The sequence below is a fragment of the Quercus lobata genome, chromosome 8, assembly GCF_001633185.2.
Source record: "Quercus lobata isolate SW786 chromosome 8, ValleyOak3.0 Primary Assembly, whole genome shotgun sequence".
Taxonomy (NCBI): Eukaryota; Viridiplantae; Streptophyta; class Magnoliopsida; order Fagales; family Fagaceae; genus Quercus; species Quercus lobata.
In genome coordinates, this window is record NC_044911.1 from 17,973,355 (window position 1) to 18,098,541 (window position 125,187).

The following is a 125,187-nucleotide window of genomic DNA, read 5'->3' on the forward strand; positions in this document are numbered from 1 at the left end:
TTGTTCAATATATGTAGTAGAAAGATTTTTGGAATTTAACTTTGAAGCGTAATTATTATGTGGTACTCTAATTATTATTAATACTAAGCTGCTGTATTTGCAGGATGTGCCAGGTGTATCGACTTGTCGTCACCGAGAGAAAGGTCTGCTTGAAGGTGGGTTAGATGGGTTAGATCCACAAATTGTCACTTATATCATTGATGCGGGGTTAGATGGGCTACTTCGGGTCCCACATATGGACCTTGACCACGCATTGATCACAGTGTTGGTGGAGAGATGGCAGCCGGAGACGCATTCATTCCACTTGCCCCACGGTGAGATGACCATCACACTACAAGATATGGAGGTTATAATGGGGGTTCCTGTAGATGGCTTGTCGGTGGTGGGATGTACATCCCTGACAGTCAATTATCACGACCTCTGTGGCAGGTTGCTAGGGCATAGGCCGCCAGAGAGAGAACTTGGTAGTAATAAGAACACTGGAGTGATGGAAGGGCCGAGGGTAAAAGCCAAATGGCTTGAGGATCGGTTTAGCAACCCTCTCCCAGTTGATGCCCCTGAGGAGCTTGTGCAGAAGTATGCTCGGTTTTACATAGTGGAGATGTTAGGTGGTACGCTGTTTATGGCCAAGTCTGGAGAACGGATCTCAATTAGGTATCTGCAATTTTTCGATCCAATCAGCAACGGAAAGAAGTATAGTTGGGGTAGTACAGCACTAAGTTGGCTCTATAGACACCTCTGTAAGGCATCAGAGAAGACAGCCAAGCAGATCGGCGGTGCACTGCTATTGGTGCAGTTGTGGGTGTAGGCGAGGTTTCCACACATATGTCCTGTGATGAGGCATCCACACCAGGCACTGCCTCCAGGTCCACTTGCTATCAGGTATGTAGCATCTTAGATAGTTACCGTTTTACATTTCCTCATTAACTTTGTTCGTATGGGAAGTATGTAAATAACTAATATGAAGGTTATGTCTGTGTTACTTGCTAGATGGAAAGGGGCTAAGATAACAACTGAACATTCAATGCACGTCCTACGTGCCTATCGTGTGTCGCTTACTTTGCTACGGCCAAATTAGGTATCGTGTCTTACAAGTGTGAACCGCTTTGGCATGTAGTTTTTGTACTTACAATTCACTTTGAAATGAATAAACATTTTTTATTTCAGAGTTACATGTATTGTTCACATTCGTTACACATTTTTTTTAATTATATTGTTAATATGGTTGTGTGCATCTGTTGGATCATTGTAGATTGTCTGGGAGCCGTATAGAAATTATTTAGGTTCCCTGCCCGCATATTGTACGGCAGGCCAACACATATGGAGGTCTATCGTGCCGCTCATATATTTTCGGGTGGTTGAAGGCCATCATCTCGAACGTGTTCTCCGACTGTTTGGGATGAAGCAAGGCATACCAGTCGATGTTGATACTTCGATTGAACTGCACAAGATAACCCTCCAAGGCAAGCACCATCAAGATTGGGCCAAAGTACATGCCCCGCATATTGCTAAATGGGTTGCGCACGCCACAATTGCCGATGTATCGCCCTTTCATTGGGAGATGAGCTACAATGACAAGTATATGGTGTGGTTTCGTCCCCGCACTGTTCGCCATATTTCAAAAGAGACTTCGTACTGGGACACTTTGGTAAGTTTACAAAGACTGTTTCGTTATAAATGTACCTTGCTTCACATAGTTTAGTTCAACCTACTAACACTACTCTTGTATATTTGTGACAGGTTGAATCGCAATTGAGCATTATGGTGAAGTGCGAACCAGGGTCTGAGATTTACACCGACTCTATTAATGCCTTGCAAGCTGTTGAAGAGATCGGTTGGTTAACCTTGGACCATGCACGCGAGGTGGGCAACACAAGTGAACTGGCTGTAGGGTGTGGTCGGCAAGCAAGTGGATGTCAAAGGCATGGAGGCCGTCAATCTAGTCAGCATCATACATCTAGTCGGCCTCCCACGTCTGGTCAGCGTCACACACCCGTGCCCACATCTAGTCAACGTCCCACATCTGGTCAGCGTCCTACATCTGGTCCGCGTCACACACCCGTGCCCACATCTAGTCGGCGCCACACACCCGTGCATGACCACACCATGGAGGAAGCAAATCAGACAACAGATGAGATATGTTTGGACACTGCTTACGACATAGGCTCCATGGCACACGATGATGCAGGTCCATCCCATACATTTGCCCATGGAGACACATCTCGGTCCCCATCCATGAGAAGCGATGGTACCTGCCCACCTACATCCCCTAGTACATCTCCGTTGCCCACCACCCGTACGTCTCCCCCATTGACTACCGGCACTGCCCCCACAGTTGTACATGGTAGAGATGAGATGAGGTTCATGCCCACTCCTGGGCGACCCACCCCTGGTGCTGTCCCCCTTGAGTTTGTGCATACCGAGTTTATCCAGACACAGATACCCACCCCTCCACTAGAGGTTTCACACATTGAGGATCGGCTGTGAAGGCTGCAACGGACACGAACACATCCTCCTGATTGTGGGACTGGACATGGTACTATAGTTCGATTCAATATCGATTACATTTACATCTCTTTATAGTTAAATGATTTGCATATTAGTATTTGCTTGTGTTCTTTTCAGGCAAGGTGAGACCAGTCAAGGAACCGGTGAGGAGAAGAAAACAAGAATGACTCAAGAATGGTCAAGAATCAGTGCTACTTTGACACAAAAATAGTATATGATCTTTTTGTCCTTGCCAGCTTAGATTATCCCATGCGTAATTATAAAGTTACTGATTTTGCTGCATATTAACCACCCAAAAATTTTTTTTTGATAAATTTCACAACTTTCTTAATAATTTGTTGAGATGGTAAATTATGATTTCTCATCACTTAGTATGGAATCAACTATAAATTACTAATTTATTGTGTAAGTAGACTTGTTCTAAGTTCTAACATCAGTGTTTTGAAACAAGGTTCACACCTATCTGCTTAAATTATCAGAAACTAAATAGAATGCTAAGAAAATTCTTGCATTTAAATATTTTTTTATATATTCTAAGGATATTCATTTATTTTGAGTTCATCTGTTCTTTTTGTGTTTAAAATGTCTTTATTATATGCTTTATTTGATAAATACAACTCTGATGTGCAGAAAACTGCCAGAAGTGGTATTCATATTCTCCTTGGAGGCATCTGTGCTCTAACAGTTGTGGTTTTTCTTCGCTTTGTAAGTATCTCCTAAATTTTTAACAAAATTTATCTATTTCTTTTTGCAAAAAATGCTGGGGAGCTGTCAAAATATATAATCATCTGACGCCAAGCCTTCTTGGAAACAAATTTTATTATTTTTTCTATTCATTTCTTTCGATAAGTAAATTTTGTCCCCAAAAGGCTAGTGACCGAGCCTTCATGGAAACAATAAATGTTGAACATATTTATGTTGGCATATTCATGGAAAATTAAGTTTGCAGTAGAAGATAGACTAGATGATATTAGAGAAAAAGGATTAGAAAAATGATGATTCAAAAGAATTCAATCAGGCTACACAGTGCATCTAGGTGAGGTTCTAATCAAATTTTTAATACATAAGAAGAACCAAATGTGTGGATCATATGTTTTATTGGAGTATCATGAACTGTAGATTATATTTGACATGTGGCAAACCTTGTTGTCATGTGAATTTCCTCAATTTTTTGCTAAATACATTTTCCTCTATCAGGGACGAGGAAGCTATGGGGACTGCACTGAAATGCTTCGTCTTATTGTAGATCTTGTGGAGGCAAGCATCTATGCCGATAATCCAGAATGGAGGTTGTGATGATTCTGACTTTAATGTTTGGTTGACAACTAAGTTTTCATGTTTGGTGAAGAGCAATTGTGGTTCATAAAACTATCAGTAACTTGCATAATAAATGCGTAATATTTGCTATCTGATTTCTCAAATTTCTTTGAACCTGAAATCTGGTTTGCGTTATATTGCAGCATTGATGAGCAGATAGCAAAGGATATACAACTTATAGATTCTAATACAGAAAAACAAGCTCAAATATGCTCTGAAGAGTGCAAGTTGTTCCCTGCTGATGTTCAAATTCAATCAATATATCCACTGTAAGAATGTTCTTATCCCATCTATGTTTCCATTTCCCCCTAAAGATCTACTTATTTATTGAAGTGTATAAAACCATAACATCATAAATGAACTTTAAAAATTTTCCTTTTCTATATAAACCAGAAAATCCCAGATTCTCTCAGCCACCATGAACTTTCCCTGCGGTTACTTATATATTGCTCCTATACATACAAAATGTAATACTTTCTGTTACAAAGAAACATGAAGAATGATTTTGGAACAAATTCAAGTTCTTAATTGTCAAAGAATGATGTCAACTATGTATCATTGCTACTTGGGGAAGTCTATTTTAAGTTTCAGATGGCTTCTGTGTCTTGTCACTACTAAAATATGTCATGAATTTTAGAAGAAAATGCATTGATGATGGCTTACATTTGTTATAATAGATGTACCATTTGAAATTTGGAATATTCTAGACCATGGAGTTGGCAATGACAGATGTTGATGGTAAATTAGGATTCTCTTGGGTTCATTTAGGACTTGGCAAGTTTAAGAAGAACATAGATTTTTGTTTGGGTGGGGGAGAGAGAAAGAGAGATTCTTTTGGACATTGCCTCTGCTATTGCTACTTTTATTGCTCTTGCTACTACAATTGCTCCTGGTATTTCCTTTTTATTTTTTTCGATAATTATTTTAAAATTTTTTAAAGCTTTGCTGTTTCTGTTGTCTACATATAGAATTTTCTTTATTATGTGGCAACATGAAGCCTGCTTCACCATTTTCTTTACATTGTGCGATATCAGCAAAAAATGAAAAGAAAAAAAAAAATCCTTATATCTTAGTTATTCTAGTAAAGTGAATTTTGTTTTTTACATGTCATAGATCATTTAATTGTAGGCATTTTTTTTAGGGGGGGAGGTTTTGAATTTCTCTCTCTCTCTCTCTTTTCTTGGGAATTTCTTTTACTGACTTTTTCCTTCAGATTTAGTAACATTCTGTTCCTATAATCGAAGTTCATTTGCAGGCCAGATGTTTCTGAGTTGGAGACTAAGCTTTCAGAACAATCTAAGATACTGTTGAATCTTCAACAGAAGGTTGACGATTTGGCATCAAAGGTTTTCTCTTCTCCTTAGCTCTAAATTGCCTTTCACAATTACTTTTGGGGAGCTTCTCGTCAATTTTGTCTACTAAGAAGATTTATACGTAGTCACTAAATTGATATCATCATTTCTATGTCAATGTTTTGGAGTTGATGATTATAAAACATGGTTAAGAACCTGTTTCTTTTTAAGGCCTTTGATTTGAGGAGTGAAGTTGCACACACTATCCTCAAAATTCAAAAAATATACAAATAAACTGAGAGAGAAAAGGAAGAGAGTGTGTGGGGGAAAATGGCAGCAAGGCAAATGGAAGACATACAGAGAAAACTGGCGATGCTGAATTACCCAAGAGCCAATGCTCCTGCTTAGTCTCTCCTCTTCGCCGGCATGGAACGCTACGCTCTTCTCGAGTGGCTCTTCTTCGGTCTCTCCATCTCTTTCTTCTTCTTTTCTTTTAGATCTCTATCTATCTTTTTTTGCTGAATCGATTTGCTGCAAAATCGTCAAATTCTGAATCCATTCTTTCTATCTTTTACAAAATGAAAATGGGTTTTTCGTATTCTTGATGAATTGCAGGCTATTGGGTGATAAATCACCTTTCTCACAACAAAGTACACAAGGGGACGCCATGGATCGTGATGAAGAGACTTCTCACATCCAATGTAACCCCTCTTTTCTCATTCATTATGATTCGGGTTTTGAATAAATCTAGGCGCACGCCCAATTTCACCTAACTATGAGCAGTGCACACTTTTGACATGTCTGACACTTTTCACACGGACCCACCAAATTTTTTTTTCCGTTATTTAAAATTGACTATTTTAGCAGGTTGTGAAATTGGGTGTGTAGGTAGGATTGTTGTTCTGTTTTATGTGAAAGGGAAATGGTGGCTCGAAGTTTGTGTTTGTTTTAGTTAGTTACAAAAAACCTTGCTAGTTGAGGAACTGAATTTTACTAGAGACCCATATTTGATTTATATATGCTTTTGGAAGATCAGTGTTGTAGCTTTCTTGGGAGGGGAAGTTTTACATGGGTTTGTGCGTAAGTCATCAAAGGAAAATGTATTTTTGGAACTGTTAATATTAAAATATGCCACAGTTTGCATTAGGCCACCTACCAATCACCTTTTGTAGACTCCACAAAAGTGAGAGTTTTGGGGATTGAGTACAACCTTTTTTCTATTATGAGGCATTAGGTGGTTATAATTACATGCAATTTCTTGGTAAAACTATTTGGGTTTGTAAATTGCCTCGGGAAGTTGCTTTCTTTATTTGGATTTTTTTTGATAACTTGCGTAAAAGGGAAATGCATTTTGTAGGTGGCAATTTTTCTTCTCTTTTTTACTTAAATGGTATAGAGTGAATTTGTTTTTCTTCATACGATATGGTATTATTAATATTTGTACAGAAGGGGCTTATCAAAAAAAATATTTTTTCAGAAGGGATAGTCATTGTTGCTTGCCTTTGAATGACAAAATTCAGTTTGGCTAGCTTCTCTTTTGGGAGCTTATTTGCTTAAAGGTGAGATAGATAATGGCTTTAAGAAAATAAGCCAGCTTATTTGCTTAAAGCTATTTTCTTCTTCACCTTTAAATAAATAAACTCCCAAAATAAAAGCTAGTCAAACACAAAAACTTAGTTTTTTTTTATCAGAAATCTATATAAACCTAGACTCTTGGGTAGTTAATCTTGCTACCGTTTTTATTTTTATTTTTTTCTTTTTGATAGGTAGTTAATATTTCTACCTTAATTATAATAAAATCATGAATTGGCCTAGTTATGATGGTTTGTTGGTCTTGTGGATGGTTGTCTTGACAATAATTGTTTTAGGGATTGCATTAGGTAGGAATTGTGATAGACAAAATTTTGCTTCAGGTGATGAGCTCTTTGAAGAATTTGTGTTATTTGAAACTTTAAGTTTTACAACAAAGTTGAAACACTTAAAAATTGTATTATGTTTTCAAACACTTAAAAATTGTATTATGGCTTGTTAACTCTTGCAAAACCTTTTCTCTAAGGAAGATTTTGCATCTTTCTTCTAGTGTGCATCTTTTTTTTGGGGGTGGGGTAGGGGAGATTTTAGTATCCACTTTCTTCCTCTGACGGTTAATTGTTTTTTCTTAGTTTGTAATCAAGGAGAGTCCTCTAGAACCAGTTGACACAAGAGCAACTCACCAGCACTAAAACATGCATTTACTCAGAAAAACCAATTTTTTTTCCTATGATTTGAAGCAAAGAGCTAAAGCACACAATGTTGTTTGCCAAAGCAAACCCTCAGCCAAAAACAGGGAAGAATTAGGTAGACTTGCCTTGTTTGAAAATGAACTAAATCAACCTTCTCATATTAGGAGAGGCATTGAATACTGTTCTAGTTTGTGATCTGAATGAGTTCTTTAGAACCAGTGATGTAGGAAAAATTGCAGAATTTATCTATGTCTAGTTGTGGTGGATTTAGGGTTTTCATTTGAAAGAGGAGGAGCTTGATTTGGGATTATAAGGAAGAAGGAAAAAAACAGAATTTGTCCTACATTACTGGTTGTGGTTTATTTAGGGTTTTCATTTGAAAGAGGAGCTTGATTTGGGATTATAAGGAAGAAGGAAGACAAATAAACACACATGCTCATTAGCACAAGATAGAAAAGAAGTATATAGAGAAGAGAGAGGGAGAAAAGAACACATGAAGGCCAACATGCCTCTGTGCTCAAAATACTTTATTTATTAATCAACTCCACCTTTTCTTTGATTACATTGAGAACATATATATATATATATATATATATATATATATTATATAAGTACTCATTCTTGTACTAGTAGTATTAGGATTCCTTTGACATGCCATTCTTGTCTGAATCTAAAAATGGTTCAATATGCCTTCTTCTGTCTCTAGTATTTTCATGTTTGTTGCTTTTATGTATTCACTTTTGATATGTGTGTAATGCAGGGTGAGGGCATTGAAGGTGGAACAAATCAACAAGCTTGGGATAAGTGGTCAAATGATGGCACAGAACAGCAAGTAACAAAGCTGATGGAAGAAGATGTAGGAGTTGCCATGCAATTCCTTCAGTCCAAGGCTCTCTGCATCATGCCCATATGTAGGAGCTTGGGATAACTATTCATTCTTTTTCCCAGTTTCGTCAAACTAGGAGTGTTTCTCATGCCTGGAAGAAAAAACCCGAGGCACTTGATGTCCTTGCCATAGTCAAGTCCAGGAAGGAATTTTCCAAAGCTGAATGGAAGTGCTGGTCTTCTAGTATCAGTGGTGGGGTTAGTGGTTGATGACCAAAATATTTGGTGGTAATTGTTTCTTTTTTGGATAATGGGTTGTGGGGCATTTAAAAGGGACATATGGGTATGTGTATGATGTATTTAGAGAAAATTTTAATGCAAGTTGAAATAGATTTGGTTGATTGTGCTCATAAATAACAGGATTGGAAGCTTCTGGTTTCAAAAGTTTCCTATATCAAAAACATAAACAAAACAATAGAATAATAGTTTTAAACATGTCCTAAGTTGTATTGACAAAAACAAAGAGGGAATTCGATTATTAATTCCATCATTATATTATATAATTGCCCATGATGACCATGAGAAGTAATTTATTCAGTAGCAAATATTTGGAAAATAATAACAGACCACCCAAAAAGAAAGGATAACTTTTTTTTTCCCAATAATTTTGATAGACACACCAAAGGTGTGTAAACGAGTTAAATTATAAGACTTTTGTCGTCGAAAATACCGAAAAAACAAATACATGAGCAAAGCATTCATTAATTCTCTCGTAAAAAAAAAAAAGAGGAATTTGATAGTTTTTAGACCCCTTAAACAATTGATTAAACTTAGATAATTAGCCAAGTTGTTACTTAGTCCAATTAAACAAGTCTAGGTTATCACAATATAAAAGATCAAATCATGCAAAGCAGCAGAAAATAAATGACACAAGATATGATCACCCAGGAAACCAAACCGGTAAAAACTTGGGGAGAATTTGACCTAGCTATCCTCAAGGTAAACTTGAATCCACTATCTTGAAAGAATCGAAGTTCATACAATAAGACTTACAAGCCCCCACGCTCGACTTCTTATTGCTACCAACCAGTAGAACTTACTGACACGACCACATACAAGCTCCGAATCCACAGACTCCTTCTTTCTTGGATTCACCACCAGCTACAAGCACACCCGCTTGTGTTTTCTTTAAACTTCAATGGCAGCAACTGAATTGATCATCAAGGCGTAGATAAATCTTCTCCTTGAAAACCCTAAGTTTGTGTAAAGGAAAACTCCTCTAGATCTCACAAGAGATTTACACAAACCGCAAATATGAGCAAAACTAAAACGTGGCTAGGGTTTGCCTTTTATACTTAGAACAAATAAGAAACCCTAAAAACGTTTTAAAACAACTAGGGCTGAGTTGGACGAATCTGCAGAAAAGCATTCTGCCCGAGCTTCGATCGATCGAGCCTGACTTTCGATCGATCGAGCCAGGCCGAAAGGCACAATGCTTCCTGCTTTAACTCGATTCCAACTTTACATTGACACACAACTTTGAGCTAGCTTTAAACACTTCTAAACACATTGTTTTGATCATGGTTTGCCAACAATACACATTAGAGTTCTAAATACATAAAATCCTAAACTTTAGAACCTAACAGAATTTACTGTACCCGAGTTACAAAGTACCCGAGTCCACCAAACTCGGGTACAAATCTATCTGTTTTGAAAAAATTAGGCAGATGTATAGCTTGGTGAACTCGTGTAACTGCCTAATTTTTTCAAATTAGGCAGATTGGTACCCGAGTTTGGTGGGCTCGGGTACTTTACAAAGTACCCGAGCCCACCAAACTCGGGTACCAATCTGCCTAATTTTTTTGGTACAGCTTGTGTACCTGCCTAATTTTGAAATTAGGTAGATTGGTACCCGAGTCCACCAAACTCGGGTACCAATCTGCCTATTTTCAAAATTAGGCAGATTGGTACAGCTTGGTGAACTCGTGTACCTGTTTGATTTTGAAAATAGGCAGATTGGTACCCGAGTTTGGTGGACTCGGGTACTTTACAAAGTACCCGAGTCCACCAAACTCGGGTACCAATCTGCCTAATTTCAAAAAAATAGGCAGATTGTACAACTTGTGTGAACTCGTGTACCTGCCTAATTTTGAAAATAGACAAATTGGTACTCGAGTCCACCAAACTCGGGTATCAATCTGCCTAATTTGAAAAAATTAGGCAGATTGTACAGCTTGTGTACCTGCCTAATTTTGAAAACAGGCAGATTGGTACCTGAGTTTGGTGGGCTTGGGTACTTTGTAAGGTACCCGAGTCCACCAAACTCGAGTACCAATCTGCCTAATTTCAAAATTAGGTAGGTACAGCTTGGTGAACTCGTGTACCCGCCTAATTTTGAAAATTGGTAGATTTGTACCCGAGTTTGGTGGGCTCAGGTACCAATCTGCCTACTTTTTTAAAACAGGCAGATTTGTACCCGAGTTCACCAAACTTGGGTACATTGGGTAAATTCTTTTTTTTTTTTTTTTTGGATTGACGAGAATTTGAGAATTAATAAAAAAAACTTACAAATATGTGTGTAATTTGCCAAAAAAAAAAAAAATGAAATTTTACAATTTCTTTCTACAAGTTTTTTAAAATTTTGAATTGTTATATGTTCATTATGAGTATTAATTGTCATTGTGGGTAGCTATGACCATTTTATTTTGTTAAGTTTGTCAAACGTTTTTTATTTTTATGCAGTTGTTATTATTTATTTGTCTTTTTTTTTATAAAAATATTTTAAACTAAATGAATAAACTGAACCCATTGGTTTTGTATTAATTATTGACGCACACAACCACAGTCATTCATACATAAATAACACATTATGTGTCTACTTAACCAATAAAATACTTGAACAATCACTAACTTTACAAAGTTTTTTTTCTTGAATTTTTCTGACTATATAACAAAAAATTATTATAACATGGTAACAATAAACACACATGCAACAAACCTTCTTTATTTCCTAATTACTAAATCATATAAAATTATATTATATTTAGAGTCATGTTAACAGATACCTTTAAAGCAATTGTTATATTTCCCATGAAAGTAGTGACAAAACATTTCTCTTATATTTATATTGTACGCACAAACTTCCACACACATTATTATTTACACAAATAACATTATAACAAAAAATAATGCACACAATCAATATTACATACACTCATACACATATAATATAAAGAATAATGCTAGAGATACAAATTATTTTACAAAATTTTTTACAAACTGCTGATGTTGTGAGTGATTATTGGTAAATGAAAAAATGGATATTAATGGTAGGCCTAAATAAAAACCAATAAGAAGTTGGCCACATCAACATTTTGTAAAAATTGTAAAATAATTTGTGGTTGTAACATTACTCTAATATAAATTTATGACAGAGTGACACTTACAATCTACAAACACTTATTCTATTTGTTAGAGTTGGAAATATTTGTTATAGGAAATAATTATTTCTTAATATTTCTTCTTTTGAAACCTCCTGCCCACTTTTCTGACGCCAACTACTGACTTAATGCACAATGAATGGTGTACCTTAACAACCACCCTAACCAGCTTTCAGCTACATTTATGAGATAAGTCTTGCACTTGCCAAGTCCATGTGAAGAGTCTGAATGCCCGAGTGAAAGAATACTGAAGCAAAAGCTACTGATGGGTCACCATCTGCAAGTCTCAGTGTCAGTGTTTTTCCATTGAAGACAAACCATTTAACCTTTGGGTCCTGCCTGCTGTGTACATAGAGGTAATATAGTTAAATGTTTTGTTAGATTGTGTTTACATGTGTGGTTCGTATTAGATTTTTTTTGCATGACCACAATTCATGAGTTGAGTTTTTTGCAAGTTTAAAGTCCATTTACAATTGCTGATATATATATATATATATATATATAACTTTTTTTTCAAAACAAATGGGGCACAACTATATTGTAACAAAATAAATTGTAAAGAAACAATTGCAATTAGAAGCATATTTTTTTTATTGTTAAAAGAAAGAAATAAAAATAACCAATTCATAATTACTAATAGTTGAAAGAGAGATAGTAAATCCATAAATTATTATATGCTTTAGAAGAATAATACATAAAGTTTAGACATGTACTTTGATTCCTTAAAATAAATTAAGAAAAAAAAAATCATCTTTAAGTTTTTTATTTTATTAGAGGGGTCAAAGTTTCTAAATATTTAAACCAATACATTATCATTCAGGCATTTTTACAGAGTTAGGGGGGGCAAGTGCCCCCCCTCGCCCCATGCTAAGTGGCGGAGCGAAGAAATTTTATAAGTTAAATACAAGTTATTCTATAATTTATAAGTTATCTAAATATTAAATAAAACACAGTTTTTTTTAACAATTTACTGGCAGCCAAGTATTGTAATTAAATCTATTATAAATTATAGATATGTGGTTAAAACGATTGAAAATTATTTATATCTCTATACACAAAGTTGAGGAGGTTGAGTTTGAATATAAATTGTTTTTATCATACGCCATATTTATGTAAGCGGTTATAGATGATGACAACTTTTATATTGTTAATAACAGGTCGGTAATAGATTTTCACTTTTTCTATGTGTACTATGATGGAGAGATGTATTATCATGAGTTGCATGGGTTGTCATACCAGGGCTCGAACCAAAAGCAAAAGTATGTTAAGGTGAAACATGGGATAGGGCTTATGAACTTGCAACGAAGAATATTGAAGGCGATGGAGTTAGACCACTGTAGGCATAACATTTTCATCGTGTATCGAGCACCTCAACGGGTTGTAGACACACAGGTTTTCTACAATTCACTACAATTATCGGGTGGCACTGAAGTGAAGATGATGTGGGAAATGGTTGCACAAATGGTGGCTCGAGGATTCATTGCTTCGGATCTCTATGTCACTGTTGAGCCCGCCACAGTAGAGGCTGGAGAGAGTTCCCAACATACTGTTTTGGATGGAAGAGTAGATGAGCACATCAACTCAATACCAAAAAGATCTTATCAAGGGTGTGCAAAGAACACAAGAGATGGGTATGGCAGTGAACTGTGGCAGACATTTCCCCATGTGAACTCGACTAGGGAGGAGGAAGGGCCCCAGCAAATGCATAAATGAGAGCATTTAGCTGATGATGAGCTACATAGGGGCACATCTGAAAATGAAGATGATCACGGACTTGGTGATGATGCAACCCATATCGATGTTACTAGGGATGACTTCGAGGAGCTCCTACATACCATGGGTGAACATGAGGATGTTGATCATATCGAAGATGTGGTTGTAGAAGAGAATAGAGAGACATGCCTCGGTCCCGATCCTACGCCGGAATGGTTCACCAAAAACACTTGGGATAATATGTTTGATCCATCACTGGTTATGCAAGCGGAAGTATTACCATGGACGCCTGGGGAGCAGCTAATTAAAGGGATGGTATTCATGACTAAATTGGCGGTGCGACATGCGTTGACCTGGTACACAATGCGAGAGAATTTTAGCTTCAAAACTGAGCATTCAGACTCAGAGAGGCTTATGGTGAGTTACGAGGATGATTCCTGTCCATGGTCAGTCCGTGCGATATGTTGCAAGGGAGACAATGTCTGGAAGATCGCAAAATGCAAGGGCCCCCACACGTGCGACAAAATTCAGAATGCTCATGATGGTCAGATGATTGATTCGGTGTTCCTAGCATATGTACTTGAGCGCTATATACGAGAAGACCCTGCGTATAAGATAAAGAACTTATGCCACGTTGCTTTGGCAGACTTAAAACACGAAGTATCTCACTACAAGGTATTCTATTCTTTAACTTGCATTCTATTTTCAATACAACGTAGAGACATCAGTCTTTTGGGAAGTATAATCATGATATTTTTTCCCCAAAACCCATGAATACTTTATATTATGAAAATTGAAATTGAAAAAAGAAAAGAAAAAAAGGAATGCGGAGCGAAGAAATATTATAGCCTTACAAGTCTTGATTTGTTTTCTTCAACTATAATTATTTAACTTGTATTCATTTCTAACGTAATCATTATGGTTCACATACAAAGTATGGGATGCCAAAAAAAAGGCCATTGCAGCTATATACAGGGATTTTAAGGAGTCTTATGCAGAATTGTCGCGTTTTTTGGCAGGACTTAAGGATGCAAGTCCGGTACAAAGTATAAGTTACTAGTGGACGATAATTATGAACGGGGAACCTGTACATTCCTGTCCGTATTTTGGGCGTTTCGTCCATGTATTGTTGGGTTCAAGAAGTGTAGGCTAGTGATTAGCATTGATGCAACCCACCTCTATGGAAAATATAAAGGGAAATTGATGATTGCAATGGAGACAGATGCTAATAATAAGATTTATCCAGTAGCCTTCGCCGTTGTCGAGAGCGAGAGCATAGAGACTTGGGGTTGGTTCTTGAGTTGTATAAGAACGTATGTTACCGACCGGAGACAACTGTGTGTCATATCTGACAGACACCCTGGGATACAAGCTATCTTTAGAGACACTAATTGAGACTTTTCCCTGCGGCCTCCCATGACAGAACATCGTTATTGCCTTCGTCATCTATGTAGTAACGTCAACACTAGATGGAACAATGAAACTTTAAAGAATCTAGTATGAAGGGCAGCAAGTGCTACCCATGAGCGAAAGTCTAATGCCACCTTCAAGTTAATTTAGAATGTCAACCAGGACGCGCACCAATATCTGAAGGATGTGCCCAAAGAGAAATGGGCTCTAACTTTTGACAAGGGTTATCGTTATGGGGCGATGACTACAAATGTCTCCGAGTGCTTCAATGGTGTTCTAAAGGGTGCTCGTAGCCTGCCCATTATGGCAATGGTGAAATACACATGGTTCAAATTGAATTCTTACTTCAATGATTGTCACAATAAGAGCATAGCATAATTAAATTCGGGACAAAAATGGACTAAATATGCCTTGGATATATTCATGTGAAATAAGGCGAAGGTAGAGCATCACAGGATGACGAGTAGATACACTGCATACTTATGCAAGTGATGGACATGGGGATCACACACATGGAGTTAATTTGTTACAAAGAACTTGCACATGTCAGAAATGGAAGCTGTACAAGATACCATGTTCACATGTCATTGCAGTTTGTATTAGGTATCGACATGATGCAGAGTAGTACATTGACCCATGCCATAGCGTGGATGCACTGTTCCGGAGCTATGCTCCCGTTTTCCCTGCATTGAAAGATAGATTATCATGGCTGGATCCTGAAGAAACTCGAAGGGTCCTCCCTAACCCCTGATTGATTCGAGAGAAAGGTCGCCCTGTCTCAGCATGAATCAGGAATGAGGTGGACGAGGGCGGGAAACGGCCGAGAACCACACCATGGAAGGAGGGGGGGAGGAAGGTGCAATGTGGGTTGTGTGACCAAGAGGGGCATAACAAAAGAACATGCCCTAAGCGGAATGAGGTACCGATGAGTGGTGGTCTCGCAGACTAGGTATGCAAAGTTTGAACCGTGGCATTCTTCTAAACGCATCTTGAAACAAAATGCATGCTATATGCCATTCAATTATGTATTTTTATAACTTAAGAAATATTGAAAAAAATTTTAAGGACCAAATATGACATATATACTATAAGCTACTTTCCCTATAGGATACATACATGGTTGAGTTTAATTGTCTTTGGAAAAGATAACACTAAATTAATCAATTAATTATAATCATGTGGTTATATTCAATTGGGGAACCTAAAATCATACGACACCTAAGGTACTATACCTAAGTTTTGCCCATTATGCAGAAGAAAGTGCATCAGCTATGCATAGTTCTCTCTCTTTCTTTCAAAATGACATTAGAAATGTGTTTGTTTGGTTTAAGACAAGCTGTGGTTGCATACGGATGATATTAAGTCTTAGATCTTCATTTTTTCAACGAATATCTAAAGTTAATGTGGAGAGCTTATTGCAGTGAAATCTAATGCCAAATTTTGAACCTTTTTGGGGTTTCTTCCGGTCATAGTTGCAATGGCATATCACTTTTTATCTCTCTCTCCCCAGTTTTGTTTCAATTTTACTTTCCTATGTTCCTGTGAGTGACTGTTGTGTGGGTGAAAAGAAACGAGTATGCTTTTGTTAAGGTACAGGTAGTGGGATTAATAATGATTTACAGCGAATACTAGAGTGTAAATACTAGATGCACATGTTAAGTCATTTGCTAAAGAAAAACTTTTTTGTTTGATCAATCAGGTGCACATGATTAATGAGTATAACTGGAATAATTCACTTGTGTTTAGCTGGCTGAGTGAGTGAAGATTTAGTCAATGCATTTCTTAAATTTAGGTTTTTAATTGATCAAAATTTTTGTTTCTTCAAGTGTAAATGATGCTTCAAAATCCTGATTTATATTTCTTCCCCACTATCTTTTAGTAACCAAATGAAGCTCAATTTTCCTCCCCCACCCCTCCCTTTACCCTTTTACTCTATGCTTTTTTATAATTCTTTATTTGATTGAGATAATGGTGGAGAACAAAAGAGAACAAGAGCCTTAGTCCTATGTTCTCTTTCTCATTGTTCCCAACAGTTTGGTTAATGCCCAAGTGTTTCTCTTCTTAAGTTCCATATAATGAATTTGGAATCCCAAAATTGATTTGTTATTTTCCCACTTTCTCATATTGACCAGACATAAATTAATTTCCATGTTTCTTGTAGATAGAGTTCTGCATCAGCTTGCTCCTGTGCTGGCAATGTTATATTCCTGTACCAATTTACCTGCGAAAATGCCATTTTGTTTGAAATTGTAGTCTGTACTTTCAATGGTTACTGCTCTTGATCTTTGACTCTTATCATGTGTACACTTTAAGTTGATGAAATTTTACTCTTTCAGAATGCAATGTTCCTGGTTTCTCATATAAGCTTCTGCCTTTGCTTGGGATGGAAAATATCAGTTATGAACAAATATTATATTTCTTTTCGTGTGTTTTTGGTTGGGGACATGAGTTGAACTTATGTGTAGTGGCACCTCGAGAGTGATATAAATGATTGTCACCAATTCTTGGTAGTTTATACCCATCTGCTCTTCTTCCATTAAAGATAAATGCATGGGACAAAAATTCAGCATTTGATATTGAGATTTTAAAGTGAACAGATTAACTTGCTCTACATTAGAAAACTTTTTTTTTTTTTTTTGGTGATTCACCTCTATCATTCCAATAAATTGCAGATTGTGCCGGGTGACACTGAGTTTGAAGGCATTTCTGTAGTGAGCATCTCACAAAATAAATGGTATATTGATATCTTGTGAGAAAATGGATGATTATTTGTGCATCAGCATTTTGTGTAGCTTAACAAAGAAAGCATCCCACTAATCCCACCACACAAAATGTGGACATTCTTGTCAACTTTGGAACTACAGGCCAGGCGATGGCCAAGTAAAGGAGAAGGGTGTCGAAAGACCATTCTGTTAAAAGGAATTATGCATACTTGCCCTCCAGTAGGATTTTCAGATTTATAGGCTTGTTCTTGAAACATTTACTAAGTTTTTAGCATATCCGTTGTGGCTATATGTTTTAAGAATAATGCTATAATTACAAATTATTTTACTTATTTTTACATTGTTGTGATCAATTCTTATTAGCTCTTATATGGGCTCGCTACTAACATCACTTTTTCACTTACTAGTAAATAATAACCATTCACCACATTAATAGTTTGTAAAAAATAGTTTATAACTTTAGCATTTTTCATATTTTAAACATGGAGCATAATTGCCTCCATTATGGCCATAATCCTTTGTGTATAGTATAGATTTCCATTACTGTCTTTCCACATTTGATATTTGGGCCTCGAAGCTTGGGCCTTGGTGCTTGGTTATAAATTCGAGTTGTATGGCCTGTTTTGAATTCAGGCTATTTGGTTTGCCCTGCTAAAATATCATCGTTGCTTGTGTACATGTGGTTCATTCCAATTAGTCTCTTGAGGATGCATACCCAATTCCAAAGTTTTGGGACTAAGACTTTCTTTTCTTATGCTTGGTGTTGATGACTGCATTATTATGTGTAAAATGCTAATGCCCATTTCTTACAAGTGCTTTTCAATCATATCTTCCATTGGATTGAAACAAAAAATAGGATTTGATGTGAATGAAGTGGTAAGCATTCAAATTCAGCATGGTGAAGTCCCTATTTTTGCAAAATATTTCAAGAATTGATGGTATTTGGCCATTTTGGCCTATACCTTACTATGATTCATTGTAATATGCATAGTTCTAATATAAAAGATGTAGCCATCAAAGACTTTAAATTGTAGAGGTAAGCCAGCAAACCAAACTACGTAACCCCCTTGTGTTCTCTCTTTTTTTTCTGCATTCTCCTTACAGTATTTTCTATTTCATTTTAATTTCAACAGACCTCATCCATCAAAAGAAAATATAAACCATCCGTTAAGCTAGGCACAACTTGTGATAAACAATTATACACAAAATAGCTCAATAAACGTATTTATGAATTCATCAATTGTTGTGGTAGGACTTTCCCTATAAGTTTTCTTCATGGCTTCAGTTAGACACGAATGATTCAAGCAAGATGCCTTCAAATGATAGTCCCTTTATGCATGCAATATCAACTCATTTAGCAAGCCACACTTCAAACATCCTTTAACAAGTGTGAATTGATGCAAGAGAATGCTTGGACTAACTCTCCTCGCCAAACAAAAAGCATGGTTGTGAACCAAAACTTCAACAGTAAAGCTTGATTCACTAGTTATCTATATAGGAAAACTCTTGTTGTAACCTTGAAAAACACTAGGAGATAATCTCTGCATGCACAGTGATGCAACCCTACCACAAACTGAGTATTAAAAAAGAGGGATATCAGTCATCTATAGATTTTGCCTCATTTAGAGAACCACACCAGGCCTGTCAAATCCACACACAAAAGTGTTTGTCTACATCAAAGCTGACATGAAGAGCAGTCTATAATACCATTAGGAAGCTCATCCCTTCTTTAAGCTTCGACTGACTGACAGCTTACTGGTAAAGCTAGAATTACTGATTTAAGAAGATATGATGATTAAAGGAACATAATTGCAGGAAAAGAAGATTTAAAGGAATAGCAATTGGATCAACTAGTGCTCCAAAACTGTGTCAATTTACGACAACTAATCGAAAATAGGAAATGACAGAAAAAGATCCAAGAAAAACACCCTAGTAGTTGACCCACAAGCAAGTAGAATGCAGAAATTCATGTAAAAAATCCCAAATAGTTGAGATAAGGTTTCTGTAGTTGTGAATCTACAAAATAATGATATAATAGGCCTTGCACCAATTATTTTAGCTAATTTCTTGGATACAAGTGTTTAATACCAATCAAGAATAAGGGATCAGCCTCAATTAATACTAAAGTAAGTACATCATATCAGTCTAGCATCAGTGATCCCTCAATTAAACAACAATTTCAAATCAAAAGACATAACTAACATCAAAAGGGAGCAGTTAATATATGTATAAAAGCAATGGTACATTTTTGTTAAAGCATATTATGACCTTGTTTCTATAACCACCTGATCTCAAAAGATTGAAAAAAACAATGAATCTACATTTTGTGTGTTATCTTTCATGAAAAAAAAAAAAAAAACTCTCCCTTCCTATTCACCATTGTATACAATTTTCCTTCCATCATCTCCAATCTTCTATAAAAATGTCAAACATCAGCACACTTCATTGGAGCATATCCCAGCCTAGACTTCTTTATGTCATACCAGATGTGAAAATTCTGCTGCTGGTAGTTTCCAATTATTGAAAGACTGGAACGACTAGTTCCCATAATTGCCAAACAAACAATACCCTCTAGTTCAAGCAGGATAAAGTAATTCTCAACTAGGAAATTCCACACAGCTCCATCTGCAAAATGAATTTCAAATTCAGGCAGCTCTATCTTCTCAACTCTAGACACATTGTAACAAGGACTCAGAATGGGAAAGTCTTCTAATAACGGGTACCCTTTAACCTTCTTCACAAATGCCTCCTTGATAATCTCATCAGCAGGTTCTGTAAAATAACTTAGGGTGGTACCAGAATCGATTATCGTACCACCAGCTCCTTCTGGTGACAAATTCCAAGTCTCCTCTGATATGTTAAGCACCTCTCCTCCAACCACAATTGCTTTAATCTGAAGATAGTAGAATGTATCAACCAGATTCTTTTTACCAACAACAAATGAAGTAAAATTCAGATTGGGATGACTCAAAAGGTCCTTGTCTTCTCCAAAAATCAACTTGTTGCTAACATTTGTGTCACTATTTCTATCCACAAGACAATACATAACATATGGATAGTTCTCAGAATGAAAAGATTCATCAAAAAGCACAATTATTATCATTGGTATTAAAATGCATACATTATGTAGGTTTGCATTATTAGATGTCTATTAATCATATAAGGCCTCAAGTTATGCCATAAACTTTCACATTTACTGGGAATCATTAAGAAGATGGTTTAAGAATCCATGAAAATTAAGATGAACTTTTGCCCATCAAGGCAAACATTCAAAATGTGAGAACGCAATCAGATTTTAAATTTTAGCTTACCGGTAAATATCAGTATAACTAACAGTATTTGACAAGCAATCAGATTTACCAGCTGGCTGAAGGTCCAACCAGGCATCAACATCCACCGAGGACTTCTGACCCAGCTTCCTTTCTTTTGGCTTCACCCCATGATATCCATGGAACTTCAAACCCCTTAATACGAGTTTGTCTCCCTTCACTGTTCCAACATTCTCCATCGATACTCCTGATTGTCATTATTTATTAGCCATACACTTCAAAGGGTGGAACGATAATATTAAGCATCAAACTAAAGATGTATGGTTCATGAGGACTATATAAATTAGGTGCAAAAAGAACAATGTATAATTTCTCGTGACAAGTAATAACAATGAATTTGTACAAATTATATATAATAACACCAGCATTTATGATAAGAATCAAATTCCTCATTCTTATGATGAAATTTGACCTTTTGACATCACAGTTCATAGAGGTATTGATTTTCCCAATCTGTTCCAGTTTATGTGTCTCATGGACAAGGTAATATTCAATCTTTAATTACATACTATACTATAAAGACTCAACAAATCAACAGTACCACAAGTTAATCCTGCATCATGGTATGCCTTCCATAGAATAGAAGTCACAATTCAGCCCACCCCCAATACAAAATCAATTAATATTCAAAATTTCAAAAAAAAAAATATCTATATAATATATATTCCATCAAGTACACCGGTTTGCTTCTGACCAAACCTGAATTAAACCAAACTTAGTTCACAGGCAAGATAAGGGACCCTACAAAGACCAAACTAATTTATCTCAACAAGATAAGGACAAACCTGAACAGCAGCCCCAAGAGCAACAACTTCATCAGGATTTACAGTCACATTGGGCTCTTTTCCGGTCATCTTCCTCACAAAACCCATGAACAGCTGGGATGCGAGTTGAACCACCAACAAGGATTACTTCATCTAAATCTTTGAAGGAAAGATTTGCATCTTTCAAGGCAGTTTCAACTGGTCTTCGTAGCCTAAGGAAAAAATAGATTTCAATTGTAATCCACTGAACTTTTGCAGGCAAATAGGTATTCATATTGGAAAAAACATACCATTTTAAATCAAGATTGAGAGGGAGATTGAGAGAGTGAGTGATGAGAGAGTAGCTGTGGGAATGTGGGTAAGCTGGGTTTCAGAAAATTGAGATAGAAAGGAGTGACGTTCAGATAAAATAAGATGCCAGTACAGAATGGTACCCGAGCTTGATGGACTTGGGTACCATGTATAGTACTCGAGCCCACAAAGCTCGAGTACTAAATGGCCAAATTTTTTATTTTTTTTTAATTAAACTTCCCATGTCATCGTGCCACGTTGGATTAAAAAAACATGGTACTCGAGTACCACAAAAAGTGGTAGATCACTATATTTTTTCGAAACAGTGTTTCTGAGCAAAATATTTCAAGAATTGATGGTAATTGGCCATTTTTCCCACTATACACTTCTACACACATTTTGGTTATTACATTTTTGGAGCTCCTATTTTAATTCCTACATTTTTAACTCATGCTCAATTAGTCCCTACCGTTATTTTAGTAACAGATATTGTCTATGTGACACATAGAGTGCATAGGTGGCATGTTAATGCTACTGAATAATAAAAAATGAAAATGCTAAAGTTATAAGATATCTTACAAATCTTTTTACAAACTAATGATGTGGTGAATAGTAATTGATAAGTGAAAAAGTGACATTAGTGATTATTGACATTAAAAAAATGCCTCGTCAACATTTGATTTGAAAAAAAAAAAACACAAAAAAAAATCTTAATATCTCAATTTTTAAGATAGAAAAAAATTGTAGGAATCCCAAATTTTCTTGTTTTTTTTTTGAACCTTGACTACCAAACACAATCCTAGACTAGTGACATGTTTGACTTGCTCAAAAGCAATCAAGAGCCAACACAATTTTTCTACTTTATCCTGATATTTTTTCCAAAGTTGGTCAAAGAAAGTAATATTACCTCTGAAGTTTTTTCTTTTGCAAATGCTGTAGGCAATCAAGAGCCCCCCAAAAACTACAGCAATGGCAATGGCAACTACAATTATCACCTTCATCTTTTGCTTGTCTTTCACGTCTTCCTGGTTGACTTAGCAATAGTAAAGCGAAAATATTTTAGATGCAGTAGACTTTAATGCCATAAAACCAATGGAAAAAATGATGGTACAACAATTTCTTTTCTTTTTTTAGAACAAATGGTACGACAAAAATTGATTTGTGGATTTCAACTAGCTTAATTCGTAAAATCTCTTGTGGTCAAAATTCTGTTATATCTAACAAAAAAGAAAAGAAGGCATTTCAAAATACGAATTAAAGAGCAACGAAGACAATAGGCCAATACCTTTCTTTGAAGCAGGCATTCGAATATATAAATCCTGCCCGTTAGCTGCAACCTGTCTAATATTAATTACATCTCCATACCAGACGGCACAACCACTTCCTCCATCTCTAATGTCGGTGTTGGAATAAGCCATACAAGAACAGTTGTTCAAACATTTGACTCTGCATTCATTAAGATTCATACTTTTGTTCACCCAAGAATACGTGGTATCTGGCAACTTGAGCCCAACAAATTTAACAAACCCAATTTTATCTTTATCCTCGCAGCTCAATTCCGTAGTGTGTACACATCCCTTAGCCCAGTCGTCTAGGTTCCATATTTTGGTTGACCTAGGCTTAAATCCTTCTATACACTAGCCAATAGGTGACTCACCAATGATACAATTTCCATAAGCAACACATAAATAATAATTGTCACATTTGTCTTGTGGTTGAATCATGTACAGGATCCATTTTTTATTGTAAGAAAGCAAGCTCGAAGGTTTTAACAATGGCGGATTGTGGAAATAGAGAGAGAGAAAAAACTGAAAGATCAAAAGTAGAATTCTATTAAGCTTGCATAAAATGAATACATCACCTACACTTTCTATTTATACATTACAAGATTGGTAACCACTCTGGAAGATTCCCACTCTAACAAACTAACTGAAATTACAGTTGTACACCACTCATAAATATCTAAACCTGAAGCTATACCAGAACATTGAAGGAGGAAGCACACCCAGCGTTCAAGTATGATTGAAGATCAAAACGACGTCTCCTGGTTTAAGTGTAACTAGCCGTAAACCCGCGCGATGCACGGGAAATTTTGATGTTGTTTTTATTTATTTATTATTTATTGATAAGTGAAAGAAGAAATAAGTACATGGAACTTATATTTATTAGTCTAAAACTCAAAATTATATATCTATTTTTCTAATGGGGTATAATTGATGAGTAATGCTACAATCACAAACTATTTTACAACATTTTTATAAAATATTGATGTGGTCAATCTTTTATTAGTTTTCATCTAGGCCCATCATTAATATCACTTTTTCATTTACCAATAATCACTCACCACATCAGTAATTTGTAAATTTTTTTTTATAAAATAGTTTGTATCTCTAGCATTATTCATAACTGATATAATGTAATATAGATTTTGTAAGCTAAGAGATTAATAATTAATTGTTAACCTACATAATAAACAGTTTGCTTTTATAAACTCCATTTATAAACAGTTTACTTTTATAAAATGTAAACTTATTCAAGACAAAACTATTTATAAATGTCCATTTTTTTAACCTGAATTGTTCTAGGAAAGAGAAATGACACCATGGTCAAAGCAACATTTAGATGTGTACGTTTGAACATGATTTAGTTTGCAATTTATCATACAATCTATACTTTTGTAAAAAAAGTTATGTAAATTATCTAAATATCTAGATCATATGCATATGCTCATATGCTAAATCTGGTTTGACACCAACGTTTGTTTTTGTGATACCATGGAATAATGAAGAATCGCTTCATTATGCTGAGGTATTGATTGGAATATATACATGTGCAATACGGAAATGGAAACTCTTAGTGGGCTAATTTTCCTGAAAAATTTGTAACTATATGCCAAATTCCCATCTCATGGAGAAGTCAGAGGGGAAAAAAAATGAAACACTTATGAGCAAAAAAATTTATACATTTTACTCATTGCTTATTGAAATTTAGTTACATGGACATTGATTGACTTTAAGAAAATCATGGTTCTTCCAAAGCAACTTTACTACTCTTGTTCTCTGAAGAATCATTTAGTAGCTTTGGAATCGCCTACCTCTTCAGGGTATTCAGCTTTCACCCAAAGCACAACATTTAAACCTGTGATCATAGAAAAAGAACCTAGCAACTTAGCAAGTTGAAGACAAACACTTCTTTTATTACATAAAAGGAAAATGGTTACATTGATTGTGAATAGAGAGTTGGACATTGTTGAGAAGAGGGGACCTCTTTGTGATGCACCAAGCCTAAACAAAAAAGTTAACTACAGATCCAATTCAACATCTATATGAAAAATTTTAAGTAATCAAAATGTGTACATTACAAAGAGTCATTGGAAAACATCCAAGTAAGAAGTATGGCCATGAAAAACTTATTCCTTACTTCACATCAAAATTCCTACCAAAAAAATAAATAAAATAAACACCAAAAGAGTTATATGCACATACCATTTTTCTAAGTTATACTCGAGAGCAATGCAGTATTGACTGATTTGCTAACGCTAAAAAACATCCCTATTATCTTGGCAATACTTCTTGAGCTTCATATATTAACATTCTCCATTCTAATCAATTTAAAGAGTTTTTAAAACATTTAAAATGTTTATATAATTGAATATAAAGAGACACAAAAGAAATATGCATAAACATTGACATTTTATAAAATAAATCAACATGGTCTAGTTGCTTTCCTATTTTATCTATCTATGTTATTTTTATCACATTTTTTAATATTCCAAATGAATCAGGAATTGAACCATAATATATCATGCCATGAGCCTTGTAAAACAATAATAATATATTTTTTGAAAGACCCATTACACAAAAAGCCACCTACAAACGCTTTACACTTGCATCCTCTATATTACCGCAACACTTTCCTTTGTCCAGCAGCGAGCAATTAGAGTTTTTTATAATGTTAAAATCAAACATTTAATCTTCTGCATAATGGGAGAAAATGCAATTTGTACCAAACAAACCAATGAAGATGGAGGGGAAAACAGAAAAGGCAAAACTCACCTTAAAGGGACTTTCCAACTCTGCTTGTACTTTGGCGACTTCTGCAGTAGTGGAGAGAGAATTGGAAATCTATATATAAATAAATAAAAAACAAATTAATGGGATTTAATTCCAAAGGGGCAGGCATTGAAGGTTTTGATAAGAAGAGGAAGAGCCCAAAAAGATAGAGTTAAAGGAGGGCCAAAATGATGAATGTGATTTAATGGGAAAGTAAATAAAGGGAGAATTGTTAACCATTTTTTGTTTTGATAAGGAGATGAGAAGTCTTGTGAGTGGATGGATAATATATAATACGTGGGACACTTGGACAGAATTAATAGAGAGTTGAAGTAATAAATGAGGAAGTAGAGTTTATTGGAAATATTAGAGGGAAATATTGAATAATTGAAATTGATTAAAGCAAATTTGGGGCGAAAATGGAGAAGAAGAAAGAGACAAAAGCTAAATGCAAATCACTCTAATAAAGTCCCACATGGCAGAACCTCATTATAAGAATAATCATAAATGTAATATAGAAACAATCATAAATTTAATAATTTTTTTCGTACTAAAATGAAAAAAAAAAATACAAATTTTCTCAAAAATTCAAAAGGCAATTTAACGAAAATATTTATTTTTTAATAAAAGTTATTTATAACATTTTGTGAATCATTAAAAAGAAAAGAAAATTTAAAAATTATTCTTTTAGTATTAAACAAACTTCCTCAAACTTATTTTTTCTGCCTACAATCCAAAACACTGAAAAAAGTAACTAAAAAAATTAATAAAACTTAACTATGATTAATTGGACCAATTAGGAAAAAAAATTGTTATTTATAATCTACTAAGGTTATTTTCTTTGCGGAAATTGTAATTTAATCCACCCAAAACATATTATCAAATAATCAATTATTAGCAAAATCTAAGAATTAAATTTCTATATATGCATTGTTATAAAATAATAATAATAATTAAAGTAAAATTGCGAAAGATAAAATTTGTCTCTCATCCAATAACTTTTGTTTAGCCAACCTTTGCTTGTCTCTAAATAAATTGCATTATAGGGTACTTTTAATACTATTAAAAGTACTTTGTCCACCACAAAGGATTAAAAAATAAACAAAAATGATTAAAGTCTCATAGTTTAACATCTAAATTGAGCACTATAAAAATCATGCTATCAAATTACAGTAACTGCCAAATTAAATTATCCAAATCATGCTATGTATTAGAATAATATTATTTTTTTATATTTAATCCTTTATAATGCAATAGGATAACATTTAACAATCAGAGAGAGAGAGAGAGAGAGAGAGAGAGAGAGAGAGAGAGAGAGAAACTGAATCGCATTAACCTAAAGTAGATTAAAGAATATAAAAAGTTATCAACCTAAAGCGAAGATGCAAGAAAAATAAAAAATAAAAATCCACTCAAAAATTGTGTGTGTGTGTGTGTGTGTGTGTGTGTGTGAGAGAGAGAGAGAGAGAGAGAGAACCTTTTTTTTTTTGTAAGGGAAAACTATGCATGGAATGAATGAGATAGTGACGAATTTATAGTAATAGAGTGTGAATAAAAAGAGACAAAAATAGAGGAAGATGAAGGGAAAGATGAAGAATGATATTAATGTAGAGAGTAGTGGAGAGATGAGAAGGTGAGAGAATGAGAGAAGGAGAAAGGTTAGAGAAGTAGTGGGGAGATGAAAAGGTAAGGGAGGGAGAAAGGTTGGAGAAGTGTAAATATGAAATAAAAAAATTATAAATAATTATAAGAAAATGGAAAAAAAAAAAAAAAAAAAGATGATGACATGGACGTTGACGTGGCTCAACGTGAGAGCAGCAGCATTAAACGCTACGCTTCAGCTTTTAGTAATATATTGATGTGACACGTGTGAATAAGACTTAGATCCAATACGACGCCATGTCACATTAATTCAAACGCTACCGTTTTGACTCTTTAATAATAATAGATCCGTTACAAAAACTAGCCATTAGCTTTGGGCATCTTCAACCTCAGTAACTTCTATGATTCTATTTTCATTTATCTGCTTTGATCCATATTTAGCACTTGTACAAGCACAAAGTTTCGTTCACAAATGCTCTTGTGATTACAGAATTTTTATTCATGCAGTATATGAAATATACCTCATGTTAGAATTCAAGCACATACGCCCTCAACAATGGTGGAACTCATGGAAACCAAAAAAATGAGAGAAAGAGGGAAAAGTTTGTATGTGAATGAATCTGTGTATTAAATAAAGTGAACTCTATTCCTTATATACAATAAGAATAGGCCGGTGAAGCTAAATAACTATTCACAACCTAACTAATTAACAATCTACCAATATAGAGCCAATCCATTACTATCTAACTAATTATATCAAGGTTAAACTACTTGTAACTCTAGAACTATCTATACAAAATGACTTGTAGCTTCTCTGTTTTCCTTTTCTATTTGCTGCTACTGCAATCTACTCTGTAGCCTGAAGCCTCAAATGTCATGCTTTAATACTCCCCCTTAAGATGAACTATATATATTAATGAAGTTCATCCTGGAAAGAAGATATAGGAACTGTCTTTGTGCTAGAGGCTTCGTAAATAGGTCTGCCAACTGATGCCTTGTAGGAACATGAAAAGTCTTAATCACTCCATCTTGAATCTTTTCTCTAACGAAATGACAATCAACTTCAATATGCTTGGTCCTCTCATGGTATACTGGATTGGAAGCAATATAAAGGGCTGCTTTACTGTCACAATAAAGTGTAGCAGGCTGTTTATGTTGAACAACAAAAGTAGCAAGCAATGAAAGCAACCAAACAATTTCACTTGTAACAGTAGCCATTGCTCTGTACTTTGATTCAGCAAAAGACCTGGAAACCACTTGTTGCTTCTTACTCTTCTAGGATATCAAGGATTCATCCAAAAATATACAAAAACTAAATATAGACCTTCTAGTATCCACACATGCTACCCAATCAGCATCACAGTAACACTTCAATTGTAGCTTTGAATTAGCAGAAAGGAAGAGACCTTGTCCTGGTGTCTTTTTCAAATATTTAAGGATCTTGTAAGCAACTTGTAGATGTGGCATCTTAGGAGCACTCATGAACTGACTCAACTTGTGAACTGAGTAGTTGATGTTTGGCCTTGTCAAAGTCAGATATAACAATTTCCCAATTAGTCTTCTATACATTGAAGGATCAAGTACTGCATCTCCAACTCCACTGCTTAGTTTGACAAATTGATCCATAGGAACATTTGAAGGCTTACAAGATAATAAGCCTATGTCTGATAAAAGCTCAAGAGCAAATTTCCTCTGACATAAAGACAAACCCTTAGACGTTCTGGCAACTTCAAGACCTAAGAAATACTTGAGAGTACCTAAGTCTTTAAGTTTAAAGCTGTTATCCTAAAACTTCTTGAAGGCATTAACAGCATCCACATCATTACTAGCTATCAAAATATCATCAACATAGATCAAGAGGATGATGATACAGCCCTTGTCAACTCTGGTAAACATTGAATAATCTGACTTAGACTGAACAAAACCATGGTTGATGATGGTGGAAGAAAGCTTATCAAACCATTGTCTACTAGTTTGTTTAAGACCATACAAATGAGATAGAATGAGATGATGAGGATTGATTAGAAACACAAGGAATGGAAGGAAACATAGAATCATTGATTGGTGAAGGGGGTGTGACAGATTTGGAAAACCATGATTTGAATGGAAAAACAGTTTCCTTGAAAATGACATCTTTAGAAACAAAACAAGTTTTGGTGGCCAAATCATATAGCTTGTAACCTTTAATAGCATGTGGATAACCAAGAAAAATGCAAACCCTTGCTCTAGGATCAAATTTAGATCTGTTTCTACATAAAGAAGAAGCATAACAAAGATAACCAAACACCCTTAGATGTGCATAAGTATGTGGATAACCTAAGAGCTTCTAATAAGGTGTGACATTATTTAACAAGGGACTTGGAATCCTATTAATGAGATAAGTGGCAGTAAAAACACAATCACCCCAAAATTTTAAAGGAAAATTAGCTTGAAACCTCAAAGCGCCACATTAAGAAGGTGCTGATGTTTTCTTTCAACAGCAGAATTTTGTTGAGGTATTTCTACACAAGACAATTGATGTATAATTCCTTTGGAACTATAAAAAGATTGTAAAGCAAACTCAAGACCATTATCAGAACTGATTGCTTTAATTTGAGTATGAAACTAAGTAAACACAAAATTGTAAAAAGATGGAAGTAAAGATGATGCATCAGATTTCTGTGATAACAAAAACACCCAGGTGCATCTACTATAATCATCCACAATGGTAAGAAAGTACTTTGAGCCATTTAAAGAAGAAGTAGAGTAAGGACCCCAGATATCAACATTAACCAATTCAAAACAAGAAGAAGAAGTATGAATGGAAGTAGGAAAAGGTAATCTTCTTTGCTTTGCAAGAGGACATATATTGCAATCAAAAGTACTTTTATTGCTGCAAGAAATTACATCAAGTACAAAGGAATGCAACAAAGCAAGTCTTTGTGCAGAAGGGTGGCCTAACCTACAATGCCAAAGACTAGAATCATTCATGACAAAAGCAGCATTACAAGTTTGTACAGAAACACCTAAGCTAAGAGGAGAGAACTTGAAAATGATGTCTAGGACAGATTGTGGAAGAATGGCAGAAGATATAGGTTGTAGAATATAGAGACCTCCTTGCTTTTTACCCAACCCAATCATCCTCCAAAGCTACAAGTCCTGAATTAAACAGAAATGTGAAAGGAAAATGCAACAGCAAGATGGAGACTGGGTTAATTTACTAATGGAGAAAAGGTTAAAAGAAAATGTAGGAATGCAAAGCACATTTTCTAGAATTAGACTAGAAGACAAGTGAACTGTGCCAATGTGAGTGACTTTGGCAATAGCTTCATTAGGTAACTGAATCGAAATCTGAACTGCAGATGTGATAGATGTGAAAAATTGAAGTGAGTGAAGCATATGATCGGTGGCTCCACTATCTAAAATCCAGTCATTGGATGTAATGTGTGAAGTATTGACATGAGAAGAAAAAATTGAATACTGTAAAGAATGGAAAGGTAAATTTGGAAACTGAGGAGAAGACCAAGTACCTAACATCTCATGCCCTTGAAGACCCTTGGATGGTTGGGTAATGATTGTAGCAGCAACCTGATGAGTAGCAGAAGTAGACTCTTGTGGTGTTTGTGTACCAAAGTGAGCTTGGGTATTCAACAAACTGAGAAACTGTTGATATTCTGCTCTAGTAAGGCTGACACTCTCCTCAGAAACATCAGTAACAACAATTGTGTTGGCAAAGGAATTTCCACCTTGTTTACCTTTGTTCTTTAGACTTATAGCCAGGTGGGTAACCATGTAATTTGTAGCACTTGTTAACCACATGGCCCAAAAGCCCACAATGGGTACACTGAGGTCTGCCTAACTTACCCTTGTTGAATCCTTTAGTGAAAGGAGTATTGGTTTTGACTGCCAAGGCTGAGGATTCACTAGATATCTTCTTTCCAAACTTCCTTTGTTTCTCATCTTGAAGTAAAAGAGAGAAAACCTTACTTAAAGAAGGAACAGGATCCATGAGTAGAATCTGTCCTTTCACTGAAGCATAGATGTTATTAAGACCCATTAGGAAGGACATGACACATTCTTCTACTTGATGTCCACATGAACAAGTCCTATATTCAGAAAATTCTTGCCACAGACTCTTGAACTTGGTGTACATTGATAGTCAAATCTTATTGAGTCAAAGAACAAATCTCACTCTTTAACTCAAAAATACGAGGACCATTCCCTTGTGCAAACCTATGTTGCAAATCCAACCAAACCTCCCTTGCTGTCTTGAAATAAACCACACTAGGTTGCAAATCCTTCGAAACAAAATTAAACAACCAAGCAAGAACAGTACTATTACACTTACACCAAGCAAAATAACAAGGGTGATTAACAGACTCAGGTTTTGGTATGGAACCATCAATGAAACCCAGTTTTGTTTTAGCATCCAAGGCAATAAGAACAGCTCTACTCCAGGTACTATAATTCTCTTTAGTGAGGTGTTGAACAACAAGAGAAACACCTAGATTGTCACTATTAGACAAGAAATAGGGACTTGAAGAGTTTTCCCATGGATGAACAGTTGGAACAATTGGAACAGAGGTGCTTGATGTGCTATCACCCATATCCACCAACTCAGATTTTGACTAAACAATCAAGGTTGAGTATTCTACAATCAAGATTCACAAACACTGAACCAGGATAACAAAAAACAAGTGATTGTAGTAATCCCAAGATTTCTTCAAGAATCAATAGTGAATCCCACTAATCAATCAATATCTAAACAAAATTCAACTGCAAAAACCCTAAGATTTTACCACAAAACAAGATTTGAAGAAAATCCCAAATCCAATCTCACAATCCCTAGGCTTTGAACTCAATTGCTAGAAATTGCAAATGAAATTCAAGAACAAAATAGGGAAGAGACAAAAACAGTGCAAGAATCAAGAATCAAGAGAAAAAGAAGAAATTTTCTACTTGATCCAGAAGAACTAAGCACTGAAAGTAAAGAAACAAGTAAAAGATTGAACTAGTGAATTCAGAGAGTTTCAAACAGTAACAGATGAAGCTCTCAACTAGTTCTGCTCTGATACCGTGTTAGAATTCAAGCAAATACGCCCTCAACAATGGTGGAACTCATGGAAACCAGAAAAATGAGAGAAAGAGGGAAAAGTTTGTATGTGAATGAATCTGTGTATTAAATAAAGTGAACTTTGTTCCTTATATACAATGAGAATAAGCCGATGAAGCCAACTGACTATTCACAACCTAACTAATTAACAATCTACCAATACAGAGCTAACACGTGTGTTAGGACATATGTGATTCACTTGTTAGGAACATATGTCACTATTTTATGTAATTGGTTAATCTTTTGAAAAACGCACTTTACTTATATTTGGGTAGATTTAGGATGTGTTTAATACTTCAATAAACTGTGTTTCAAGATCAAGTGTTAAAACCATGCGAGTCTGTCCAAGAAACAAGCTAAAGAAGTGTCTATCATTAAAGCTCGACAGCTAGCCATCTATCGAGCTTAAGAAGCTGTTCCAGCCCCGTGGCTTGACAGCTGCTCGACAGCAACTCGACAAATAAGCATCTGTCAAGGTTTATGAAAAACAGAGTTTCAGTTCTGTTTTGACTCCAATCCGTGATTATGTGTTTGGGCTTTCTTTTCTCATAACCCTAAACATATAAAATGATTATTTTAAGGGCCGTCAAAGTATTCACAAGTTGCACAAGTGTTGAGCAAAGTTTGTTCAAGCAAATTATAACCGGAGACAGAATTTGCCCTAGTTCATCATTCTTGTGAAAAAGTTGTTGTGTTTGTGCACCGTAGAGTTTTGTGACCGAGCATCTTCTTGATCTTCATCGTTAGGATGAACTGAAGAACTTTGCAGCCAAAAACTTTCTCTAGTTAGTGATTGAAGTCGAGTACTGGGATCCGTGCAATTGGTTAGTCACATACTAGAAGTCATGCATCAAAAGGAGAAATTGTCACTACAGAACAAGTCCAATTAGGTATTGGGGTAAGGGTTCAATTGTAGGTTGGTATAAGGTACTAAGATTCCTTTACTTGTAACCACTTATTGTGATAATAGTGGAATTTCGGGAGTGGTAACCTTAAAATCACCCGGTGGGATTTTTGCCGTGTTGGTTTTCCCTATTCGTAAACAAATCACCGTGTCAATTTATTTTCTACCGCATACTTAGTTTATTGGTGATTTGTTTGTGCTACCACGCGTCATGTTAATTTGATTAATTAATAAACTTGGCTAATTAATCAATTAATTTATTACAAGAGGTCAATTTGTTTTTGGCCTATCAACGTGTCCATTACTATCTAACTAATTACATCAAGGTTAAACTACTTGTAGCTCTAAAACTATCTATACAAAACGACTTGTAGCTTCTCTGTTTTCCTTTTCTATCTGCTACTACTGCAATCTGCTCTGTAGCCTGAAGCCTCAAATGTCATTCTTTAATACCTCATCCTTGTTGGAGACAAAATTGAAGTCATAAACTTGGTTGGCCTTTACCCCTGTTGCACCACTGAAGCCAATACCATTCAACGAGCCAGTCCGGTTGCAATTATTGGAGCCGTTCTTCATGACTACCTCGGGGTAGGGGTAGTTATGAAGTTCAATCCCATAACTCAATTCTCCAGGAGATGGATCATCTAGACTCTTCCATGCAGTTAGGCGCCTTTCGAAACCAGTCCTTATGTCATATCCAAGCTTCATCCCTGATAGCCATGTATAAGAAGTATAGTCAAAGCTTTTCCTGTTTTCCACAAATAACTTCCTGGGTTTTCTTTATTCTCTTCTCTTAATACTAGATTTCCTGAATCTAAAAGCTCAACAACTGGACTCCCTACCTCTTTTGTAGAACTCGCAGACCAAGCAATAGTCTTATTCTGGCTGAGAAGAACAAGACTACCTGCGCTGTTTAACATCAACACGCCAGATGAGTCTCTGATTGGATTGCGCCAATTTGCTACCCAAACAACCGTTCTAACTGGGATATTGTTGTACCAAATTCCCAAGTAACGATTAGTGGAATTTCCTGTATTGAAGAACCCCTAGACAAAGCCTCCATTTTTAGAGACCAAGTTTGTGTCGTCACTGAGGGATTGGGATTAGGTAATTCTGTCAGCAGCATCCGAAAATACAAAGTAGAAAAGAAATAAACTAGAACTCAAAAACACAAAAGCAAAGATGTCCATTGCTTTATGTTCTTAGAGCTCTTAAGCCAACATATTAAAGTTAAACCCGAAATGATGAACGAAGACTATAAGTCTTTAACATAGAAAGGTCATGCTCATGCATTGACTCAAGCAAGTGGCTGTTCTTTGAAATTTCTGCAATTTGTTGTGAACAAAAATTTCCACATTACTCCCTTCTACAGAAGTCGCTTTTTTTGTAGTTGGTCACTTTGTCTTGATCCTTACTTTTGCACTAGGGTGTGAAAGAAAGGTCAACAAAGGAATGGAATGGTGAGCACTGAGAACTAACATTTGAAATAATAGAGCAGAATTCACGAATATTCTTTGATTGAGACGGATCAGGAAATGTGCCTTATCACACATTCAAATGGGAGCCAGATTTTTGTCATTTTTGTTGTTTGATGACTTGATCCAGGCTTATAGACAATTGAGAGAAATGTACATTATGCAAAAAATCTCATCTCCACATTCCATCCTACGCTCTATGAAGGAATTTGTTCCCAGGCTCTCCAGAGTATAATATAGTTAATTGAGAATAAAATTTATTTTCTAGTTTTCTCACCTTGGCTGGACCATACTCTTTATGACTACCAAATTTCCCACAAGTAATGGTAACTAAGCTAGAGATGAATATAAACTAGAGTGCCAATATTGTCAAGGGTGGGTGGGAATCTTATTCAACGATAGACATATAAGAAAAGGGTGCTCATTGATTTCCAGTTTTACACATCTTTGACTTTTTGCTCCCTCGGTTTCAGTTCAAGAAAGAACCATATGCCCCTCTCCCCCCTTCGCGTTAATTTCTTCTTCTTTTTGTCTAAACATTAGGTATTTTTTTATATAAAATATTATTTTATTTTATTATGTAATGGAAGCGTATATCAATTTATACAAATACCATTTTCTATGTTTAATTTTCTTTTCAATCAAACAAAAAGTTTTTCCTCAGTTCACTTTTTCAAGTCCAACCAAACTCACATAAGAAAAACTAAATCCTTTCTATGTCCACCATTTTCTATTCCCCATTCTTCCATTCCCATCCTTATCCTGATTTTCCTTGCATGTCATCATCATTAACATTATCCTCATATTGTGCATGCCCTTGTCACCTTGGGTCTATAACACGTTAAATTCGGGAATGTAGGTCACCATTGCGTTGATTCACTTCGGTGAGGTGCTGGTGCAACGTATGTTTGGTGCATGAACGGGAAATTTACACGTGGTCAACAACTATTTCATGTAGTGGAGATGTACGCTGTTGGTGATTTAGTGCCCGTTTGGTACGTGTGTTTAAACACTAGTTTTTAGTTTTTTTGAAAATACGTGTGGGTGAAAAAATGTGTGAAAATACGTATAATGTTATTTAAAAACTGAAAACATGTGTTTGAACTCGTGTACCAAATAGGGTCTTAGTTTCTAGGTTTTACTTTCTACTGCTCTGCTATCCCCTAACGCTAATAATTTGGTTTTTTAAAAAAAAAAAAATTTAGAACCAATGTCACTTATTTATTTATATATTGGTAGATATATATTTGATTTGGATATGTTCAGTTTCTTCCTTTTCAAGATTTGGGTTTTGCTTCCTCAAAAAATGATTTTTTTTTAATGGAACTTCAGCTAAAAAAAAAAAGAAAAAAATCCAAAAAAGAGTAGGAATAGCATGACTGACTAACAATATTATTTGTATTTGTGAATAAAATGTTTGTTTTCTTTTCTCTTTCAATATAAAATTTACAATCTAACACAAATGAACCTCTCAATTATACAATTCAATGTAAAGGTAGATGTACAGTTCCCATCAAGATGCTTAAGAGACCTCCTAGAGCTAAGGATGTTCACGAAGATAGTTTTGTTATAGAATGTTGGAAACAGTAACTTTCAAGGTGTGACACTTGTAAATGTTGTTGCAGGTAATGGCCTCTACCCTTTGCTTTATGCGAAATATGTTGCTATTATATATAAGTACTTTTTTCCCTGTAATAAGTTATTGATCTTTTTATCTCTTGTTTTCATAAAGAAAAATTTACCCATATCTATAATCATTGCTTGTCACTTGAAAGATTCATTTATAATGTGGAAAATTTAAACTAATTTATCATTTGTAGCCCTTTTCTGTGTTTGTTTGTGATAAAATATCAATTCTCTAAAAAGCTTAAACTATTAAAAAAATGGTAAATTTAATCACATAACCATAGATCTAACACTCTATCTCATATGTGGGCCTAAATTCCCCCTTCAACTCAGAAACAATAAAAGGTACTAGGAAACACCAAATTTAATTTGCTTGCATAAGATCCAATAGGTAACCTATTGATTTCTTAATCCTTACCTTTTTTCACGAAGCTCCATTACCGCTAGATTTAACCAGCCATTTTTAGGGGGAGAGATTTTTAAATGACAACTTGAAGTCTCAATCAAATTACTTATTTCTATTTTAAAAAGGTTGGTTAAATGGATTATAAGTAGTCTCAAACCTCTTAAATATTGAAGAAGCCATTTTAAGTCTTCAAGGTTCAAATAAGACTTATGTCACATTCTTGGAGAATATAAGTGTGTACAATTAGCAAAATGTACAAATGTAAAATATTAACCACAAAATATGTAATATAATCAAATTGATATGATGCTTGACTATCGACCATCTAACAAGGAAATAGTAATTTCATTGGTTGAGGATGATTGATTCTTGCTTGACAAAGGTGATTTTTTTCCCACATAGAAACCTGGCTCTTTGGGTTCTTGTAGTGAACTCTCACTATGCAACATCATAACCACAAATGACATGTTAGGCCGATCCTCATAATGTTGTTGCAAACATAAGAAACTAATATGGAGGCAACGTTCAAACTCCGACAGGATGCAAGAGTCCTTTAAGCAAGTATCAATTAGCTCCAAAGTCCTTCCTTCTTTCCATGATTTCCATGCCTAAAACATTTGAAAATTTCTTGTCATTGTTTGTATCATAATATTTATAAAAAAAATAAATAAAGAAAGAAAAAAGAGTCAAATCTTTTGAGAACTCACATGTCCAACAAGGTTTAGACTATATTCTGGATGGAAAGACCCTCGATTTTTCTTTCCACATATTATCTCCAACAATAATACTCCAAAACTAAAGACATCAGATTTTACTGAAAATAGGCCATCAATGGCGTATTCAGGTGCCATATAACCACTGTAAGAATGGAAATCTTTGATAAGAAAATTTTTCAATAACAAAACATTTTAGAAATAGGCAAAATTACACTATTGGTCCTTGAATTTTACCTTGTAATAGGAATTGGTCCCTCAAGTTTTAAATGTACATTACTGGTCTCTCATGTTTCAAAATGAGCACTGTCAGTCTTTTAGTCAACTATTGTTAGTGTTATTGCCTATGCAGGTAACGCAATAGTGACGTGACATCTTTTTACAGGCTTGGACCAACCAAAATAAAGCAAATCAATTAAAAATTCAACTCAAATCTATATCTGTAAAAATAAAAATAAAAATAAAAAAATAAACTCTTTTCTATGTCATTCATCCCTCATATCTTTCCCTCCTCTATCCCAAATAAATCACAACCTTCTCTCCATCATCAATCTCTGACCCTTTGCCATTCCTAGACTTATGGAGCACTTTGGACCAAGTGAGAAGGTCTTGTTTAGGTTGAAGAAGGAGTTGAGTTTGTTGATTGCGTCAGGAGGTCAAAGTCGGAGCATATCTCAATGAGGATGTGGTTGGTCTCCTCGATAACTCTATAACTAAACCCATAGGTTCAACTACAGCAAAGGGTGAAAGAGGTGGATATCCATCATGATCTTTGATGGCCATGATCGACAAAGGTTAGGATGTGTGGGTTTGGGTGCAGTGGAGGATGACAAAGGAGATGATTGGGAGACTCTATAGACACCGCATTTCATTTCGGCCTTTACCCAAGAACCCCAACCCCAGTGATGAAGAAATTAACCACTACCAAAATGATCAAAATTATGAATGAAGCCAAACAACATACAAACCTAATTTGTGGCCATAAAATAACCAGGTCCTAACCCAAAACTCTTTTTCTATCCTAATTTACAAATTTGCCTAGAGTGGCGTATGCTAGAAATTGGTGGCATACGCACCAATTTACCAACGTACGCTAATATAGGACAGCAAGCCCCGTTTTACTCTTTCCATTTTGGTGAGATTTCAGGTTAACCAACCTAATCAACTGGTTGGTTAGATGTCCCATTGAAACCTTAGAGCCTAGAAATTTCTCTAGCAAAATCACTTGAAAAATTGGAACTCATCAATCCAAACCCACTGCCAACCTCGAAAACTAGCCACCACACCCCAATTAAAATCAACACAACCACCAAAAAAAAAACCCATAGCAACAACCCAAAAAAACCACGACCACAAACAACCAACTTAAGAAATTCACTTCTCAAAACCCATCCCAAAAACACAAACAAATCCAAAAAATCCTAACTCGCAGATCAAGGAGACATTCGGGGGCATGGCATGACAAGGTGGGTGACGTAAGGTCACTGGTGTGGCGATCCAAGGACAGCAAGGCCATCGGCTTGGTAAGGCGATGCCGTTGGTGTGGCCAGATGGTGAGAGAGAGAGAGAGAGAGAGAGAGAGAGAGAGAGATGTGTGAAAGGAGAGAGAGAAGGAAAAGAGAGAGTGATAAAGAAGAGAGAGACCAGTCTAGAGAAGAAAAAAGAAAGAAGAAAGAGAGAGAAGAAAGAAATGAAAGGAGAGGAGAGAGAAAAAATTATTAAAAAAAAAAAGAAAGAATTTTTCATTATAGCATTTGTGACTGTACCGTTCCAAATTTGGAACGGTATTGTTCACCCATGCCAAATTATTTGGCATTTAGAACACCTCATGTAATAGGTTTTCTGGTGTTGGTGTGCCAAATACCAAATATTTGGGCACACTTGATGCAAGTGCTCTTATATGAGCTCTATTTAATATCAGATTTAGTAACAATATATGATGGCCAACTATGACCAGGAAGGCTTGGGGTGTTCCACCTCTTCCCATCATGTACCCTAACTCATAACTTAGTCTAGTACGTAGACCTTCATGAAGTCATTCTTTGGTTCCTTAACCTACAATTAGGCAACAACTCCTCCATCTCTTTCTTAAAGACGTTTGCGTAATCTCAAGCTAGCGCTAGCTTTGGGTTCAAATTGCTTTAGGGAGATAGAGTTTTGCATAACTCACCTTCGTAAGAAGGAATCGACATGGACACAAGTGAAAAAGGAGGTACAACCCATGGCACTCCACAAACTCTAAAGTGTACAGAGAAAGAAAAATAGCATTCCGTTATTTTTGGTGAGTTGGAGTTTTATAGTTTTTTAAACGTAGTTAAAGATGCCACATTATTTTTCAGTTAGCCATATAGGCAATAGTACTAACTATGGCTAACAAAATTGACTAACAACACTCATTTTTTAAATTTAAGGGACCAATAGCGCTCACTTGAAACTTAAAGTACCAATTGTACTCACAGGGTAAACTTAAAAGACTAATAAAGTAACTTCGTATAAAGAATACTTACTAAGTTCCAACCACTCTGTTTGTATTTCCTTCAATTTGATCTCCACCAAAGGACCTAGCCATACCGAAATCAGAAATTTTTGGGTTCATCTTACTATCAAGTAAAATGTTACTTGCTTTTAGATCTCTATGAATAATCCTCAATCTAGAGTCTTCATGAAGATAGAGAAGCCCACGAGCAATCCCACAAATAATGTTGAAGCGCATAGCCCAACCTAAAATATTAGATCTCATTTGATCTGTCAAGTTTCTTGTTTTTGTTAATACTAAAATTGAATAATGAAACAAGAAATTGAAATTTCTTTAAATAACTATAAAAATAAAAAATAAAAATAAAAAATCTTCATGAAGTTTGGCAAAAATAATAAAGTTTTGAGAAGTTCTAACCAAAAATGAAGGAGTCCAAGCTTCCATTGGGCATGTATTCATAGATTAACATTTTCTCCTCTCCTTCAATGCAATAGCCCAAAAGCCTAACAAGATTTCGGTGCTGTAATTTGGCAATCGACATAACTTCATTTTTAAACTCACTCAATCCTTGTCTAGAATTTTGTGAAAGCCTTTTCACAGCAATTTCTTGTCCATCTGCTAGAATACCCTAAAAAACCACATTTGTAAATAGATTATATTGATGTAGAATATGATGTGAATTGGTCTATCAAAGTTACCCTATATACGAGTCCAAAGCCACCTTCACCAAGCTTGTTATTGCTTGAAAATTTGTTAGTGGCAATAGCTATGGTAGCTAGGCTGTAGAATGGGAGCTCCAGGTCTTCATTTTGGCCATCAATATTCTGGTCTATCATCCCTTTATTCTTCATTTTCTCTGATAAGAGCAAGACGTGTTTCACATTAAACATAAGAAATAGAATATGGCAACTCTAACTGATTAGTTTGGATTGAATGCATGTTAGTCCAACCTAAACTATAAATTGATCATAAGCCATTTTAACCATCTCTAGATGGACCTTGCTCTCTTCACTATACTGCTTGAATAATGACAAGAAATAGTTTAAATTACATTTTATGATTTTAACATCAAAATTTTAATTGTAATTGTCACTCAATAGAAAATGGAAGTCCTCCTCCTTTGGTTGTAGCCAACTCATACAGGTTATAATTAGATGAGACAACAATGTTAGAGCTTGGTAGGTGTCGTCAAAAAATTGAAAATAAATGACAACGTTTTTAGGCTGTGTGTATTTGACATGAGATGACATGAAGGACTATCGGTAGGTATATATAAAGAGGTAGAAGTGCAAAAGGTGAAAATGATGAATTAAAATACAAAGAGTTTTATGTGTACATGTGAGAGATAAAAAGTCTTGAAACATTGAACCAAAGGATACAAAGAATATTTATTTTTTAATTAGAAAAGTCTTGAAACATTGAACCAAATGAAAGAAAAAGTCAATATTTAAGGTGTTCTTATCTCTGATGTGACACTTGAGAATATTTTAATTTTCTTTGCATAGAATGCACCACTTGGCAGAACCTCATGCTTTCTCACATGAGGTCTCTGCTTTTATATATAATATATATTGATTGGGAAATTAAAATCTTTTATTTCAAACCACAAGCGGGGTGTTTCCGCTCACCTTATGCCCTAAAAAGGTCATCATTTTTACTCTTAAAAATTGTATTAGTTTGATATAATGTTAGTACTACACACTTCGTAGATATTCAGGTTAATACGGTTTTGGAGCTCCTATTTTAATCCCTACATTTTAAACTCATTCTCAATTAGTTTCTATCATTATGTTAGTAATAGAAATTATCTATGTGGCACATGGAGTGTATAGGTGGCACATTAAATGTTGCTAAATACTAATATATATCTAAATATATATATATATATAAGGTGAAAACATTATTTTAGTCCCTATATTTTGAGGTTACAGTCAATTTAGTCCCTACATTTAGGAATGGCAGCAGGTCGGGTTTCTTTATGTCCGAACCCGCCCTGTGGGCCCACCCCCACTACCCGAAGCTACCCCATTTGATAAATGGGTTTTTTTAACTCCCAAACCCGCCCCATCGGGTCCTGCAGGCCTTGTCTTGTCATGCCACTTCAGGGCCAATCTAAAGGCCCCTAAACTGAACCCAAAAATGAATATTTACTTAAAAATGAATAAAAATAATAACAGCATAAGCTTCATTTTCTTTTATATGGCTAATAAAATAATATTAAACAAATTTATATGACATTTAAATAATGTCACGTCCGCAATTAAATTAAAAAATATAAACAAAAATTAATTTCTTGATTTTAAAGGAGAAAAGAAAAGAAAATTTGAACCAAAAAAAAAAATCATATTCCACCAAAAAAAAATCATAAACCCAGAAAAATAAAGAACAAAAGAACCTGAACCCAAAAGAACAACATGAACCCAGAAAATTTAATTTCTTAAATTAAAATTAAAATTAGAATCGAAGATTTGAGGTCAGAAAGTATCAACTTTATTCGGTTTGCTGGTAACTCATAGCTTCTTGGATTGACTTTGCAAACTGTTGTGATTCAAAAAATAAGAACGAAAAAAAGCAAAATTATCTGAAGAGGAAATCCAAAGAAACGGTAAAATCGAAGAGAGCACAAGTCAAATCGCTCAAGGGGGTCCACGAATTTCAGTGGTAATGGTTGATTTTCAAAATGAAATATTTGCAATCTATAAAAGAAGTAAGATTTCAAGCAAAACCAAAGCAAGAAAACCCAAATCAGAACAAAATACCCACAGCGTGTAGTAGAGTGATGCATCTTTGGCATAACTGAGTTTATTTGCTTAACTTTGTGAACCTGTGCTTTCCCATATCATAAATTAACAACAACAAAAAGGTACGGTTTGACCAATCTGATGGACGGAGGGATTCAAAACATTGCATCAAATGGTTTTCTTCTTCCTAGTTTATGGTTCAACTTGGCGAGCTGGCTTCCAAGGCAAAGGTTTTGTTTTGCTCTAAGTGGGTATGGGTGAACCAAAAGAAAAAAGAGACGGGGAGAGAGAGAAAGAAGAGAAAAAAAAAAAGGAATAACACAAACATGTTCTTACAAAGATGATGTTGAGCTTGGATTGCTAGGTTATTTTTGGTGATTGGTAAATATGATTTTTGTGTTTTGGTGTTGATGTGTTTGGTCACTTTGGTTGCTACAAAAATGCCAGAAAAGTTAGGAACATTTTTACAAATTTTTTTTTCTTTCTTTAAAATTGAAAAATTAATTAATTAAAATTATCTTTTAAATTTAAATGTTGATGTGGCTTTATTATTATTATTTTTTTTTTTGATGTGGCTTTATTTAAATGTCAAATAAATTTCTTTAATATTATTTTACAATATGTTTGCCATGTAGGCATATTCCATTAGTAAGATGACGGCAAGGACTAAATTGACTGCAAGTTGAAAATAACAAGGACTAAATTAACTGCTACAAAAATGTATGGACTAAATTGATTGTGACTACAAAATATAAAGACCAATATAGTGTTTTCGCTTATAAAAAATGCTAGTCACAAGATATCTTACAATTTTTTTAAAAAACTAATAATATGGTGAGTAGTAATTGGTAAGTAAAAAAGTGGTGTTAGTGGTTATTGACATTTAAAAAAATGCCTCCTCAACATCTGATTTGAAAAAAAATAAAATAAAAACCAAAAATGTTAATTTCTCAATTTTTAAGAAAGAAAAAAAATTTAGGAATCCCAAATTTTCTTGTATTTTTTTGAACCCTAACAACCAAACACAATCCTGGACTAGTGACATGCTTGACTTGCTCAAAAGCAATCAAGAGCAAACTCAATTTTTCTACTTCACCATGTTATTTTTTCCAAAGTGGGTCAAAGAAAGTAATATTACCTCTGAACTTTTTCCTTTTACAAATGCAGTAGGCAATCAAGAGCACCCCAAAAACTACGGCAATGGCAATGGCAACTGCAACTCTCACCTTCATCTTTTGCTTGTCTATAACGTCTTCCTGGTTGACTTCTTTCTTTTTTGGAGAGACTTCCTGGTTGACTTAGCAATAGAAAAGCGAAAATATTTTAGATGCAGCAGACTTTAATGACATAAAACCAATGGAAAAAAAAGATGGAATAACAAAAATTGATTGGTGGGTTTCAACTAAAATCTCTTAGTAAAATCTCTTACATGGTCAAAATTCTGTTGTATCTAACAAATAAAGAAAGGCATTTCAAAATACGAATTAAAGAGGAACCAAGACAATAGGCCCATACCTTTCTTTGAAGCAGGCATTCGAATATATACATCCTGCCAACTAGCATTCTGCCCGCCTTCTGCAACCTGTCTAATATCAATTAGATCTCCATACCAGATGGCGCAGCCACTTCCTCCATCTCTAATGTCAGTGTTGGAATAAGCCATACAAGAACAGTTGTTCAAACATTGGACTCTGCATTCGCTAAGACTCATACTTTTGTTCACCCAAGAATACGTGGTATCTGGCAACTTGAGCCCAACAAGTTTAACAAACCCAATTTTATCTTTATCCTCGCAGCTCAATTCCGTAGTGCGTACACATCCCTTAGCCCAGTCGTCTGGGTTCCATGTTTCTGTTGACTTAGGCTTAAATCCTTCTACGCATTGGCAGATAGGTGAGTCACCAATTTTACAATTTCCATAAGCACCACATAAATTGTAACTGTCACATTTGTCTTGTGGTACAGAAAAGTACGTGATCCATTTTTTATCTGCTTCGATCCATATGTAGCGCTCGTACACGTAAGAAGTTTGGTTCAAAACTGCTCTTGTGATTACAGACTTGTTAATCGTGTGGTACATGAAGTATAGCTCGTCCTTGTTGGAGACAGAAGTGAAGTTATAGACTGGGTTGGCCTTTAACCATAGTGCACCACTGAACCTAATGCCATTCCACGGGCCAGTCCGGCCGTATATCTTGGAGCCGTTCTTCATGACTATCTCAGGATAATTATGAAGTACAATCCCACAACTCAGTTCTCCAGGAGATGGATCATCTGGACTCTTCCATGCAGTTAGGCGCCTTTCCAGACCGGTCCTTAAGTCCCATCCAAGTTTCATCCCTGGTAGCCATGTATCAGAAGGATAGTCAAAGCTTTGCCACAAATAACTTTCTGGGTTTTCTTCATTCTTTTCTCTTAATACTAGATTTCCTGAATCTAAAAGCTCAACAACTGGACTCCCTGCCTCTTTTGTAGAATTCGCCGACCAAACAACAGTCCTATTCTGGCTGAGAAGAACAAGACTACCTGAACTGTTTAACATCAACACGCCAGACGAGTCTCTAATTGGATTGCCCCGGTTTGCTACCCAAACAACCGTTCTAACTGGGATATTGTTGTACCAAATTCCCAAATAACGGTTATTGGAATTTCCTGTACTGAAAAACCCCAAGACAAAGCCTCCATCTTTCGAGACCAGGTTTGTGCCCTTACTGTCACTGAGGGATTGGGATTGGGTAATGCTGTCAACAGCATTAGAGAACACAAAGTAGAGAAGAAATAAACTGGAACTCAAAAACACAAAAGCAGAGATGTCCATTGCTTTCTGTTCTTGGAGCTCTTAGCCAGTATGTTGATGTTAGACCCATTATAATGTGCAAAGACTAACGTCAACATAGACGGTCATGCGTGCATTGACTTGAAAATTCTACATTTTGTCGTGAACAAGATTTCCACATTATTCTTTGACAAAAGTAAATTCTTGTTTGATTATTTTTTGACAAAGTAAATTCTTGTTTGAATATTTTGGGAAGCATTTGTTACGCACATTTTCAGAAGTAAAACAGTATGGGTAACTATACGTGTGGAATTTTAGCTGAGTGGGTTTGGTACAATGCCTCAATTAAGAGAAATTTTTCATAGAGATTGTAGCATTCTTTGTCCCTGAAAGCCACGTGTCACTCATATTTGTTAAACCAATTAAAGACAACCCCCTTCGAAAATAAAAGAGGCTTTTGCATGAGTTTCTGCTTCGCTATAATTAACTCATATCTCTGCATGATCATTCCAGTGGATCGACCACTGGTTTAATATGGGACCACTTCAAGCTGTCGTGGTCTGGACCGTCTGGTACGGGATTTTTGCAATGGCCAATATATTTAGCCAATTAAATAGTTACAAATTGTTTCAACTATGGAATCACCATAATCTTTAAACAGAATCAACCATTTTGAGAAAAGTTTTTAAATCATGAGATTCAAATAATCAATTTGGGTGCTCATTTTTAAAAATAGTAAACTTTATTGAAATTTGGTTTGAATAAAAACTTCAAATCCATGAGGGGTCTTTTGAATTTGCAAGGTGATAGAGTCACGAATCCATCAAATAAAAACAATAAATAAAATATGAAATTTAATTAATCTAAAAACTGAATTTCCCTAGATGCTATAATGCGTTTAAATAGCTAGTAAAAAAGACAACCTAGGGCAGCTATAAGAAAATGTCCAAAAAACCCTAACACTAATCATGTAATTAAGTGGCAAAATAGTAATTTTGATCAAAAATAGCAAAATTGAGACAATTTCAAAAATTAAAACTACTGTTTCTTAGGGACGTCCTCAAATCAGATGGGACTATATTCTGAATTTCAAATTAAAAGTTATTAAGAAAAACAAATATTATGTGTTATATTAATTATATATATATTTAGAAACTAGTGAAAATTTAATTATTGCATTTAAAAAAATCTTAAGCGGAAATGTTTGGGTGGAGCTCATTTCGAAAAACCTAAAGGGAGTTTGGTTTAATTTATCCCCTTTGTTTTCTGGACGGAATCCTCTAGATCCTCTCTTTGTCAAGCTAAATACGGATGGCAGTGTGGATGTTAATTATGGGTAAGCATTGGTGGCATATTGGATAACGGGATTCACCCTTATTATTTGAGCATCAACAAATACACAAATTGAGTTATGGACCATCAATCATCAGACTTGGTCTTTTCACATAACTTGACAATTGGGTTACAAGGGTGTCATATTGGAATTTGGAAATTGATTTTGTACTAAAATTTATCAATTCTAATAGTGTTTTTCCTCTTATTTAGGCATCGTTAGTTTTGGATTGCAGGGAGAGGGAGTTGCAGACCGGCCATAGAGTGTGGTACATTAAGGCATGTACCATGGGGTCAACCAATGTGGCAACCTTCAATAATTTTAGAGCTAGACTCTTTCACATACTTTTTTACCGCAAACACAATATGCCATATAAAATAATTATGGAAAGGAGTATGGTAAAATTTATCATCCTAAATTAACTGAAATCATGACTTGTTTTTAAGTGTGTAAAGATGTGTGCAACAATGTGTGTAATAAAAAATTAAATTCTATAAAGACTTGGGGTTTACACCTCCAATAAAAACATGTCATCTATATAATATAAAAGTGAAATTTTTTACTTTTTATTGACCACTCCTTATTACATCACATGTCTACATAAATTTGTGCCACGTATATATTTAAAAATAATGAACAATTGTGCCTTTTCATTTTGCTTGTTAAGTTTCAGTATCCACTCATTGTTTCTGATAAGATGTATATATTAAAACAAAAAATTGTCATTGAGTAGAAAAGTATCGATAAGGCGTAGAAAGAGAATGAGAAATCTGAGAAAAAAACTCACAGGTTTCTTGTGTTTTTAAGAAAGATGAAAGAGAAAAAGTTGAGAAAAAGTTACCAAATGAATATGAACCACTATTTATACTCAAAGAATTATGACCCTTCAATATGCACCATTTCAATTGAAACACATATTTTCATTTAATAGACACATTTTCAATAAATAGACACATTTTCAGTCAATAGACACTTTTAATATATATCCAATATGAAGGGTTATGACATTTCAATATGCACCTTTTAATATATCCAATATGAAGGGTTATGACATTTCAATAGGCACCTATTGGTATATCCAATTTGAAGAGTTATGACCTTTTGGTATATCCAATACGAAAGATTATGATCCTTCAATAGGCACCTTTTGGTATATCTAATTTAAAGGGTTATAACCTTTCAATAGGCTTCTTCTGGTATACATATTATAACATATCTTATATATACAACACAAACTAAACTACAAATGCAACATTCTATCTCTTACTCCTTCCTAAAAAAACTAATAAATAAAACAACATTACTTTTTTCTGCCTAGCTAATAAAGCTTTGTGCTATTCTTTCAATATCATTTTTTTTTTTTTTTAATTTCATGTATTTTTGCTTACTACTCCAACTCAAAAATAATAGCTATTTTTTTTCCTTGAAACTCATCTAGTAGCTATTCATGTGCATCGCACAAGTTAGCAACTAGTATCATCATATTACGAAAACATAAATACATTTTGAAAGTTCAATAAGTGTATAAAACACCTTGAATGTTTAGACCCCCAATTTACAAATTACCAATTCAAGCTTAATATCAAACAATTAATGTGCGAAAAATGAACATAAACTTAATACAAAATTGATAACCAATCTAAACCAAATAAAATCACATCCACAGCAGAAATTAAATGGAAAAGATTAAGAGAAAAGAGATGTAAACACAAGGACAACACTCGATGTGTTATCGAAGAGGAAACCTCAGCTCTCGGCCTAAAACCTCTCCGCCGCCCTCCAAGCGGTAAACAATCCACTAAAGAATGTAGTTGGGATACATGAATAGCAGAAAACCTTCCAAGCCTAATCTAACCAATGTACCTAAGCCCTCCAAGCTCCTACTCCAACGTGGTTACACTGAACCTATTTCTTCTTTAGCTTGCCGGATTTCGCTACTTGACCATAGCATCTACCAATATGAAATTGGTCCCTTCTTAACTGCTTCCCAAACACCAAATGACCTCCTCACAGATATGGGTATGGTGAGAAAAGGTTTTGATAATGTACCTCTCAAGGATTTGATAATGGAGAGGAAGAGAGTAGAGAAATTTGAATAGTCTCTATGCGAAGATTGTGGATGAATCAATCTTGTTTTTCTCTAGGGTTTCTCTCTCAAAATTCTCTCTGGAAGCTCTCTCAATATCATGGGTATAAGGGTATATATATAGTAGGGTGAGAAGGAATATGAAAAGTCAGTTTTTCCCAAACAGGGTGTTCTGGCGACTTGACCTCGCGACTGGGTTGAGTCGCGAGTTCAAGCCACGAGCTAACGGTCTGGCCAGCCTGGAACTTTTGTCCTGTAGTGCAACAGCTAGCGCGACTCTTCAGCTTCTGGCATGCTTGGCATGTGTGCACCTTTTTGGCGACTTGCAAGCTGCGAGCCACCCGCGAGATCCAATCACGAGTCCCTGCTTCTTTGCACAATCTTGAGCATTTCTTCACACTCTCTCACACACTACCCTTACATAATTCTCACCTAAATACAGGATTACTAATTACTAAAATACAAGCAAATTTGGCACAGAATAAAGCCAACGAGATGGTTGATAAAATTCAACCTTACAATCTTCCCCTTTGGCTATTCCATGACAAAACCCTAAAACAAACTCTAGACTTAATATGTGAGTTGGGAACAGTTGAACAAAACTCACTCACACCTAACTCTAGAATCTGATAAGCTCTTGAATCATATGAATAAGTAACTCCTGAAACACAACAACATAATTTGATCATTGTATGCAGAAAACTTGTAAGGCATAAGAGGCAAGCACAATGCGATCAAGCAAAATGGAATGAGAAATAAACCATAACTTGACCAAACAGGCAATCACTATAAAATAGTGACCACAATGTTCATTCACACTTGGAATGAACATCCGGACATACAAGTTAATAAGCTCAATGCAAATCACTTGCATGCCCAACACTCAACCAATGCACAATACATAAAGTATATGCATCTAGGAACAAAATCCTACTAGGGCACAAGAGTGAGAATACTTAAAGAAAATGCATAACATTTAGCTAGAAGTATTGACAACAGAACATAAAGGCTGCATAAGCATGATACAAACCATAAAAGCTTACAAAAACATGGAAACAAACCCTAAAAGCTTACAAAAGCAACATGGACACAAACGCAAAATACTGAATATAAACTTAAATAATATAAACTAAAAGTGCTTAAAGTTTCTCCCCTTCAAAATGATGAGAAGTTGTGATGCACTTGGAACATATATACTTGTAACCTGAAACACTTGCACAAAACACATTAGACCCTCAAGGTAAAGCAAGTAATAAAATGACAAGTATAATGTAACAAGTAAATTGCGATCAAGTAAAAATGATGTGAAACATGTAAGCAACTTGATCATACACCAAAAACAGTCATATAGAAATGACTACAATAATCACATAGCAAAGCAAATGATCATCCAAACATGCATTCAATGAAGCACAATAGCATAGGGATATATGCATGTCCAAAACACAAACACGATGCAATACAAGAAAAAAAAACATAAAGAGAAACAAACAAAATAAAGTTTTATTGTTAACTCAATGTCTTCTCCCCCTTGGTATATGCATCTCCCCTATGGAATATCTTTCCCCCTATAAATGTGCATGAGAAATAGAATTTCTCCCCCTAAAGATGTGCACAAGAGTCATATAAAAATTACAAAAACACTCTGGTATACTCTCTAGAGTATACTCTCCCCCTTTTTGTCAGGAATAGACAAAGGGTCAAGGAGAAAAAAGGGAAAGAGATGAAGATATGAACAATGATAATGATGCATGAGGGGTGCGAGATGAATGAGAAAATGAAGCTCAAACCTAAGACAAAGTAAAATGCTGCAAAGCATAAGGTAAACATGACATGCTAGGATGAAGAAGTAAGGTATAGACCAATGCATGACAAGGGTAGCAAAGGTGTGTGCAAGAGGTGACTATGTGCAATGCATGACCAATGCATGAAAAATGCACATGTGGGGTAAGGTGTGTTAAATACACAACCAATAAACCAAACATGTTCCTAATGAGGAAACATGAGAAACCCCAAAGTTTGGTACTTATCGGAGTCCAAACAAGCGGGAAAATGCCTAAGAGAAATTTTATCAAACACCTAGCATGCACACTATGAACAACAATGTAAAACAATGCATGAACATCATGAAATTCACCCCTTAATACATGTTCTTTATGCCACAAAGGGCCAACATCCAATGCAAATCAACAAAAAAAACTAATCCCATGAAAAGAATTTGACAAAATTAAATTTTACCAACCCCTATGAAGAAAATCCCAACCAAGAGCACAAAACTCTCCAAAACATAATCTAAGGATCAAAATCAATGAAAAGAGTTTAAAATTACCTTAGAGATGTTAATGGAATGAAAAACAATTCAAATTGGTTGGGTTTTGATGTAAAAATATTGAAAGATGGATTTTAGAGAGGATGGGAGAGGTTTAAAACAAGTTTCCCATGAAAAAGCTCTTTAAAAAACTGATTCTAGGCGTTTCGCGACTGGCGAGTCGCGAGTGAGTCGCGAAACCATTCTGTGTAAAACTCGCGGCTTGTAAGTCACCAAAACGAGTAGCCAAAACTGGTAGCTTGCTGGCAGCTCACGCAAGTAACCAAAATGAGTTGCCAAAAATTTTGACACTTGTTTTTCAAAACTAAACATGTTTAAACAATGAAAAACAAAGTAAGCACTAAACATGAACACAAAGAGTGATAAAAATCACTTCCAAATACATATAAAATGATCAAAAAAACTTTTTGGTTTGATCCATATATAGTTGAGCACACACACATCACATTTAGATAAGTACAATTAAACAAATGAATAAGACATTCATTGAACATTAGGCATGTGTGTTGTGTGTGTGTATCAAATGTGGAATAGTCCTTAGTCTAGAATGAAGTTTCAATGATTAATTCAATCAAGTCATACACAACTAGTACTAAGTCAAGTGGTCTATCTCAATTATAAAAATAAACATATATGACCTCCCACAAGAAAATGATTACATATTTTTGAAACTTTTCATTTGGCTTCTTACAATTCATATCATTTGATCATTTTAAATCAATACAACTCATTTTAAGCAATACATCTCATTTTTGAGATCGATGCCTAAAATTTTTTAGGAATAATTACACATAACCCACCTGTGGTTTGGGCAAAAATCACTTTGTCCACCCGTGGTTTGAAAAGTATCACTTAACCCACCTGAGGTGTGTTTTCGTCACTCTCCGTAACCCACCTCGGTCTCTGCCGTTACAAAAACACCTTTTAACCCCAAAACAGAACATAACGCGAATCAAAACCCCCAAAACTCAAACACTTTTCGAGAGAGAGATCCGAGGTGTGATCAGCTTGTTCTTCGTGGTTTGGAGCGTCTGGAAAGGGAGAAAACACTTGTTTTGCATCATCAAACCTAGGCAAGGTATGTGTGACTGCTGTTCATCTGCATTTGGGTCTGTTCTTGATTTAGGGTTTCAGATTTTGTTCTAGTGTGAACTTACTGTGTGAAAGTCTAAATTTGTACTTCCCAGGAATCGTGTTATGTTGATATGTCTTCATCAAGTGGTAATTTCTCGGGTTCATGTGAACATATGTGCAATGAGCAGACTTGTGTTTTGAGAACAAGTTTGAGTTTGTACAATTTTGGAAGGAGGTTCTTGGGTTGTAGTCGTTATAAGATTGGTCCTAAGTGTCCTTTCTTTGATTGGATTGATAACCCAACCTGTCCTCGTTGGAATGAAACTGCACCTTTGGCTCTAGAGAAGATGTCTAGGCTTCAGAGTGCTCTCCAACTTGCAAATGAGAGGGAAAGGATAGCTCTGGAAACGGCAGAAGAAGCTAGGCAAATGGCAGAAAAGGCTCTTGAAGAGGAAGCCAAAGCCAAGGAGAGGGAGAGAAAGGCTCGAGCTGTCTGTGCAAAAGCTAATGAAAAAGCCATGTTTGCTGAAGAGAAGCAAAGAATGTGGAAGTCTGCATGCATTTTATCATGGATCTTTTTTGTTATTGTTATGTTGTTGTGTTTTGGCTCAATTGAGTTCTCTGGAGTGAAGAGACCTAGATTGTTGCCCCTGAAGTAGTTAATTGGTTAGTAGAGATAGTTATGGCAATGGTGTTAATGAATTTGCATTGTAATAGCACTAGCCTACTGATGTAATGTTTTGATGTGTCAATGAATGAAGAATTGGTCAATTATTGAGTATTTTGTGCATATCATAACAACCATTCAATGGAAGAATTATTGGTCATGCCACTAGTCTGTGGGCATTTAATGAAAGAAGTATTGGTCAATTATCAATGACCTATGCATACCATAACAACCATTCCACAATAAAAACTTCCATACACTATATTGGAAAAATATACTTGGACACAATCTGTAGTAGCAATAAATAAACTTCCATATAATTTGGCTGTGCATACCATAACAATTATTCCACAATAAAAACTTTCATACACTATATTAGAAAAATATACTTGAACACAATTTGTAGTAGCAATAAATAAACTTTCATATGATCTAGTTTGGACAAATATTGTTCCATACAAACTGTAATACCACAACTTCCATATAACAACCTGATGTGTATTGTACCTTAATTACAAAAAAGCACATTCCAAGGCCAGCTACATATATATATATATATATATACACACACACACACATCTATACACATACATATAATTGCTCAAAACAAGGTGATTGTTTTTTACACTAATTGATAATTACAAAAGGTCAATAGTTTCTTCACAAAAAAAAAAAAAAAAAAAAAAACAAAAAGGCCCACATGTTCCCACTAGCTTTACTCCCAATGCTGGCATGCGTACCCACTAGTTTTATTCATTTCTTACCTTTACTCTTTCCTCTTTTCACCCACTGGATTCATTTTTGGTGGCCTTTGTGCAGCAAGCTGTCCTCTAGTCCTCACACCACCAATGCTTCCATTTGCATGTGAAGGCTACAAAATAAAAAATAGATCCACTTGTTAAAAAATATCACAGTCTACACAATCATCCAGGAAAGAGAAAGAGGTTACTCAACTAAGTTACCTGTGAAGAACTTGGTAAGGTATCCCAGGTCTCCCTAGGTGTGTGAAACTCTGGTTGTGAGGAAGAGAACCATCCTGCTCTTCTGTGAGATGGCCTAGGTTGATTTCCTTGCTGTGAGGATGAAGGCTGAGTGGCAAACATCATGTTGTAGGTCTGGGTAGGCTGCTGGGATGGTGGCTGAGGTGCAGATCTAGGTGCAGGCACCCCTCCCCTTGCCTGCAACAAAACCCAATTTCAATACAGTGTTTATTGTAAGTTTAAAAACAAGTTTTTTTTTTTTTTTTCCATTTAAATCCTAATTACTTACAGTTTTTTCTTTTTGAAGTCTCTGTCTCCTCTGCCATGGTGTCTCCCCAGTGATGCCAGCCTTACACCCTCTTGAATTATGCCCTTCCTTTTTGCATTTTCCACATCTTACGGGTCTGTTCAGTCTACTTGCTTTGTAAGGGTTCCTAGGCTCATCAGAGGCCCTCTTTCTTTACTTGGATGGTCTGCCTGGTGGTTTGTATATGTGAGGTGCCAAGGGAGCAGGCTGTCCAGTCTCAGCCCATTCTAACTGGCCAGGCATAGGAGGAAGTACCTCCTTGTATATCTCCATGTAAGTTTCTTTGAAGTAGCATGGGTGGGTATAGTCTTCTGGTGTCTCAATGTTTGTATAAATGGCTGTTATGGCATGTTTGCAGGGAATGCCATTTAAATCCCAAGACCTACAATTACATGTCTTCTTCACCAAATCAACTACATGTCTCTCATAATAACTGCCTACCTCATAAAGGAAACTGCCAGCTGGGGTAGCACTAAATGGCTTACTTTCAACCTTCAATTTTTCCAACCTATCTTGTATGCTTGGACACAACTTTCCAGCATACTTCTGTATCCCTTCTCTTTTTGTGTAAAGCCTAGTCATAAGTCTAACCCTAATCCACTCCAACATTGCCAAGATAGGCTTGTCCTTAGACTTCAATATCATTGCATTAAAAGACTCACTCAAATTATTTACCAAACAATCTGTTAAGGCCCTAGGAGTGAAATGTGACCTTATCCACTGTGCAGGTGCAATGTTTGCAAGATACTCATATGCCTTTTCATCCAAATCCCTTATGCACTGCATGCATCTCTCAAACTCCCTTACTGTTGTGGCAGCAGCACACCTCCACAATGCATCCTTCAGCTCCAATCCCTTTTGATCAACTTTGAAATTGTTGTAGATGTGTTTCACACAGTATCTATGCTCCACGGTAGGGAATAGTGTCTCTATTGCAGGTATAAACCCCTGCAAATAAGCAAACAAACAAACAAAACAAGTTAGTTCAGCAAACAAAGTCAACTATTCAAGTGTAACTGAACAAAACAAAACTTGCATACCTTTTGCCTATCAGAAATGAAAACCAACTGAAGCTCCTCTGGCCTCCCTATATCATCAGCAAAAATTTCCAAAAACCATATCCAAGACTCCCTGGTTTCTTGTTCCACAACAGCCATGGCTACTGGAAAAATGTTGTCATTTGCATCCTTGGCAGTGGCAGATAAGATTTGCCCACCAAATCTGTGCTTTATGTGACAACCATCTAAACCTATAAATGGCCTGCATCCACCTAAAAATCCTACCTTCTGAGCATTGAATCTAACATACATACTCTTAAATTTTGGCTGGGAAGTTTCCTCAGCCATTTCTGTCTGCAATATAACCCTACTCCCCTTGTCTACAGTGGTTATCATTTGTGCATAGTCCCTAAGGACACCATATTGCAGTTGCTCATCTCCATTTATCAAATCCTTTGCCTTTCTCTTTGACCTATACACTTGGTTTACACTTAGGTCAACAAATAAATTTTGCATCACATGGTTGTGTACACCACTCACCTCCCAATTTGGATTTTTGCTAAAATCCTCAATGAACCTCTTAGCAACATAAGCTGATGTTGCTTGGCTGTTTTTAAAAGACTTGGGGCAAGTACAGTCATCAGTCAAGGTCTTAATTTGAAATATTAGCTCTCCACTTATTTGAGATGCATAACATCTCCACCCACACCCATTCTTGCAGTGAACTGATATCTTGGTCCTCTCATTAAGCTTGAATTTGATGTCAATAGGTTTTTTGATTGCATACTCCCTCAAAGTAGCTCTGAACACCTTTGCATTAGGGAACTTCATCTCCTTCTTCAGTACAACATTTCTCATGTCACTCTTAGCATTAAACTCTACTTGCTTAGGTACCTGCTCATCATCAGACCCATCCATGCTTACCAGGTCATCCTCAAGGGCTGGCTCAGCCCACTCAGGGTCTACATGGAATGCATTGCTTGATTCTGGGGCTGTGTGGGGTGCATTGCTTGATTTTGGGGCTATGTGGGGTGCATTACTTGATTCTGGGTTTGTATTGGGAGCAGAACCTTGTGAGCTAAGTTTTAAGCAGCAAATATATCATCACCAAAGTCATCCCCCTCTAGGCCTTCATTTAGCCAATCATCATCATCATCATCATCATCATCTCCTTCAACATTCTGTTCTTCATCTCTTGCATCAATCTCAACATCCTCAACATCTTCTTCTTCATCATTCTCATCATCTTCATCATAATCACTATCCAAATCTATTTCAACCCTTGTTGCATCACCACTTACATCACCACTTGCATGACCACCTATACCATCTGCCACTCCCCCTCCATCACCACCTACACCACCATCTGCCACTCCCCCTGCATCAGGATACTCAACTGCCAATGGCTTCACATCTATGTCAGTATAGATTATGATTTTTTCAGCAGGCCATGCCCTTTGAAGGTTAGTCATGTTTACGACATCTGTATCTGTTTCTATGTCTCTTAAATCATGTTGTAGATCACCTTCAGGAAGTAAATACTTATATCTACTGTGTTCTTTAGGAGCACCAACTAGATGGCATAAATCCCGAATTTCAAAGTAACTCAACTTGTTAGGGTCAATCTCTGTCAGTAAACGTACAGACCCACCCACATATTGTATGGTTGGCTCTTCCACAAAACATCCCCCAACATGAATTTCAATGTCAAATGTGAAGTCAACCATCTGCAATTAAAATAAATAGTTTGTTTACACACTGACATGCAGAAAATGACAAGAGACAACAACACATGGACAAAGGACCACATAAAGCACATGCAAAACCAGATTCCCAACAAATTCATAGGGACCACATTACCCACAGTTCACAAACAAGTGCAATCATTGACAAATAAACTTGATTCTTTCAGGTATATACATTATAGAAACAACCATAGCAAAATGCATATCCTAAGCGATTCTACACATAAATAGCAAAATGCACATTTAACATACAAAAAAAAATTTATTATGCAGATGAACAAGAAAACCTAACTACGTGGGTGGGTCACGATAAAAAAATGACATCAAGAACCCAAATGCAGATGAACAACAGTCACACATACCTTGCCTAGGTTCGATGATGCAAAACAAGTGTTTTCTCCCTCTCCAGACGCTCCAAACCACGAAGAACAAGCCTGATTGCACCTTGGGTCTCTCTCTCGAAAAGTGTTTGAGTTTTGGGGGTTTTGATTCGCGTTATGTTCTGTTTTGGGGTTAAAAGGTATTTTTGTAACGACAGAGACCGAGGTGGGTTACGGAGAGTGACGGAAACACACCTCAGGCCACGGGAGGGCAAAGTGATTTTCGCCCAAACCACAGGTGAGTTATGTGTAATTATCCCAATTTTTTATATTTCAATTTGATGAACAAGCCTTTGACTTTTTTGAGCATCACACATTTTCATAAAAGTCGTTTTTCCTTTTTCCTAGTCGAATACTAGTATGTGCGACAGTTTTTGCAACTCATATCTCTTTTCATTTTGAGATTTATATTTGTTGAGCTCTTTAAGCAATAAAAATAAAAGAGTGGGAAGAGATATAGGCACAAGTCTACACATGTATCAAAACCAACATGACTATTGACTAATCATTCATGACAAGCTTGAAGATCGATTTACAACAATCACACAAAGATGTCAAGATTTTTCTTACAAAGATATAAGTGCAAAAATAACAAACTAAGCTCGTAAATGCACAAAGCCATTTGTACAAAGGTACAAGACCAAATTCACATGTGATATGTGCTTAAACATATACGATCAAACTTTTTGAATTTTTCACTTTTTATGTGGTTTTGGATTTTTTACTCACACAAAACTGAAATATAAAAGTAAGATAAAAAACAAAACAATGCATACAAATAAATGCAAGATGCACAAAATGCATGAAAATGTGACATTTAATGCATGAAGAGTCCTACAAAGATCAAAAGAATTAGATCAAGGACCAAAAGAGCAAAAACTCAACCATAGGAACCCTTCATCATCCAAACGGAATAATTGTTTGGAATGAGTGTCTCAAGAGAAGTGAGACGAGGGTTGGAAGAATGAGAGCCGGAGATGCACATAGTCAAGGAGCTAAGAGCATTAAACATTTTTTTTAACAACATGCTATTTTCACTCAAAACAGATTTACTCTTTTTAGCACAACTTCCAAGAAGCTCAAATTTCTCTTTTCTTTTGATTCTTTTAGGAGCATGAAACTTAGAGCAATAAGGTCTTAGATGACCAAAAGCACCACAATGGTGACAAACAATGTGTTTAGGTCTACTAGGCTTTTTGGGAAGGGATCTAGCAACATGGTTTTGTTCTCTCTTCAACTTATGACATTGAGGTCTTATATGACCAATCACACCACAATGGTGGTAAGTTGGAACAAACTTAAATCCATTCAAAGCCTTAGGTTGAGACCTAAACAGAGGCTTTGACTTAACAACCTTTCTCTCCACCTTTTGATTTTTTTTATGTGGAAGAATGTACACCGATTTGTCCTTTGAGGTAGAACACACAATAGGCACAAAATCGGATACCACAACATGATTGCAACAATTATTATCATCATTTTTAGCAATAGATTCAGCAATCAAACACTTGGCATGCATCTTAAGAGATTCATTTTCACATTTTAGCTCATCAACAAGTTTGTTAGACAAAACAAGTTTAGCATCTAAGTCCATAGTCAAACATTCAAACTCTTTTAGCCTTTTAAGAGAATTTTCAGCAAGTTTCTTATATTTTTCAACCAATTTGTTGGATTCATTAAGCTTAGCAATCAAATCATCATTTTCACAAAATAACTTACTCAAATCCTTATTAAACTTCTTAGCCTTTTTCTTCAAGAGTTTGATGTTAGGAATATCAACAACATCCAAAGATTCATGTAACATAGCATCATAACCATGAGAATTATCACTCATAGAGGCATTATCACAAACACATGGCATGTTACATTCATCACCAACCAAATCATACAGAGAGGCATACAAAGCACTATCCATGACAAATAATCACAAAGGGTCAAGGATCACACTTAGGTATTTAAACCACAACAAGTTTACCCGCTCTAATACCAATTGAAAGTTCAATAAGTGTATAAAACACCTTGAACGTTTAGACCCCCAATTTATAAATTACCAATTCAAGCTTAATATCAAACAATTAATGTGCGGAAAATAAACATAAGCTTAATATAGAATTGATAAATAATCTAAACCAAATAAAATCACATCCACACCAGAAATTAAATGAAAAAGATTAAGAGAAAAGAGATGCAACCACAAGGACAGCACTTGATGTGTTATCGAAGAGGAAACCGAAACCCTCAGCGTAAAACCTCTCCGTCGGCCTCCAAGCGATAAACAATCCACTAAAGAATGTAGTTGGGATACATGAACAGCAGAGACCCTCCAAGCCTAATCTACCCAATGTACCTAAGCCCTCCAAGCTCCTACTCCAATGAGGTTACGCCGAACCTATTTCTTCTTTAACTTGCCGGATTCCGCTACTTGACCATAGCATCTACCAATATGAAATTGGTCCCTTCTTAACTGCTTCCCAAACACCAAATGGTCTCCTCACAGATATGGGTATGGTGAGAAAAAGTTTTGGTAATGTACCTCTCAAGGATTTGACAATGGAGAGGAAGAGAGTAGAGGAATTTGAAGAGTCTCTATGTGAAGATTGTGGATGAATCAATCTTGTTTTTCTTTAGGGTTTCTCTCTCAAAATTCTCTCTGGAAACTCCCTCAATATCATGGGTATAAGGGTATATATATAGTAGGATGAGAAGGAATGTGAAAAGTCAGTTTTTCCCAAACAGGGTGTTCTGGCGACTTGACCTCGCGATTGAGTTGAGTCACGAGTTTAAGCCACAAACTAACAGCCTGGCCAGCTTGGGACTTTTGTCCTGTAGTGCAACAGCTAGCGCAACTCTTCAGCTTCTGGCATGCTTGGCACGTGTGTACTTTTTTGGCGGCTTGCAAGCCGCGAGCCACTCGCAAGATCCAGTCGTGAGTACCTGCTTCTTTGCACAATCTTGAGTATTTCTTCATACTCTCTCACACACTACCCTTACATGATTCCCACCTAAATACAGGGTTACTAATTGCTAAAATACAAGTAAATTTGATACGGAATAAAGCCAACAAGATGATTGATAATATTCAACCTTACACATTTGATCACACATGATAACATCTTAATAAATACCATATTTTAGGTTTTAAGTAAAAGGTTGATATGGTATTATTAGATATGATAAGAAGTACTGAGTTTTAAGTAAAAGGCTGATGTGGCAATTTCTCATTGAATTGTGTAAAATATGGATTTTTTACTCATTCTTACCAAATTCAAACTCGTGCAATGAACACTCTTTTTCTTTTTTAAGAGGGGTAATAAACACAATTTTTGCAAAGAGGGAACCCTTGGACAGGAGATTCCTTTAAATTAGTTGGGGTTTATCAAAAAATAATGGCCAAAATAGAACAATAGCACTGTTTACCGAAATATATATCAATCTACTACTGTTTTGGAAAAATGTTAGAATCTACTACTTTTTAGGTTCTCGAGTTTGGGAAACTCAAATTTTCCACGGTACTGGAGTTCCATAAACTCGAGTTCTATGAAAAAATTTCAAAATTTTTTATGGTACTCGAGTTCCATCAAAAAAATTTCGGCAAATTTAAATGCTATTTTTTCAAAAAACTCGATTTCATGAAATTCGAGTATCTTGGAAAACTCAAGTATCCAAAAAGTGGTAAATTCTTACATATTTCTGAAATAGTAGTAAATTAATATAAATAAATATATATATATATATTTCTGTAAATAATAATATTTGGTCATTTTGGCAAAAAATAATAGATAATAATAATAATCCTCTGTTTACAACAAAAGAAACTAAAAAAAAAAAAATCTAGTGTTGTGGGGACCGTTATAAAGGCTTTCAAGATTATTTCACCCGCATTAACGGCTCATCTTCGCTCTTTCTGACGAAAGACTCCCAATTCCCAAACTCAAAGTAATCTCTCTCTATCTCTCTCTCTCTCTCTGCAAATTCCTTTGTACTTTTTTTGGTTTCCGAGAAAATCGAGTAACAATGAATAGAAAATTACGCCATAAAAAGGCGTTCAAGATTATCTCATTGGCAAATTCCTTCTATATTTTCTCTTTTGGGTCTTGTTTTTTTTTTTTTTAAATTTCTCATTAACCTTGGCTTAGCTAAACGTCAAACATAGCTTTAAGTTTCATTCAGTTTTCTTATTGCAGATGAGCTTGGTTATAAATTACTGCGGCAGTTATGGTATTAGTTCTTGCAGAATTTCAAGCTGCAAGCAAGCCCGGAAAAGCAACACTCATGGTGCGCCAATTGTGTCTTATTTTCTCTTACTTTTCATTCTCTCTCTCTCTCTCTCTCTCTCTCTCTCTCTACTATTGGGTTTTTTTAAATTATAGTATTGGAGGCTTTCACGCTTCAAAAAACTGCTTTTTACACGCCAAAGTTTTGGGATTTTTAGGAGGTTTAGTGGAGCCCACATGGGAAAAACTCAACCCAAAAAAATATATATATATATATATATATATATTTCTTTATATTACCTTCAGTATTTGGTAGTGGTGTTGTTAGCTAACTTTCTAATGCCAAAATTCACCAAACCTGATATCTCAAGTGGGTTTATGGAACTTTTTCTTTTCGTATAGAAAAATTTCATTTTTGGAGTCAAGATAGCTTTTTTTGTGTGAATAAAATGTTAGTGTTAGGGTGATTTTACAGTAGGAGCTTACGTGTTTGAATAGTTTCTATTAGTGAATAACATGAATGACTAACAATATTATTTGTATTTGTGAATAAAATGTTTGTCTGATTTTGTCTTTCAATATAAAATTTACAATCTAACACAAATGAACCTCTCAATTATACATTTCAATGTAAAGGTAGATATATAGTGCCCATAAAGATGCTTAATAGACCTCCTAGAGCTGAGGATGATCACGAAGATAGTTTAGTTTTGTCAAAGAATGTTGGAAACAGTAGCTTTCAAGTTGCGACACTTGTAAATGCTGTTGCAGGTAATGGCCTTTACCCTTTGCTTTATGTGAAATATGTTGCTACTATAAGTACTTTTTTCCCTGTAATAAGTTTGTAATCTTTTTATTTTCCCTCTCTTTCTCTTGTTTTCATAAAGAGGAATTTTCTCATTTCCATAATCATTGCTTGTCACATGAAAGATTCATTTATAATGTGGAAAGTTTAGACTAATTTATCATTTGTATCCCTTTTTTGTGTTTGTTTGTGATAAATTACCAATTCTTTGAAAAGCTTAAACTATTAAGAAATGGTGAATTTAATTATTTAACCATATGTCTAACACTTCCTCTCATATGTGGACCTAAACTCCCCCCGTCAATAAGTGGTGCCCAACTTGTGAGATTTTAACATTTTGAATGGGAGGTAGAGTAATGCCAGAGATCGAACTCGTGATCTCCTGCTTTAATACCATGATAAATTACTAATTCTCCCAAAAACTTAAACAATCAAGAAATTGTGAATTTAATCATTTAACTATAGTTCTAACAATTTGATTCCTTTGTTTAAGCAATTTAAACTCACCAATGAATTATGGCTCAAATAGAACCTCCTTACCCTGTAAGAATGAGGTGGAGAATTTGGTCGTTGCCTCGTGGGTTCATGACCTACCAAGTGTCTCACTTTTACCCCAAAAAAAGTTGTAATTGTCAAAGTACTACCTGAACCTCAACAATTGAAATAGCAAGGCATGAGTTATTGTATTCGTAATGTTTGTGTGATGACACTAAGCAGAGCAGATTGCCAAATTTCCATTCTCCATAAAAGTCTATTATATCAGATTAAAATTCAAGTATAGATTATATATACTGAATTTGTATATCTTAGTTCCCCTTCCCATTTCTTTCAAACTTCTCATCGAATTATAGCCTTCGCAAATAGATGTTTGGTTTAGTTGGTTACACAGGTGAATTTCTCTTTCATTTCTTCTGTTTCAGCAGTGAATTTGGTTGCAACCGAGTCAGCAAGGGCTGTAAGTACAGAGAATCTATTGGTGAGAATCTGCTGTGTCTTTCTCTGCAATAATTTCCTCTAATTCATGAGCTCTCCCCTCTCTCTTTCTGGTGTTTTCTTCATTATCTTTTTATATTGAGATGCTTAGGAAATTCCATACAATATGAACCAAAAGAAATTTTTTTTTTTTTTTTTTTGATAAATATTATGAACCAGAAGAAAGTTGAAAGGATTTAATGAATTTTCCTTTGCCAAATAGATTTCTGGGAAGCATGTCGTGTCAGTTTACTTACCCCTATGAAATTTCTCACCACATACTTATTAATTTGATAGCCCTTGAATATTTTCTGCTAAATGACATGATAAGAAACATAAGATAAGTGCACACGTCACTCTTTAGTGTTCTCTGCCACTTTAGTTTAGGGTTGATTTTGGCCTCAAGTTGTTATGAGCCAAGTTTAACCTCCATTGCTTCTTGTGGGGACCTCCTAACAGTAGTCAGTGGGCTTGCCCTTGCACTGCGTTCATACATTTTATACACGGTTTCATGTGTGACTTGCCAAATTATTTCTTCTTGGTGACTAATATGTAATAACTTTTTGTGAATTTTTCACTCTGCTTAATTTCCAACTTTTCAATTTATGCCAACCTATCCAATTACAATTTAAATGTTTGAAAATTAATGTCTCAGATGGTTAAATACTGGTCTGCATGTTATATAGATTGTGCTATCTTACTAAGTCTGCATTTAAGTTATGCTTCTTGTAAACGATATCAGGAACTAGAAATATTTTTAATAATTGTAGGAAGGAGCTGCTTCTGTTTATAATTTGGCTGATGGAGGTCTGGGAGATTGGTTTGGAGGCTTTCTCTTTTCAGCTGGACAACAGGCTAATGAGGCTGTCCAAGACCAGTTATCAGCTCTCAGTTTCACTAGGTTCAGTCCTACACTTTTCCTTCACGTTTGATTTTTTTAATTTTTTTTTTTATTTTAAAGATTTACTAAGCATTCTGAATTTTCTTTCATTTACTACTTAATTGTTGTTACAGTTTGGCAGTTATCTTTGGGGCAGGGCTTGTAACCAGCCTTTCTCCTTGTACACTAAGTGTCTTGCCACTGACCCTTGGTTACATTGGTGAGCATTTTATATTGCAGATCTCAGGGAAATTTTGTTCTTTGAATGGTGCATAGTCATAAGTTTGCATCTTCTAATATTTTATGTTGATTTCTGGATTGGTTGAAATGAAACAGGAGCATTTGGTTCTGGAAAAAGTAGAGCAGAGGTATGGCTTGCTAAATGAGTTACCTTGATTCACATTTTTCCTTATATTACTTTGTTACACTAGTTGTGTGTTGTGTAGAAGCTTTGGATCATTGCTGAAATATTGAAATTAGCTAAGAAATATGATGACAAGTTATGCCTGTTAGGTTAATTCTAGTTATTTTCACCCAACACCTAGAATTAACAAATGACCATACGTAGATAAATATTTCTTTTTCTAGTTGATTAGACAGCCAAGTATATTGTTGGTTTCTTAGTTGTTATTGATGGAAAGGATGAAAAGAAACTGTTGAGAATGAAAACGTTTATTATCAGCACTTTACAAGTAAATCTCCATCAGAGACCTCAATTTAATTGTCATTAGCAATTTTTTTGATATTTTTGAGAACACTGATTAATCTTCTAGTTAATCAAGCTTTTTAAGCAAGATAACATGTCTTCTAATACTTATGTTTCTTTATATTAAATGCCAAGAATCTTATAGTTCAATTGGCACCTCCTGATGTTTCCAACGAAAACATCTAGGGTTCAAATCCCCCCACCACCATTGAAACTATCAAAAAAAACAAAAAATTCTTTATATTAAAATTTTCCTGTTCTCTTTTATTTACGTTTATTAGTATTGATCTTTTTTACCTACCTATGTAATTGCAACTCTATTGTATTTCATCTGATCATTAATATGTGTTTTTTTCCCCCCCTCCCTGACCAGATCGTTGGGGATTCCATTGCATTTGCATTGGGATTAGCAACCACTCTAGCAGTCCTAGGCATAGCAGCCTCATTTGCTGGAAAGGCATATGGACAGATAGGGCAGGGATTACCTTTGGCAGCCTCTGGTTTAGCTGTTCTTATGGGTCTAAATCTCCTTGAGGTATTGATTCATGTTTTTATAGTATTTTGAGTCCTACTGCCTCATAATATTTGCTAGCTTAGCTTGATTACTTGTTGAACCACTTTAGTCTTTGAAAATGCATTTGTAGATATAGTATTATTATGTTGTGTATATAAATTTTTAGTGAAGTGATCAAGTTTAGGAAATAATCCTTCAAAACAGCTTCAATGTTTTTGAGATGTGATAACAGAATTTGATAGTTTATCCTCTTAGAAGACTTTGTTTGACTCAGCTCTTTCCTGACGCTTCCTTTTTTCTTTTTATGTGCTCATCCTATGTCTAATTTTGCAGATAATTGAATTACAGCTCCCCTCGCTTTTTAACAATTTTGATCCCCGTGCTGCAGCTGCCAACTTCCCAACAAGTAATCGGCCTTTAACTTTCCCCTAGTTATTCAAGCAATTGCTAAATGTCTAAATACTCTTACAAGTTTCAAAGTTGAATAAATTTGACATTGTAGGTGTGCAAGCATATCTAGCTGGGCTTACGTTTGCTTTAGCTGCCTCCCCTTGCAGTACACCAGTGTTGGCCACTCTGCTAGGATATGTGGCTACATCCAAGGTACTTTGAAATTCATTATTCTATAATTTTCTTTAATGCTTTGATCCTTCAGACTGTAGATATACTATGGTGGTCTCGCATGGTTAGTATTTGTTCTCTCTCTCTCTCTCTCTCTCTCTCTCTCTCTCTCTCCCTCTCTCTCACACACACACACATACACACATTGAGGAAGCTAGTGATTATTCCTTAAGTGTCCTTTTTGCATATTTGCCATATTTCTATGTGTTTAGCATAATTGAACTAAGATTCATTAGCTCATAGACTAGTGATAAGAGTTATGAGTCTAAGCGCTGCTTCAGTATTGCTTAGGAAGACCAACTTTCAAGCTGATGCTAGTGGAAGGGTTACTGGGGGTCTTTTTACTCCTTGGAAGAACCTCTTGATTTGGTGGAGATTCTTAAGTTCATTTTGATTCTCTCAAGAACCTCTTATGTTACTCGAGGCAATAGAAGATATATGTAATATGTTACTATTTGAGATGAATAATCTTATCCCTCTCTTTAACATGCAAATATGTCAAAGAAGAAAAAAGAAAAAAAGAACAAGGACTTTACTCAAAGTGTACTGCACATTGATTATTTGTTTACTGTTAGCCAGTTTTATCTTTAAATTTGTTCAATAACAGGACACTTACATTAACAGGATCCAGTTGTAGGAGGCAGCCTACTTTTGACATACACAACTGGCTATGTTGCTCCTCTGCTTCTTGCTGCTTCTTTCGCTGGAGCATTGCAGGTAATATGCTTTCTTCATTGGATAAGTCATTTCAATTCTAGTGCATGTGTGGAAGGACAAGCAAAAGCTTCCATCATCATTCTGAGTTTTCTGACATTGATATCATAATTATAAATAATAATAATAAATAAATAATAGAAGAAGACATTGATGTCATGCACAAACGTGTATGCCAGCATATGAAGTCATAATTCTGGCAAATGCCTTGAACCATATATCCATAGTAACTCGTTGCATCTGTACTACACTTTTGAAATATTCAAATCATACTAAGACACTGTCCTGTTCGAAATTTCTTTTAGCAAATATTAATGCTAAGATATTTGCAGAGCCTGCTTTCATTCCGCAAGTTCTCAGCATGGATCAACCCAATCAGGTAGTTCTTGGGTTCATCTTATTGTCTTACTTCTCATAATGGGTAATACTCATTCACCTCTGTCATCAGTCACATGTTCACAAGACTGGTGGTAGACACTGTTACAACCCCCTTAATCACTCCATAAATGTCACTCAACCCACTTCATAATCAGCACATTAAAATGATGTGCAACTAGCACACATCCTTCGCAAGCTGTTTTCTCATTGATCAGATTTCTTGCTGTTTCGTTGTTTCTGATATGGCTTTTGCATTGGTTGTTTTTTCAGTGGTGCACTTCTGTTAGGAGGGGGTGTTTATACTTTTTTGGATAGGCTATTCCCAGTCACGATGGCAATGTAGAGTACTGGTTGATGTATAGGAAAGAAACAGAAATATATAAATAAAGTGAAACTGTCGAGCATAGGCAATATATTCTGCTGTTTGTTTTTCTTTCTTCCAACCTCTTAATTGTCATAAAATCATGTTTAAAAATGAGGAAAAGAATCGCTCCCCCATTCTAGTGCTTTGATAACACGAATAGCGTGAAAATGAGTTAACTACGATGGTAAAATCAGCGCTCTTTTCAAATTATTTAGTAAACACTCCTTTTGTAAAATCATCTTTTGAAGTGATGATTTCTCATTTTGTGGTGTCTGACTTGACAATGCTAAGTTAGCATAGTTCACGTTGAATCTGTGTTTGGTTCGATGGAAGTTGATTTTCAAAAAATATTTTCCACATTTATAGGTGTTTGAGGCGACGTAAAATTTTGGTGTTTCGATTGACCATAAAATAAAAGCACTTATGACAAAAATTAGTTTACGATTTCATTTTCCGTAAACAATTTTTTACCTCATCCAAAACTTATCAATTGAACTACCATCCCCTATTCCTCTATTGTAACCCCCCCCCCCCACCACTAACATCTTCGATATCTAATGGCCAACCACCACCATCAGTGGCCAATGGTCACTAGTGCTTGGCATTGCAGGTCTCTAATCAAGAATATTTTTTTTTTAATCTAAAATTCTCCCCTTTTTATTATATTTGTGCTTGGGACTTAGGAGATGAGAAAATATGTTTTCCATAGCATTTTCAGGAATACAACCAAACACTTAAAAATATATTCTGAAGTATTTTCAAGAACATTACCATATACTTGAAAATAATTTCTTTTCTAAAAATTATTCTCTTGAAAATATTTTACGGCCATCAAACCAAAGAGTGCCAAAGTGTTTTTTGAACTGATGATTCTTCTTTAATAAATAAAATTGTTTCTTAACTCTTACCGCGCATGTCACCCTAATTAGCCAAAAATCTACTAAAATTGACTCTTAAAAAGATGATTTCATGAAACCATCTTGAATCCAAAGACAAATTTAGTGTTAAACAATACAATTGAAAGTTTAATAAATGTATAAAACACATTGAACAATTAAACCCCCAATTTGCAAATTACCAATTCAAGTTTAATATCAAACAATTAATGTGTGGAATATGAACATAAGTTTAATACAGAGTTGATAAACAATCTAAACCAAATAAAATCACATCAACAACAAAAATTAAATGGTAAAGATTAAGGGAAGAGAGATGCAAACACAAGGACAACACATGATGTGTTATCGAAGAAGAAACCGAAACTCTCGGCGTAAAAACTCTCTGCTGCCCTCCAAGCGGTAAATAATCCACTAAAGAATGTAGTTGGGATACATGAACAGTAGAAGACCCTCCAAGCCTAATCTACCCAATGTACCTAAGCCCTCCAAGCTCCTATTGCAACGAGGTTACGCCGAACCTATTTCTTCTTTAGCTTACCGAATTCCGCTACTTAACCATAGCATTAACCAATATGAAATTGGTTCCTTCTTAACTGCTTCCCAAAGCACCAAACAGCCTTCTCACAGATATGGGTATAGTGAGAAAAAGTTTTGGTAATATACCTCTCAAGGATTTAACAATAGAAAGGAAGAGAGTAGAGAAATTTGAAGAGTCTTTATGTGAAAATTGTGGATGAATCAATATTGTTTTTCTCTAGGATTTCTCTCTCAAAATTCTCTCTGGAAACTCTCTACATTTCGTGGGTATAAGGGTCTATATATAGTGGGGTGAGAAAGGAATGCGAAGAGTCAGTTTTTCTCAAACAGAGTGGTTTGACGACTTGGTCTCGCGACTGGACTGAGTCCCAAGTTCAAGCCGCGAGCTAACGGCCTAGCCAGCCTGGGACTTTTGTCTTGTAGTGCAACAGCTAGCATGACTCTTCAGCTCCCCTGCATGCTTCACTTGTGTGCCAACTTTGGTGGCTTGCCAGTTGCGAGTCACCTGCGAGTTTCAACCGCAAGTCTCTGCATCCTTGCACAATCTTGAGCATTTTTTCACACTCTCTCACTCACTACCCTTATATGATTCTCACCTAAATACAGGGTTACTAATTGCTAAAATACAAGCAAATTTGGCACGGAATAAAGCCAATAAGATAGTTGATAAAATTCAACCTTACAAATCATCCTTTCAAGAGAATAATAACAACAACAATATTTTCAAAAAAAAAAAAAAAAAGTCTTTGAACTTCTCTTCAATAGATAATTAAGAGGATAATATAACATGTACTCATATTGTGACACTTGATCCAAAATTTTAACCAATAATTCTTCTCATTAGTATCTAATGTGGGACTTTATAATTATCACACTAGTCACATGTATATATTATATTCATTGCATGTTGATTTTTTTTAAAGGACTTTTTTTCTTTTTCTTTTTTTTTTAGAATTTTTTTAGAAGGCCTGAAATAGTCTTTTTTGCAGGTTTTTTTTTTTTTTAGTAGGATAGTCAATAATAGCAAATTGAATTGTTAATCACGGGTGAGCGCAGTGAGCCCAAGTCTAGACATAATGAAAAAGGGTTCATACTAGTCTAAAAAGGACAGCTTTTTGGATGAGTGGAATGAGATTTATTTTTATTCTTATGTTAGTCACGGGTGAACCCAAGTCTTAACATAATGGAAAAGGGTTCAAACTAGTCTATAAAGGACAATTTCTTTTGAATGAGTGGAATGAGATTTATTTTTATACTTTTTTAATTTTTTTAATTTTTTATTATTATTTTTTAAAACACAGTTGAGAGCCAATAACCTAAGGATTAACACCCCATTTGTATGATATATAGAGATATCATTTGATCCAAAAGCTTAAACCAATGAACTTGAACCAAATTTTATTATATATAATTAGTAATTCTTCTCATTAGTATCCAATGCAAGACTTTACAATGCTACAAATCTCCTAATCACACTATTCACACGTGTATATTCCAACACTTCCGAAGTTTATATTCATTGCATGCTGATTTTGTTTTAAAAGACTTGAATTTGTCTTTTTCGCTTGTGTTTATTTTTTTAAAGTAGGATTAGTCAATAATATCAATTTGAATGTTAGTCACGGGTGAGCCCAAGTCACATAATGGAAAAGGGTTCAAACTAGTATAGAAAGGACAAAGACTTTCGGATTAGTGGAATGAATTAGACAAATTACATTCTTAGTCCCTGCCGGTAATTTTAACTAGTTGGTTTAAACTTTAAAAAGGTTGTAGTTGTAGAAATCCATAGAAAAGCAAAAGAGAAAACGAAAGTAAAACCGAGAAAGAGAAATTAAATATAAAGTATAAACAACCACAACTTAAACAATAATCAAAAAGCAATAACCTACACTTAATCTCTATTCATCCTCTCCCCCAAAATATAAAGAGTAAAAAATACTAACAAACTAATCAACCTTAGAATTTGTATTCATATACTTTGACCTTTTACATTCTTTATCAATCCAATTGCCTCTAGAGAATTGCAATTGATGCTATGCAGAAGAATAACAATATAAGACTATTATATCTTTTAACAGCAGAAGAACTAACAGTAATTCCATCAGTGAGTCGAACGGAATACACTGGCATTTTATCGGGTTGGAACAATCCAAAATTTCTCTCAGATGTTGGTCCGGGCTTCATGTCTTCGTTAAACAATGCAAAAATATATATGTCTAAATCCGACCCCAATGGTGTCACTTTGTTTTCAGCAACCATCTTTATCAAATTGCTATTGTACTTGGCTGCATTATCAAGTGTAGCACCAACTTCATCAGCATCTCCCTTCGATGGCCAACCAGTCTCTGACTCACAAATTGAGACCCCCTTATACCCCAACAAAGTTATCGCAGAATAAACCGCATCAATTTGTGCAAATAACATGTTGTCATATACGAGCTTGGTAGTTGGATCCACAAACCCGTTATTTGGCTCAAAAAGAACATAATTAATATCAATTTCACTTGGGCTACTCTTGTATGCAAAAAATGGGTACATATTGATGTAGAAAGGTGAGCCTGTCTGCACGTGAAAGCTCAAGATTGCTTGCATATATACCTTATAGTCTTGTTTAAAGGCTCCAGCAGATGGAGGATAAGTAGATTCCATGATGTCGAGAGAGTGTGCGGTAGTTACGTTGATACTCTTGTCTAATCCTAAAGAAACCAGTGCAGCATACACGCTTTTCATGGCTGGAACCAGATTGTTGCTCCACTCAGCATTGTTCAAAGTTAACACTTCGTTACCCACCATGATGCCGGTAATCTTCGTTGCCGGCAAGTATGTTTGAACATTCGATTTCACCCAAGTCAAGGCTTGCTGTGGATCACTCAACGATGATAATAAATTGTTGCCAATTGCAACCATGAATTCGATGCCGGTGTTGGCGAATGCACTAAGAATTTGAGGATTTGCATCGTAAAGCTTCGCCTTTGTTGCACCAATGGAGTTGATGAGAGGAATAACATCTGTGGGCTGAGGAAGATTGTCTCCAAGTTGACCATAGTTGATTCCGAGGGAAGCTGCGGAACTCAAAGTAGGACAAGAAACAAGAACAAAAAGAACCAAAGAAGAAAAGAGCGATTTAATTCTAAGGGACTCCATAGCCGCTTTCGGAAAAAAGCTGGCTAAGAGAGACAAAACTTTGTGTGGACTGGCGAGGGAACTATTTTTATAAAGATTCAAGAACCACCTACCCAGCCGCCTTAACTTCTTTAGTTTCACTGTTTTCAATTCCTATTTGGAAACAAGGATACAAATTTGAATGCACGTTGATTTGTTGAATATTGAAATTTGAATATATATATTTATTGCATTTAATAAGGAAATTTTTTCAAGTAGGAAATATGTATCTCTCTCTCAGACGCACGTTTTGCTCACCGCAGTGTCCAAAGGCCAAAAAATTGACTTTTGTTTGTTACAGCGTGCGGTGCGGCTGTGTTTCCGCATCAAAGTCATGCCCTGGCGGCGAATTCATGAGGCGTAACGAAAAATAACAATAAACTTTTGACCACGCTGAGGATAATGAAATCAATGTCCAATTCTAAAAGCATGCCATGCCTTTGGTCTCAACATCAATAAGCAGATTTTTTTTTTTTAATGAGGTTGTTTACTAAGGTGTGCATGCAAGTTTGGAGTCTAGATAGCATGTCACAGTTTTGTACGTGTTAGGAACTTCCGTGTTTGAATTCACTTGGTGAATATCATGAAAGACTAACATACATTAGAAGAATATATAGAGAAAGCAACGCAGCCAGATTTTTTTTTTTCAAGGGCCAAGCTAAATGTATAATAAGAATGAAATCCAAATAATCACAGACACATATACATATATATGTTACCTATTTATTTATTATTTATACATAAAGAATGTTTGTAATTTTGTTTTAACATGTGATATTTTATTATATAAACAAATTTTTCACATCAATTAAGTCTTAAAATTTTCTCTAAAAAAAAAGTAAGTCTTAATTTATATCTTTAGGGAAAAAAAGAAGTAAGTTTTGATATGTCTAAATGTACAAGTTAATTTAATAAAAATAAAATATAGGGTAAATTATATGCTTGGTTCTTAACCTTTACGTTATATTTCAATTTAGTCCCTAACCTTTTAAATGTGTCAATTTAGTCCCTAATTTTTTAGTAGTGTGTCAAAATGGTCTCTATCGTTAAGTGATAGATGGAAAATATTGTCCTGGCTAACAACTAAAATTAAAAAATAATTTTTATTCAACTATCATGCCACCTAGACTAAATTAAACCAAATAAAAAATAAAATAAATAAATAAAAAACGAATCTCATGTGGCATGAATCTGGACTCTAGCACCCAAATTAAGACTCTCTTGCTGTGTGTGAAAACTACACACTTTGGCCTACCATGTTAGAATTTAGTGATATTATCTCAAGGCTCACCAATCAGGTTTAGATTTTGACAATGCTGTCATTCACTTTTTGTTCTTTTCTTTTCTTTTTCTTTTTTCTTTTTTTTCTTTTTTTTTTTAACTTCGTCCTCATCAAATTGATTAATTACAAGAAAAATGTTGTAAATTTTCTGCAAATGCAAATCAATGAACCATACCCTATCGAGATGGATCTTAAGAGAGGAGTTCTCTATATTTTCCTTTGGATCTCATCTGTGTTCTCAACTACAAAAAGTCATTCGTATGCACAATCATTTTTGAAAAGTTGTTTGCACCACCAGTAGATCAGCGTCAAGTCGTGTTTTGCCACCAGTCTTCACCATTGGGTATCCCTGCCATGAGAGCTAAATCACCAATCTCTTCTATTATATTAGGGATTTTGATATTGAAGTTGCTGCTTCCTAGTGCTTCGTGCTACTATGTTAGGGATTTTGATCCTAATTGAGTGTCAGGTGTTTGGACGTGAGCTACTCACAAAGCTGGATGGATTTTTTTTTTTTAAAGAAAAATTTTATGTAACATTAATATGGCAATTCAGGTGGCAGTCTTACATGGCATTAAACAAATATTTTATTTTGACCGTTAATCACGTCAGCATTTTTTCATCCATCACTTAATAGTAGGAACCATTTTGATACAATACCAAAATATTAGAGACTAAATTGATACATTTGAAAGATTGGTGACCAAATTGAAAAATAGTATAAAGGTTAGAGACCAAATACGTAGTTTACTCTAAAATATAATTAAATTTCGTATAGTATACATTAAATATACTTTGATTTAATGAGTTATGTATGCTATAAGAGTAATTAGAGAGAACAAAAATGCATTAGTCAACTATATAAAATTATAAATGCATTACATGTTTTTAGTAAAAATCTAGAGGGCTATTATTTAAATTTATGTCCAAAATTATATGTTTTTTACCAAAAATACAAGAGTGGGGTAGGATTTTTGAAAAGTCAAGGGGCCCATCTCCCCTTCACCCCTATTTATAGACATAAAAATTTTGACCTATGCTAATGTTAAAGGTAAATAAAAAAGTAATGTCATGAGTTTAGATGAAACCAATAAAAAATTGTCAACTCATATATTATTGTGTAATTTTTTGTGTATGTAACATTAATCGTTAGAATGTCACAATTTTTACTTTTAACTTCCTTTCCCATGTTTTTGTGAAGACTAATTTCCCATTTCTATCACTTTTGCATGAAGGATTAATTAGTAATTTGAAGAGTTTTTACTAATTTATCATTTCCTTCCATTTCCTGTGTGATTCATTTATTTAAATAATTCATACTCACCACTTAATGTAAATTTTGTGTTCTATTAATAACAACTTGTTATGTATTTGCTTGACTTTCCTTAAAATTAAAAAATAAAAATAAAAAACGTGGCACACCATGATTAGTGAAGCTTATTGTAAAATACAAAAAGTGAGATAAGGGATTATTAATCTCACCAATAAGGTTCAAATGGAATTATCTTTTTTGTAAGAATGAGGTGGAGTGGTCAGTGGTCATGGGCTCATGATCTACCGAGTTTCTAAATTTTACCAAAAAGATGTCATTGTTAAAGTACTATTGTCACCAATTGCAATAACAAGGTGTGAGCTACTGTGGGTGCGCAACCAAAAGACCGTGAGGTGAGGTAATGAGAGAAATCCAAATCCCAATTGAGTCCCAACTTGCCAAGGCAGTGAGAGTTATTGACTTATTGTGCCTTATTAGAGTATCCACCGTTGGTGGTGCTAAAAGCATTCACACTACTGTATATTGTTTGTGCATTTACACGGCTATTATGATGTTTATTTTATTGTGATATTTATATTATTTTATTATGTTGAAAGCTAAAATTGATCCACTGATACTGGATGTTTTGTAAAGTGAATAGGTAAAATAAATAAAATAGCTTTTTGTGGTGCTAAATAGCTAAAAAATTAGCTCCACCAATGTTGATACTCTTATAAGGAGGTTTTGGGCTCTGATTGATAAGATGCTTTTTCAAATCTTGAAGGATGAAACCATCACTCTCATAGAGGATAATATCTTGCTAGTGATGAGTTGGGGCGCGAAGAAATGTCCAACTATGCCTGCCTGCTTTAGTGGTGGGTAGGTCCCACACAGTGATATGCGGCCCTTAAGAGAGTGCATTGTGAGGACCCAATCAAAAGGCATCTTAATTAAGTGGAATGAAATGAGGGAGAATCAAATCTTGGTTTGAATCCCATATCGCCCAAACAAATAAAGTTGCTTGTCCCCTATATGAACTTGGACTCATCGCCCAAACAAAGAAAGTTGCTTGTCCCTTATATAACTTGGACTCTAAAGTCTAATCGGTAAAAAGCCTTTTAAAGCCCTGAGCTTGAGGGATGGGGTGAGCCGTGTGCACCATATACATTTTGCATGGCTGGAACTAATTGACTCTCACTTCATAGTTCATACAATTTAGACCTAATTCGAAGGGACTCAATAGCTTCTTTGCTCCAAAAAATAAAATATATTATTTTATATAGTATTTATATATAGAGATAAAAGAGACACCCATGAATCCATGACCCACCAATCCATCGCTTTTCTTTCATTTCTCTGTCTATATATATATGTCTTGCACGCAATACGTTTTTTTCTCACCACGGGCCATAAACATTGACTTTTTGATGCGGCTTGTTTTGTTTTCCTCGTCGACATGCCTTGGCTGCAAATAGAGAGGCCATTGACAAGTAACAATACATGCAGCGGTGGCCACAGAGAGGAAATTCTAATTAATTAATTTCCAAGCATGCCATGCCATTGGTGTCAACTGCCAAGACCATTAAGCAGGATATTTTTTTTGACCAGACTAAGTTGTTAAGATATAGCGTGCATGTATGGAAGTCAAGTTAGCATGCCACAGTTTTGTGTGTTAGGTTATGGTGATGTTACATTCAGAAACTTACGTGTTTGAATTAGTGAATAACATGAAAGACTAACTTACATTAGAATAATGTCAAAGTTTTTAATTTCTTTTCCCATGTTTTTGTGAAGTGAAAATTTCATTTTTATAATTTGCGTGCGCCATAGTGTCACTTGAAAGATTCTTTTGTACTGTGGAGAGTTTTTACTAATTAATCATTCCCTTCCGCCGCCACCTTTTTCTGTTTTTTTATGAGAGAGAGAGATATATATATATATATATATATTGTGAAGAAAAATTTTCATTTTTATAATTATTGCGGGCCATAGTGTCACTTGAAAGATTCTTTTGTACTGTGGAGAGTTTTTACTAATTAATCATTCCTGTCCGTTGCCACTTTTTTTTGTTTTTATGATATATATATATATATATATATTGTGAAGAGAAAATTTCATTTTTATAATTATTGCGGGCCATAGTGTCACTTGAAAGATTCTTTTATATTGTGGAGAGTTTTTACTAATTAATCATTCCCGTCCGTTGCCACCTTTTTCTGTTTTTATGATATATATATATATATATATATATATATAGATATTGAGAAGAGAAAATTTCATTTTTATAATTATTGCGGGCCATAGTGTCACCTGAAAGATTTTTTTGTACTGTGGAGAGTTTTTACTAATTAATCATTCCCGTCCGCCGCCACCTTTTTCTGTTTTTTATGATATATATATTGTGAAGAGAAAATTTCATTTTTATAATTATTGCGGGCCATAGTGTCACTTTGAAAGATTCTTTTGTGCTGTGGAGAGTTTTTACTAATTAATCATTCCCGTCCGTTGCCACCTTTTTCTGTTTTTATGATATATATATATATATATATATATATATATTGTGAAGAGAAAATTTCATTTTTATAATTATTGCGGGCCATAGTGTCACTTGAAAGATTCTTTTGTACTGTGGAGAGTTTTTACTAATTAATCATTCCCGTCCGCCGCCACTTATTTCTGTTTTATATATATATATATATATATATATATAAATATATATATATATATATATCTATATATATATAAATATAAATATATATTTTTTTTGTGAAGAGAAAATTTCATTTTTATAATTATTGCGTGCCATAGTGTTACTTGAAATATTCTTTTGTACTGTGGAGAGTATTTACTAATTAATCATTCCCTTCGCCGCCACCTTTTTCTGTTTTTTATTATATACATATATATATATATATATATTGACACTACACAGTGACGGCTTCAAGAATTTTTTAGAAGGTTGTATTTAAGAAATTTAAATTATACAAAATCTAATAAAAAAATAATTTCATACATTGACCAAAAAAAACATACACGCATAAACGCAAATACATAAAATTTTACAATTTCCTTCTATAAATCTTTTTATTTTGAAATCATTACATAATAGTCTCTTTATCAATATTGCAAGTTAAATCTCTTCAAAAGATTAGTTAAATAAAATTTTTCTTGGACTTTTATATTTTTGTAAGGACATAATTTTTTTGTAAGGACCTAATCTATTGTTAAGGAGACCAAAGTTTAAAAATAAAATTTGGCTACAAACTTTGTTGTAGTCACTCTCACTAAATAAATTAACACTGTTACATATTTTGAAAATCTAATCGATGATTGCACTCTATATTCTTAAAACACATTAAAATTTCATGCAAATCAGATGTTATTTGTCATTCAATCCATAAAATTATTTTTTATGTATAATTTTAAATTACAAAAACTAGTAATTTAAATATTTGATTGACGACATATATATCTGTTGATCTTTTATATTCTTGAAATGTTGCAAGTATGAAGGATTTAAAATGAAAATGTAGTTAAATGGTAGATTTGTTAAAATTCACGTTCAATAAAAAAAAAAAATTATTGAATAAAGTTGTAACTTTAATCTACAACCATACTTGTTGCCAAATTTTTTTTCTAGAATTTAATTATATTAGACCTAAAAAAATTTTAGGGTGATCATAAAGTTTTTTAAAAATTAAAAAAAAAAATCATAAATTTTTAAAATATATAAATAATAATGGTATGTTTTTTCCAAGTCAGGGAGGCCCTTTGACCACCTGAACTCTACGTAGAGCAGCCCTGAAGAAGTTGTTAAGATATAGCACGCACGTATGGAAGTCAAGATAGCATGCCACGTGTTTTGTGTGTTAGGTTATGGTGATGTTACATTTAGGAACTTAGAAATTTAAGGCCCGTTTGATACATATGTTTAAATAACAGTTTTTAGTTTTTTGGAAATATATGTAGGTGAAAAAATGTGTGAAAATAAGTGTAATATTATTTTAAAACTGAAAATATATGTTTAAATTCGCGTACCAAATAGGACCTTAATTACGTTCGTGTTTGAATTAGTGAATAACACGAAAGACTAACTTACATTAGAACCCAAAAAATAATAATAATAAAGTTTTTGTGAAGAGAAAATTTCATTTTTATAATTATTGCGTGTCATAGTGTCACTTGAAAGATTCTTTTATACTGTGGAGAGTTTTTACTAATTAATCATTCCCTTCTGCCGCTGCCGCCTTTTTCTGTTCTTGTATGATATATATATATATATATATATATATAGTTTGTAAGTATAATTATCACTAACTATTACCGGTAAAAATGGTCAAATACCACAATTTTTTAAAAAATTTAGCAATTTAGCACTGTTTCGGAACTAATTAGTGATCTACCACTTTTTTAGTACTCGAGTTTATGAAACTCGAGTTTCTAGAAGTTCTGTCACCGTGGCATAGGCTGAGTTGGCATTTGGGATTAAAAAATGCCACTTGGTACTTGAGTTTCTAGGACTCGAGTATTGTGTTAGTGTGTACCCGAGTTTCTATAACTCGAGTATGGCTCGGGTTCCACGGTACTAAAAACACAAAAGATTCAACTTTATATGTCACTTTCACTTCTCACTCTCACTTACCAGAACACACTCTCACTCTCCTTCACACCCAAACATACAAACCCCAAATCCTCACTCCACTAGCAACAAGCGCATCTCATCGGCAGCAGAAGACTCTCGTCGGTGACCTCTCACTCAGCTCTCTCACTGTCTTGCACTGAGGTCAGTTTTTTAGTTTTAGGGTTACGTCTTTCATTTGAAACTTTAATGGATTCAAAATTATAAAATAAATAAAAAATAAAATAAAATAAAATAAAAGAAGCTAATATTGTGTTTCTATCAGTAAAAGAGGCTCTAAAGGGTGAGTTTATGTAATAATTAAAGATAATAGACCTTCTGTGCACTGTCTTTTTAGTAGCGTATGCTTTTTACATTTTTTTTCAATCTTACTTAGATAAGGCACAAATAATATATATTTTTCCTGTGGCAGAGGCTTGTGAAATTTATTACTCCTTAGTTTTTATTTTAACCGTAACTGTTAATTGCCTTTTCATTCGAGAATTTAATCCTTTTTTGTGGTTATTACTTGAACATTGTCTGGTCTCATGAGGATATGCCTGTGAAGATGGTAGACCACATTGATAATAAGCACAGTATTGATATTAATCCTATATACCATACAAAAGTGAAGTTTAAATGTTATGCATATATGTGTGTTTCCTTTGTTATTAACAGTCATTATTCCTCCTATCAAAAAAAAAAAAAAAAAACAGTCATTATTCCTAGAATATATCACTATTACAGCTAGTGAAAGATGAAATCCCATTATGAAGCTCAAATTTCAATTTTAATCAACACATTGGGATTTGCAATAGTTTGAGTCGCCACTTTTTCAACTTGCTTTGTTTTGGTTGAATTTCTTTCTGCTGAGACTTTGTCTTTGCATACTTCCATTTTTCTTACCATCAATGTCCTTTCTTACCCACATCTTTTAATTACTAAGATTATTTTGACTCCTGAAACTTTAAGTTGGCTATTTCTGTCTACTTCTATGTACTTCCATTTTCTTACCATCAATATCTTTTCTTGTTCAATTATGTTTTTTTATTTGTTAAATTAGTAGTTGTGTGGTAGACTTGTTGAACTTGATTGCTTTGAATATCTCTTCTATATATTGCGAATTGGGATTGATCAGGGGAGGTCAGCTTTGCTTACACTGGTTTTGCTGGTTTTGAGAGATTAATTACTTGAGAAAAGAAAATATATTTGTATTTGTTCATTTTAATATCTAATGCAAGTGATTTAGGCATGAGTCAATATTTTATTTGCTTATGAGGCCATAAAAAGTGTCTCCTTTCTTTGTGTTGTGTGTATACATACATACATACATATATATATATATATATATATTTGCTTATGGGTATTTGATGAATATGCTTTCAAATCTGATTAGGATGATATTTTAAAAAAATAATAAAAATAAGAAAAGATCTAAAAGGTTAGGCCTTGGGCATGCTCCTTAAAAAGAGAATTAGAATTAGAATGTGTCATGCTCCTTAGAAAAAAGAGGATTAGAATGTTTATTGGTTGCATTTGACCTAATGGGCCATTAATCACCTTTAATTTATGCCAGATATGGGACCACATGGAGCGAGACCCTCTGTCCAACCTTTGTTGACGAGGCAGCCTGTGCATCATTCAAGTTCACTTTGGGATGCTCTTTCGGCAGTGTAGTAGAAAGATTTTTCTTACTATGCACTTGTCCCTAGCATTGGCATTTAAGTTTGAAGCATATTTATTACATGCTTAGTGGATGTTATTATTAATACAATGTTGCTCCGTTTGCAGGAAGTGCCAAGTGTACTGACTTGTCGTCACCGATTTATGAGTGTGCTAGAAGGTGGGTTAGATCCACGGATTGCCGCTTATATCGCGGATGCGGGGTTAGAGGGGCTACTTCGGGTCCCAAATATAGACCTTGACCATGCATTGATCACGACATTGGTGGAGAGATGGTGGCCGGAGACGCACTCATTCCACTTGCCCCACGGTGAGATGACCATCACGCTACAAGACATGGAGGTTATAATGGGGGGGTACCTGTAGATGGCTTGTCGGTGGTGGATTTACCCAGATGCAAGATTGGGGTGACCTCTAAGCCGAATTGCTAGGGCATAGGCTGCCAGACAAACAAGTCGGTGCTAGTAAGAACACTGCAGTGATGGAAGGGCCGAGGGTAAAAGCCAAATGGCTCGAGGAGTGGTTCAGCAACCCTCTCCCAGCTAACGCCACTGAGGTGCTTGTGCAACAGTATGCTCGGTTTTACATACTGGGGATGTTGGGTGGTATGCTGTTTATGGACAAGTCTGGCGAACGGCTCTCAATTATGTATCTGCAACTTTTCAATCCAATCATCAATGGAAAGAATTATAGTTGGGGTAATGCAACACTAAGTTGGCTATATAGACACCTCTGTAAGACATTAGAGAAAACAGCCAAGCAAATTGGCTGTGCACTACTATTGGTGCAGTTGTGGGCGTGGGTGAGGTTTCCACACATATGTCCTGTGATAAGGCATCCACACCAGGCACTGCCCTCAGGTCCACTTGCTATTAGGTATGTAGGATCTTAGATAGTTACCGTTTTACATTTCTGCATTAACTTTTTCGCATGGGAATTATGTAAGTGACTAATATAAAGGTTATTTCTATGTTGTTTGCTAGATGGAAAGGGGTTAAGTGCACAACTAAACATCCAATGCACGTCCTACGCACCTATCATGTGTCGCTTGCTTTGCTACGGCCAAATCAGGTATCATGCCTTACAAGTGGGAACCACTTTGGCATGTAGTTGTTATACTTACAATTCGCTTTGGAATGAATAAACATTTTTTATTTCGGAGTTAAACATTGTTACCATGTATTGTTCACATTCGTTACACATTTTTTCTAATTATATTGTTAATATGGTTGTTTGCTCATGAGCTTTATGTTGAAGATATGGAAAAACTTAAGAGGGGGTTAGAGAGAGTGTGAGAGAATATACAAGATGATTTTGTCATGGTTATTTTTCATGTTTGTAATGTTGTTGGTGTGTTTTGCCTCAGTGAACAAACAATATGGGTGAAGAACCTTAGTCTGCCATGAAGAATCTTATTGTATCTATTCAAATCTTTTGAAATACAAAGTGTGGTCTTTGTGAAAATGTTCCGCAGTTTAATTTTTTTTCACTTCATTATGGGATTTGGATATATATTGCCACAAAGTGGTATGACAAACATGCATAATAATAAAAGAGATAGTTGTGGTACTTGAGCATATTTCTAATGAAAGCCCTAAAGGACAAAATATTTTATCATAGAATGGTGAAAGTGTGTATACTCATGGATAAGTGATGAAAGTGAATTTGAGCATTACTATATTAGAAAGCAACCAGAGCCAAGCAACCGGTATGTATCCTCTACACATGACAGGGAAAAAAAAAATGATAAGCATGATACCACTATACATGATAGCACTAAAATGTGTATAAGTGGAAGCCATTGTGGCTGAAGACCAAACTCGAGTTTAGAGGACTCGAGTACTGCTAACACAGTACTCGAGTCCATGAAACTCGAGTATAAATCTGGATGATTTCAATTATTTCACTTATTAGACCCGAGCCACACACGAGTTTAGAGGACTTGGGTACTACTAACATAGTATTCGAGTCCATGAAACTCACATATGAATCTGGATGATTTCCCTTATTTCACTTTAAACCCGAGCCATACTCGAGTTATAGAAACTCGAGTACACACTAACACAGTACTTAAGTCCTAGAAACTTGAGTACCAAGTGGTATTTTTTAATCCCAAATGCCAACTCAACCTATGCAGAACTTCTAGGAACTCGAGTTTCATAAACTTGAGTACCATTTAGAACTCGAGTTTGTCAAACTCAAGTACTAGAAAAGTGGTAGATCACTAATTAGTTCCGAAACAGTGCTGAAGTGCTACAAATTTTGCAAAATGATGGTATTTGGCCATTTTCACTAACTATTACCAATCTCGCACATAGTAGACAGTGGCAAAAATAGTCAAATAGGGGCAAAATATGCAACAATTTACCACTGATTGGGAAATATTTTAAAGAATATCACTGTTTTAAAATTTGAGTACTTCTGCATGTAATTCAAGTTCATCAGATGTGCAACAGTGGCATCTGATGATCTGGATTTTAGGAATTAAAAAAGCCAAGAACTCGAGTTACGTGTAATGTAAAACTGGACTTCACTGAAATTGAGTTTTGTGTAAATATTAATGTGGAACTTGATTTCAGTGTAACCAACTTCTATGTAAATATTAATGTGGAACATTATTTAACTCGAGCTAACATAAATCAAGTTATGTATAAATAATTTTGAAAGAACATTATGGAACCTGATTTATTGAAAATTGAGTTTTTTTTTGTAATTTTTATAAAAAGAAAATGTTGGATCTATCCATCTGCCTTTTAGTCACTTTCCCCTCTCTGTAACTCAATCCAAGTCTTTGAGCAACCTTTCTACCTAGTTACCATTGAAAACATCCATCTCTCTCTACCTCTCCTCTCACTGGAAACCCAAATCCCACTAAGATAACTCAATTCTTCTCCTCCCAACAAATCTAATCCATCTGATTTAACACCAAAAGGTACAATTCTTAAGCGAAATGAGTATCATTTAATTTTTCTTGTTAATATTGATGCTAATATGAAGTCAATGCTAAAAGAAACCATTGACATTGTAGTATTGTTGAAAAACAAATTAAATTTTCTGTTAATTTGGGTGCATTCTGTTAAAATTTGGATGTATATTGTTGAAAACTAATTTTTCATATTACTAAATAATTAACATATTTTATTTAAATAAATCTAATTTCAATTTGGATGTATATAACTCAACATTATGTTGCAGCAATTTAGATGTATATGGTTATAGCGAAGTTCGTTCAGCATGTTGTTGTGTTACGCGACACTAGTTATGTGAAATTGGGAAACAAACAATAATGCAAACTAATTACTTTAGACAAAACTTTAACTGCTGTTAGATTTTATTCAAGAATTGGAATTCAATGGATTCAACATCATAAATAATCAGTGGATAATGTTTGATAACATTAAAATTTAACCCAACAAGATAGAAATAATAAAATATAAGTTCCCCTAAAATTTTTTGTGCAAATGACAATGCAAAAGAACTTTTGACAAGGTCTTTTGGTAATCAGCACAATTGCTAAAGTTACAAAAGTTCAACGTACATAATCACCTTTTGTTACACGTTAACGTCTTATGTTCATAGGTAGAAATTTTTGGAAATCATCACTGCTTGAATCTGCAAAGTCTAAAATATTCTTTTTCATCGTCTAAGTTTGTTATTTCGTGAATGGACTTGATGGCTTGCTCTTGTGCCTTTCCCTTAAGATGTTTTTTAGCCTTTTGGATTGCATGGAAACGGTGTAGCCATCTTTGCATTTGATTATTCTATCTTTCAAGGCATGCAAGTACCTTTGTTGATTCCACTTTAGGTAACTCCACTGAACATGCTTTTGGAACTCTTAATCTGTGTCATCTACGATACACCTCCAACTCACACCGTTTCTCATATAGCTTTGACCATGGTCATTCTTCTGTGGTGGTTTCTATAGTAGTGTTATCTGCACCTAGTTTTCTAGGTTTGCCGACCATGATGTGTCCAATACCACCAAGTCTATCGTATGTGTATATTGGAGCATTAACAAAATCTCTCTTCTTTCCAACCGATGTTAGCCCTTAAAGGTGGGTGTATGTTTGCAGTCATGGCTCTGTTGAAGTTTTTGATGATGCATATGTAGAACTAGATCCAAACTTTTTTCTCATTGCACAAGGTGATCTTGAAGTATTGGAACTCATTTCTAATTCAACCTACATTGTTGGTGGGCTTGAAAGTGTGGTGGGCCTTTTTTTGCAACTCTAGGCTGGACTGTCTTCTGTCACGTTATAGCCCAATGGTTCTGGGGTAGAAGAGTCAGGACTGGCTTGATTGCAACACACTCCAAGCCAGCTTGTGCATAAGCTAGAACTCCTTTATTGGGACCATGGACACGTGCCCACAATAGAGGATACTGTTACAAAAAAATTATGGCAGGCAGGTGTAATATGACAAAAATAAGAAAAATATGCTTACTGTTAGCCAAAAAAAAAAAAAAACTAAATCATTTTCTTAGTAAAGGAGGAAATAAAACAATGATATAAATGCGATAGAAATGAGTTAATAACAACAATAAAAAGAAAATGAAATAATATTAATGCTTGATCAATAAAAGGAAGAAAGGTTAGTCTGCCGTGCTTGATTTCTTAACGAAGTCAAGTCTAGGAAAGGAACCATTCTTCAATGTGAGCAATCTCACAGGGAAATTCTGCAACAGAAATTACCCATATTGAAAGAATGGGTCTAAATGGCTTATCGTCGAATTTTTTAATCCTTACTAGAAAGCAGGCTATTAGAGGGAGAGAAAGGAATAGCCTATTAGTCCATGCCCACTATCACACTCTTTCTCAATCTCTATTTTTCCTTTCTGATTCCTTTTTCCTTTCTAAGTTTCCTGTTTTCTCTCTTATCCTTCACTCCTTTTCTTCCTGGTTTTTCTCTTGTTATATCTCTCGTGTTTTCCTTCCCCTTTCTTCTATTCTCCTCCATCACTCCTACTGTGCACAGCTAAGGCCCTTTTTATACTGCCTGTCGTGACGAGTTTTTATTGTTTTACCCCTTAACTGCTTTTGTCCTGGTATAAGTGTCCTTCCTAAATCACCCACTAGTCTGTCGGCTGCCCAACCATCACCACTTATTTATTTTGTTTTATTACTCTCCGTGGCATTCCCACCCAGATATGGGTGAGTATTCTCTCTTACTAACCCCTATGGCATGCACCTAGTGATTCCAACCCATCTTTCCATCTTTTGGGTGGAATGTCATCCCAGCAAGACATTTCCCCCAAAAGAGCTTAAGCGGGAACCTCAAAATATGCTTTCCCCTTCTCCCTACCGCTAGGCCATACCCTCTCTTACCTCTATCCCATGGCCCACCACTCCTGTATTGGCTAGTTACAAGTGGTGGTGCCTGAGCCTTATGCATGCTCCACTTCCATGTGTGTCCATGGCTTGTCTACTGCTCATGTGTTTGCCATGACCTAGGGGCTTGTCTGGTCTTTGCTACACGTTCTGCTACTCATTTTTGACCTCTTGTGGCATGGATAAGTCACTGGGTTTTCATTCTTTATATTTTGCTTCCTCCCTGGGCTAGGTCTTGCTTGGGCATGGGCCTTTCCTTCTTCAATCCAACCCTTACCCTCTTTGTGGGTCGGCTAACACCTTTGCCATGTCGCCCCATTATTTCTGCCATGTTTTCTTTTGACTTGTGCTTGTTGGGCCTCTTTTAGGCCTGCTATACACTTTCCTTCTACACAATTCCAGTAGCCCAATACTATCGTTGGGCTTGTACTTACACTGTTTTGGGCTTCCTTGACCCATTTCATCCCTTTAAGGCTTCCTTGGCCCATTTTATTCCTTTGGGTGTCCTCAGCCTGTTTCATTTCCTCAGGCATCCCCGGCCCATTCCAATCCTTCATTCCCATGGATTTTTGCTAAGTCTTTTGGGCTTCTCTAGCCTAAATTACCATATTCTTTACTTTCGAGGCTTATAGGCTTTTCCATCAACCCCATATACTTAGTTCCTTCCTTAGGGCTCATTCGACCAATTTTTGCTTGCTTTCCATTTCTCATAATGTCCATGGGTTTACTACTTCTTTCTTCGGGTTTTTTTGGGCCCACTTGCTTTCTTTGAGACCCTTTTACTATTTTACAGGCCAATGGACCATTATTCCTATCATTCGGGTTTGATGGCTTTCTTCTCAATTTGTTAATTCTTCTTCTTTATTCGCTCCTATATTGTTGGGCTTCTTCCTATTATTGAGCCTCCTTGCCAAAGTTATGTATCGTACTTTAACATAAAACCATTTATGATGTTATTATTTAATGGAATGCATGGGTCAAATGCGTGTGAAGAGAAAATTTCATTTTATAATTATTGCGTGTCATAGTGTCACTTGAAAGATTCCTTTGCAATATGGAGAGTTTCTACTAATTAATCATTCCCTTCCCCCTGACCCCTTTTTCTATTTTTGTATGATTTATAAGTAATTCAAACTCACCATTGGTAGAAAAATGAGTTTTATTTTTCATTTTTTATAATTATTGCGTGTAATAGAGTCACCAATGAGTTTTATTTCACACTACACTTCCTTTCTTTGCTAGAAAAATGTGGAAAATATGGTTGTCGTGGGTTCATGAGTGTCGAACTTAAACCCAAAAGCAGATGTCATTGTAAAAGTACTACCTGCTGGGCCTAGGCCTAATGCCCCAATTAGTCTATTAAAAATATAATTAAAAAAAAAAAAAAAAAAAAAGGCCCCCTACTGTAAATATAATAAATAGTTTTTTTAAGGGAAAAAAAAAAACAAAAAAACAAAATAGTTTGTACATTCTTTCCTCCACCTTTAAGAAGGCCTTAAAATATTGGGTTAATATAAGTTCAACCTAATTGAATTTTAAATTCCTTTAAAAAATATATTGTTAGCATGTCCAATTATCATTGACTATTTCCAATCTCATATACGGTAGATTGTTAGCATTATATTAGCGACTTAATCAAATAATCTCCTACATGACTATACACGAAACATTGTTAACATTTCTCTCTCTCTCTCTCTCTCATATTATGTGATTGATATATAGTATATTCAAATGCATGTATTCTTTACAAAATTTTATTAATAATATTTAGTATAGTTATTTACGTAGAAAGAAGTTTTTCAAAACTGAAAAAGATAAAATACTACTTAAGATCAATTGTTACAAAAAGATCAAGTGGATTAGCTGTTATAAATTAAAAAGAGATGTTAGCAAACCTTAATAAAAAAAAACTTAATTATTAATTTTTCATTTCAAAAAGCAAGAAGAATGGTTTTAAAATAAAAAACTTTATAATATAAAAAGTTAAATAATATTATTTAATTCAAATTTAAACATAGAAAAATGTCTCACTTAAATTTATCATCTTAGACCTTAAACTATATAGTCTATTTTTAATATTGAGTCGGCCCTCATGACTACTTGAACCTGAACAATTGAAATATATACTAAGGTATAATGCCTAATGTTTGTGTGATAAGATTATAGGAAGCAGATTGCAAAGTTCCATTCCACGTACAATTCTATTATATCAGATAAATAAATATATATTTATATATATTTAAATTCAATTATAGGTTATTTTTACAGAATTTGCATATCCTAGTTCCCTTTACCCATTTCTTTCGAACTTCTAGTTCAATTATAAGCATTTACAGATAGATGTTTGTATAATTTAGAGTTACAAGAGAGAAAAAGACTACTAATTAAGCTGCGATAATGACCGAAAATTAGACTTGAGAGAGAGAGAATTTGTACTGAGATTTAAGGAAATATATACATTTTCCTTTTTTTTTTTTTTTTTTTTTTGAGAAAGAAAGAAGTATATACAATTGGCCATGATATGGCCTTTCATTCCCTTTAATCATGTACCTAACTATGCATGTTTCAAAGGTGTACGAAGCCATTTCCCAAAACTTGTCCTCCCACAAGCACTGACACCTTTTACCCATGTGATCTGTGGGCTTGGCCACAAGAGGAATTGGTTGTTATACGAACTGTTGGAGGAAGCTATTAATGAATGAATTTCAAGAGGCTAAAAGAGTCTCAGCCCTTTCTTTGATGTGAATGATGGGAATGCACGGTCTTTAAGGATTTTCTCTATGGGTCCTACAACCTTCATTAGATTTTTTGTATTGTTCCTGAATTTGTTTTTACACTCCGCCTTCTTAGAGCATCAGTATCCAGATTTTAAAAAATATTCTATTTAACTATCTCAAAAGTTACTTTATCTATTATACCATATCATTTTATAATACACTTAACATTTCAACTTTTATTTTGCAAGAAAGACTTAGATACAGTACTTAGGCGTTGTTTTTTAGTTTCTCCTCTTAAAATTTTGCCATATGATTTTTTTCTCATGAGATGTAAGTGTGTTTTTTAGTTAAGTAACCATATAGCTGAATCTTAAGAGGGTGTTGATACTCACTTTTGACAAATGGCCTAATAGCAGAAGAAGTCTAACAATATGAAGAAAGTGAGAAGAAAAAATAGGAAAGCAAGCTCAGCAGGCCGGAATGGCAAGAATAATGGCCAGCAAGCCCGCAAGAATAATAAGAGGTAAAAAAGAAGTAAACGGACCAAGGAAACCCAAAAAATGAAGTAATAAACCCATGGAAACAATAAGAGGTAAAAATGAAGTAAATGAGCCGGGAAAGCCTAGGAAATGAATTAGTAAATTCATTGGGTTAGCTTAAAGGCCAATAAGCCCAAAAAGTAATAAAATCTAAAGATGTGGAAATTGGGCCGAGGAAGTCCAAAAGATTTAACAAAAAGTCTATGAGAGTAAAATAGGTAAAAAAAAGTAAATGAGCTGAGGAAGCCTGAGAAATGAAATGAGCTAGCACAGCAAGAATGTTAGCCAATAAAACCCAAAAGAGGTAAAGATGTGGAAAGTGGACTAGCACGGCAGGAGTATCAGCCCGTAAGCCTACAGGTAACAAGAAATAAAAGAAAAGTAATGATATAGCAGGAACAATAAAGTGGTATGGCAGGTTCCCTAACCAAGAGACCCACAGACACAGGAAAGAAGAGAACATGGGCTAGGCAAGAGGGAGAGGGTCTTCACCTAAGCAATGCTCAATCCAAAGAAGAGATGAAAGGTAGAGAACATAAGCCCAAAAGCCCATATGTCTTTCACGTCGCAAAAGTTAAACACCCTTTAGAACGTATAGTAGAATCAAACAAACACGGCGACAGCAGCAAAGGCAAGAAGGCCAAAAAAGTAACGGATTTAGACAGAAGTTGAGCATACACACAGGGCCCAGGCACCACTTACTTATACCCAGCTAATACATGGGAGTTAGGCCACGGGTCAAGGGTATCAAAGGGTGTAGTATGGTGGTGGGGAGAAAAATGGAGTCTATTTTGGGGTTCTTGCTCAAACTTCCTTGGGAAGAAATGTCCTACTGGGATGGCATCTCACCCAAAATAAATAAGTATGAGCTGAAACCACTAGATGCATGCCATAGATATAAGTGAGGGAGAGTTTAACCTTTATCCAGATGAGAGTAGTAAAAACAAATAGAGGTATTAGACAAGACAAGCCATTTTTGTCTGGGAATGAAGCATGGTGCAACCAACATAGTGCAATGGTAGTAGCTAGGTAGCCAGCAAGCTAGTGGGCAGTCTAGGAAGAACGCCCACAACGAGCCAAAAGCGATTGAGGGATAAAAAATGGTAAATCCTATCATGGCAGACAATATAAAAGGTAGTAATTGTTAGTAATTGTGAATAGTGAAAGAGGATCATCCACCACGGAAAGAAATAAAGGTAGAACAAAGAAGAAAATGAGAGAAAAGAAAAGAAAAGCACAGAAGAAAATCTTACTACATAGCAAAAAAGTTGGTCATGCAATAGAAACTGAGAAAAGTTCCATTTAAGGCAAAAGTAGAGGATAAGCTTACTTTGCAGCGTCTTCCCTTGGACTTTGGACTCAATGTTTGTGCACAAACTGGCAGCGGCAAAATGATACTTTGGAGCTCATTTTGCAAAGCGCTAGGCCCAACTTTATTCCTTCTTAGAAAAAGCGTAGACTCAATGTTATCCAATAACATCAAGACATGTGTCTAAGGTACATGAAACGTAAAAAGAACCCTCGACAATAAGTAAAAAATACAATAACTAACTTTTTGAATCCTCTTAATATATAGAGATTATACAATAAAATAATATAAAATTATCTATCACTACTCCTCTCTCTAATTCTTGTCACTCTCTTAACCACACCACCACCAACGATCTCTTTCAACCACACCTCCACATAGCAACCACCAGGACCTCAGCTCAAACCCATCACAAACCTAACAAATACCCAACCACGAACCAACCAAAAATCAACCACAGTGAAGAAGATAATGCTTGATTGTTTTACGAAGTGATAGGAATTAAGAAATGATTGTTTGCGCAAGTGCCTTTGAATTGTCATGCACTTTGTGGGAGTTGATTGTGGGCCCAAAAATCACTCTCTTGATGGTTATCTCACTTGCAATGTGTGGCCTTGAATGTAGTAAAGAAATATGGGGCAATGGCACAATCTGTGTAGTGAAGTAGTAACATAGGTTAAAAGCCCAATAGCTTAAGAAAAACAAAATAAATTGGACAAATGCTTGTTTGAGCCCAATATTCCTTGCATAATAACAAATATGTAGTTTTGAACGGCAAAGACCCAAAAAAGAGCTCTCAACAAGGATTCAAGAGAGCTAAGGTGTTGCCTATTAAGCTCGAAAAAACAAACAAACAATCTCCAACACTTTGTAATCAAGTAAATTAAGATAACGAAAGGACTGAGTAGGCACGTTTTCAAGGACTAAAAGTAAACTTTTTTACGTTTTAGAGATTAAAATAAAATTTGAATCCAGTTAACAAGTGCCTAAAGCATGTATTAAAAATTAATAAATGTTCAATTATGAATTATAATGCACGTTTTTTAAAATAATAAAATAAACATGTTAATGATTCATTGGTTTATACGCACAAATTCATTGTAGTTGTGTATGCTTTTTTAAATAGGAAATATTAACGGGTGCCCTTAAAGTAATGGTTAACACTTAACAATCCATTTAAAGAAAGTTTTTATGAGAAAAGAAAAAAAGAAAGTAATTAATATTTTGACAACTTTCTCTATTTCCCATAAAAATGGTATCAAAACTTTCATAAAATAGATTGTTAATCATTTCCCTAGTGGCACCCGTTAGCATGATCATTTTTAAATATATGTGTAAAGTTTGACTTTTTTTTTTCCGAATATATAAAAATATTATTAAATAAATCTTTAAATACATCTTAGCCATTGTGCCTAGGGCATTTGTTAACAAAATTTTTTTTTAAATTAGATCAAATTTAAAGTAAACATATATTTTGGCCTTATTTTAAAACAGTATTATTTTATCGAAAAATATACTTAATATGTGCTTTTATCCACACACACAAAAAAATGGCATGTTAGGTTTATCCAAAACGTGTTATTGCAAAAGCCTTCTTATCCAATTTTGTCATTATCATCATAAATTGCAGTGGAGAAGGCGATGAAATTTGGTTGCGCAGTGACCGCTACAACCATTTACGGATAATTCCAGAGCTACTAGAGGCTACAGAGAGAGAGAGAGAGGTACGGGTTTGATTTTGTGAGACCTGAGTGCATATGGATATTTCGCAGCTTTCTTATTGGGCTCTAAGAAACAGGCCTACATGTAATTAAACACTTTAATCTTTAACACGGGCCAAAATGGCCCATTAGCATTAATTTTTGAAATATTTAGCAACATAGCACTGTTTCGGAAATAATTAGGGAAATACCACTTTTTCCGAAAACGCCGCTATAGGACCCGAAAACGTCACTATAGGACTTAAAAAACGCCACTATAGGGCCCTTTGAACCTGTTATGAGACTTATAAGAAAATTTTGCAGGAAAACGCCGCTATAGGGCCCAAAAACGTCACTATAGGGCTTAAAAACGCCACTATAGGGCCCTTTGAACCTGTTATGGGACTTATAAAAAAATTTGCAGGAAAACGCCGCTATAGGGCCCAAAAACGTCACTATAGGGCTTAAAAACGCCACTATAGGGCCCTTTGAACCTGTTATGGGACTTATAAAAAAAATTTGCAGGAAAACGCCGCTATAGGGCCCAAAAACGTCACTATAGGGCTTAAAAACGCCACTATAGGGCCCCTTGAACCTGTTATGGGACTTATAAAAAAATTTTGCAGAAAAACGCCGCTATAGGACCCGAAAAAGTGGTATTTCCCTAATAAATTCCGAAACAGTGCTCTGTTGTTAAATATTTCAAAAATTAATGCTAATGGGCCATTTTGGCCCTTTAACACGTCTTTTAGCAAAGTAGAGTGCTGTCAGCCAAATCCAAGTGAAGCAGATGGCAAACAAAAAAGGAGGCAGACACAAAAACACAAGGTTCAAGATCTTTTTATGCCTAAAAATTCAACCATCTTTTTAAGAGCCTATCCAGAAATCCACATATTTCGAAGCTCTCTTGGCCACATCCACACTGCCAACCGCCCAGTATTTAGGTCTTTCTGTTTCAGTAATTTGGGGTGTTTGGTATGTGTGTTTAAAAATATGTGTTTGGTTATTTAAAAATATATATAAAAATATGTGTGAAAAAAAAAAATTATAGAAATACGTGTGATATTGTTTAAAAACTGAAAATGTGTGTTTGAATGAGTACACCAAACATCTCCTTAAACAAGAGGTAAGGAAATCAAAATAAGAGTTTTCTTTTTCTTTTCTTTTTTTTAAACATCAAAACAAGAGAGGTAAAGGGACTTCATATTCAATGAAAGGGAATTTTTTATAAAAATCAATAAATCATATAGGAATTTTTTTTAATTAATGGAAGGTACATTTTTTATTGAAACGAAGAGAGATTACAAGGACTGGTTACAGAGATGAAATTTACGAAAAAGCAAGGGATGATACAAACCATAGATTTATTCTTACCATTAGTTTTAGTTTTTTTTTTTTTTTTTTCACTTTCTAAAATAATGTCATTTTGGTGAACTTATAGTGCGTTTAGCATGAACTTATAAGCTCAGCTTTTAGTTTTTTTTTTTTTTTTAGTTTTTATATACAGCTTTTTAAAACCTCACTTTTTCTCTTATTTTCTCACATTTTCAATTTTTTTTTCGAAGTACAAGCATATTTTAGCACATTTTCAGTAAAAAAAATTCAATTTCAACTAAATAAGCTGTTTTCAAAAGGACCTTAATGATGCCGATTAGAGAAAATAACTAGATTGAAAACAAATAAATGTTAGATGACTAAAATTAGAATAGATGACCAAAAGCCTTGTACTAGTTCCACCTTCTAGTATTTTTAATAAAGACATTTAGAATTTAAATTTTTCTATCAAATTATTCCTTCTCAAAAAAAAAAAAAATCAAATTATTCAAAAAAAAAAATGTAAAGGACTTGAAAAGGAATCAAAATCAAACAATGTATCTATAATTTAGCCATGACAAAATATAACAATGATAATTAAGGAACTTTAGCGTAAAGGAATCAAATTAAAATTTATGTATAGTTCATTTCACTGTCTTATCCTTAAGTCATAGTTATTTTAAGCACCTAAAGAAAAAGTAAGAAACTGTTTATTGATTAAAAGACAATATCACTCCCTTCAGGTAATTGTAAGAAAGATGCCGAAAATCTTTACCACTTCTCCAAAATCATCATTTAAATGTTATCTTAGAATTGACAAATTCAACTTGAATTTTAGGGTCCATTTGGTTGAGACTTGAGAGACTTTTATGGAGGAGAGTTCTGAATTTGTTAAGTAATAAGAAATGAGCTGAAGTTGTGAAATGATTAAGAAAATAATCTTTTTCCCGAATATGGCCAAGAATTTTAACCTTCATCTACTTATCCTGCAAAGGCCAATGGAATACTTGTAATGTGCTCAGTTGTTTGGGGGTTGAATGGTTAGGTAGGCAAGTCTATTCAATTGGAGAGATCAAGTATGGGTTGGTATAAACTTAATATGAATGTCTTGTTTGGATAATCATAGTGTAGCTGGAGGTGGTGGAGTAATATGAGATGCCAAGAAGAATAGGGTCCGGAGTTTCTGTCACCACTGGAGTAACATTGTAACCACCACTTTCTTATAGCAGAGTTTACCCCCCTCAACTAAACAAAAAGAAAATTATATATTTTCTGTCATCTCCATTAATCTCATTTAAACAACAGATGAAAAATGTCATTTTTTTTTTTATCCTCCTTATATTTGATTATTTTCCACTCACTTTTTTTTTTTTACTGATTTTTCCAATTTCATACATCCCATCATTTTATTTTATTTTTAGAGAAAAACTAGAAAACTTTATTAACTTAAAAATTGGAGATACATCATGAAATCGGGAACATCTTCCGAGCATACTGAGCAAGACAGTGAGCAACTGAATTGCCATCTCCACGAGTATAGGAGTAACCGAGAAAACAACATCACGAAATGATTCAGCTTTGTGAGGAGCCAGTTCCCCACCTTTAACCAGATCAAATGATGAAGAAGAGAGAGCATGAATTACATTTAAAGAATCCCCCTTCAATGATCCCCACTGCAAATTCAATTGCTCTAAGCTGCCAGAAAGCTACTGCTTCTACTGAATCAGAAGCCATTGTTTCCAAAGAACTCAAGGCTCTATCACTTCCCCTAACTCACTACGTATATAATAAACATCATCGAAAACTGCTCCATCCTTAGCTCATATTAATTCCGCATGTTTTCCATCTTCAGCATCCCAACCAAACATAGCTCAAGTTTTGCTCATTTTCTTATTACTTTCACAACTCAAACTACTAAATATGAAGTACTTTCGTCCGGTAGGTAATATAATACATTGCCATTTCAAATCTAAACAAATTGCAACAAAATGGAATGGACCTCAAAATCCAGTCTTTGCCAATTGCCATTCCAAAATCCTAAAATTTTCTACCCAAAGAAAATTTGGGACATCAACATCTAAAACTTAAAATTTTACAGACCCAAGAACTTACTTCAAATCATCCAAAAAAACCACACCCATTTCCTTTTTTCTCAAAGAAAAAAAACCTATTCTTTGAACCCCAAAGAAAATGCAGACCAACCACAATTATCTCTCCCAAATTGTTAGTTCAAAAAAAAAATTTGCAAGTTGAGATTCCATCTTCTTCACAAAGCTCTTTTTTCCTTCTTTTATTTTTTTATTTTTTGAAGTTTCTATTGGGCCCCACCTCCACGGAGGATCATCTCCTGGTACTGATTCAAAGACTCCTGTCTCTGCAACCTCATTTCCTCGTTGAACTTATTGATGAAAGCCTCCACTCGCCGGTTCAGCTCGTCCTGACTCAGTGACGGTTCCCTCCTGAGTCGGCCCGATCCCGGCGAAGGACTCAGCGACGAGTTATTGGCATTGTTTCTGTTGTCACTGAACGTCTCGGACTTCTTCATTTTCTGAGTCGGAGGAGTGGTAGTGTTGTCGTTCTCGTCATTTAGTGTCGGGTTGCGTCGCACGTGCGAGTCCCACGTGTCGGATTTCTTCAAGTGCCTCGTTAACGGCATCGAACGCCCCTCCGTTATTGTCTTCCACGTGTTCTCCAACGTCTCCTGCCGCTTCGGCTTCGACACTCCCAATGATCTCACCCCTGCATTATTACCCCCATAATGTTAATTTAATTACCCTTTCTGCCATTACCTTTTCAATTTTGTATTTGCAATTAAAATAAGCTGTGCTAATATAATTATAAATCATCCACCTGTTGTTAAAACTGAATTGTCAAAAATAAAGTATATATAATCCACCTGTTGTTAAAACTGAATTGTCAAAAATAAAGTATATATAAAGTATATAAAGGTAAAAGTTATCTGAAATAGTATAATGAGACCCATAAATAAAAATAAAATTTAGCTACAAAACCAATTATAACCTTATATTACAAACTCATTCAATATTTTTTTATTGGAGGTGACAAATTCACCATTAGTTTACATTTTCTTCTTATATATTTCATGTTTGTAAAATTTCAAGAAAATTAAAGATTAATAGGTATGTCATCAATAAATTTTTAAATTGTAAATTTTTGTAATTTAAAATTATGCATAAAATATAAATTTATAAATTATATAGTAAATAATATCCAATTGACACAAAATTTAACATGTATTAAAAAGGTAAAACACATGAAATTCAACTGTTAGATTTTCAAAATATGTCGTAATATTTATTTTATTGAGTGAGTTTGTAGTTTAAGATTACAACTAATTTTATAGCTAAACTTTGTTCCATAAATAATACAAAAAGTATAATGAGAGCTATAAATAGTAGCCACCCAAACCCTAAATGTTTTTTTTTTTGCACTTCAATTATTTTAATCCTTTATGATTTATTTAAGTTGTAAATATTTTGGTCCTGTATGATTGTTCTATTCTCTTTGATATTTTATATTTCAAAATTTTCATTTTTAATGAAAGATCAAACTGAAAACTGAATTTTTTTTTTTTTAGTCAAATTAATATTTCGAAGCCTATAAAAATAGAATAAAACCTGAATTTCTAAAATTAAAATTTTGAACTAAAATGAAAACAATAGTGTAAAATCTCTATATCAAAAACAGCTTCGAAACAAAAGAAAATATTTTATTGTAAAATTTGTTTCACGTGAATGTCTATTCGAGGGGCAATCTCGTCATTAAGGAACTTTGAGTTTTGAAATTTGAATGACAGTTGCAAATATTAAAACGATATGAAAATAATGTAGTAGTTTTTACCAAAAAAAAAGAAAATAATGTAGTAGTTTACACTTCACCGTCAAACGAAAATAAAGGTGGGGGGGCTGATAGAGCCTAAGACCAGTCAGTCCCCCTAGCTCACCGTTTCGGCGCGGTGGCTAGCCTTACCAATAGGTCCCTCTACATTTTCGGGACCACCGCGACTATTTCAAAAAAGCAAAGAGTTATTATAATTATTATTAGTTCACCAAATGCAACGGTCAAAAATTCCAGATTCGTTCACAACTTCACGTGCAACTAAACCCTTAGAGAGAGGAAAGAAAAAAAAAAAAAAGTACCTTCAGGACTAGCTTTCACAACTTTTCGGTGAGCGAATCTCGCAGAAACCGGCGGTTTCTCATTCTCATTACTCAAAAACGAAAGCTCCATTGAATCTTTCCTCTCAACCGGCCTCGACGCCACCACCGCAGCCTCATCATCACCGCCGTCCATCACTTTCTTCTCCGCCGCATCGTAACCAACACTATATCCTAGTCCTCCGCCACTCAAAACGACGCCGCTTTCGTACACGTCATCGGAGACCTTCACAACCGGCACAGGAGTAAGCGGAACCATCTCCGGCGCCGGATCTTCTTCGGTCCTCGTGTGGAGCTTGGAGGAAGCGACGATGCTGATGATGATGCAGTTGATGACGATGTAGAGGTAAGGAGGTCTCAGCCACGTCAGCACGATGCTCCAAATGGAAGGGATTTCCGAGACCACGAAATCCGATACCACAGGGACCGAGACCTTCAACGCCATGGCCATGGTTAACACACCGGTAGAGATCAGAACCAGTTTCAGAGACAGCATATACGCCATTGTTGGATTGCCAGTGAATCTGAGAGAGCTTTTCTCTTTTTATTTTTTTAGTATTTTTTTTCTCTTCGAGTGAGAGAGCGTTGCTGTGTACGAAATGATGAGATGGGATATTTATAGAGGAAAGAGAGGAAAGGTGTACGTGGTGAAATATGGGCCGTTGGATGAAGAAGAGGGAGAATGAAATGGAAGGTGTGGATGGATTTTGTTTGCTTGTGCTGAAGGCATTTTTATGATGAGTTTGTGGACCAGAGTTGTTGTTGTTGTAAACGTGGTGCTGGTGGAGATGATGAGTTGGCAGATTGTCACGTCAGCTTTTGTACATGTGGCAGTCTCAGAGTTGGGTTGCTTGACACGTCGTTACAATAAATCGTGAGCTATGTATTGTATGTAGCGACTCATCATGATGATGTGTGTTTCTTACGTCTAATATTTGTACTATTTTGTTCATGAATTTTTGGTTTAAATACAACGTTTACAATCTTGTGGGGAGGAGCGTACTTTTGTTGATTTGATCTTGTGAAAGTATATCTATTTAGGCTGTGTTTGGTTCGCGTAAAATCATTTTCAGAAAATATGCTATTTTCCGGAAATGCTATTTTTCGGAAAAGAAAACGTTTTCATGTGTTTAGCTGTCACAAAATTCATTTTACGGAAAATTAATTTTAGTGTTTGATTCGTTTAATCAGTTTACCAAAAATACATCAAATTCGGCGAAACGCTCGTCCGACGAGCGGCGCTCGTCGATCGACGAGCGCGCTCGTCCATCGCGATCGTCGATCGACGAACGATCGCGATCGTCAATCGACGATCGCGATCGACGAACGCGCTCGTCGATCGCGCTCGTCGATCGACGAGAGACGAGCGCGCTCGTCGATCGCGATCGTCGATCGACGAGAGACGAGCGCGCTCGTCTGTGCTCGTCGATCGCGTCGCTCGATCGACGATCGCGATCGTCCACCGCGCCGCTCGTCGGCGCGATGCGATCGTCGGACGAGCGGCGCGATCGTCCCTCTCTCTCTCTGATCTGGGCTCTCTCTTCTCTCTCTCTCTCTCTCTCTCTCTCTCTCTCTCTCCGGAAATGAAATGAAGTGAAAATGAAGGCAGATTCTAATTTCCGTGGTCAAGGCTTCAAATTTCGGTCAACAGGAAAAGGATTTCCGGAAAATAATATTTTCCGTTACAGCCAAACGCTCCATTTTCCGGAAATTGATTTCCGAAAATCGTTTGAAGTCGATTCAAACGCACCCTTAGTTTGAAAAATATAAAGACTTTCAAAGATTGTGTACCTAAATATAGTTGGCTTTTCTATATTTTTATAGTGCGTTTGAATGAATTTATTGTATTTTTTTTTTAAGTAAAAGTATAATTATATTTTTTAAATAAACAATATTTTAAGAAGTTATATATTTCCTCTTAAGATGAAAATAAACTAAACATATTATATTAATCTTGATAATAAAAAAAGCACAGTGTTTTTTCTTTTTGATGGGAGCATAGTGTTTATTTGATCTCCAATTGTTTTTGGGAAGCATGTGCTTTAAACATGATTCAACCATTTCAACACTCCACCTTTGCACCTAAATCCTAATTCGTCAATTGAAACAATTATTACGTAACTCAAGTCTTTAATGGTGTCACTTTCCTAGTTGTAGCACTTCTTACACTCAAAAGGGAAACTAAACATACCTATTCAAAGTTTCAAACATTTTTTCCTCTAAGTTACAATCAAAAATTATAAATATTCTTGATTATCAAACTAAGAGATATTAATTAGTGTTCTACGCCTCAAGTTTTCTCTGATATAATTAATAATTATAGTTTAGCAGGCGTTAGATGAAAAATCAGTGTAGTTTGTACAATTTCTATTGTTTTAATAAAATTTTCTTGATTTTCATTATATATATATATATATATATAAATCAACTTTCTTATTCAATTGATAAATATATAAATAAAAACTTTACTATTGAACTTACAGGAAATCGCAAGAAATTTTATTACATAAACTTGGATAGATTTATGCATCAATTTTTAAATATTATAAAGAAAAAAGTAATTCAAAAAAATGTGTTTATTAATTGTTAATATGGTACATGAATATGGATATGGTGCATGTAATGCAAGAGTCGACGTGGAGATGATTTCAGATTCCTATTTTGGATAAATGAGCTCTTAACAGGAAGACAACCGTGTCCCAAAGGATCCAAACAGCCATTGCCGCGTGGATTAATTGCAAGTTGCAACATAAGGTTAGGCCGGCTCATATAACAATTAACAAAGATCAATAGAGCCGAGTCACACAGTTATTTGTAAAAATATCTAGACTCTAGATGTTTCAAGAGGTTTTTATAAACTTTCTTAATCTTGGAATACATTAATAATCTTCCTAGAGAATCTATACAACACTACTATTATTTTATGTTCTATTTTGTTATTCGTGTTGTCAGAATCTTTCAAATATTTAAATTATAGTACACATCTGAGCTTCTCAACGGCTCTATTATTTATTTGACCGTTAACTCCAGAGCTGTTTCAGGGTCCTGAGTCCCAGGCCCATTGGGCTTCCCACATGCCCATCTGCTTAGAGAGTGCACCACTAGCCGACCACACCACCATCACAACGAAAAAAACAAAAACCGACCACAACGTGAAGTAATTGGAATTTTAAAATATTAAAACAGAAGCGAAAGTCTGAAATGCGAAGGTACAAGGAAAGTTATGATTGATGCTTCTGCGAAAGTTTCATCTATGCTATTATGTTAATTTGACTCAATGAAGGAAAATCTTACATCTTATGCCGACTCACCAATCATATTAAACTTAATAACTTTCATCTTCTTTTCTTTGTTTCTTGGAGTACAATCCTCGCAAGGTTGCTCTTGGCCACTTAAAGTGCCTAATGTCTCATCTTCATCTATCCCAAAAATTTATAAAGAGTTTTAAGGGCTCCATTACATAAACAAAAGGCCCTTAAAATTTTACAATGATAACTATTTTTTTTTTTTAAATTAAAAAATATATGTGAGTTTTGCTTTTTTTTTTTTCTTTTTTTTTTGTTCCCAACCTCCAAGAAAGCTTCTAAAATATAGAGACAATAAAAATCTATCATAATTGAAAACCTAAATTGTTTCATAAAAAATTGTTATAAATGTGTTAAATAATTATTGACAGTCATTTTTTTTTTTTTTGGTAACAACGTAAAAAATAAATTTTAATTAAATCTAAATATAAAAATTAATTACCGATTTTGCATGTAAAAAAAAAAAACAGTTTTTAAACATATATAAAAATTTAAATAAGTAATATTTAATTGATACTTACAATATTAAAAAAATTCCCTAAAATTTAACGTGGTTAACTTTAAAATATATTGAGTCGACCTGAAAACTCATTCATAACATTTAAAAAGAATGTAAACATTGATATGTAATCAACAACCTATGAAACTTTCACATGATCACAACAAGAAGTCATGTCAGTGTGCAATGATTGATATTTTTTCTAGAAATATATTATAAAAAAATTGATAGTTGGTATTTTTCTTAGAAATATGTTATAAGAAATTAAAACTTGTTCATTACATTTCGTAAAGGAAATGTAAGCGTTGACATGTAATTAACAATATATAAAACTTTCACATGATCACAGTAAGAAGTCATATCAGTGTGCAATAATTGATATATCTTTTCCTAGAAATATGTTATAAAAAAATAAAAAATCGAGTGAGTTTAAACGCATAAATCATGTCTATTGCGAAATTCATGTATATGAATGGTCTAAACTTATAAATCTGTGATCCATAATGCAATATGTAACAGAAACTTATTTTCAATCATTTTCAGAGGCTATGTGAAGACAATTTAGTGACAATTTCAAAAAAGTGAATGTCCTTGTAGCATCATATTATGTTTTTTCTTTTTGGCTGAGTGTAGCATCATATTATGTTGCTAAAAAAAGGACATTTAATACCATAGCACTAAGATAAACGAGAATCGACCTTGAAAACTCGTTCATAACATTTCGTAAAGAGAATGTATTATAATAATAAAAAATGAATGTCCTTGTAGCATCATGTTATGTTTATTAAATTTAAAATGAATTGAGTCGATCCTAAAAACTCGTTCATAACATTTTGTAAAGAGAATGTAAACATTGACATGTAATCAACGACATATGAAACTTTCACATGATCATAACAAGAAGTCATGTCAATGTACAATAATTGATATTTTTTCTAGAAATTTATATAAAAAAAAAATAATAATAGTTGATGTTTTTCCTAGAAATATGTTATAAAAAATTAAAACTTGTTCATTACATTTCGTAAAGGAAATGTAAGCATTAGCATATAATTAACAACATATAAAACTTCCACATGATCACAGTAAGAAGTCATGTCAGTGTGCAATAATTGATATATCTTTTCCTAGAAATATGTTATAAAAAATTAAAAATCGAGTGAGTTTAAATGCATTAATCATGTCTTTTGTGAAATTCATGTATATGAATGGTCTAAACTTATAAATCTGTGATCCATAAAGCAATATGTGACAGAAACGTATTTTCAATCATTTTCAGAGGCTATGTGAAGACAATTTAGTGACAATATCAAAAAAGTGAATGTCCTTGTAGCATTCATGTTATGTTTGTTTTTTTGGCAGAATGCAGCATCATGTTATGTTGCTAAAAAAAGGTACTTCGCCTTACATTTTAATACCATAGCACTAAGATAAACAAGAGTAATTACAAACCGTGTGTAAATAAATTAATGACCATAATAAAAGTCTACGGGTTGGGTAATAACAATTAACATATAGTCCATGTGCTATTGTCAGAAGCTTCTTTCTATACTATGAATGATAATCTCAATCAGTAAAGAGTGAACATTATTTTATCAAAATGCAGTAGATTAAAAAACACATTTTGTACGGATATAGTATTACAGCAAGTATACATTAATCTCATACTCTCACGAACCACCCCAGACTTGTCAAACACCTCCTAACAACTGAGTTGTAGATGAACTTTGATTGTGAATTAGCTTAGGCTGATTTAGTTAGCCCGAATTGTGCAAATGTTTATCTTTGATAACCATAAATAGTCAAAGGTTAGGAAGCTCCCTTCTCTTGCTGTCCTTGTCCTAGTCCTAAAAAATACCGACCTCCCTATAAATACTACTAATCTGGCCCTAAACTTTGAGATATGTTTGGCTTTAGCAGAAAACACGAGCAATACGCAATGTGCGTAAGCCATTGTAAGAGCTTCTTTACCAACAGTTTCAACAAACAGATATGTGTGGTGTGGGAGCTGATTTTCGATCTCTCCAGACTAGGAAGACACTGACCCAAGTTGCTTGAAGGTGACAGGCCTAGCTACATGCATAAATATAATATAATATATATGATACAGAAGCGTGTAATTCACGTTTTCTGCGATAAAGAAGCATGTGCCAAGTGTTAACATTTTGGATGGTTACCGTGGAGTAGTGTGACAACGTTGAATCTTGAAAGTCATATATATATATATGGTCAGATTTGTTTTGCAAACTTGAGTTGAAAACTTCGACGAACGAAAGGTCATTAACAACTAACAAATACAAGACGGAATAGACCATGCATGCATGCAGCATTTGTAGCGTAGATCGTTTATATATGATTTTGTTTTTGCTAATTATTAGATTAGGTTCGGGAATTTTATGGACCCTAGAAAATGAGAAGTCTACTAAATTAATTTGCTCTGTTAACACAAATGGAAACGACGTACGTACTACACCAAATTGTCATTTGCGGTTCGTTTTTCAGACATTTCTTTCACAAAATAATTTCATACATTCGTTTGAGGACATTTAAAATTATCTTATTACTCCACTTCGTTAACTTAGGCTGATATGAGGATTTTTTAACAAATATGAAAAAATAAATTAAATTATAAAAAATGATATGTCTACAGTATTTTCACAATAAATTAATTTCAAATGACAAATTGTTTTTGATGAAAACAAAAGTAATAATGATTGTAGGTTGAATTTAAAACCAGTAAGAACTTGTCACTAAAAATTAAATTGTTGTGAAAATATTATAAGCGTAGCATTACTCTTAAATTATATGTCATCCTCTCTCAATTGAGATTTGAATAAATGCAGATAGATATGTTTCCTCTCATACAGTAACTTATTTGTTGCATTTATAACTTCATTTGCGTTTTGTTTTTTGAGACATTTCTTTCACACAATAACTTCGTACATTCGTTTGCGGACTTTTAAAATTATCTTATTATTCCACGTCTTTGTTAACTTAGGCTAACATGAGGATTTTTGAACAAATATGAAAAAAAAAAATTTTAATTATAAGAAATAATATTTATAACATTTTCACAACCAATTAATTTCAAGTGACAAACTGTTATTGATAAATAAAAAATAATAATGATTATAGGTTGAATTTAAAACTAATAACAATTTGTCACATAAAATTAATTTATTGTGAAAATGTTATAAGCTTATAACATAGCATTGCTCTTAAATTATATCATCCTCTCTCAGTCGAGATACGTTTCCTCTCATGCAGTAACTTATTTATTGCATTTATAACTTCAATAAAAATATCATTTTTTCCGAAATATTTAAGAAGCATCATTTCAAAAGAAAACCTTAAAAAATGGCCAAACAAAATAAAATAACGCACATCATCAGTGTGAACAGGTTACATCACAATTGGCCACTGTCCAGATTTTTTTTTGAAGTATATATATTATAATCTATGGATAAAAAAATAAGTAGAAAAAAGTAAGGATTATTATTGAAACTATTACTCATTTCATCAACAAAGCCAGTATGGAACATGTATGTCGCTTAGCTTCACGTATGTCGTACGTTTAGCTAATCATACATGAACCCACCAGAACAAGCACGTGGTGAAATTTCATTGGTTTTAGAATGACCTAATGTTATTTGACTATAGCAATAGCATTAGGTACCATTATAATCATAAGAGAATCAAAGATCAGGAATTTTCATTGTACGTACCATCAGATATCACCGTCCATGGAAAGGTCTAGTGACACGTATCAATCATGAAGAGGCACACATTTCTTCAGAAGGATACAGCAACTACTACTACGTAGTCCTCAAGTTTAGTACTACTACTACTACCGCAACAACTACAATGGCTGGGTTTTTCTCAGTTGTCCAAACCACCCATATTTGTTCTTTCTTCTTACATAGTCCAATATTTCTGCCTAACTTTGACATGAAAATCCAAGTACAATCAATGTGTGTATATTCTCAGTGATAATGGAGTCTAATTGGCTGGGAAGCTGGACGCGTGGATTATGGTACCCTAAACTCTAGAGGGAGCTTCTACCCGAGAAAGTGACGACACGAGGTACGGTACCCCTAATGGGGGTACCTTTGACCTTTGCAAACGTCACATTTTATCATACCCATTATGGAATAGAATCTGTATCTATATGGTTCAAGACTATTTTTTTTTTTTTTTGCTAAACATATGATTCAAGACTATATTATTTTAAAGAAAGGGAATTTTTATTTTTTTATTTTTTAATCATAAAATGAAAAATGTGGTAGTGAGGTGGATATCTTTCAAAATTAAAATACTCACAATTACAAATATAGTAGCTAGAAAGACTGAAAGAGCTCACGACAATTATATTCAGCCAAAAAAATAATAATAATCATCTCTCTTTCTTTCCTTTTAATCATATTTCGTGTTGATTCAGCAATTTAAAAATAAAAATAAAAAATCAAATAAACAAAATTGCAGATTGCATGAAATATGTGACACCTTAGTTAGGAGCTATCTTGTAATAAATTAATCAGTAAAAAACTAAAAGGTTGTCTGCTTTACCTTTTTTTTTTTTTTTTTTTTTTTTTTTTTTTAAGAAGGATATATACTTGATGGATTGAGATCAGATGCAATTGTTATACCATGCAATTACCCCTTTTCCTTCACAAAATTTTTTTTTTTACCATTTTAACTTTAATTTTTTATAATTTTTTTTTATTTAACTATTGAGAATAAAAAGTTAATTTTTCTAACTTTCAATCCCAGCCATTAATTGCTATGACATCAGATGCAATACTCTATATATTATACCTGATCTCATCCATATTTGATTAACTGAAAAAGGCAAAGTCTAAAAGTGATAAGACAAGACAAGGGCATCAAAATTACAATTTGTTTGAGCACATGCCCCTTACCTGTTGATACAAAAAGGAAGGACATTGTAAATTAATATTATTAGATAGGTGCCCTGTTGTGCTCTCCCTTTCCCTTATAGACTAAAATATCTGGACAAAGGTTTTGATACCATGCGTGTTGTTGAACCACCCTTGATCCTCCACGGTTTGTTCATCAATTTCTGGCAATGCATAATTAGAGTAGACACAAAATAAAGGAACATAAACAACTTCAAAATATCATAGAAATCACCAAAGTAGAGTTTGATTAATGTATTTCTAACTCAACAATTCGGTATCTCATATTCCAAGCTATTTGGAAACCACAACAACTACCCATAATTCTGCTTGATTGCTAGTGGTTACTCATAGATTGAGGGAGAATCTTCGAATCCACTTTCCCTCCATGCAATCCTTATAAATGCCTGAATGTCATGATTTGCGTGTACATGGAAACACTAAAATGGCTATACTTAACAATTTTCTGTATCACTTAACTCAATTGGTAATGGGGAAATAGTATTGCAAGGGTACTCTTGACTTTTGATAACTTAACTTTCTGTATCACTTTACTTAATACTATATATACATTTCTTATGATTTATATTACCTTGTTACACTTAGGGTAAGTTTGGATACTGCTTATTATGCTGAAAATTGAAAATAATAAAAAAATAATTTTCGAATTACTGTTCACACCAAAAACACAGTTCATTTGCCTATTTGCACTGTTCATGTCCCATGAACAGTGCAATAGGCGCTGGTTAAAAAAAAAAAAAAAAAAATGCAGACGTGATCAACCAGAAACGCAAATCCAAACGCTACCTTAAGGAAGGCCATACCCATTGAGTAATGGATATCCAACCCTATCCAATCCAAATGTTCCAGGTAATTCTCAGTTCTTCATGGGTATAAAGTAATCGTGTAGGGTTTGGATATTACCTAAATCGTTTAGGTAGGGTTTGGATAGTATCCAAACTCAACCCGTACTTTAATTTTTTTTTTTTTTAAAAACCTACTCTATTTCTCTCTCAAAGCTCTCCAATCTCCGACTCTCTTCTCTCTCTCTCTCTCTCTCTCTCTCTCTCTCTCTCTCTCTCTCTCTCTCTCTCTCTCTCTCTCCTCACCATCACCACCACTTCTACTCTTTTGGTTTCATGTTGTGGGTGTGTTTTCTTGATAATCTAGTCTTTCTTTCTCTCTTTCTCTGTCTCTGTCTCTGTGGGCTTTTTGGAATTTGGTTTTGCTTGTAGAATGGTTCTTTTTTGCCTTCTCTAAAAGACTTACTTAGCTTTGACTCTTGCTATGAATAGCTGTTTTATGTTCTTTTTTAATGATATTGTGTTGTGGGTTGTGATCACTTTTTGATTTATGGAAATGGGTTTGAAGAAAAATGATATTTTAGTAATTGATTTGTGTTGGTTTGGGTGTGATATTGTTGGTGTGACACAGTTCTCATTGATAGGTATTTGTCAAATTTAACACTGACTTCTTTTCTCCCTAAAATGCAACTGGGAATGCATATATATTTGTTGTTTCCCCTAAGATGAATGTTACAATTTTGTTGTGTTTTTCCCTTGATATTTATTAAAAAGAAATGAATCTTTTGATGTTCTTTTCACTTATAATTCGATTAAATTATTTGGAAGAATTACCTGTTTCATTAAACAAATGGAGTTTGTGAAACTATTTGTAATTTGTGTTGTTGGGACTTGAAGATTGCAAAATTATGATGGATCCAACATTTATTAGTGGGTTATATTATTATATGTGACCATATAAATTTTTTTTTTTTTTGGTTATATTGATTGATTGATATTTGAGGTGTTTGTTTTGATACTTGAGTTGTTCTTGATTTAATGATTTTTGATGCAGTTGTTAAGTTGTTAAAGGATCCCATTTGTCCATCTCTGCAGTTGCATATATGTCTACCATATCCTCTACATCAACCCTAGCCCTAAGGCCATTCTGGTTGAGAATCCACAACAACTGGCTAGGGTACTAAAAGAAGAACAACTTCAGACGTATGGAATCATTTTAAGAAAAAGAATATTAATGGATAGCTAAGGCCCAATGCAACTATTGTAGAAGGCTTATGGCTGGAGCAAGTACATCAGGGACGACTCATTTAAAACTGCACGTAGGATAAAGTTATTCGTGCTCCAAGGGAAGGAACAAATATTAGGAAGTAATTTCTTGTTAAATAGCACAATAGGGCAAATAACAAAGGGATCTCAAGCCGTAGTATTTTTATGAAGAGGATTAGAAAGCTTCAAGGAGGGACCTTGCTCGAATGGTCATTTTTCATGAGTAACCTCTTGCAATTGTTGATCATGTTGGGTTTCAAGATTTTGTTAGTGATTTTCGGCCAAATTTTAAGATAGCAGAAAGAAACACATTGAAGCGAGATATTAAAAAAAAAATTTAATGATGAGAAGCAAAAGACAGTGGTAGAAATTGACAAGAATGCAAGTAAAGTTGCAATCACAACAAATTTGTGGACTTCAAACAACAATAAGAGGGTCATTCATGGTAACCACAACGCACTACATAAGTGACTCTTGGACTTTGGAAAGCCGGGTTATCAGGTTCTTTTTTTTTTTTTTTCTTTTTTTCTTTTTTCTTTAGGGTCATTTTGTTGTACTAGTTTTTAGATTCTCAGGCAAGTTTATTAACTTTATGTTTTATTTAGTTAACCATATTTATGTTTTTTTTTTTTTAGGTTTATCCATTTTCCATCCCCACATGATAAGTATTCTCTTTCTAAAGTCTTTTTGGGGAGTTTTTCTGATTGGAACATTGATTCGAAGTTATCTACCATAACTGTAGATAATTCTAGCAACAATTATGATATGATGAAACTTGTTTTAGATAAACTTCAAGCTAGTTCACTTATTTTAGGTGAAAAATTGTTGCATGTGTGTTGTGTAACATATATTATGAATTTGGTTGCTCAAGAGGGTTTAAATGTAATTGGTGATGGTATTGAGAAGGTTCAAAGTAGTGTATCTTTTTGGATACAATCACCAAAAAGAACATAAAGTTTTTTTTTTTTTTTTTTTTAAAGGCCAGTCGTATATTGCAAATACTAAGAAATTGGTACTTGATTGTAAGACCGTTTGAACTCTACATATTTGATGCTTTCAACGGTTTTGCTTTATAAGGATGTCTTTTCCCGTTTATTGTGCTGTGAGCCTCAATATCAGTCTGCTCCAACTAATAGGGATTAGGAGGTAGCAAAAATTGTTTGTGAGAAGTTGGGTTACTTTCATAAAGTCACTGTGTTACTGTCTACCATACGGCTAATCATTATTTTTTTTCGTTCTTCCGATTGAAGATAAAATTAATTCAATGGCTTACAAGTGAAGATGAGTTGGTTAAGAAAATGTTAGTAAAGATGTTAGCTAAGTTTGAAAATATTGGAGTAAAGTTCATGACATCTTGAGTTTGGCAATTGTTTCAGATCCAAGATATAAATTGATGTTATTGACATTTTATTTCAATAAAATGTATGATGATAAGGCTAATGAAGAAATTGAAAAGGTTGAGAACCTTATTTTTGAGTTGTTTGTGGAGTACAACATAGAAAACATTGATAAATGAGTCATTTATCCTCAAACTTCATCTACTACATCTACATCAAGTGCTGCACGTGAACATGATAATACAATGAGAGACTATGATTTGTTTGTTAGTAATGCGACTACTAACATAAGCCAAAGGATTAGGGATATTATATTGGAGTTTGAACTTTATACTAATGAAAAAGTGGTGCCTACAATTGAAAATTTTTATGTTTTGGGTTCGTGGAACCACAATGGTAGTAAGTATCCTATTTTGCGACACATTGCAATGGATATTTTGGCTATTCTTATAACAACATTTACCTCAAAGTCGGCTTTTAGCACTAGCGGGAGATTGTTGAGTCCACACCATAGTCGTCTTCATCATGATACCTTATAAGCATTGATGTGTGGGAAGAATTGGTTATGGAGCAAACTTAAAGGTGTACCAAAAGTTGCTATCATTCCAAAAGTTCTTAATGATTATGAAGAAAATGAAGTGGAGGAAAGTCATGCCACGGAGCTTTCAGAATAATGGATATGTATTAACATTGGTGATGGTGATTCATGGATTCTTTGTAAATTTCCTTCTATTACTTTTTTTTTAATTTTGCATTAAACTTCTTTGGCTATAAAGTTTCATTGGTTTTTATCTTAGTTCTTATATAGTTTACTAGCTTTGTCCTTTGTAATAATACTTGTGATGAAATGGATTTGCTATTGTAATGTAGCTTCGGTTGATTAATTAGAGAAATTCTTGTTCGCTGTTGAGACTTGATTTGAAACTTATGTTTCTAATAAAGTATAGGAGAAAAAAAAAGAAAAAAAAAAAAAAAGAGATAATGCACCTATACTTGATGAATTTTTTCTAATAGTGTAAGATGTAGGAATATATTTTATTTCAAACAAATCATAAATGTGGAGGAAAGTGTGGGAATTTCAATCAATGGTTGTGTGATTATATGTGAACAAGGGGAAAAAAAGTAAAACAATATCTGTCTTTGATTATTTCCCTGATCTACATATACAACTATTTTAATCAACTATCCCAGATAAAATGTTCTATCAGATCATCCTAGTGCTTAGGTGTCATTTCACAATGTGTTTTTTGCAAATTAGTGAGTTTACAATTTGGAGGTTCATTTCTTAATTTGGATATAATAGCAACTTGAAAATGTGATCAAATATTTGGTTAGCTTAGCATATCAAGATGTATGAATTCATTTCTAATTGTCTATACTTTGGTGATATTATGAAACCGAAAATTATGTTTGAAAGTTCAATCATGCTTTGAACGTATATAGACTTTTTATGGATACCCATTTTTTGGATGGATTGTTGTACTACCTGGCTAGAGAATATGGATTCAATTACTTTTTATGGTTTGTATTTATCTTTCTTGAGTTATTATGAGTGGTTTTGATTTGTATAAATGTTGTTGCTAAGTATCTAGGTTATCCAGCTTGTTTTGAATGAAATCTTACTTGATTATTAAAAAAAAAAAGGAAAAAAAAATGAAAAATAGGTTTTAAATGTTTGTTAGTTAACTATAGTTAAGCAATCCAATTATGTTAATCTATGAGTTTGATTCTGATTATTATCTTTTATGTGATCATTTGAAGGCAACCTTTGCCTCTTTATCCAATAATTTAACTAATGAATGGTGAGGAAGGGCTTTTCATCCCCATAGAATGTGTTGTTTCATGTTATTGTCCAAAAGAATGCTAGCTTTCTTAGGAGTCAACTTTATGCTAACTTAATTTCATTTCTTAATTTTGATCAGATGGTGATTGTCATATTGACTGAAGTGAAGTGGAGAGATGTTGTCTGGTAAGGTGAATGTAAGGGATTAGGTTGTGATGTAGATGAGTCTTTTGCTACAATGGAGCTTTGTATCTCTGGTAGAGGCTGTGGTGTAGCTGAGTTTTCTCTCTCTTTATGCTACAAAGGTGTTTGTGTCTCAGTTCTCTTTATTTTATTGAATTGGGGTCAATTTGTAGTTGAGGCTTTCAGCTTTTCTATATCAGTGAGGGTTTGCCAGCTTTGCTGCAGCTTGTTTTGTGGTTGTGAACCTTCTTTTGTGTGTGTCTATATATATATATATGGTTTAACGTGAATGTGTACATTTTGCTTTTATACGTTTGACGTGAATGGTAGAGGAGTTTGAGTAATGTTGTTTGAGTATTTTTGATATACGTGTGGGTAAAAAAGTGTGTAATGTTATTTAAAATACTCAAAAATGTGTTCAAACTCACTTACCAAACACCCCTTTTTTAGAATTCAAACTACTCGATCTTTAACTTTCATTTTTTGTTAATTTGTTGATGATTGTCCAATTTTCTTGTTTGACCTTTAATAGAAAGATTTAAAAAAATTTCAAATTAACAAAATTGCAGATTGCGTGAAATACGTGGCACCCTAGCTATTTCTTAATAAATTAATCAGTAAAAGCCTAAAAGGTAGTCTTATTTATCCTTTTTTTTTTTTTTTTTTTTTAAAGAAGGATACTTGATTAACTGAAAAAGGCAAGTCTAACCTTTCAAAAAAAGAAAAAGGCAAGTCTAAAAGTTATAAGACAAGGGCATCCAATTTACAATATGTTTGAGCACATGCCCCTTAGATCCCAAACAAAAAGACGATACAAAAAGGAAGGTCATTGTAAATTTAGTATCTTTTTAGATAGCAGCCTTGTTGTGCTCTTTCCTTTTCTTATAGACCAAAAAATCTGGACAAGGGTTTTTGATAATATGCATGTTGTTGGACCACCCTTGATGCTCCATGGTTTGTTTGTCAATTTCTTGCAATGCATAATTATAGAAGACACAAAAAAAGGAACATAAACAACTACAACCAAGGGCGGAGCCACTTGGCTCCTGGCCCCCCCAAAATTTTTCTAATTTCCATTGGAGTATATAAAAAATTGACATGGTCCCCCCAAAACTAATATCCGGCCCCCCCAAATTATTTCAACCATTCTTCTAGAGTTCTAGTCCAATGCAATTTCAAATAAAAGAAGAACCTTGGCCCACATCCAGCCCCACCGGGCCACCAGCCAGTCCCAAATTTCTAATAAAACAAAATTTTTCTTCTTTAAACTAAATACACTTCCAGCCCAACCCAACCCCAAATCTAAAATGCCTAATCAAACAAAACAAAGGCATCTTCAAATTTTAATCCTCACCGTTAGAAAATAGGAGAAAACAATCTGATTGTCATGACTATGCCTTGTTTTTTTTCCCTTCTGTTCTCAATTCACGCCTCCATAGTGTCACACTTGATGCCTCTCCTTAGAAACAATCTCCTCAGTCCTCGTCCGCTTCTCGTGACACCGCAAACTCCACTAGCCCGCTGACTTGTTCATTACCCCTCAAGCCCTCATCTCAATCTCAATTCCTCAAGGTATCTCATTCTCATCTCACTTCTCTCTTTTTTTCTCTACAACTGAACTAAATAATGAAGTCTAAATAGCAGAATAAAAATATCAAATATGTGTATGTGAATATGTGATATCCCTTTGCCAGCAAAGCAATTTATGCTTATTTGACTTTGTCTTTTTGTGTTTATTGTTATTGAATTCTTTATTCTTGACCCACTGACTCCACTGGCTCTATGACTTTTGGTTTTTGTGTTGTTTGTCTCTTCGGTTGGGGCAGGGTAGGGCTTGCATTGTGTAATTGGGTAGTAAAGTAAGTAAATTATAAATGAAAAAAAAAAAAATCTATGGAAGACAATTTGGGTGAGGGCCGTGAGTCTGTGTATTTTGTTTATGTTGTTTGTTTATACCTTTGATTGATTTGTTTATTTAATTTTTTTTATCCTAAAGGGTCATTACTTATCTAAAGGTGTATTTATATTATAATTCATGTAAGAAGGAATTTTATATGATAATTTATTATATCTCTCTCCCAAGTTAGTTATGAAGCTGTTAAAAACAAGACTTCGCAATAGAATGGAGGAAGAGCTTTTGGCAGATAATATGATAGTTTATATAGAGAAAGAAATTGCAGGGAATTTCATTGTAGAGATGATAATGGATGAATTTTATTCCATGAAAAATCGTCGCCAGGCATGATTTGATGTGAATGTCCATTTTTGTATGTCTACATTAAACTAGACAGTTTTTCATGTTCATTAATGTACAAGAATATGATGATATATGAAAGTTGATAATTTTGTATTCAATAGACTTATGAATTATATTTAGTATATCTCTACTATAACCCAACCCCCCCCCCCCCAAGTAATTATTCTTGGCTACGCCCCTGACAACATATCATAGAAACCACCAAAGTGGAGATTGATTCTAAGTATTTCTAATACAACAATTCGATCGGTATCCCATATTCCAAGCTATTTGGAGATTACAACTACCCATAATTCCTCTTGATTGCTCGTGGCTACTATAATAGATTTAGGGAGAATCTTTGAATCCACCTTCCCTCCGTGCAATTTCTAGATGTCATGAATTGCATACAATGTACATGGAAACACTAAAAAGTCCAAAATTGTCGGACTTATAATCTTGTGTATTTCACTTAACTTACTTGGTAATGTGGAAATAGTATTCCAAGGAACTCTCGAATTTTAAGCTTATTGCATCTCTTATATATATATATATATATATATATATATATGATGATACCAAAAAAATCACCAATGAGCCACACGGTTCTTGCACACTGGAAATAACACCTGCACAACAAAAAGAGAAGACCACACAAAGAGCATCGGTGTGGTGCCAGCCAAATACTCTCTGAAGGTCAAGTCAGGACTTCTCACAACTCTAAAATGCTAGAGCGGGGTCAATTATGTGTACCTTAGCTAGTGAGGGTATTGGGGCTTTTATAGTAGTAGAGGATTGACCTCTTTTTCTTGGTGTAGAAGTCTTTTCTTTATAGGAGTCTTTGTGAGCGTATTTTGCGAAATCCTTTTCTTGTAGGAGTTTAACACTGAGCGTGATGTGCAAGATATTCCTTATATACCCATGCGTGGAAGCCAAGTCAAGGTTATGTCAGAACCGTCAGCTTTGTGCATCCCCTATAGCCTTGAGCCGTCAGCTTTCCAACGTCAACGAGTTGACCCTGTCGCCTTAAAGTTCTTGATTCCCTACTGTCACTTGTCAATGGACAAAAGTGAGGCTGATGGGTCTGGTTGGAACGTCGCTTCACGCCACATCAGGGTCGTCAGCTTCGCCTACTTCCTCGTCAGGGTCGTCAGCTTCACCTATTCCCTTGTCGGGGTTGTTAGCTTCGCCTATGTAACGCCCCAAAATCATAGGCAATAAAAGTCTATTTAATCTGAATAATCCATAAAAATATTAAATAAAAGAAACCAGCAACCTTGAAACTGATTACAAAAGTCAGAGCTCTAATTCACCAAATACAAAACATCCTCAAAATAATTCTCCAATACAAAGTTTAATGCCATAAAATAATAATAAAATCCTCAGTTCCACAAAAATAATTTGTAACTTCTGTCTCCCAAGAATCTCTACTCCAATAATCCACCTAATGTATCTGTAATGGGAAATAAAGGGGGGTGAGATAACTCAATAAGTGGAATTCACTAACATTGAGGTGTGGGAACAAACCTTTCAAATAAATAATTCTTTCAACAGATTCACAACTTATAATTCACCAATATTTTGTCATCAACTATTTCATGTAAAAGAAAATAATATCTTTATATTGTGAGTCATCATAATATATATGTTGATACCATCACATATACAATTCCCTAGGCTTTTCTCGTGGTCAACGTTTACGCCCCGTTGACAGGGTTGTGCTGTCCCCTTTTTGGGACTGGAACCTCCTTTCATCCCATTTCTCAAGGATGGCTCCTTTGGAACCTAAAGGTACACTCCCTTGCTAAGGAGCTTCCTTTTGGATCCTCAATAGTATGCTCCCTTGCTAAGGAGCTATCAAATGTGCACTGTCCCCTTTTTGGGACCGTCCCTTGCTAAGGACTAGTTGCAGCATGATTGTCCCTTGCTAAGGACTAAATATCATACTGAGCTTCTAATCACGACTTGCCATAGGTTTTCAAAACATATTCAATATGCTCACAAAATAATCCATTCATACTTCTCAAAATATAAAGACATATTCACACATACAAGTTTAAATAAAATTAGGTTGTTCCACAAGTTTTTCATAAAATGAATAGCCAATGTGCACATCAAACATTTGTAAAATATTCATTTATATATAGAATATCAACATATTCTTTCATATAAAATAGTTTAATAATTAACACTGTTTTGGGAAAACCCCCAAAATTAGTAAACACCACTTACCTCTTAGTTGCAAAAATAAAGGAAATCAACCTCCCTTGAATCACAACAATTCGGTAGAATTAGAACCTAGCAATACCAAAAATAGGTTCATCAATACACAAATTCCCACTTAAAAATCTATCTTCACACTTAAAATGGTTTTATCCTAGACAACATTGATTTATCCAAAATCCTCCATTTATTCACCTAACTATCCAATTTACTTTCAGCTTTGATCAGATTTTTGGACTTATAAATATTGCTGCCTAATTAGAATATTCATGAAACTTCAATCAATCTCAGAGCCAATAGAGGTATGACTATACATACTATTCATACATAATCAAATTTTCAAAGCCTGGACCATACGGCTATATAAATAAAAGTTCCTATTTTAAAATTGTATTCATCAACCCAAAGACCCAAATCCTCTTGATGCCATAAAGCAAAGGACACGGCTGGACACTAATCGGGCAAGGACAATGGCAATGAAAAGAGATAAACCAATATATATGTAAACCACAAGCAACCCTTTATCCCTTCACATGGTGACAAAACAGTTGACAAAGTCCAAGCCTATTAGACACAATTCAAAGCTCTGGACATGCAGCCATAATTGACCATTCTCATCTAATATAATACCATTATAGGAACCCTTTTTCTTTAATATATTTGAAGGTTAGACTTTATGAAGTCATGCCTTTTGTCCTATTAGCTACTAAAGCCATTTCATGCACAATTCTTCCTTGAAAACGTGGGATGATCTCCTAGTCATAATCAGGTTTTTATTTTTTTATTATTATTTTCTTTTTATTCTTTTACTTATCAACATGACAACGTTGAATTTCAAGTCCACACCTACCACTGTGCTCTGCGCAGCACAAAGACTCATATACGCAGAAATCCTCCCTCCTAGCTATGTGATATAACAATAGTCCTTAAGCTAGATAGACACATGCTAGATATCACATAATTAAAAGAACCCAAATAAAGAGGAGAGCTGACCTGATTCTCCTACCTAGCCGTAGAGAAGACAAGAAACAGCTTACTTGTATGTTGCGGCTGAAAACAAAAGGGACTTCTTATGTATATACACATGTAATTTAAGAGGAAAAAAGCTAGGGTTTTCAAGGCCCATATATATACTTATGCCACATCACTTGGGCTTCATATCCCATAGTATTTATATTATTTTTAATATCTTAGGCCCAAATCAATTTTATCCATTTTAATTATAGGTCTCCATTAAAAATTTACGTATAATAATTTAATTGGTATCAAATTATGGGGTGTTACATCTACCATCTGTAACGACCCCACTCCAACTGTGTAGATATTGTCCGCTTTGGGGCCCATACCCCTCACGGTTTTGTTCTTCCCCAGGTTGCGCTGGGGAAAAGGCCTCTACACATTGAAGGGAGGTCATTCCTTATAAACACATTCCCATGTGCTTCCCTAGGCGATGTGGGATTCCATGGAATGCAAGACCCCCCCTTTTTTGGGTCACTACAATCCACCCCCCTTACGGGCACACGCGTCCTTGCGTGTGGGGCCCACACTTCCGGCTAGGGCATGGCTCTGATACCATCTGTAACGACCCCACCCCAACTGTGTAGATATTGTCCACTTTGGGGCCCATACCCCTCATGGTTTTGTTCTTCCCTAGGTTGCGCTAAGGAAAAGGCCTCTTACCATCTGTAACGACCCCACTCCAACTGTGTAGATATTGTCCGCTTTGGGGCCCATACCCCTCACGGTTTTGTTCTTCCCCAGGTTGCGCTGGGGAAAAGGCCTCTACACATTGAAGGGAGGTCATTCCTTATAAACACATTCCCATGTGCTTCCCTAGGCGATGTGGGATTCCATGGAATGCAAGACCCCCCCTTTTTTGGGTCACTACAATAGGGCTCCAAAGCGGACAATATCTACACAGTTGGGGCGGGGTCGTTACAGCCTACTCCCTTGTTGGGGTCATCAACTTCGCCTACTTCCTCGTCAGGGTCGTCAGAGATTCATATATCCCCTTTAGCTTATTCTCTTCAGCTTACTGTTTTTAGCTTACTATCTCCAGCTTGCTCTCTTCAGCTTACTGCCTTCAGCTTACTCTCTTCAGCTTACGACCTTCAGCTTACTGCCTTCAGCTTACTGCTTCACCTTACTGCCTTCAACTTACTGCCTTCAGCTTACTCTCTTCAGCTTACTCTCTTTAGCTTACGACCTTCAGCTTACTGCCTTCAGCTTACTCTCTTCAGCTTACGGCCTTCAGCTTACTCTCTTTAGCTTACAGCCTTCAGCTTACGGGGCCTTCAACTTACTGCCTTCAGCTTACTGCCTTCAGCTTACTATACCCAAGATGCAGCCGTCAGGTATGGGGTGGAGCTGTAGACTTTACAACAAGGTTGTCTCTCATGAATGAAGTTGTCAACCTTATTATGTCCGTCGCCTTTTTGTTCCGTCATGGGTTAATTACAAAATTACCCTTATCAGCTGCCCCCTACTCCATAGCCTCATCAGCTTTAGCTAACGGGTTATGGAGTTAACGTCATGGAAGGGTCATTTATATATGATGCCTCAAGATATGTTTTCGCAAGTTTAGAGACACATCTGCCTATTTAGTTATAAATCTGTCTGTTTGCTGTAGTCAGTAACCTTATCCTGACGGGGTGAACCTGCTTACGGACTTAATCATGAACCCGTCAGCTATTTATCCCTGTCTAACTGTCCAAGTCGTCACCTTTGGGTGTCGATTGACCAACAAGGTGCTTTCGTCAGCTTTAGGATGGGACTGTCAATCTCATTCTGTCGTTGCTCGCGCTATGGTCGTGTTGGTGTGACTGACGACTTCGCCTAACATGGATTAATTTACAAGCGCTACAAAACTTCTCTTATCAATGAGCACTTCCAACCGCGTGGGAGCCACGTGAGTACCGTGCGTCCCCCTCTATTGGGTTCGTCCACCTGGGGTCCGTCCCCTTTGTTGGATTCGTCCATATTGAGGTTTGCCTAATTGAGGTTCGCTTCCTCTGGATCTATCTACCCATGGAAATGTATTCGTCAGTCTTGTCATGTTGTCAGCTTTGTAGGTCTAAAAATATCCTTATCAGTTGCCCTTTATTCCGTAGTCGTCACGTAAGTGGACGAGTGTGGAATATGAAGGCTTATGTTGTAATCGTAGTGTTGGGGTTTTTTTTTTTTTTTTTTTTTTGCCCCCCACTCCATGAGCAATCTAATTGGAGGATTGTTACTTGATGTGATCATCTTTGGGGGGTTGTTCATCACCTTGATAAACTGGATCATTTGTCACCCTGTAAGTAGGAAGATTTAGATTTTTTTACCAAGGCACTCGTTAATGGATCGGTCCGTTCGTCCACCCGTAGGTAGAAGGACTTAAAATTTTTTACCAAGGCACTTGTGAATGGCTTGGTTCGTTCGTCCTCCAGTAGGTAGGAAGACTTAGATCTTTTACCAAGGAACTTGTTAGTGGCTTAGTTTGTCCATCCTCCAGGAAGACTTAGACTTTTGACCAAGGCACTCCTTGGTGGCTTAGTTCGTCTGCCCACCCGTAGGTAGGAAGACTTAGATTTTTTATCAAGGCACTTGTGGGTGACTTGATTCATCCGTCCACCCGTAGGTAGGAAGACTTAGATTTTTTGCCAAGGCACTTGTGAGTGGCCTAGTTTGTCCATCCTTCAGGAAGACTTAGACTTTTGACCAAAGCACTCCTTGGTAGCTTAGTTCGTCTGCCCACCCGTAGGTAGGAAGACTTAGATTTTTTACCAAGGCACTTGTGGGTGACTTGGTTCATCCATCCACCCGTAGATAGGAAGACTTAGCTTGCTATGAGAATCTGGTGCCCGTTGGTGTTTCAAAACGTCGATCAATCCCGTAAGGATGAGGATTAGGTGCTCGTTGGCTTCCTTGATTGTCGGTCCATCCCATAGGTAGGACTTAGTTTTGGATGAGGAACAGGTACCCGTAAGCATCCTTGATTTTCAGTCCATCCTATAGATGAGACTTAGTTTTGGATGAGGATCAAGTACCCATAGGCATCCTTGGTTGTCAATCCATCCCGTAAGGATGAGGATTAGGTGCCTGTCGGCTTCCTTTCGTAATGTTTAGCCATGAGGTCTTGCTATTGGCGCTTGTTGGACAAGAGTTGAACTAACAACCGTAGGGGATACGGCCAAGTAGAGGGAAAGCTCTTCATTGGGTTTGGATGGATTGAGGAGTGGTGGAGATGCGAGGTACGCCTTCAGTTCCTCAAATGCTCTTAGTGTAGTGACCGTCCACCCGTAAGCGGCTTTGGTCATGCGTCTACCCATAGGTTACTTAGTGTAGTGACCGTCCACTTGTAGGTGACTTTGGTCATGCGTCTACCCGTAGGTTACTTAGTGTAGTGACCGTCCACTCGTAGACGACTTTGGCCATGCATCTACCTGTAGGTTACTTAGTATAGTGACCATCCACCCATAGGCGACTTTGGTCATGCGTCTACCCGTAGGTGACTTTCAATTTGAGAAGTGAGGGCCACCTTGAGAAGTGGGGTTCACCTTGAAAGGTGATGCTCACCTTGGGAGGTGATATTTTGAGCTGATGCATTGTACAAATGTTCCTCGTCTGTTACCCCCCTTCCATGTTTGCCTTCGCTACTTGAGTTGATCGTTCACTACCTCGGAGACGTTGTAGAAGGGTAGATGGTATTGGTCGTTCGCTTTTTTCTACCCAATGCATCACAAGTGGAGAAAATGCTTTTATTCAAATGATAAGCTTATAGGAAAATAAGTTAAGTCTTAAATAAGCAAGTAACAACAAACTGTGAGCACAAGTGGTACTCCTTTTAGTACTCAGCGTTCCTAGGGTGAGGTAGCTTTTTCCCATCAAGTGTCCCTTGGTGGTAAGTACCTCCCCTGAAGCAGTCGACGACCTTATAAGGTCCTTCCCAGTTTGGACTAGCTTTCCATGTGCCGAGTCCCTGGTGGTGAGCGTTGGCCTTCTTAAAACTAGCTTACCTACGTCTAAGTGTCTTGGCTTTGCCCGTTTATTGTAATGCCTAGCCATGAGGTTTTGATACGAAGCTAACCTTTGTTCAATACCTATTCTTACTTCATCCAGTAAGTCAAGATCGAGACACAGCTCTTTGTCATTCTTCTCTTCATTTTAGTGATCCACTTTGAAGCTTGTAAGTCCTACCTTTTTCGGTATCACTGCTTTGGTTCCAAATGCTAGTATGAATGGAGTTTCACCTGTAGGGCTTCGTGTTGTCGTTTAATATGCCCATAAGACAGTCGGAAGCTCATTTGTTTGAATGGATTTTTTTGTGTTGCTTAGGAATAAGTCTTTTTACTCGTCAACTTTGCTAGTCGTCACCTTTTAGTGGTGCTTAGGAGTACGTCTTTTTACTCTTCAACTTTGTTGGTCGTCACCTTTTAGTGGTGCCTAGGAGCGAGTCTTCATACTTGTTAGCTTTGCTGATCATCACCTTTTAAGGGTGCTTAGGAGTAAGTCCTCTTAATCTTCAGCTTTGCTAGTCATCACCTTTTAGTAGTGTTTAGGAATAAGTCTTTTTACTCTTCAGCTTTGCTGGTTGTCACTTTTTGGTGGTACTTGGGAGGAAGTCTTTTTACTCTTCAGCTTTGTTGGTCGTCACCTCACAGTGGTGCTTAGGAGCAAGTCTTTATACATTTTAGTTTTTGTTGGTCGTCACCTTTTAGTGGTGCTTAGGAGTAAGTATTTTTACTCTTCAGCCTCTTCAGCTTTGCTGGTTGTCACCTTTTGGTGGTACTTAGAAGGAAGTCTTTTTACTCTGCAGCTTTGTTGGTCGTCACCTCACGGCGGTGCTTAGGAGCAAGTCTTTTCTCTTCAACTTTGTTGGTCGTCAACTTTTAGGAGGAAGTCTTTTTACTCTTCAGCTTTGCTAGTTGTCACCTTTCGGTGGTGCTCAGGAGTAAGTCTTTTTACTCTTTAGCTTTGTTGCTCGTCACCTCTCGATAGTGCTTAGAAGTATGTTTTCTTACTCTTTAGCTTTGTTGGTTGTCACCTCTCGATGGTATTTAGGAGGAAGTCTTTTTACTCTTCAACTTTGTTGCTCGTCACCTCACGGCGGTGCTTAGGAGCAAGTCTTTTTACTCTTCAGCTTTGCTGGTTGTCACCTTTCGGTGGTCTGTCCAACCGTAGGCAACTTAATATTTAGACCATCCACCCGTAAGTAACTTTGGTCATCTTTGATAAGTGTAAGTATATGGTCGATAGGAGCATTCAGTAGGGCCAAGCGAATGGGTCAGCTATTAGAGTGTTTAGGCGTCTTGCCTTCTCTTTGGCCAATCGTTTGTCGTCCTATAGTATTGTAGTCGTCAGCCTTCTCTTCTATTTGCTCTTCCCTTCTGTAATATTTCGAAGGGGTGGATAGTGATTATGACCACTTCTATGTTGATCATGCGATAAGACTTGATGCTCTTGCGGCTACTTAATTTGCACTTCCAACGCTTGGTTTCGTAGCATACATGCTTTATTTTGTTGGGTAAGTCTCTCAATCGCAACAGAGAGTGTCTGCAGTTGCCATTCTACAGCAGTGGGGGGATTTCCAGTTTCTTGGTTGGCTGATGCCATCAATCGAATATAGACCGTACGACCTTTTGTCTTAGGGATAAAGCAATGACTGATTACTCGTATTCCCCACAGACGGCGCCAACTAATGATACCAAAAAAATCACCAGTGAGCCACACAGGTTCTCGCACACTCGAAATAACACCTACACAACAAAAAGATAAGACCTCGCAGAGAGCACCGATGTGGTGTCAGCCAAATACCCCCCGAAGGTCAAGTCAGGACTTCTCACAACTCTAAAATGCTAGAGCGAGGTCAATTATGCGTACCTTAGCTAGTGAGGGTATTGGGGCTTTTATAGTAGTAGAGGATTGACCTATTTTTCTTGGTGTAGAAGTCTTTTCTTTATAGGAGTCTTTGTGAGCGTATTTTGCGGAATCCTTTCCTTGTAGGAGTTTAACACTGAGCGTGATGTGCAAGATATTCCTTATATACCCATGCGTGGAAGCCAAGTCAAGGTTATGTTAGAACCGTCAGCTTTGTGCATCCCCTACAGCCTTGAGCCGTCAGCTTTCCAATGTCAATGAGTTGACCCTGTCACCTTAAAGTTCTTGATTCCCTACTGTCACTTGCCAATGGACAAAAGTGAGGCTAATGGGTCTAGTTGGAACGCTTCACGCCACATCAGGGTCGTCAGCTTCGCCTACTACCTCGTCAGGGTCGTCAGCTTCACCTATTCCCTCGTCGGGGTTGTTAGCTTCGCCTACTCCCTTGTTAGGGTCATCAACTTTGCCTACTCCCTCGTCAGGGTCATCAGAGATTCATATATCCCTTTCAGCTTATTTTCTTCAGCTTACTGTTTTTAACTTACTATCTCCAGCTTGCTCTCTTCAACTTGCTATATTCAGTTTACTGCCTTCAGCTTACTCTCTTCAGCTTACTCTCTTTAGCTTACGGCCTTCAGCTTACTGCCTTCAGCTTACTCTCTTCAGCTTACGGCCTTCAGCTTACTCTCTTTAACTTACTGCCTTCAGCTTACTCTTTTTAGCTTACGGCCTTCAACTTACGGCCTTCAGCTTACTGCCTTCAGCTTACTGCCTTTAGCAGCTTACTATGCCCAAGATGCAGCCGTCAGGTATGGGGTGGAGCTATAGACTTTACAACAAGGTTGTCTCTCATGAATGAAGTTGACAACCTTGTTATGTCCATCGCCTTTTTGTTCCGTCATGGGTTAATTACAAAATTACCCTTATCAATATATATTCTATTAATTAAATAGGTTTCATAGACACATGCATAAATCTACAATTATATGCAAGAAAATGTTTTATAGAACTGTATATACATTTCTTATGATCTATAGTACCTTGCCACAGCCTCATAATACTATCAAATCCAAGACCTCGGCTTTTAAATAACCGAGCACCAGGCAATATGCTAACCAATTTCCTAACTACTTAGAAGGTAATCGATTGATTAAATTTTCGCTGACACGCAATCAGCTCGAATGCATATCTAGGGTACCTAATGTGATTTTGCTTTTCTCGTCTTGCACTTTTTTTTTTTTACAAGATCTTTCACTTAAATTAATTGGTAATTAAGGTGAAACTCAGTAAGTCTAAAGTCATTTTTTTTTTTTACAACCACTGAAGTGATGGGCTTTAATTAGTGTGCAAGAAAAGTGATGTTGGTTTTGGACTATGCGGCAATGATATTACATTAATAACAATTTGAAATCTTAATATATTATGAAAAAATTGCAAAATTTATTGTGTTAATAACATTATTGGTTGGAAATTAGTGTCATAAGGTAGACGTTGTCA

General features: G+C 35.2%; 7 protein-coding genes and 2 long non-coding RNA genes across 15 annotated transcripts; 3 read left to right on the top strand and 6 right to left on the bottom strand.

Moving 5' to 3' along the window:
• The first annotated feature begins 3,179 nt into the window (after window positions 1–3,179).
• Window positions 3,180–4,008, top strand: LOC115955122. Its single transcript, XR_004084037.1, has 3 exons — window positions 3,180–3,213; window positions 3,706–3,797; window positions 3,969–4,008. It is a non-coding gene; the product is annotated as an uncharacterized LOC115955122 (long non-coding RNA).
• A 1,241-nt stretch (window positions 4,009–5,249) lies between these two features.
• Window positions 5,250–8,502, top strand: LOC115955117 (transcription factor UNE12-like). The gene is made up of 3 exons (XM_031073171.1): window positions 5,250–5,580; window positions 5,733–5,818; window positions 8,100–8,502. The coding sequence occupies exons 1-3, from the start codon at window positions 5,544–5,546 to the stop codon at window positions 8,265–8,267; spliced, it is 291 nt and encodes a 96-aa protein (XP_030929031.1). The 5' UTR covers window positions 5,250–5,543; the 3' UTR covers window positions 8,268–8,502.
• Window positions 8,503–19,741: 11,239 nt separating this feature from the next.
• On the bottom strand, window positions 19,742–21,909 carry LOC115955115 (aspartic proteinase nepenthesin-2-like). 3 transcript variants are annotated; one of them, XM_031073168.1, is made up of 3 exons: window positions 21,834–21,909; window positions 21,565–21,755; window positions 19,742–20,966 (listed from the first exon to the last, which is right to left on the bottom strand). In XM_031073168.1, the coding sequence occupies exon 3, from the start codon at window positions 20,551–20,553 to the stop codon at window positions 19,876–19,878; it is 678 nt and encodes a 225-aa protein (XP_030929028.1). In that variant the 5' UTR covers window positions 20,554–20,966; window positions 21,565–21,755; window positions 21,834–21,909; the 3' UTR covers window positions 19,742–19,875. The 3 variants fall into 3 exon arrangements, with proteins under 3 accessions (XP_030929028.1, XP_030929027.1, XP_030929029.1); XM_031073169.1 differs by having other exon boundaries at window positions 19,745–20,343; window positions 20,811–20,966; window positions 21,565–21,900; XM_031073167.1 differs by having other exon boundaries at window positions 21,565–21,900.
• Window positions 21,910–25,009: 3,100 nt separating this feature from the next.
• LOC115955121 lies at window positions 25,010–25,934 on the bottom strand. The gene is made up of 2 exons (XR_004084036.1): window positions 25,890–25,934; window positions 25,010–25,269 (listed from the first exon to the last, which is right to left on the bottom strand). It is a non-coding gene; the product is annotated as an uncharacterized LOC115955121 (long non-coding RNA).
• An 11,371-nt stretch (window positions 25,935–37,305) lies between these two features.
• Window positions 37,306–45,739, bottom strand: LOC115956532 (G-type lectin S-receptor-like serine/threonine-protein kinase At4g27290). The gene is made up of 7 exons (XM_031074878.1): window positions 44,437–45,739; window positions 44,060–44,218; window positions 40,879–41,036; window positions 40,598–40,808; window positions 40,212–40,449; window positions 37,699–37,849; window positions 37,306–37,599 (listed from the first exon to the last, which is right to left on the bottom strand). Exons 1-7 carry the CDS (start codon window positions 45,737–45,739, stop codon window positions 37,306–37,308), a joined length of 2,514 nt encoding a protein of 837 aa, XP_030930738.1.
• Window positions 45,740–53,952: 8,213 nt separating this feature from the next.
• LOC115956533 lies at window positions 53,953–56,389 on the bottom strand. Its single transcript, XM_031074879.1, has 4 exons — window positions 55,514–56,389; window positions 54,729–55,421; window positions 54,149–54,364; window positions 53,953–54,057 (listed from the first exon to the last, which is right to left on the bottom strand). Exons 1-4 carry the CDS (start codon window positions 56,387–56,389, stop codon window positions 53,953–53,955), a joined length of 1,890 nt encoding a protein of 629 aa, XP_030930739.1.
• Window positions 56,390–61,436: 5,047 nt separating this feature from the next.
• LOC115957291 (cytochrome c-type biogenesis ccda-like chloroplastic protein) lies at window positions 61,437–67,940 on the top strand. Of its 5 annotated transcripts, none has more exons than XM_031075504.1 (13): window positions 61,437–61,532; window positions 61,781–61,871; window positions 62,447–62,581; window positions 63,536–63,591; window positions 64,358–64,488; window positions 64,602–64,687; window positions 64,804–64,835; window positions 65,547–65,708; window positions 66,021–66,093; window positions 66,190–66,290; window positions 66,933–67,025; window positions 67,355–67,401; window positions 67,671–67,896. In XM_031075504.1, exons 2-13 carry the CDS (start codon window positions 61,781–61,783, stop codon window positions 67,741–67,743), a joined length of 1,080 nt encoding a protein of 359 aa, XP_030931364.1. In that variant the 5' UTR covers window positions 61,437–61,532; the 3' UTR covers window positions 67,744–67,896. The 5 variants fall into 5 exon arrangements, 4 of the variants coding, with proteins under 4 accessions (XP_030931364.1, XP_030931367.1, XP_030931368.1 ...); XM_031075507.1 differs by having other exon boundaries at window positions 63,539–63,591; XM_031075506.1 differs by having other exon boundaries at window positions 61,484–61,532; window positions 61,767–61,871.
• Window positions 67,941–71,036: 3,096 nt separating this feature from the next.
• Window positions 71,037–72,548, bottom strand: LOC115955137 (glucan endo-1,3-beta-glucosidase 11-like). The gene has a single exon (XM_031073194.1). The coding sequence runs from the start codon at window positions 72,342–72,344 to the stop codon at window positions 71,214–71,216; it is 1,131 nt and encodes a 376-aa protein (XP_030929054.1). The 5' UTR covers window positions 72,345–72,548; the 3' UTR covers window positions 71,037–71,213.
• A 23,377-nt stretch (window positions 72,549–95,925) lies between these two features.
• LOC115958105 lies at window positions 95,926–98,884 on the bottom strand. The gene is made up of 2 exons (XM_031076469.1): window positions 98,264–98,884; window positions 95,926–96,842 (listed from the first exon to the last, which is right to left on the bottom strand). The coding sequence occupies exons 1-2, from the start codon at window positions 98,784–98,786 to the stop codon at window positions 96,418–96,420; spliced, it is 948 nt and encodes a 315-aa protein (XP_030932329.1). The 5' UTR covers window positions 98,787–98,884; the 3' UTR covers window positions 95,926–96,417.
• Between the last annotated feature and the right edge of the window lie 26,303 nt (window positions 98,885–125,187).

What these genes read in the sequence shown, in the direction of transcription:
- LOC115957291 (XM_031075504.1), top strand. Translation starts at nt 61,781, where the DNA reads ATGAGCTTGGTTATAAATTACTGCGGCAGTTATGGTATTAGTTCTTGC. An exon ending in TAAGTACAGAGAATCTATTG is followed by an intron (nt 63,592 to 64,357) that starts GTGAGAATCTGC and finishes TAATAATTGTAG; the next exon opens with GAAGGAGCTGCTTCTGTTTA. An exon ending in GCATGGATCAACCCAATCAG is followed by an intron (nt 67,402 to 67,670) that starts GTAGTTCTTGGG and finishes TTGTTTTTTCAG; the next exon opens with TGGTGCACTTCTGTTAGGAG.
- LOC115956533 (XM_031074879.1), bottom strand. Translation starts at nt 56,389, where the DNA reads ATGGATGGGTCTGATGATGAGCAGGTACCTAAGCAAGTAGAGTTTAAT. An exon ending in TCATTTCTGATAGGCAAAAG is followed by an intron (nt 55,422 to 55,513) that starts GTATGCAAGTTT and finishes GCTTATTTGCAG; the next exon opens with GGGTTTATACCTGCAATAGA. An exon ending in ACATGGAGATATACAAGGAG is followed by an intron (nt 54,365 to 54,728) that starts GTACTTCCTCCT and finishes GTTTTGTTGCAG; the next exon opens with GCAAGGGGAGGGGTGCCTGC.
- LOC115955117 (XM_031073171.1), top strand. Translation starts at nt 5,544, where the DNA reads ATGGAACGCTACGCTCTTCTCGAGTGGCTCTTCTTCG. An exon ending in TCTCGAGTGGCTCTTCTTCG is followed by an intron (nt 5,581 to 5,732) that starts GTCTCTCCATCT and finishes GATGAATTGCAG; the next exon opens with GCTATTGGGTGATAAATCAC. An exon ending in AGAGACTTCTCACATCCAAT is followed by an intron (nt 5,819 to 8,099) that starts GTAACCCCTCTT and finishes TGTGTAATGCAG; the next exon opens with GGTGAGGGCATTGAAGGTGG.
- LOC115955115 (XM_031073168.1), bottom strand. Translation starts at nt 20,553, where the DNA reads ATGATAATAATTGTGCTTTTTGATGAATCTTTTCATTCTGAGAACTAT.
- LOC115956532 (XM_031074878.1), bottom strand. Translation starts at nt 45,739, where the DNA reads ATGGACATCTCTGCTTTTGTGTTTTTGAGTTCCAGTTTATTTCTTCTC. An exon ending in AATGCCTGCTTCAAAGAAAG is followed by an intron (nt 44,219 to 44,436) that starts GTATGGGCCTAT and finishes TCTATTGCTAAG; the next exon opens with TCAACCAGGAAGTCTCTCCA. An exon ending in TAAAAGGAAAAAGTTCAGAG is followed by an intron (nt 41,037 to 44,059) that starts GTAATATTACTT and finishes TGCTCTTATCAG; the next exon opens with AGAAAATGAAGAATAAAGGG.
- LOC115958105 (XM_031076469.1), bottom strand. Translation starts at nt 98,786, where the DNA reads ATGGCGTATATGCTGTCTCTGAAACTGGTTCTGATCTCTACCGGTGTG. An exon ending in TGTGAAAGCTAGTCCTGAAG is followed by an intron (nt 96,843 to 98,263) that starts GTACTTTTTTTT and finishes GTAATAATGCAG; the next exon opens with GGGTGAGATCATTGGGAGTG.
- LOC115955137 (XM_031073194.1), bottom strand. Translation starts at nt 72,344, where the DNA reads ATGGAGTCCCTTAGAATTAAATCGCTCTTTTCTTCTTTGGTTCTTTTT.